At 36.3% G+C, this 144,179-nt stretch overlaps 8 protein-coding genes across 13 annotated transcripts; 5 read left to right on the top strand and 3 right to left on the bottom strand.

Moving 5' to 3' along the window:
- Window positions 1-189: 189 nt before the first annotated feature.
- Window positions 190-11,734, bottom strand: uhmk1 (U2AF homology motif (UHM) kinase 1). The gene is made up of 8 exons (XM_084128305.1): window positions 11,079-11,734; window positions 9,706-9,998; window positions 8,297-8,488; window positions 8,056-8,150; window positions 7,899-7,975; window positions 7,721-7,819; window positions 7,545-7,633; window positions 190-4,968 (listed from the first exon to the last, which is right to left on the bottom strand). The coding sequence occupies exons 1-8, from the start codon at window positions 11,377-11,379 to the stop codon at window positions 4,822-4,824; spliced, it is 1,293 nt and encodes a 430-aa protein (XP_083984431.1). The 5' UTR covers window positions 11,380-11,734; the 3' UTR covers window positions 190-4,821.
- A 673-nt stretch (window positions 11,735-12,407) lies between these two features.
- Window positions 12,408-24,655, top strand: uap1 (UDP-N-acetylglucosamine pyrophosphorylase 1). 2 transcript variants are annotated; one of them, XM_084128418.1, is made up of 11 exons: window positions 12,408-12,549; window positions 13,152-13,444; window positions 14,516-14,720; window positions 17,231-17,406; window positions 17,698-17,870; window positions 20,660-20,853; window positions 21,327-21,467; window positions 22,574-22,762; window positions 23,072-23,113; window positions 23,674-23,740; window positions 23,883-24,655. In XM_084128418.1, exons 2-11 carry the CDS (start codon window positions 13,168-13,170, stop codon window positions 23,973-23,975), a joined length of 1,557 nt encoding a protein of 518 aa, XP_083984544.1. In that variant the 5' UTR covers window positions 12,408-12,549; window positions 13,152-13,167; the 3' UTR covers window positions 23,976-24,655. The 2 variants fall into 2 exon arrangements, with proteins under 2 accessions (XP_083984544.1, XP_083984545.1); XM_084128419.1 differs by lacking the exon at window positions 23,072-23,113.
- A 1,714-nt stretch (window positions 24,656-26,369) lies between these two features.
- On the top strand, window positions 26,370-64,093 carry ddr2a (discoidin domain receptor tyrosine kinase 2a). Of its 3 annotated transcripts, none has more exons than XM_084128420.1 (17): window positions 26,370-26,516; window positions 42,358-42,465; window positions 48,950-49,052; window positions 49,353-49,581; window positions 51,378-51,525; window positions 54,215-54,317; window positions 55,732-55,915; window positions 56,152-56,392; window positions 56,482-56,547; window positions 56,893-57,029; window positions 57,891-58,110; window positions 58,194-58,420; window positions 58,927-59,054; window positions 59,420-59,617; window positions 59,855-60,089; window positions 60,246-60,395; window positions 61,989-64,093. In XM_084128420.1, the coding sequence occupies exons 2-17, from the start codon at window positions 42,360-42,362 to the stop codon at window positions 62,118-62,120; spliced, it is 2,607 nt and encodes an 868-aa protein (XP_083984546.1). In that variant the 5' UTR covers window positions 26,370-26,516; window positions 42,358-42,359; the 3' UTR covers window positions 62,121-64,093. The 3 variants fall into 3 exon arrangements, with proteins under 3 accessions (XP_083984546.1, XP_083984548.1, XP_083984547.1); XM_084128422.1 differs by having other exon boundaries at window positions 57,942-58,110; XM_084128421.1 differs by lacking the exon at window positions 26,370-26,516 and adding an exon at window positions 39,092-39,148.
- A 346-nt stretch (window positions 64,094-64,439) lies between these two features.
- On the top strand, window positions 64,440-73,940 carry hsd17b7 (hydroxysteroid (17-beta) dehydrogenase 7). Its single transcript, XM_084128729.1, has 9 exons — window positions 64,440-64,619; window positions 64,896-65,099; window positions 68,227-68,319; window positions 69,222-69,336; window positions 70,463-70,657; window positions 70,812-70,916; window positions 71,025-71,081; window positions 72,484-72,582; window positions 72,829-73,940. The coding sequence occupies exons 1-9, from the start codon at window positions 64,585-64,587 to the stop codon at window positions 72,940-72,942; spliced, it is 1,017 nt and encodes a 338-aa protein (XP_083984855.1). The 5' UTR covers window positions 64,440-64,584; the 3' UTR covers window positions 72,943-73,940.
- Window positions 73,941-76,070: 2,130 nt separating this feature from the next.
- serbp1a (SERPINE1 mRNA binding protein 1a) lies at window positions 76,071-82,049 on the top strand. 2 transcript variants are annotated; one of them, XM_084129019.1, is made up of 8 exons: window positions 76,071-76,440; window positions 77,692-77,875; window positions 78,471-78,611; window positions 78,702-78,770; window positions 78,908-78,982; window positions 79,276-79,447; window positions 80,530-80,715; window positions 81,001-82,049. In XM_084129019.1, exons 1-8 carry the CDS (start codon window positions 76,188-76,190, stop codon window positions 81,058-81,060), a joined length of 1,140 nt encoding a protein of 379 aa, XP_083985145.1. In that variant the 5' UTR covers window positions 76,071-76,187; the 3' UTR covers window positions 81,061-82,049. The 2 variants fall into 2 exon arrangements, with proteins under 2 accessions (XP_083985145.1, XP_083985144.1); XM_084129018.1 differs by having other exon boundaries at window positions 76,081-76,440; window positions 78,699-78,770.
- Window positions 82,050-83,295: 1,246 nt separating this feature from the next.
- On the bottom strand, window positions 83,296-96,138 carry il12rb2 (interleukin 12 receptor, beta 2a). Of its 2 annotated transcripts, XM_084129016.1 has the most exons (16): window positions 95,997-96,138; window positions 95,614-95,721; window positions 94,622-94,864; window positions 94,068-94,182; window positions 93,759-93,934; window positions 92,568-92,701; window positions 91,524-91,665; window positions 90,728-90,813; window positions 90,129-90,327; window positions 89,783-89,962; window positions 89,582-89,680; window positions 86,263-86,418; window positions 85,961-86,098; window positions 85,763-85,862; window positions 85,600-85,687; window positions 83,296-84,042 (listed from the first exon to the last, which is right to left on the bottom strand). In XM_084129016.1, the coding sequence occupies exons 2-16, from the start codon at window positions 95,681-95,683 to the stop codon at window positions 83,671-83,673; spliced, it is 2,298 nt and encodes a 765-aa protein (XP_083985142.1). In that variant the 5' UTR covers window positions 95,684-95,721; window positions 95,997-96,138; the 3' UTR covers window positions 83,296-83,670. The 2 variants fall into 2 exon arrangements, with proteins under 2 accessions (XP_083985142.1, XP_083985143.1); XM_084129017.1 differs by lacking the exon at window positions 95,614-95,721 and having other exon boundaries at window positions 95,997-96,129.
- A 3,633-nt stretch (window positions 96,139-99,771) lies between these two features.
- il23r (interleukin 23 receptor) lies at window positions 99,772-113,325 on the bottom strand. The gene is made up of 16 exons (XM_084129261.1): window positions 113,035-113,325; window positions 112,317-112,480; window positions 111,945-112,217; window positions 111,430-111,547; window positions 111,113-111,276; window positions 110,811-110,947; window positions 110,566-110,722; window positions 110,364-110,446; window positions 107,789-107,987; window positions 107,488-107,670; window positions 107,233-107,331; window positions 105,870-106,025; window positions 103,457-103,633; window positions 102,204-102,291; window positions 101,850-101,940; window positions 99,772-101,009 (listed from the first exon to the last, which is right to left on the bottom strand). The coding sequence occupies exons 2-16, from the start codon at window positions 112,378-112,380 to the stop codon at window positions 100,419-100,421; spliced, it is 2,580 nt and encodes an 859-aa protein (XP_083985387.1). The 5' UTR covers window positions 112,381-112,480; window positions 113,035-113,325; the 3' UTR covers window positions 99,772-100,418.
- Window positions 113,326-122,203: 8,878 nt separating this feature from the next.
- Window positions 122,204-133,025, top strand: slc35d1a (solute carrier family 35 member D1a). The gene is made up of 12 exons (XM_084129349.1): window positions 122,204-122,427; window positions 123,330-123,363; window positions 123,474-123,560; window positions 123,762-123,829; window positions 123,923-123,994; window positions 124,105-124,173; window positions 124,435-124,537; window positions 126,145-126,237; window positions 128,989-129,056; window positions 129,760-129,838; window positions 129,915-129,997; window positions 131,548-133,025. The coding sequence occupies exons 1-12, from the start codon at window positions 122,282-122,284 to the stop codon at window positions 131,654-131,656; spliced, it is 1,011 nt and encodes a 336-aa protein (XP_083985475.1). The 5' UTR covers window positions 122,204-122,281; the 3' UTR covers window positions 131,657-133,025.
- The last annotated feature ends 11,154 nt before the right edge of the window (window positions 133,026-144,179 follow it).

Genomic DNA, 144,179 nt, shown 5'->3' on the forward strand with positions numbered 1-144,179 from the left:
TAATGCCTCAGTAATGATATCTGATTCCACACTGACCTTAAAAGAAAATGCAATACACTTTTAACAGTCTGAAAGGAAGTGCTGCCATCTAATGGCCAATAACACTTTCTTCAAGGATTTGATTCTTTCATGAAGTTTGGAGCATCTACTAATCAGAAAAAAAGCCCATGAAATGAAGACACAAGGTCATGAGACGGACATTAACATTTTATTGAGAGAAACATGAAAATTATTCATTCCTTCCAGAGCTTTTAAGTCACAGTCTCCCGTGATCCTTGGCGGACGATCATCTGCTCAAATTACATTTGACAAAAAAACATCAACAACATCTTTCTACCTAATACATAAAACACTCATCCTTGCACTCAATGCTAGATTCAAGATCATTTTTTTCTACTTTGTAACGTTCAAATTCAAGTTTAGGTTTGTTTTCCCTGCTACATATTATGTGGACTTTAAGGCAGAGCTTTATTATCTTAAGTTTCCCCCAATCATATCTCTGCTTCAGGCATAAGAAGACTAGGGAAATGAGGATGGTTATACAAGGACACAAGGACAAGGATTGTCTTAACATGGAGCAAAGAAATGGTAACACAGGCCACCAGCACCACATCTCTGATGTATAATTATTATTTATCTGCAATTCATTTTTATCTCATGTTATTAAATTTAACGACTTTAGATTTTCATTATATACTTTAACTGATCTGCATTTGCATCCATAATTAATTTATCAAAAAATATCTATTAAACTTTTTTAATGCTTCGGAAGGAATTTTCACTGTTGAAAATCCATATTTTCAGTAACAAAGAAATCATTGGCAAAGCTTCAATTTGAAAAGCACACTTTAAAGAGAAGCACTGTACATAGAATCTGCATTTCACGTCATTCTCCTTACTGCGTTCACGCTATAAACCCTGCACGTTTCCCTCTGTATTGTACCACAAATGTACTGTAAACACTATTTTTGACCATGTTACTATATGCAATTATACTCCTTTTCCAAGTAAGCATGTTTACCGTGACTTCACTACAAGTGAAGTAGATCCCACATGAAACTCAAACTCAGTTCTGTTGTGTTTACACAGCATCATCTACACCTCTGATCCTGTAACAAAGCCAAATGCAGTACAAAAAAGCTGCCCAATCTCCATAATAAATCTTTCTTGATTGTTTTTCACCTTAGCAAAGCCATATATCCAGTCTCTCTCTGAACTATAACCCATATATCTTAATATCTATACATGATTCATGTCATGGCCTCACTGCTCTTGAAGTTCACACTTCCTCATTAAATGTCAGGTGAGTGAGTTGGCTTGCTCTTTTACGTCAAAGGTCATGTGCAAGCTATGAGATATATGTGATATGTGTGACTTCAATATAGAAACCAATAAAGCAGCAGATTCAATTTATATATCCAATATAGCCTATTTTTAAAGAGGGTTACAAAGGAAATCATCTTAATATATATGAAGGTAGATGACATTAAAGTAGCATTTTCTCCATTCCTGATCCAATTCAATCTCTCTCTCGCCATTCAAGCGGCCATTTAGTTCTCCAACCTTTCTGGAGTTATTAAGACCCAAAGAGCGTCTCACTCCCATGTCTATCTGTGGTTACACCCTGCAGTGTTTTCTCTTGGGAGGTCCATTACTCTCTACACAAACACAAAAGCCAGCCAAACTCCAGCACTGTGCTTTACTGTTCATGTGATCTCTGGCATCCAACTGAAAGGTTTCTGGACACATCTAAAGGCATTTTCATGCATTTCAACATACGGCTTCCCTGCAGACAGAGTTAGTATTTCTCCAGGGTTGCTGGTGGGGGAGAGAAAAGGCGGCTTCGAAACAATTTTGGCACTTTTCTCACAGTCTAGCGTTCACTGACTGTGTCATTATTACAACATACAAAACAAGTAAGGCAGCATGAAATGATCCCTGACAGACACCCATCACTTCTATGCAGTAGTCAGTTATGGAAAGAAATCTCTGTGCTTTCTGAAAGAGTTAGAAAGGGCCTTGAGGCTCTATTTGAGCAGCTTTGATGATATTGCTTGTGGAAAAAGTAGGCCTTCATCACGGTGTCATACATTTTATTTTGGATCACTGGGCTGAATTCAAAATTTGGATGGCTCATAAAGATACACTTGAACTGACTATTGCTATTCTCGCATCTATGTCAAATTCACTCATCTATAAACTGGATATGCATCTTTTATCATCCATTTAAGACTTTGTATCAACATCAATCTGGATTGTAAAACTGGAATCTTCCTTTCTATTAAAATGACACAAAAGTCAGTTTCTCATTAATTAAATGGTCAATTTTCCATTAGACCTACACAGTGTTCGCATACAAAAAAATCACTTCCAATCTGTTTCATAACCAACTTTTTCGATTCATCATAATATAAATTTGGCATTGTAGTTAGTTTTATAAATGCTTGTTTCTGAGTAACTGAGTAACAAACAATAACTAGAAAGAATTATTCAACATCTTAAAAGTCAATTATTTGCTCACTGTAGGTGTTCTCTGGCTTAAACGGGAAGAGGAATAAAGCAAGACGAGGAAACAGTCTCCTTATTGTAAATCAGTAGCCACGGCTATTTCATTTAGTTCATACAAGCTCAAATGCTTAGTAACTGAATCTTTGTAAACAAGAGCCACTTTTTCCAGTGGCAGAAATCCAGATTCATATGAGCAGGATGCTAAAATATCTCTTGCTTGCCATCTCCATTATTCTCTCAAATGTCGTCACCATTAAAGTGAAAGAGTCAGCGAGAGAGAGATATAGAGTGTATAAAATTCGAGATCACTCACAATATCTTCAATGCTCAGAGTCAGTCAGAATTTCAGTAAACTGCACAGATCTGGAATGACACACACTCATCAGTTCAACCAAAGTGCACTTTTCCTACATTAACACTAAAACATTCCCATCAAAAAGAAGAAGAAACATTAATAAAAAGAAAAACTATTGGCCACAATGCCATCTAATCCACACCTCATCTAGAAAGTTAGAAGAAAGAAAAAAGAATTGGAAAATGTTTTAAGTTTCAACTTCAAATTCTTTAACATCTGAATATTGAAAAACAGCCTGTTCTTTCCTCACACTGTCTTGTGCACTTATAATATTAGAGCTCACAGCTGTGGAAGTTAATTTTATGTTTCTAGACTGAACATATATATATGGCCACAAATGAAAAAAAAAATTAATATCACTTTTTATTTATCGCTTTATTAAATTGTGGCCGCGTTTAATGAACCATGATTCAGTAAAACGAGGGAACAAATTATAACGCAAGTCATGGGAACGAATTGTTAATTCATGACTAAATATAATTTTTTTCTCTGTAGTATTGCAGTTTGGACGGTCAAAAAAAAAAATTCACCCTTCAGACAATATTCATAAATGAGAACGCGCTTAGAAACAACTGCTCATGTGTCAGCTCTGAAGTACTAATAAAGACTCCACATATCATGCAATCACAGACAAACTGACTGAAAAGCACAATCATACCAGGAACACTATACCTACAACCGGAAAACTTTAAATAATGTTTGTTAAATAATGACTCACTATTGTTGTATAGTCAAATCCATTCAAATAGCTGATACAATTGACTTTAACATGTCTGCAGAAGGCATTTCAGCTTTAACAAGAAGCCAGCAAGAGCCTTTCTGAACTAACATTAAATGGTGTGCTACACAATTTGTGTTACTGTGTATTAGATAGTAAGGTAACACAGTTGTATGTTTTACAATAATATTATTACAATTACAGAATTACTAATCCATGTGTTAGGGCAGTCCAGCTTAAGGAAGATACAGAGTAGATCATTTGCTCCTGAATCTTCACAAATGTGTGCTATGAAAGTATGAGTTGTGTGATATACCATTTCACACATTTTAAGACTTGAGTAGTTTCAGAAGAAGTCAAGAAGTCCACTTGACATGCTCTCGATGAGTTTCCAGACACAACTAATATACTTTGGAATTCGAGATGGAAACTGTAAAACAACAGTATATGGTTCAATAAAGATCTCCAGAGAGATTTTGAAAAACATTTTGGTAGAGACACAGATTGTGGCTTTTGTGTTAAACATGGAGTCTCATTCCAGTCAACCCTGAATAAGCAAAGAAAAGTCACTTAAGAATGATCTACCCACTGTCGTATTTGTGCTCTTTCGGCAGATGCTGATGGATTTCCGTCTTCGCTTTAAATGCGGTTAAACAGCTTGATGGTCAAGTCGAACATAAATGTTAACCACGGCACAGTGCATGCAGGCCAGTGTATTTCGCCAGTAGTTTATAAATATGTGCGTAATTACTGGAGATTCCCAACATACCATCACTAAAACTAACAACGGAAGAAAACAGGCCACACAATCTGCAAATTTTGGAATTGTAGACATTCAAAGAGCATGTAAACCTAGTCTCTAAAGTGATCTGTTGTTTAGAAGGCAGTGTAAACCAAAGCAGTGCATCAATACCACTTCAAACAAATTAAATAATCAAAATGACAACGCATGGAAGCATAAGTATTGAACGTCTGGCAACCAGCTATCACACGGTAAATATAATTGTCTTATTGTGGTTTGATATTTTAGTAAAAAAGTAGGAAGCAGGCACTAAAACTTTTCACCTTGTTTTGTCCAAGATAACTGCATGTGTGCCTATATTCACAACAATTTTGATCTTAGTGACACAAGTACATATTAAAGGTAGCACAATAGATTAATACACACAACATGATCTTAAAAGCAGTCATATGTTTGTAAGGTAATTTACACTTTTTGTGTGGAGATGTGTGTGCAACCTTACTGCACGGTTTGGTATAAGTAACCTCTCTTATAGGCACTCAGTGGATAAAACGTAGCGACCACAAACTTGCCATCAAATGTTCGTCCTGTCAGCAGTCTTTGGGCTTCTTTGGAGTCTCCAGCATTTGCATACTCCACAAACACCTGCCAAGACAAGATGAGTCTTCAAATTCATTGTATAATTTTTTTGCTAACATCATTATTGTAATAGGGTGTAAATCTTCCTGCTTCAAATTCAATCAATAACTTATTTCTAATTTGATTCCTTGTGTTACCATTTGTTTTGGGTTAGAAAGCAACACGGGATTGTGTCAAAAATGGCAAAAATCAACAGTTGTGGTCAGAATTATTGGCACACCTGGTAAATATGATCAAAGATGGCTGTAAAAATATTGAACCTTTCATTGAAGTAAAAGAATTAAAAGTGGGGGGTATATCACATTATGAAATAAATGCTTTTCTCCAAAACAAGTTGGCCATGATTATTAGCACCCTTTTATTCAATATTTTTTCAACCTCCTTTTGCCAAGATAACAGCTCTGAGTTTGAGAACACCTGACAAGAGATCAGAGAGCATTCCTCCATACAGAATCTCTCCAGATCCTTCAGATTCCCAGATCCATGTTGGTGCTTCTTCTGTTCAGTTCAGCCCACTCATTTTCTATAGGGTTCAGGTCAGGGAACTGGGACGGTCATGGCAGAAGCTTCATTTTGTGCTCAGTGACACATTTTTGTGTTGATTTTGATGTTTGTTTTGGATCATTGTCCTGATGGAAGATCCAACCATGGCCCATTATAAGATTTCTAGCACAGGCTGTGAGGTTTTGATTTTTTTTCTGTTGGCATTTGCTAGAATCCATGATACCATATCTGAATAAGATTTCCAGGATCTCCAGCAAAAAAAAAGAAAAAGGCCCACATCATTAAAGATCCAGCAGCATATTTAATCGTAGGAATGGGGTACTTTTTATCCCTGTTTGTACTAACCCCATCTGGTGGGTTTGCTGCCAAAAAGCTCTTTTTTTGTTTCATCTGACCATAGAAGCAGGTCGCTTTTAAAGTTCCAGTCGTGTCTGGCAACTGAATATGCTGGAGTTTGTCTTTGGATGAGCAAGGAGCATTTTTCTTGAAACCCTCCCAAACAACATGTGGTGATGTAGGGGTTGTTTGATTATTATTTTTTCTTAGGCTTTCTGACCTCAAGACTCAACTAATCTTTGCAATTCTCCATCTGTGATCCTTGGAAAGTCTTTGGCCACTCAAACTCTCCACCTCACTGTGCATTAGGACGTTATAGACACATGTCTTCTTCCAACATTTAGTTGATTGGAACTTCTTAATTATTTCCCTGATGGTGGAAATGGGAATTTTCAATGCTTAAGCTATTTTCTTACAGCCACTTTCTATTTTGTGAAGCTCAACAATCTTTTGCTGCACATGAGAACTATATTCTTTGGTTTTAGTCATTGTAATGGACGATTAACGAAATTTGGCCTTTGTGTTTCCGCATATTCATACTCCCGTGAAACAAGAAGTCATAGCTAGATAATTTCATGTTCCTAGTCACCCTGGTGTGCTAAAAAATGTAAATATTAATGTAATTAATTTTTAAGAACACACCTGCTCCAAAAATTCATATTAGAATTTTTGTTTAAGGTATCAACATTTGTCGTAGCCATTCATAAAAAGAAACATGTATAATTCAGATGTAATAGCCTATAAGAATTACCCATTAATGTAATTAAATAACTTCAGAGATATTTTACTCATAAAAAATTCTAGGGGTGCAAATAATTATGGCCAACGTGTTTTGGAGAAAAGCATTTATTTCATAATGTGATTTTCCCCCACTTTCAATCCTTATACTTCAATGAAAGGTTAGATTTTTGCGAATTTGCGAATAACATGACAAAAAAAAGAGATTTTGTGAGCTTCCAAACTGAACTGAATAAGATAAAAGGAGATACAAAGTTTAAGTATGTAAATGCAAATAAGTAAAGAGAAATTAGCTAATTATAATATTATTATTGAATTATATTATAGTCATATAATACATTTCAGATTTTTTTATTGAATAATATTAATATATTTGAGTGGTCTATAAATAATAAAAAACAAAGACAATAAATAGGCAAGTCATTCTATTGCACATACGGTAGTGGCCAAAAGTGATGTCCTGCCGAGGAAAATTTACATCTTCACACTTTATTAAAATATTATTAAAAATATGTAAAAGATTTTGTAATCATATTGTATAGTTGTGCTTGGTGTCAATTGATTTATTACTGATAACGCAATGAAACAAGCAAAATTGTGTGGACATTTTTGGACAGGCTGTCAAAATATGTCAAAATATTAATAACTGATTAAGTTGTAGTTGTATGCTTTTATTCCTGTAAGCCTCATCTATGCTTTTTTTTTTTTTTTTGCTTAGTAAAATAAAATCTGTAGCTGTAGTTTGTCATTTAAATTTTGTCAGATAAACAATAAATGTTTTCTCCCCTCATATTTAAAAAATCTATATATATTCCTCATATTTTGATGGTTTAATTGAGCTTGTAAAGTCATTAAAAACAAACACCCCCTCTGGACATCAATTTTGGCCACTATTGTACACACAGAGTGAGTGACCAGTGTCATTTTCTATACAATGAATTTATTAGGTAAAGAAAATATCTAGACTAATTTATATTCACTTTTAATCCATGATTTTTCCTCACCTGTCCCTTTCCAGGATTCTCTTTTGGGATCAATAAGGATACCACCGTGCCATACTTCTGACATTCTTCTTTCATGTCCTCTATTATATCTAAGAAAGACAAGAAGTAAATGTGCCTGAGATCTGCTTAAAAAAAAGTATATTTGCTATAAAGAAAATATAGAGACAAAGACTCACCTTCATACTCATCCTCATTATACAGGTGACTGTCATCTATTACGTTTAGAAGTCTCAGGACAGATGTAGGCAGAATAACCAAATCTTCAATATGAGGTGCTGAAACCCAAAGCAGTCTCTCACTCACACAAACACCAAGCAATGCAGACAATGCTTTTAGATGCTGAGTGATACAAACCAAAGGGAATGCTGAAGAAAGGGTTGATTAGTGCTGCCTCAGCTGTGCTTCTGAGTTTCGGGTCATTGTGAAGCATACTGGGAAAGTAAAGATACATATTACTTACTCTAGTCATGTCTAAAGAACACACAACTGCACTGCTTAGTTTACTTCCTACCTTTTGATCAGATCCCTCAAATGATAGACAGGGATAGCCGGGTAAACCAAAGCATTGCTTGAAAAGATATGGTCTACTATTGCAGAACTGTTATCCTGCAGAGACACAACACAATCATATTTTAGCAAGAACAACATTACGGTCAAATTACATTACACAGAGAAAATTATTCAAATAAATAACATTCAAGGTCATATTCAAGGTAGAGTTCAGCTTCACAGCTGCTTGGGTCTCTGCTGACCTTCCATTCCTGAGACTTCACAGTTTCTTTCAGTTTGATTCCTGAGAACATCTCCAGAAGAACGATGCCCAGACTCCACATGTCCACAGCAGTTGTGCAGCCAGAGTCGCTCTGCAGACCTGCCTGGGCCAGTGAGTTCTGCAGCTCAGCTTCAGGTGCCCGGTATCCATCAGTCTGGATGTACTTCACATCCTGTGCGGAACAGACAAGAAACCCTGAGGCTCACTGCAAACCTATATCTAATAATAAGACACATCAATGCTAAACTACCATTCAAAAGTTTGCAGTCAGTAAGATTTTGTTCTTTTTTAAAGAAATGAATGCTTGCATAGAATTGAAAATGTAATACTGTTCTTTTGAGCTTACTATTAAAGGTAGGGTAGGCAATGTTTTTCATAAACACTTTTTGTTATACTGGTTGAAACTCTCTTCACATCCTGATAGCAATCAATAATAGAAGTGGTCTAAATATTACAAAATGTACATATATCTTCTGGACCAAAAAATATTCCCCTAATCTTTGCATTCAGTCGCTATGTCGTAACCGTAATTACGAGATGGCAAATCGTGACGTTCTCATCCTCAGACTCGTATTGATGCGTTTCTATGGCAACACTATCAATGCTGAAATGAATCTGCAGCAGTCAGGTGGTACAAGTCAGAGCTCTGTAAGTTGTTTACGTTCATTATTATTGTAATGTTATGTGCTCTGAGGTAGTTTAACGCTGTCTCTCGTGACACTGCAGAATCTGCTCTGGCTGTGCTCGTTCATGTGTTTTGGAGGAGGCGTGGCTTTGGAGACGCTCTGGAGAGAGAGTGGGATCTTATGCTTTCAAAGCTAGATTGCTATTGCTAGCCTCTCCGAAATTGCCTACCCTACCTTTAATCAAATAATCCTGAAAAAAAATTGTATCACAATTTCCAAAATATAAAAGGCAGCATGACTGTTTCCAACATGTTTTCTTGAGCACCAAAATCAGAATTTTATAATGATATCTGAAAGATCATGTGACACTGAATACTGGAGTAATGGCTGCTGAAAATTCAGCTTTGACATTTTTAAATATATTTTAAAATATATATTATATAAAAGTTTTAAATTCTAAAACGACAGTAAATAAACATCTCCAGAGAGGTTTTGACAAACATTTTGGATGAGACACAGATTGTGGCTTTTGTGTTAGTAATAATAAACAGTTATTTTAAATTGTAATAATATTTCACAATATTACTGTTTTACTGTATTTGTAATAAATGCAGCCTTTGTGAGCATAAAGAGACTTGTTTTAAAAAATATTTAAAAATCTTACCGAACCCAAACTTTTGAACTTTAGTGTTTGTTTGTGCATGTGAATAAATTCTGACAGCAAATGATGAGGTGTCTCATGCCAACCATTTCAACTCCTCACCTGGTGTCCCTCTTTGAAGCTAAGGCCAAAGTCAATGAGCTTAAAGCACTCGTCATCAGCGCTCCAGAGAATGTTGCGGGGCTTGAGGTCAGCATGTACATAGCCTTCTCCGTGCAGGAAGCTAAGGGCCTCCAAAACATCACGGGCACAGTGCTGAATCAACCACATGGAGTGTCCCTGATTACTCGCCCTGACCAGCAAATCTGACACACTCACGTCCAAAAGCTCCAACAACAGGCAATGAGTGGCCACACCGAATGGGTTGTGATTGGTGAACATTCCATACAGCGCCACTAGAGACACAACAGAGAAAATACCAATGTTAAACTTGGGATTAATGCTGGAAAATAACAGCTTTTGGATCTCCAGTAGGGCTGTGAAATCTAACATAAAATTTTATGTTTATATATATATATATATGTGTGGGTGTCTCTGTGTGTGTGTGTGTGTGTGTATGCATATGATATATAAATATATATGTGCATGTATATATATATACACACAAACACACACACACAGAGACACCCACACACACACACACACATATATATATATATATATATATATATATATATATATATATACATATATAATATAAACACAAACTTTTATGTTAGATGTGATTAATTGATTTTACAGCCCTATCCAGGAGTCATGATCACTTTACATTCAAGTTTTAAATGCCATTGTGCTCCTCTTCTTAATTATTAATATATATATATATGAGTCATGACCATGTTAACTATAAAATTACACAACCAAGGAACTTAAACTTTGATCCCCGGTTTCACAGACAAGACTTAAGCCTAGTCCAGGACTAAAATGCATGTGCTGTTTTATATTTGTTTGATCTTTTTGCTCTTACAATTATTTAGATATGGATGAGCAGGATGAATGTGTAATGTTGAATTTGTATAACAATCATGGTGTTAAAAGGGCCCAAATAATGTTACATCACAACTTTTGAAAGTTTTTACTTTTGTGTAATGGAGGGAAATCACACAGTAGTTTACTACAAAGAACTGAACTTAAGTCAAAATTATGTCATTTTGCATGATTTTAATACCAATAGTGGTATTTAGAGCTGTTTAAATCAGTGGTTCCCAACCTTTCTGGCTTCACCCTTTGTCCAAGACAATATTCGAAAGGCCCTCATATCTATGCTGATATGTACTTATGGTACGGCTGTAAAAAATAAGTAAGAAAAACAAAAAAATATGATGTCAGTTATATGTTTTACATCTCTTTTTTTATTAAGATTATGTTAATAATAACTAATGTTAATGATAACTAAATGTAAATCATTTTAAGACTTGTTGGGTAACCACTGGTTTAAATCTGTTTCTTAGCTGGTCTTGATCCCTGTAAGTTACCGATATTTTTATGTCCCTGAATCTTCTCCAGCACAGAGCTTTCCTTCAGGTACCCGTAATCTCCACCCTGCGCGTCCGCCTGAAACTCCTTCACTGCGGAACTCGCCCTGCCGGAGCTCACCCGGTACACCGAGGCCGAGACGCCCTGACCCAAACGAGCCTGCACGTTCCAGTTCTTTCCGTAAATCTCAAATAACGCCGGGCTCGTCAACTGATCCACGGCCCCCGGGCTCACCGTCGTCCCCGGTGTGCTGACACTTGGACTGGACATTTTTGCATTGAAGCCAGAACTGCTAGCCATAAGTAATATCAATGATAATGTGAGTTAAATACTATCAGGTTCATAATAAGTAGTGTTTGCTTCATTAGTTGACCTTTGCAGAAACTTTTTTCCTAAAATGATCTTTGCATAGTGCTTGTCTGAAAGCCAAAGTTTACAGCTGAGGTAACTATCAACGGATGACGAACAAGGACTTAAATGCACTATTTTAATGCAAACGCATAAATTGCTGCGATCTGCCGCACCATAGTGGCATCTTAAAGATCCGAAAAGCCGAGGTGGCGTCTCAGAGATTCAGCGAATCCATGAAACCCAGTTCTGGACAGAGTTGATCAATTCTAGCCACTGTTTTGGTGGCCATGATACCGGAAATGACGACATTGTTTTAAAAGCCGTGTTTTCTTCGGTCGAGCAAATGTAAAATGTGAATAGTTAAATTCTGTATTTAAAATGTAGAGCATTTAAATCCATATAATATAATGTTTTTTTGTAAAGCGCTTGTCTCTTTAATACAGTCTATTCAATTAATGGATAATGTAGTCAATTCCAATATTATTAATCCATTATTAATCCTTTGTTTTTTTTTCTCTTTCGGAATGATATTATAGTATTGTTGTTATGGATATTAAAAAAAAAAAAAAAAGATTTCCCCCCAATTATATGAATTAAAGTAGTAAATTTGTATGATATTAAAATTAATCAATTCAATAAATAATTAATTTATTATTGTTAAATTTGTCTCTCCACAATGTGCCTTCAAAATGACAAATCTAATCAAAAACGTAGGTTGATTCATTATTACATTTGGGACTTTGGGCAAATATATGAATCGATTAAATTAATAAAGACTGTAACAAAAAAACAAAAAAGATCCGCGTTGTAAGTCCCGCCCTTGACCTGATCTCTGCCTCACTATTGGCTACGATGATATGAATGACAACTCGCCTGTCTATTCAAGGGCTGCATAGAGGCAGTAATGTGGAATATGGGTGGGGAAAACTAGCGCGTTTCATTTGACTATTTGGTGGTTCCGTCACGGTGTGTGTCCTGCCACGTCAGTCTGACGGATATCGGAGGAGGATCTCACCCGGGTAGTGAAGGAAGGCGGAGCTCTCAGGAGATGTATCCGTGTCTTTAGTCCCACTACAGAAGTGAGAGGAAAGTATTGAATGATCAGCAGCTGCTCCAAAGGTAAGAATATTATGATGTTGTTAAATTTACCGTCATAAAACATTTCGCAAGGCCTGGCTCTGTAGAGAGCTTAACTGTTGTCAAGGGGGCGGTCCACGCGACAGTGGCATTCCTCGCAACTCTTCATCAAACATTACTTTACCAGTCTATCGATTTGTATTTGAGGGCACAAATGGGCCAGATATGGGTAATTCTTACAGGCTATTACATCTGAATACTATATGTTTCTTTTTATAAATGGCTATGACAAATGTTGATACCTTAAGCAAAAAATTGGAATAGGAATTTTTGGAGCAGGTGTGTTCTTAAATCAGGAATAGGGTATTGTGTCAATCTTTAATCAAACTTGATTATCTATCAAACTTGGTCTATGTTGTGTCCCTGGCTGCCCATTAAAAATTATGTTGATCTTTGAGTAAAGGTATCACACCTGACCTTAGACTTGGGTGGCCTACCTTGAGTTTATTTGATTGAGCACGTACACAGAGTGGTTATCAATTTATGGGTGTGATAAAATGGGTGGATCTGCCAGGAGTTCTAGAGATCCTTAGATAATCAGTGTCACTTTTCTTCTGCCTCTGTTCCACCACTGACTCGTCCAGATCTAACGGAGAGACCATGGACATCAGCAAACTGGCTGAGAGACTCGCTGAAGCTGGGCAGTCTCATGTCCTCCAGTTTTGGGATCAGCTGAACCCTGAGGATCAAGCTGAGATTAGTGTCGATCTGGAGAGCATGAACTTCATGGAGATCAATAGCTTCTTTAAAACTGCCATGAAGACATCTGGGCAGAGCTCCCAGGAGAAAGTGGACACCAGGATGGAACCGGTGCCCCGGGAACATTTGGGGAGTGTAACACGTGATCGTGAAAGTCTTAAAGAATGGGAAGAAGAGGGTGAGTTCAGATATTGTAATGTTTCACAGGACTTCATCTCAAACATTTAAGTGCCCTGAGGTCCTTTACTGGTTTACGTGGGTTTAACTGCTCTCTCAACCTGGCCAAACTGGTCAACTAGTTGGTTTTCCAGCCTGGCCAGGTGACAAATGCCCCAAACCTGAGTAAAACAGACCAACTTGGTCAGGCTGGGAGACCAAATACCTTTTATACAGGAGGCCATTTATAAAATCGAAGCAGGTTATGTTTAATTTAGTTTAACATGAATGTCATAGTAATTTGTGTTAGTCTTTGTTGAGCAGAAACAAATGTTGCTTAGAAATATTGCACAACAAAACACAACGAATGATGCAATATCTTCAATGCCAAATTGGACCCCTAAGAAATCATGACACCTGAGAGATAGACGATTTTCTCTCCAGTGTCAAGCCAATCGGGGACAATAAGTTTCAGATCTGAATAAACATTGTTTTGTCCCTGTACTGCATTTTTGAGAGGATGCTCCAAAAGGGATTGAAAACATCTGGTTCTGGTTAGATCTGACGTGATTTCTTTGCTGAAGTCATGTTGAGCTCATTCAGAATCACATCATCTTTAATCCGACCACATTGTATGGGACCCAAAACCTTCTTTGTTCCTTCTGTCTTCTTTGTCCCATTCATTTTTTTTTTTTTATTCATTTAATTCAATCATTTTGTTTTTAATAAGTCACATGAAAGTTAAATTTGATCATGTTCAAGGCTGTGTGTGGGTAAAGTAACATCAAGCATAAAAGTAATTTATGTAAGATAAAGTGGGCCTCATAAAAGTCTAGGATAATCGCCCCTGTTATCTGCAATTATTGAAAAGCAAACTATTGCTTAAGAAGCCAGATAATTTATACAACCTCCATCTCTATTCTCTGCTTAGTTTGGATATTTTATTTTTGTAAAAGTAATTAATGCCTTATATTTTACATTAAGGACTCATGTAATGGCAACAATGACCTATTTTTGTGTATACCTTGAGTAGTATGACATAATATTAACACCTATTTGCTAAAGTGACCGAACCTTTCTTCATTCCACACAGGCCTGCGCTGTATATCAGAGAACAAAGTGGCGGTTCTTCTGCTGGCTGGAGGTCAAGGGACACGGTTGGGTGTATCATACCCAAAAGGCATGTATGACGTCGGCCTCCCTTCCCACAAAACCCTCTTTCAGATCCAGGCAGAACGCATCCAAAGACTGGAACAGCTCGCTGAAAAACAGCACTCAAGGAAGTGCTGCATTCCATGGTAAGATGATCATTAAACACAATTAAAGCTCATTCAGTTATAGTGCACTTACAGTAAAAGCAGTGGATAATAAAAAAAATCTGTCATTTTCAATCTCACTGGAAAGGAATTTGAGTTAACCATTGTTGAATCTAATTACTTAGATTAGTAGGCTTGTTTTGATCTTGAGGAAGTTTCCCTGATTTTACCGTAATGAAGTGACCTCCCCACTGTGAATGTCAGTGCATGGTTTAGTCAGTGTGAAATTGGGCTGACATGAGACCAGCATGTCATCCTGAGGTACTTAGGCCAGACTTCACGAGAAAAATAATTTTAGAGCCAGTCTCTTCCCAACAGAATTGACCTCTGACACAACACATACACATGATGCCCTAATGATCAGCTCTAACTTTAACTCATTATTTAAAGACAGATTATAATACTATATCACGGTATGATCGCCATAGTCTTATGCCAACATACTTTAAAGAACACCATAGTGTTACCATGATTTTAGTATCCAAAATGTACCATATCCAAAAAAAAACCCATTCTAATCCCATCATACTTAAAAAAAAAAAAAACACAAGGTCATAGATTTGTTTTTCCAATCTGAGTACTCCCCATGCTCTCCCAGATAATTAGGTGCTAAGAACTATGTGTCTGAAATGTTTGCTTTTTTTTTTTTTATCTCCAGTTTGAACTTAATTTTTTTGCATTTTTTTACTATTGAATTCGCACTTATTTTGTATAGCACTTTTCATAATACATATCGTTTAAAAGCAGCTTTACAGAAAATGTGTGTTTCTACATTACGATTTAGAGTAATCTGTTATCAGAGGTGACTGTGTCCTAGTAATATCCATATTTCAGAAATGTACAGTTCAAGAAAATAAAAATCATGCAATTAGATTACATCATGTATTAATTTTAGGCTGAAACAATGAGCGTTTTAAAGCAATTATTACAAGCTGTGATCATAATTACAATATATAGAACATTTGGCAGGTGTGTATGGTGATGTAAAAGCTTCTACATTTTTACAATAAATTATATCATTATATCAAAAATATCATTTTTCAAATAAATGCTGTTCATTCTTTTCATCAAAGAATCATGAACAAAAATGTCATGGTTTCTACAAAAAAGTTAACAGCACAACAATTTTAAATTGTGAATATTTATTACTTGAGTAGCAAATCAACATATTAAAATGATTTGTGAAGGATCATGTGACACTGAATACTGGAGTAATGGCTGCTGAATTTTCAGCTTTGCCACCACATGAATAAATAACATTTTAAATATATTAAAGTGCCCCTATCATGCTTTTATGAATGTTACCTTTCATGAGGGCTTTTCACACTGCGCGTAAGTCGTACTAAAGTAAGTCGTAAATCGTCATACTAAACACCGCTTTTAACCCTGGTTAAATGAACATTTAACACTTGTAATTTAGGGGCTGTTTACACAACACTGTTTTCAACTAAAAACATAAAGCTTTTTATGCGTTTTACACAACAATGGAGGTTTGGGGGCCTGAATTTATTTTATTTTTTTGGTCGTCTCCGTTTAAACTACAAAAACGCGAATTTGTGAAAACCGTGATGTCATGCACGCGTGTTGCGTGTTCAGTCAATAGGTGCGTAGTGTTTCTTTACAGCAAAGTTTACAATCACCAACTACTGGCAGTGGCATAATACAGCGTTTTTAGCCGTTTCCGCAGATCCATTGTGAACAGGGATCGTTTTGACAATGGTGTCGTCTGTACGTGAAAACTGCGATGGAAAAACGTTCCCATTTTAGTACATCGTTGTCGTATGAACGTACCCTTAGAAGCGGAGTTACCGCTGCTTTTAAAGGGTTAGTTCACCCAAAAATTTTAATTCTGTCAGTAATTACTCACCCTCATATTGTTCCAACCCTGTAAGACTTTCGTTTGGCCATTTCGTTGAGCAACCCTGTAAAACTTGTGGTTGAGCCACTGTAGTCACTTGGACTATTTTAAACATTGTCTTTTCTAACTTTTTGGGCCAGCAAGTTTCAATAACATAGAAGCCTATGGAGGCTCAGATTTAATAAAAAATATCTTAATTTGTGTTCCGAAGATGAACGAAAGTCTTACGGGGTTGGAACAACATGAGCGTGAGTAATTACTGACAGAATTAGCATTTTTCCATGTTAACCCTGCCCTGCATTGCGATGTCAAACTTGCACAGTGTGAAATGTTGCGGTGTTCGAATATTACAGCTAGATGCTTAACAACAGACAGTCAATCACGTTCTTACATTCACGGAAACACTGCACATTGTCTATAAAAAGTAAATTCAGCGTTTTTGCATAATATGGGCAATTTAAGATTGAAAAGATTACATACAGTTTTTAGATACAGTTTCTACTGTACTATTTTATTTTTGATCAAAGAAATGCAGCCTTGGTGAGCATAAGAGACTTCTTTCAAAAACAAACTTTTGGACAGTAGTGCATTCATACTTTAAGCAAATGACATGGTCAATGTTTTGATACATCAGGTACATTATGACAAGTGGCAGAACAATGGACATGACCAAAAACTTCTTCAAACGACACAACTACTTCGGCCTGAAGGAAGAGAATGTGTTTTTCTTTCAGCAAGGCATGCTTCCCGCTGTAGACTTTAATGGGAAAATTATTCTAGAGGGAAAAGGCAAACTGGCAATGGCACCAGGTGAGTTTTTAAAAACAAGATTAGCAACTCTTATTGCCAACTATTTTTTTTTTCACATATGTTGTTTGACTGTAAATAGTATTCAGCATGTTGTCAAACAAAACGTCAAAGTCTCTTTAAGTAATCTTAACCACAGACCTTATTTTGCTCATAAATAAAATAAAACACTTTTCTAAAAACCTATTAGAAATTTCCTAACTACAGGTTAACTAGCCTTACAGTTAGCTTACCAAGAATAGTTAGAACTACTGTGAATATTCAGCACTTTTTTCTCTGAATCTACATATTCAGATGGAAACGGGGGTCTGTACAGAGCTCTGGGGACTCAGAACATTGTGAAGGACATGGAGACAAGAGGAATCTCCTACATCCACGTCTACTGCGTAGACAACATTCTTGTGAAAGTGGCCGACCCTGCTTTCATTGGCTTCTGTACACTTAAAGGAGCAGATTGTGGTGCAAAGGTCAGTCTTTAACGTACCTAGCCCTGCCCTTATATGAATTTCCTCTTCTATGCATAATGCCGAAAACTTGCAAATACATTTCTATTACGAATGTGTACTTGGTGTATTATCATTAAGTTCGTGCACTCTTTTTATCTGTATTTGTGGTCTATTATTCCTTAATCTGATTACTTTCTAATGTTTTTTATGGAATGTAAAAGTGCCACATATTTAAAAACAAAACATATTTTGCTAGTCCACTAGATGGAGCAGCTGCTCAGAAAAAAAAACAGGATGTACAGGAATTTACACTACCATTCAATAGTTTGGGGTCTGTACGATTGATTAAAATTATTACTTTTATTCAGCAAGGACACATTAAATTGATCAAAAGTGACTGTAAAAACATTTATAATATTATAAAAGATATCTTTTTCAAACAAATGCTGTTCTTTTAAACTTTCTGTTCATCAAAGAATCCTGAAAAAAAAAAAAAGTATCACTGTGCAACACAAATGCAACACAACTGTTACTTGAGCACCAAATCAGCATATTAGAATCGTTTCTGAAGGATCATGTGACACTGAATGCTGAAAATTCAGCTTCACCATTATAAAAATTAGATATTAAAATAGAAAACTGTCATTGTAACTTACTTATAAAATGACTGTTTTTAACATATTTTGAATAAAATAAATAATTCACACAAAAAAAACGTACTGGCCCTAAACCTTTTAACAGTACGTTTTTTATTTATTTAATTGTTTTACACATTGGAATGAATTTGCATGGTTTAGTATGGTTTTATTCAATACTGATATATTCTCAATTTCTTTTTTAGAAACATTTTAAGTACCAAACTATTCTCATCTAATTGTTAACCTATTTGTTTAATGATGTTTATACGTTAGGAATGTTTTGATGGGACCCTGGGCTTAGCCGCACATCCTATAGCAATGAAGTGTGGTTCCTTAGAATGTGGTTTCAGGTAACACGTTCACATGTGCTTTTGCAGTCTGCGTACACAACAGCAAGAAGGGGAAAATACTTTTACAGGGAACAGTGGTTATTCTGGACATTTTAAATGGTCTCCAGTCAGGAGCTTAATTGCCTTTAAAACTCTTATATAACCAGCCTGGTGATGCAGGATACCAATTAATTTAGCCATTATTCTCAGTGTAACCTCACAGTCTTTGACGTATTGTAGTGGTTATTATGATGCAATGAACACCAAATTGCTAAGCTGATTTTTATCATACATGTTTAGTGTTAACTTTTTTTTCTTTTTTTTTCTGTACACTTCCCATTTAAATTATCAGGAAATAAACATGTTTTGTAACAATCATTAAACTCAGATATCCAATACATATGAAATGTTTGACACTTGACCATAGGTGTGTTGCATTAACACAAGAATGAAACTCACCATGTTTTACTTGTGTGACCAGTTAGTCATGTAATGACCATAGAATTCTGGAAGTGCTTGTTTTGTTACGTCTGAACAAATATTCCTTTATTGTATTCTTGCCGTATTTATTCTGCTCTGATTTTGATTATTTTTCTCTGTTCTCTCTGAATTTGGATGTTTGTATTGGTTGTTATTTGAAAGTGAGGAATCGGTTTTGTATTTCACAGTGTGAACAAAATGCTTTAAGCTGCCTTTGATTCCGCCTCAAACTGAATCGTTGGCGTACGAAATGTGATTCATGAAAGTATTTGCATGTGATATTTGATTCAGACTTAAATACTCAACAGCTGGTTTTGAATACTGAGCTTTCTGAAGCTGCTAGTAATTAAACGGTTCCTGCGTGACGGGGACGATGGTAAGAAAATCTGGACCCACCCACCCCTCATAATTTCTGAAGCATGCACTTAAAGTGGCTTTAGCTCGAAGCCTCTCCTCAATGCTAACCCTTCATCAACTGAGAAGTTTGTAATTTGTTACTCGGATGAATGGAAAGGGTTTTCTGCTTTTGCCTCTGCTGTAATTTAACACAGACCTCAGGCAAACACAGCACATAGGAGTGTGTGGGCTGTTCAAACACTGCAGCTAGTTTAGTACTTGACATTTCAGTGTTGATAAATGTGTCAATTTAAATGTTAATATATTAACACTTGTGTTACTGCCGATAATGATAATTCTTCAGAAATCATTCTGATTTGGTCTTCAAGTAACATTTCTATTTATTATCACATTTGAAAAGTTGAGCCGTTTAATGTTTTTGGAAAAAACATCATACTTTTGTTCAGGATTCTTTGATTTATAGAAAGTTCAAAAGAGCAGCATTTATTTAAAATATATATATACATTTTTTTGTTACAATGTAAAATTCTTTACTGCCACCTTTGTTCAATTTATTACATCCTTGATGAATGAAAGTATTTTAAAAAATCTTACTGACGCCAAACTTTTGAACACTAGTATAGGTTCTTTAGATATTCATGTTATTGCCGATAAATGGCTGATAATAAAATTGTGCACTTTTTTTTATTTCTATAAAATATTAAAAACATTAAAATTTAAGCACCAAAACATTATAAAACTGGATGTGCATTTATATTACATTCAACAGTAATTCAATTGTTAGTGTTATTTAGTGTTTCTAAAGATTCACTTTAAGTGAGTGCTAGATGATCTAAATGGAAAAGAAAAAAAAAGGAACATAACCTAAGTGATTTTGAAGGCAAACTAATGTTGCAGGAATTGGAGTGGGAGGAGCTTCACTGATGATGAGTATTGAATACATTGACATTTTGAAATGCCTCAATGTTGTGCTGAAGTCACGCATGCATCTACTTCTGATTGGCAGGTTGTGGAGAAGACCAATCCAACAGAGGCGGTGGGCGTGGTCTGTAAGGTGGATGGGCTCTATCAAGTAGTGGAGTACAGCGAGATTACCTTGGCAACGGCAGAGAAGCGAAGCACTGATGGTCGACTTATGTTCAATGCTGGCAACATAGCGAATCACTTCTTCACCCTCACATTCCTCAAAGAGATTGTGAAGTTAGTCAATCCTCAGAGTACCTCATGAATTTATACGAGTCCGCTATTAATGTCACTGTCATTTAATTAATTTATATTTTTATTGTATTTTTTTGGCCAATTTTTTTTTTTTTTTCATCTGTGAATCTCAGCTTTTTTTTCAGCATTTGATGATATTTTGTTGCTAGGCAATGATCTCTGTAACATATTAAACAATACAGCTATTTCTATTAGCTATTTCCAATGAGCTTTGCCATCTTGTAAATACTAGACAGGATGGATCTGACTTTAATGTGCACAGAGAATGAGGTAAAGTCAGGAGAGGAACATCTGCAGTTTTTGAGTGTCTGGTATTTTAAACACAGATGACTTTGCCAGACGTGTTCTCTTATTGTCATTTTTATGAAATTTTAACTGAAAGAACATGCTTCACATGTCTGTTACTGTCTGCCCGTCCATCCCTCTGTCTTTATACCTCTCTATCTTTCTTTTAGGACTCACGAGCCACAGTTGCAGCATCATGTGGCACAGAAGAAAATTCCCTACGTGAACACACAAGGGCAGCTAATCAAACCTGACAAACCCAATGGGATTAAGATGGAAAAATTTGTCTTCGACATATTCCAGTTTGCCAAGTTAGTGTCAGGACTTTTTGTTCATTCCTGTTTTCAGTATGTGTGCTGTTGACTGGAATGGTCCTCATTTACCCACGTTCCAGTGAACTGACTGAGTTCAAATAGATTCTACAAGTTTTACACAATATGCACATTGTAGACAGTGCAGTTTTTTTCTTTTTCTGTACCCTTTGAAACACAAAAGTAGCTATCAAAATGTCAAAACAACTCTTTTTAACGACACCCCTGCTCTGGCTCACACTATTATGAAATATGAAGATCCAGAGAGCCTCCAAAATCTCTTAAAGACTATAATTAAAGCTAATCATATACAAAATAAGTGGTATTTATAGCATCTTTTCGGCATGCTAAAGAAGTTAAAATTATATCTAGTGAACTGGCTTAAAATTGTCAAAATAAAATAAAAATATCAAACGCTTTCAAATTATATATTTTTCTTAACTAACCTTTTAAAAAAAAGTGGTTCAGGGATGACGTCAAAACCCGGAAGTCTAATTTGCCACTGGTACCCTCGAGATTTTCCTGTGAGGTTTTATGATGGGGTTTTTTAATTTATGAGAAAAAAAAAGCCCTTTAGTGATTAAACTTAAAATAAAATAAACTTAACTAAAATGATACTTTAAAGTTTTGTTCTACAACATAAATTACACACACCCATACCAAAAATGTTCATTTTGAAGCAGTTATGTTTATTTTTTTAAATGTATGTTTCTAATAAGTAAATAGATAAGACAGTTTGGGGTGTGAGTGTGTGTGTGTGAAGTTTGTTGTAGAACAAAATATCAAAGTATCACCAAGTTATGTTTACCACTGGCTTTATTTTACTCATAAACTGAAACATCCCTTTATAAAATCCCATAGGAAAATCTCAAGGGAAACAGTGTTGAATTAGTCTTCCAGGTTTTTCATCCCTGCACCACTCTATGGAGGAAAGTCCCTCCAGGTGGGCATTACTGTAAGGGTGTGACGTCACGTGAAAGCTATAAATGATTGGAAATTGTCTATCTTGGAAAAAAAAAAAAAAATGTATTTGACATAATATGTATTGCTTCAGGCATGTTCAATTAGTTATAACTTATTGAAAGTTTTTTTTGTGTGTATGACAGAAATTTTATGGTATATGAAGTTCTAAGAGAAGATGAGTTTTCTCCGTTGAAGAATGCAGACAGTCAGGATGGGAAGGACAACCCCACTACAGCCCGTCACGCCCTCATGTCCCTGCATCACCGCTGGATCTTAAATGCAGGAGGGCATTTCGTTGATGAGAATGGAACCCGCATACCTGCTATACCCAGGTGAGACAAACACTCAGGAATGAAAATTCTCTCAGTATTTACCCACTTTGGTGGTGTTTTTTAAACTCTATGGTGTCATTTTTTTCCCCCCATGGAACACAAAATGAGAATTTCTGAAGAATCCTCACACAGCTCTTATCCATATGGATGCAGGCCTTTGAATTATTTTTATATTTTACTTCAACCTAGATTGTCTCCGGTCCACTCTTTTATGTTTCAAACATTTCCTTCCCACCTGTGTTCAGTTTAACTCCCATTTATCTTCAGTTATAGTGTAACCACACTATATTTCCTGTGTAACATTTCTAGACATGGACCAGCAGGGACAGTCACTCCTGAAGTCAGCCAGAAGTAACTATTCTCACTGTCGTATGTAATGCATGGTGATGGGGCTTCGCTCTTAGTAGATTCCGTGTAGCTGTTAGAGCTCAGTGGGAGAAGATGTCCAATCCCAGACCGGCCGTAGTAAAGGTCGGCATCTTTTAACTGGCTCTGACCCGAAAAGCAGCTACTAACAGGCAGAATAATATGCATGTTGGGAAATGGGCATCAGGCATGCTGAACAGAACAAGGCTGCTCATCAATATAACAAATAATCTGGTGTAGGTGCTTATAATCAAGTTTTCTTGAATTTTGAATTATGAATATTTAAATCCATTAAAATGGTTGCATTTTGCATAACGTGATTGTGGACGTTTAAATGGGTGAATCATTTGTAATGGGATTTTTATTTTTTATTTAAGAAGGTTAAGTCTAATCTTTTAAGTTTTTTTTTATTTTTAATTGATATGAAGTGTTTGATTTTTCTAAAATCATTTTATATCATATATGACATGATTAATGCTTGATCTGGCATAGTCATTAATACAAATACAAATCTGTAACCCATTTTGGTGCTCTGCCTATCACAGCCTGAAGGATGGAACAGACCTGCCAATCAAATGTGAGATCTCTCCTCTTGTGTCCTATGGTGGTGAGGTAAGAGTAATAATCCCAGAGTAACTTTACCTGATATATGGTTTTGGTGCAAGGGGAAAAAAATACATTCTAAGCCATATACTCTACTTGCAAGTTTCTATTTCAAAAAATGAAGAATTAATAGTCTCTCTTGATTCCAAAGGGGTTGGAGCATCTTGTGAACGGGCAAGCTTTCCAGTCCACTCTGGTCATTGATGAGAAAGGCGTCCATGAACTCGTGAAGAACGGCATGTGAACATACAGCCGGCTGCTGCACTTAAAACCAAAATGAAGACTCTTGATCTCTTTATCATCTTCATCTCACTTCCTGCCAGGGTTGAGGAAACTGTGAAATTATTGTACAATAAATTGAAGGAACGGGGGCAGAATGCTAATCACAATCAAACCATTTTATGATCAAACTATTTATTTTGCGAAGACTTATTTTTATAGAAATGTGCAGTGCTTCTTTTCTTGAATTGGTACATGAATTCAGCTGTTTAATTTATACATCAAATGATACACAATGGTATATACTGTACTGCAGGTTGCATGATTGGACAATGCTAAGATGCTAAGAAAATATAGATGCATGTAAAACCTACACAAAACAAAGTGAATGTCTGTTTTTAACAGGTATGTTTCTCGACCAGAAAAAGTGAGTGAGAATGTGACATTGCATCAGACTTTCCAGCACAGGGTTTATGGGAGATGTTCTGATTGGTTGGAGTCTCTTTCTGCTTTAGAAAGTGCGCACTCACTGAGACACCAACTCCTTCTCCTTTCTATTTTACACTCTCTCTCTCACTTGCAGTCTTTAGCACTTCTCTTCTCTCACTTCCCTTCTCTCACTTCCCGATTAGCCTTTGTCTGCATCATCTATGTTTATTTGTGCATAATCCATGTATAAAATAATTTATCATGTTGAAAGATTCATTTGTTTGTTTACTTTATTTTCTGCATACTCATTGCTTTTCCCATTAACCATTTATAGAAATTTCTTGATTTACATTTGTACAAGATGCATGGAAATAGGAGAGTTATGGAAATGTCCACATTGATGTAATTTTCGCATTGACTTTCGCCGAGACACATAGATTTAAGCATGTGATTAGTATAAACATGCATATTTCAAAATCTCTTAAGCATGATTCTCCACCACCCCCAATGCGAGTACATTGAAAATATGTTGTTGGAATTCTTAGATTTGCATTGCTTTATATTGGCAATGAAAGTATCCGTGTTTGCCACTTCATTTGGTTCTCCATGAATTCTGAGATTATTTCTGCGTACACTAATACAAAAAAGCTAAATAGAGAAATGAAAAACATATTTTGAAACGTATCTGTTTATACTAATCATCACGTGGTTGAAAATTATTAGAAATGTGCCTTGACCTAGATGCATCAATCTCAATCATGTTTATAAACCCCACAAAGCTTGTGACTGGGAAGTTGGAGAAGTCGTCCTTGCAAATGAATGTGCAGTGTTGGAATCAAGGGGATGTTTTAAATGAAAGGCCTTTCAGATTTGAATCTAGGCCGCTCGCACAAATTTTGATGGTTTGGGATCAACTATAGGCGATCTGTGACTTGGAATATCCTCTTCGTATCCTGTCACTTTTGTGTCCTTGAGGAAGAACATCAACCCAGGCAGAAGGTTGGTGCACTGTAGCTGGCTTTAGATAATGACAAGTAACTCTGAGGCCATTTAGGCTTTTAATTATGGTGAAATGTTTGCTTTTTAGTGCTAACCATATGAGGTCATGTCAGTAACTGTTTCTTTAGATCAGTGGAGAAGTTTTTAATTCTTATTGCACACATTTTCTTTTATAAGAGTAGTTCTGTATCAGTTTTCCATCTATAAATTATTATTGAGTATCCTGTCCCTAGCCAAAGCTAATGGTGAAAAAAAAAACAGTGAAAAAAAAGTTGGGACTGCTTTTCTCATTATCTTGCAGATTGATTTTCCACTATAAAGATGGAGGATAAATTTAAAGGGGAAGGCAAACCAACTTCAAAAAAGTCTACCTAATAATCACAATTTCTTTTTTTAGAGTTGAAAAAAAGATAGGCCTAAGTGTATTTTAAATCCCTCTTACTATGTGAAGCTCAATTGATAAACAATTCCAGAGTTACAACCAGAACTAACTGAGGTACACCATACCCATAGTTCGCAAATAACAGTTTGCAAGATAAATGCAAACAAACATACATGGAGAAAGAAAAATTCACTGCTTTTCAATACATTTTTAATGACTGCATCCTCCTAGCCTACTAACATTAATGAGCGCCAACACATGGCAGTGGAAAATAACTGATCATATGAGAACATAAACTTGATACTTGCTGTTAATTGTCACTTATCACTTTACTTCTGAATTTTTATTTATTTATTTATTTTTATTGTAAATGCTGCTTGACTATAAAAAAATAAAGAATATTCAAGGAAAATCTTCTCTGATTGGTTACAGGAGTCTGACTTAATTGAAACCTTCTGCATGGCAGAAAGAATTCTGGGACTTTGGCATTTTCCCAAGAATCCTCAGAATGTTCGTTTTTTAGTCTCTCTCTCTCTCTCTCTCTCTCTCTCTCTCTCTCTCTCTCTCTCTCTCTCTCTCGCTCTTTTTTCCCCCCTTCATCCAGCGGTGTCTTACATCAGCTTACTGTGTCTGAATGTGAGAACTGAGAGAACTTCGGAGAGAAAGAAAAATCCTAGTTTTTATCCTCCTATTACTCATACAGTACTTGGACTTAGAAAAGCCTTGGACAAATGGTTTGAAAAAGCAACCCAAGCAGTAAGTTTGCATTATGTCTGTAATTTTCTTTATTTTATTTTATTTTATTATTTTATTTTTATTTTATTTAAAGATGTTTGGTTATTACCTCTGTTTGATTAATGAGAATGTGTATTTGATTGAATGTGATGCTTTTACGATGGTTTAATGTGTATCAGTGCTGTGCCGTTGTCTTTGTGTTAGGCTTGCATTGGACAGTCACTGTTTGCATGGCAGACTAAAATAGCGGATAGCAGAGCAACTTGATCCAGTGACTTTTGCAAACCAGCTGTTCTGAATTTACTTTTTTAACAAGCTATCAAACATGTTCTAGCTTGTTAAATTTCATATAAGTGTACTTAAAGTATTTGATTCTGCTGGAAAATTATACATATTGTACGGTATTAGTTTCGCCTGTTGTCCCTCAGGACTTTCTTTTTCTAAATACAGCTTTGTAAATGTAAGTTAGCCCTTTTTGTAGTTGTCAGATTAAGAATACAATATTTGTATTATAAAAACTCTTTAAGTTAAGGTGAGGTATTAAAGCACAGTACCCCTAAAATGTATTTGGACAGTTGAGTCAATCTTAATGTACACTTCAATGTAAATAGTTTTTTGATATTTTGATAAGCATGCCTTTCAAGTTCAAAAAATGTTTAAGCTTTTAAATTCTAAAACATGTTGTTCATTAGTATTAGTATAGATAAATTATAAATTATGAATTACACTTATGTGGTTACTTTGCTAAAACAACTTTTGAACTTTATACATCCTCTAAAAATGACATTGAAGCCAACTTGGTTAATCATGAGAAAAGGTCCTTTGTTTTGACATTTTTAAGTGTGATTTACTGTCCAAACACTTTTGGGAACACTGCACATCCTCCCACTGTGCAAATCAACCTGGTTCGCGTAGGACGTGGTTCATGAAATCACTACCGGCATTACACAGTGTTGACCTTTCCGAGACCTCAACACATGATTTATCTGAACTGCGAATAGTCCGTTTATTCTTACATTTCTGTTAGCATTTATGTACGAAGACGCTAGAGCTTTGTTTGCAGCCAAAGCTTGTGTGTGCTATATTTTTAAGGTTTTGTTCTGATAACAAAAACGCTTTAATGAGGCCCTTTAGTGGATAAAGAGACTGCGCAGAGACCCCCTGCTACATATTGTATAACACTGAATGTTGCATTCAAGCCAGGCCTATAATAATACATATTTTTTATGATGCTTACATTACAAAGCTATTATAAATAATAATTCTTAAGTCATACTTGTACATTACATTTTACTATTTTACTCTGAAACCATTAGCTGAAGTTCACCCTAAAAAGATAGTTTTCAAAAAAATTAAATTCTGTCATCATTTACTCACCCTCAAGTTGTTCCAAACCTGTATGAGTTTCTTTCTTCTGCTGAACACAAAAGAAACTATTTTGAAGAATATGGGTAACCAAACAGTTGTTGGGCACCATTGACTTGACCATTGAAAAAATTACTATGGAAGTCAATGGTGCCCCACAACTGCTTGGTTACAAACATTCTTCAAAAAGTCTTCCTTTGTGTTCATCAGAACAAATTTATATAGGTTTGGAACAACTTGAGGGTTAGTAAATGATGACAGAACTTTCATTTTTGGGTGAACTATCCTTTTAATTTTACATTTGGTTGCAGTAATTTAATATTCTGTTTATGCTTTTTAGATTTGTTTTACATCTCAGTCTAGGTACACTGCAAAAAAAAAAAATATTGGATAAAAATGTATCCGAATGAAGTGAGTTTATGCTTAAAACAAGAAAAAAATATGTCTATGGAGTAAGAAAAATAATCTGGTTTTCCCTTTGAATTAAGTTTATTTTTCTGACCCCCACTGTTAGATCTTTTTTCTTTTTTAATCACTTTGATTTTTTTCTTCCAAACAAGACTTAAGATATTAAGTCATTTTGGTTCTTAAGTAAATGTATCTTGTTTTAAGAATGTTTAGATAGGCCTATTTTTACTGGAAAAATACTAAGAAGAAAATATTTTTTTTACAGTGACTTTATTTTTGTTCCCAAACAGAGGCAGACATTTTGTCATCTTAGCTGACTGGGACAAATTTAGTTCAATTGGCATTAACCTTTCCAATTCATGGGAATGTTAATAAGTTGCATTAGTCCCACTGTACTAGAAATCCCAGCTCGTGCCTGATACAACTTCTCAGATCAATGTATTACTGTAAAATCTCGATTGGATAACAGGAGAGAATATGTTTGTTAGTGTCCATATTCCTTACATACACTCTTAAAAAAATAAAGTGTCCAAAAGAAGGTTTTCTCAGTGATGCCATAGAAGAACCATTATTGGTTCCCCAAAGGATCTTTCAGTGAACAGTTCTTAAAATAACCATTTTTGACTGGTGTTGGAACAGGAGGAATGTCAATGCAATACTTTTGTCACCCACAGGTATAGCTAGTTCACTTTATAATCACAACCCTGTTATTCATAATTCTATTCATATTTGGAAACAGTTAAAAACACATGTTGTTGTTTTTGCCCTCCATCTCAGCTAACCCCTCCTTTTGCCCTTCTATGTTAGACAGTGCATTTGAGATTTGAAAAATGTTAGGGTTATGAAATATAGGGGATTTATATGTGAATGGAAAATTTGCTTCCTTTCCACAGCTGTGTGAGAAATATAATATCCCTTCTAATCATTTCTTTAGGAACCTTTAAGTTAGAGACTTTGTGAAGTCTTACATTCCCAATGTCACTGCTACACCTATGTATTTGGATGAGTTTTTGAAAAGACGTCATTGAGATGGTAGTACCATCTCCTTTCTATACAAGGCTTTAGAACAGGTGAAAATTCCTTCTATGGAGAAAAGTGGGAAGAGGAACTTGCAGTGGAAATTCCTATTGAAATATGGGAACTTAGGCTAGTCTTGAACTTGTCCACAGGTGTTCCATTAATGCAAGACGTTGTCTTATTCAGTTTAAAGTGCTTCATAGGCTTCATTATTCCAAGTGTAAATTTAACTAATTATATCTAGAAGTGTCTCCATTATGTGACAAATGTCAATTTTTAGATGCTAACCTGTCTCGTTGCTCAGATACATTGGACATATACGTTTTGAACCAGATCCTATATTAATTATATTTGCCGTTTCTGAATAATTGTTGAGACTTACACTGGTGCAACAACAGTTTGTTTCATATGAGTTAATCTCTGCAAGCAAAAAAAAAAAAAAAAAAAAAATCTTTTGTTTTGGAAGAAAGTTCCAACTCTTAAAATATGGCTGACAGAGATGACTGGGACACTACATTTAGAAAGAATTTGGCCTAAAATACAAGATTTTGTTATTTCAAAAAGTTTAGTCCCCTTTTATTTATTTTCTGCATGCTTGCGATTAGTATGTTAAACATGCCTTCACTGCCTGCTTTTACCACTGGATAGCACTTTTGGGTTGAGTTTTTGGGTAGGGGTTGTGTTTTCTGTTTGGTTAGTAGTGTTTTATAAAAAAAATTCCTAATTTATTAATTTATTTACATTTTCTGTCTAATTATTATTACCTTTACGTCAACTTTTCTTTCATGCATATTTGTTAGGATGTAAGTTTTATTTGTTTCCATTTATTAAAAAAATGGTTAGTTACATATGATCTTTTCCTAAAATACCAAATAAAAACATTTAACATAAAATAACCATTTATTTATTTTTTTGGTTGCACTTTATTTTACAGGTAACTGTAAGGTAACTACAGTGTTTAGGTGTAGGTTCAGGATTAGTAGTTATTACCCAGTTATTGCAATTACTATAATAAGTACATAGTATGTTCATGCAGGAACAGGACTGTCAAATAAAGTGCTACCTTTTTTTTATTAGTGTGAAGAACCTTTTTTTCACTATAAAGACCTTTTTGTGGAATGGGGGGGGGGGGGGGGGCATTTGTGGAATATTTTGCAGCTGATTTATATTTTGTATTATGACAACAGACTGTTTTCATGGTATAATTTTTTTTTATTTTATATATATATATATATATGTGTGTGTGTGTGTGTGTGTGTGTGTGTGTGTGTGTGTGTGTGTGTGTGTGTGTGTGTGTGTGTGTGTGTGTGTGTATTTAAAAGTTGATTAGCGGTTATGGTTTTTGATGAGAGTGATCATGGCAAGTAAAATTGTTCCCTCGTTAATGTGTATGTGCAAATCTGCTCTTTTGGAAATATATGTACATTGACTTTTTCAGTAAGAGAGCGCCCACTGCTTGCTTTTGAGTCTTGTATGATTCATGCAACACTTCATAAACTGACTGTTGCTTTTCAAAAAGGAAATAGAAAAAGATTTTTCCACTGGCGGAGTTGTTAGGTGTAATTTAAGTCTGAAAGCTCAGGAGAGAGTGTATGTTACATTCAAGTGTGTTTTGTGCAGGTGCACAGATGAAGTTCGCCATTCAAACTATGACCCATTGGACCAGCTAGCTTTAGCACTCTAAAAGTCTGAACGTGATCTTCAAGTCTTACTTAAGAATTCTAACAAGCTGACTGCTTATTTCATATTAAATCATTTTAAATTGCATATGATTGTGCAAAGCCCCAAGGCTCTGTTGTCTCACAATGAACCTTTCAAAAACCTTTTTCATAACAAATAGCTATTTCTTTTTTCAAAGCATTTTCTCACCATCTAATATCAGCAGAATTTGTTTTACACTGTTTGTGGCCTTTGATTCTTTAATTATCTAATAGCATCACTATACAGTGATGCTAACTGTATAATATATGACACTTTTGTCAGAATTACATTTTCAGTCACCTGTACTTTTAGGTTAGATTAAAAACATTTGCTCATCACAAAACCTCATGATTCTGTAACATGTGTCGTTGCACTTGCATCTGTTTTTGCTATCATTTGGCTCTAATTCTGCTGGAACTGCCATTTAAATTTGGATTTATGTATTTCCATGAAAGTAAAATATCTGCAATGCTATGACCATTGCTTTAGGGAGGAATGAAAGAGGTTTCAAATGAAAAACACATGGTCTCTTCATACCTAAATTTACAGGCGTGTGAATATCAGCCTGGCGAATAAGATCCATTAACGTTGAGTGCCAAATAAAATGCACTATTTTACACTGTGAAAAATGAATGAAGTTATGACAACATGTGTTTTTACATTGCTTTAACTCATCAAAATAAGTTAAGCAACTTTCAACTGTTTTTATAAGTTATACAAGATTCAACTCATTTTTTAAAATCAGTTTAAGTTGATTGTATTTAAAAAAAAAAAAAAATACTGTAATTGTGCTAATTTAAAGCTGTGACAAAGTGATAAACTCTTATAAAAATGTTTGAAATGAATGTCTTTGTCACAGTTCAGTTTGTCTTATGGGTACGTTTACACGACAACGATATGCTTAAAACGGAGAAGTTTTTCCTTTGAGGCTATGTTTACACAGAAACGATCTGAAGAGAAAACGCAAAAATGGCGTTGCGTTATCACTTTTTATTCTGCGTTTAGACGAGCGTTATGGGGGGGAAATCTGCGTGCATATGGTGATGCAAAAGTGTGTGAAATTCGATGTAGTATGCACTCCAGGCGGCTAGGTGGCAATGTGAAGCAGATCGTGAGCAGATCGGTGCCTTCACTGTCTAGCAGACTTTTGCGTTTTTACCATAGACAGTATAAGAAGGTTTTTACCATAGACTGTAAAAAAAATAGGTTTTTACCCTTTTGACCGGAACACGACGGTGGAGCGTTTTTAAGATTTCCACTCTGGAGGGTGGTTTCACTTTTTTGCGTTTTTAAACCCCAAAAACGCCGTCGCCATCTAAACGAAAGGCACATCTGATAAAATATTTTTACGTTTTCACCCGCGAGCGTTCTCATGTAAACAGGGCCTGAGTTTCTTGCATACAGACGATACCATTGTCAAAACGATCCCCATTCACACGGATCCGTGAAAACGACTGAAAAAGCTGCATTCTGCTGCCAAGCCGTTATTGCGATGAAACGCTACGTTATACGCATGTTCATGACGTCATCGTTTTTACAGATTCGCGTTTTTGTTGTTTAAGTTACACGGATACCGTTTTCAAAAACGTACACTTTGAAACCCTTTTTTCTAAAGTTTGCGTTTTCAGTCAATCAAAACGGCGGTGTCATGTAACTGAACAGCCAAAACGCATAATTTTTTTAACGTTTTTAGCTGAAAACGGTGTCGTGCAAACAGCCCCTTAGTTATCATGGACTTTTAGGCTACGTTTACACGTGGCCGGTTATTTTCATAAACGGACATTTCACCCTCTCCGTTTTCAGAAAAGTGTTCGTTTACCCAAACCCGTGTATATGCCGTCAAGAGCATGCCAAACCTGTAGGTGGCAGTGTAACGAGACGCTCAAGCCCGTGTTAGCCAATCAGAATCCCGAAAATATAGGTCGCACCTTTGACGCAGTGCAAGTTCTGTCGCATACTGTGACGTCGACTGCCTAAAACTCCGTTTTTCTCAGTTTACATGCAAACGTGCAAACAGAGTTTTCCAAAATCTCCACTCTGGCCGGAGTTTTTAGTCATTTGTCTCATGTCTTCCTTTGTTTGTTTTTCCCGCCACTTCACACACTATGGTTACTGTTATAGTTTATTCTGTTCAGGTGCACGTAATTTAATTATCTTGTTTGAGTCACTACTTAAGTTCTTCCTTCACAGTCTTTCAGTGTTCGGTCACGCTTACGTTTAGTGTGTGTTGCTCTGCCTTTTGCCATTAAACTTCATGTTGGAACTCTCTTCATATTTCATATTATAGGTCTGTTTGTCTGCAACCACCCGTGACAGTCCTGAAGTGGCACGAATCATTATGAGCACTTCCATCATTTTTACAGTATATGATTAAAATCTTGACAGTTCTTTAGTGAGGCTCTAAAGCGTAACCGAAAGTGCATAGTCTTCTTGACGGCACGTTTGAACAGCCCTTCACTGTCATTTTCTGGTTATTTGGTTGGTTAAGTGCCGATCCCAGATCTGGGAAAGCTCTCGCTTACAGGGCCACAAATTGAAACCAGATTTTGACACTGATGTGTGATGATATTTAATTTAGATAATGTATGACCTGTCTGTCCTCCAATCTATGTGAAGCTGTCATTAGCTTATCTGCTATATTCAGTAATTAAAGACTGATTAGCTAGGAATTGTTTATGTCCAGAACAAAGCTTATATGGAGATTAAACCTGCATTAACTATTATATTGTAAATTTTTAAAAATTTATATTTTTGTGGGGAATCAAAATAAGTGTGACACAAAAATATTTAATATATTATAATAGTTATAATATATATTCATTATTTTAAAGACAATGTAATGTAAGCATCATATATGTAATTACATTAATATGATACTCCTTTTCAGTCTCTATCCACCAAAAAGTCCTTGACTTGAAAAAGACATGCTCTTAACATTATTACTATTCATGACTCAATATCCTCAATGTGGCACAGGAAAAAGTGCATAAAGATAAAAGCTTTGCTTATAAAATGCGATTTACTCTTAATTGCTGTGGTTTTCAGAGCACTTACCTGTAAAATAAAATAAAAATTGCTGTAAAAATGGACTAGCTTTTGCTTAGATAGTTGTTGCGATACCTTGCTGTGAGCCCCACTGTGCATTTAAATTCAAAGAGCACACTGTGTCCTCATTGCAAAATCACAGACACTATTTTTGACTTTCATTTCCTTTTTCCTGATATGGGCCTCATGCTGTTTATGAGGTAACCAGGCTCTGTGCGAGGCCACGTTTTCCTTTAAAAGTGATCTTCACCTATCGCATGTGAATCATGTTGACTAAAGTGCCTAGAAGACGGCGTGTAACGTGTAATTGACTCGTTTTGCCAGGTTGCACTGAAGAGCCAGTATTGTGGTTTGGATTCAGCTAAATCCAACTATATTTACACTAAGAGGTCTCGCGAGGGGCACGGCCTTTTTTTGCACTATTGGCGCTCTGTGCTTTGAGGTGTTATGTTTAATAAGTTCCTTCGAATCACCGATGGTTTCTCTTTAAATACTGTTATCAGATAAAAAGGTGTTTGTTTAGTGTGATTTTCTGGAATTAGTATTCTAGCATGTTACTGAGAGTCTGTTTATGGTTAGAATCTCTGGGATTGTTGCTCTTGGGAAAATATATTTCTCACCACAAAACTTCTGTTAAATGGACAAAACACATATGTATCCCCTTCTAAGTTTAAGCTTTTCTTTATACTAATTATAGTATATGGCTGCTTCCTATTTAGACTTTGAAAATATAAAAAAAGCTATTTAAAAAAATAATCAAACTGGACATGTTTAAATGCTTTACTATTTAACTATAATAATAAGAAATATTTTTCTGAGCAGTTGAGTATAATAATCTTCAGAATTAAGGCCAGTCCAAGGACGATAACAATAAAGATAACTATAAAGTTCTAAATATAAAAAATAGCAGAGTCCACATCACAACTATGACGATAACGGCACAGAGAAACGATATCATTGGAATTACTTTTAGAATGATTTTTTTTCCAGCTGATTAACAATAAAAACATCGACAGCCAATCAGAATCTATTCCGCTTTGAAGGGCTCAAGCTTTTAAGTGGATAAAGAGAGAATAAACAGAGCGTTGTCGTTCATTGGTGTGGACGCTAATATAGTTATCGCTATGGTTATCTTTATAGTTGTCGTTCTTGGTGTGAACGGCCCTTTAATCATATTTGAAAGAAATATTTTTAATGCCTACGCTCGCTGCTCTTTGCAAACTTGAGCCCACCAAAATGTTTAATTATTATTTCATATAATCAATCATCTTGTCAAAAACGAATGCAATGTTCTTGTGAGACTGTTTAAATACTCAACTTTTAATTTATTTGAAGCATTTTAATGTGAAACCTTTTTCAAGCTTTTGATATTTTACTCACAAATTATTTTTCCTTATCCACCATTACTAGAGAAATTTCAGATGACATTTAGGATGACTATTATTCATTTACACTTATTCGTATGGCAGACACTTTTTCCCCCCAAAGTGGCTTGCAAATACATTTTATGAGTCCATGCACACCCTGGAATTGACCTATGACCTTGTCATTTCATGGCACCATGCTATTCCAGCTATGTCTATTTGATCCATTCCAATCCTAATGTAATAAATATAAGCTTTAAGAGAATTAATTAATTTTATGCAAGCATCTTAGTCTGAATCAAACAGAACTTAAAGGTTCCTTTAATACACTGAAAGTGGATCTCCATTTGAGTGTTAGTAGGACCATCATTTTATCTAAGATGGCAAAAGGGTTTTTTCTCAAAAATTCCATGTTGTAATGTGGAATTCCTCACATTAAGATACTTAAACAAATATAATAGGGAAAAATATCATGATGGATCTTTTTTACGTTGGTGTGGCACATGTGCTTTCACAGAGAGACAGAGGTGCACATGTGGGAGAAACAGATTTGAATCTGCCCAATGTTGTGTCCTGATTCCATTCCCCTTTTCTAATGCTTATGTAGCATAGTGGCTGAAACTCAGTGCTAGACAGTTATTGGTCCAAACCTCTTCAGGGAGATTGTCACAAGTGTACAGTATCAAAGGTTTGGTCGGTAAGATTTTTTAATGTTTTTGAAAGAAGTCTCTTATGATCACCAGGGCTGCATTTATTTGATTACAAATACAAGGAAATACTATTACAGTTTAATTATTGTTACAATTTAACACTTTTCTATTTTAATACTTTTTTTAAATGTAATTTATACCTGTGATGGCAAAGCTGTATTTTCAGCAGCCATTACTCCAGTCAGTGTCACCTGATCCTTCTAATCATTATGCTGAGTTGGTGCTCAAAAAAACATTTCTTATTATTATCAACGTTGAAAGCAATTGTGCTGCTTAATGTTCTTGTGGAAAGCTTGATTTTGTTTTTCAGGGCTCGTCAATGAAAAAAACGTTTTTTGTTTTTTTTTTATTGTTCATTTTACTTTGAACAATTTATTGCATCTTTGCTGAATAAAAGTACTTTTTAATTTCTTTAAAAAATTGTGTTGTACCCCAAATGTACCCCAACCTTTGAACAGTAGTGTGTGATTTAAGTACTTATACTTTTAATGCAGACTATATAAGTAATAAAGTCTTCTTTGAAGCATGAAGTATGAAGCATGGCAGGTGATTTAGAAAGCTACAGCTGGAGCTTTCTTTTACAATTCCTTAGAGTCGCTGGTAAAGCGATTTTAAACATTCCAATGTACTTGGGTGCCACAAATGAGAAACTTTAAAAGTTGCTAAATATAATGTGTCAGTCTGTCTGAAAGTCTGCAATGTCTGAAAATGTAGAAACCATCCATATTCTGAAGTGGTTGGGTACTTTGTCTTCTCAATTTATGTGATTAGGTCATGACAGCTTCATAATGCAGTATACCACAAGCGTACACACACCGACTGGTTTAAGAGACAAATCTCTTGTTACTTGCCCCGTCTACCCGTGTCCCCTTCTATTATTCTCATCTGCCTCCTTTCAGAATCACTGTGTGAACACCATGACACGTGAAATTTGAGGAATGGCCTCTTTGGGCTGGTACCAATTTCAAACACCACAGGCTCTTTAATCATATATTATGCTGTAAATGTGTGGAGCACATGAATGCTTCAGAGGCAACGGTCCAGTAATTCCATATGTGACCCTGGATCATAAAACCAGTCATAAGTTGCACGGGTATATTTGTGGCAATAGCCAACAATACATTGTATGGGTCAAAATTATCGATTTTTCTTTTATGCCAAAAATCATTAGGATATTAAGTAAAGATCATGTTCCATGAAGATATTTTGTACATTTCCTACCATATATAAAACATTTATTTTTGTGAGTGAATGCTGCACAATCACGAATATAAATGGACAACTTTAAAGGCGATTTTCTCAGTGTTTCAAATTTTTTGCACCCTCAGATTCCAGATTTTCAAATTGTTGTATCTCGGCCAAATATTTTCCTATACAAACAAACCATACAGCAATGATCAATGGAAAGCTTATTTAATCAGCTTTCAGGTGATGAATTAGTATAAATCTCAATTTAAAAAAAAAATTACCCATGTGACTGGTTTTGTGGACCAGGGTCACATATGTTTACTATAGTCTCACTGTGACCTAGATCATCTCTGTTCACACTCTACCTGAAATATGTTCATAAACTGAGGGACCTCACTTAAGCTACTGTATGTTTCTGTGCAGTACAGGAATACCTTTTGAAATGCCTCTGAGAGTAAAAAACTCCCAACATACACTGCTGAGCGAATTATTGTGGGATTTTTAGGGACTATTAAGGTAACACTGCATTTTGGATACAAATGACACCTTAGTGTCATCCATTATCAAGTTTACTATTAAATTTACCAGCTTTACTAGATTGAACATGCATTTATTGATTAATTTGAATTAGAACTTGAAATTTAGCACCAATTTTTATTCATAAATATGATACATAATGCTATTTAATAATAAATACAATATTAAATTGTATTTGCAGTTGCATTAACTTACGATCTTAAAAGATATCTCTGAAGTTGATTGTTAACGAAGTGTTAAAAGTGTTTTGAACTTGGGAAAGTGACTTTGGGAGATGCTGGCAGAATAACACACCAAAGAATTCTCTCCCCACTGCGTCGTAACCCCGGTATGCACTGCAGCGAGTAATTGAGGGTCCTTGTAACCCAGGTCATGACTGCGCTTTACCCTGTGTGGTATCCCCTCTGCTTGGGAGTTCACAGAGAGGTTTGCAGAGTCACACGTGTTAACCAAATAGGGTTGTCCCTGGGGAGACAAAGTAAATTTATAAGAGACAAAAAAAGGAAGAAGTGAGTTAGTTGTTTCTCATTATTGAGCTCTCAAAGCCCCGCAAAACTACACCAGGGTTCTTCATTGATTGTTATGCAGTTCTTTCTGGGGTTTTTTTTTTTTTTAGGCCATTCGATATTTTGTTCTGTTAAAGCAATAAGCCCCCAAGAAGTCGTGGTTTATTAGTGACCTCATTGGAAATGTAGTTTAAGTTATGCACAATGCAGGGCCTACATATACCTAGCAAGATTTCATAAAATAAACAAACTTCAATAATTTAGTTGACAAATAATAATTCTTCCACCAAGCAATGTGGTCCTTATGCAACATCATGCTTATGAAGCAACACAAATACTCCACAACACACAGCATTAGCACAGTAAAGGCCCGATCACACCAAGAATGCTAACTATAAAGACAACTACAATTCTGTCATGACAACTCTTGGAGAGATTGGTATGGTAATACTGAGATTGGCAACCAGTACTATTTCATAGTATGATCAGTTAAGGGGGAAGTGACATTTTGACTTAACTGGTCATTCATACTGGCACTAACACACTCTCTGAGGTAACGTCTCACCCACAGTCAGACAGTCCACATCCCCTGGTCAGTTTTTTGTTTTCTTGCGATGTCAGGCCAGAAACATACTCTGCAAGTAGGTACGTGTAGACATCAATGCTCAGCCAATGCACTGCAAATGAGCTATCCCTATACTAAGTAAATGTCAAATGTCTGTGTCATTATTCAGGTTGATCGCTATAAACATGTTTGCGGCCAGTGTTTAATGCTGAGAATGTAATTTAGGAAAGAAACTATGCATGATCAAGTAAGTGTTTGCATTCACATTATTTTGTGTTTTACCATTAAAGGTGAACTAAGTAACTTTTTTTACCTTAACTGAACAGCTTCGGAGTCATTGGAATGGTTATATTACTTATTTCGGGTTGAATGGTGGTCGTTTCGCACCCCCCTGGTGCCCGTGAGCGGAAAATACGCACTTGCAACTTTGAGCCGGCGGGCCGCCGGCCGCCGCTTCAGGAAGTCTCGCGTGATATCAGATCTCGCGATGTAAACAATTGCTTTACGGCCAAAAGAAATCTGCTAAAATGCTGTCATTATTGCGCTCCCTCACGCTGTCCGAACCCGAATGAAGAAGACGTTTTAAAGAATGTCCCATCTGCTTTGATGTCGTTGATCTATAGCCTCTGGTGTCTGAGAATCACCAACGAGTTTTTACAACAGTGTTGTCAAATATCTATTCCGAAGCTGTGGGGGGAGCTCTAGAGAGAAACCTGCGAGCAAAAAGCAAGAATACAGCGAAGAAATCCCGAAGCTACTGAGTGCTGCTTTAACTAAAAACAGAAAACGTATGCGTTTTGGCCGTTCATTTACACGACAATGATGTTTGGGGGCCTGGAAACGCAAGCTTTTGAAAAATGCAAGGTTTTGAAAATGATACCTGTCTTCATGTAAACTACAAAAACGCGAATTTGTGAAAACGGTGACATCATGCACATTTGATTACGTGTTCAGTATTGGCATGTAGTTTTTCTTTACAAAGTGACATCGCCAACTACTGGCCTGGCATGCATAATACAGTGGTTTTAATCGGTTTCACGGATCCATGTGAACTGGGATGGTTTAGACAATTTTGTCGTCTGTACGCGCAAAACGCAAAAGAAATTTTCAGTTACCAGTTATTTTCAACATTTACAGGGGCTAGTCAGAGATTTTATTGCTGTCCAAATCCAGAATGTTAGTTTTTTTCTCCCACCACCCACGTAAAAATCCTCGGCCGAATTACCTACTGTTTTTTGACAAACACCAAGGTCGTGTGGTAATTTAATTGCCGTCCAAATCCACATCTCTGAGTTTGCAAGAAGAAATCATTTCAAAATTCACTGTTTAAATCCTTTTTGACCACTGCGGAGCACCGTTCGATAACTGTTGCACTTCACTGTAATTTGCATGCATTTTAAAGATGTACACTTTTATTACTGAAATGCTGGAAAGTATTTAAAAGAACAATATTTCATCACCGCACCACCTCAGCGAGTGGGAGAAAGTGGAGAAAAACCATGTAAACATTTGAAATGGGCTGTTATTGTGGTAGCAATGTAATATAAAAAACAATATTTTTTAAATATGTAGGCCCTATTATATACAATTATAGGCCTATACATTAAAAATATAAACCAAGCAGCTTTATGTTTACCTCATGTATAAATAAGAGGCTGCATTAACTTATTTCCGTTAATTTCCATATTTTTAAAATGACATCCATCATTTTGAGATAAAATGCAAGACAGAAAACCATTTCAAATATAGTGTGTCTAGCTTCCTATTTTTAAACAGGAGATTTAAATAATTACATAATAGGACATTATGAATTTAGTCCAAGCATATGACAATTTTATTTACGGCAGACAATCATGTGACTGACCACGGTGTTCCCGGGTTCGTAGGATCACAAAAACTCGCTCCTCCACCGTGAATAAAACGCCATCCGAATGCATGAGTTCTATCTCTGAGGTGCCTTGCAAATTTATTTTTACAGACATCCACGAGACATCCACAGACATCCATAAGAAACAGTTGCCATCCGAATAGGTCTTAGGTTTGGTTTTCCCTGTTTCCGTTAACCTGAGTTCTACTTCCTTGTTTGTTTCCATGGTTTCTACTAGAGTTACACACCTGTTCCCTGTTCTGTTGACTATCTTCCCTTGTGTATTTAAGCCCTGAGTTTCCCTTAGTTCCTTGTCCAGTGTTAACGTTATGTTTCATGTTTAGAGTTTGTTCCTGTTGTTCGTTACACATATCTTTAATTGTCTTCCTGCATTGTGCATCTATCTTTGTGGATTATACACAGCAACCTGTAACAAATATGAACTATTTAAGTACCCTTGTGAAAAAGAAGTACACTTTAGCATACAAAGTGTACTTATTAAGGAAATAATACTTTAAATGAATATACTTAAGTACAAACTGAATGTAATGTTTTCGGACACTGAATTGCATGTAATTGCTATTAAATGAAAATGTGTTATTAAATAAGATTTATATGAAATGCAGTTACTTGAACTAGCTTTTTGGCGCACCTAAATAGAACTTATATGTATCATAATAATACTTTTAAGATTTGAAGTACACTACAAGTGCACATTCATTAAACTGTGTTTTGAACTTGTTTATTAGTAATATCAGCATACATCTCATGTGTCACAAGGTTATGATGGAGTTTTGCTTCTTTACAAAATAAGAATAGGATTTTTGCAATGTTCTGTTTCTGTTCTAAACTTTTTTTATAGCGTAATTTAAACAGAAGCATCTGCATACTGAATTTATGTTAATATGAATGTTAAGATGTGCCGGCTAGTTTTATTGTGTGTCTGTGTTTGTTCAAAATTCTATGTACAAAGCAGACCTTCATAAAAGTTTTGATGGTCAGTAATTGAAGTAAACCCAGAGAGCAAGTATTGTCTCTTTGAACTCAGAGACTTTGTAAAATTTTTCAACTCTAGCCACAATGCCTTGTGAAGTTTTTCCCAACAATTGTTGCTGTTCTCACGTCATTATAACGAATATATGGAAATTCCATTATGCTCTGCAGGCAATTATTGCATCTTTATTGACCAAATTAAAACCATTGCCTCAAAATAACAACAACCTGTTTTCCCATTAAACTTGTGTCATGGCTCAGTGCCTTTTTGTAATGAAAGTATAAAAAACTGAATGAAAGGATGAAGACCAGCCATTGACATGAGCATTTGGGCAGCATATTTTAAAGAATGTTTTGGCTTTGGCTTTCATTGTATGGAAAAAAAAAATCTTCTTTTGTGTAACACAGAAGAAAAAAAGTCATAAGTTTAAAACGTCATAAATATGAGGGTGAAGTATGGGCTGAAATTTGCTCAAGGGTTGATTCCTCTCTTAGTTGAGTTTTATTTTAAGCAGAAATCATGTTAAAACAGTTCCTGAATGTCTGTGGTGAAATGAAGTCATGAGTTTTTTCTAACCGTGTGTCTCATTCTCCAGGAATGATAGTCCCATCTCCGCCTGAGATGAGGCAACTTTGGAAGATGCTCTTTCCGCTCCTTATTCTCCTTTACCTATCAGGAGCTGTCAAGTCTCAAGTAAATCCAGGTAGTTATGTTTTTTTTCTTCTTCATTTTATAAAATGAGATTAAATGACTCAAGCTGTAAACTGTACAATATAAAGTCATTCAGCTGATCATTTTTTCCAAAGCGACTTGGAATTGAATGGCTTACTCAACAGAACAATGATGATAACTCATGAATTTCAGAGTTTGAAGGAACTCAAGCCCAAATCTTAACTAGTAGTCTTCAATATTATATTAACTGAACAACATTTGGTGACATAAATTTGCTATGGGGTTAAACTCAAAAACTTTATGAGACAAGTCGCTATGGAAATCAGTTGTTGTGGTACCACTAACAGCATGTGGTCACAATCTCCACAATTTTATTGTCCATGAATGTTAAGTTTTTCTGAAAGCCAGTTTGCTGCAAATTGCAATGCTATTTTTGACTAGGTTTGAAACAGCCTTGTACTGTAGTGGCGATCAGTCTAAGATTGAGGTCTGAGAATAAGGTTTGGAAGATGCCCAGGTTCCATTCTGGTTCTCATGGCTTCTTCTCTTTTGTCTGTGTCTTTCAACTCTGGCTTTTTCTCTCTAGCATGGGTGGTTTGTGGGGAGGAAAGTGTGATGTCAATGTGAGGTTCAATTATATTTTACAAGGAAACCAGAAGCCAGCTCATGGTGAGCAGCCGTACAGTAGAGACTAAAGCATAAGTCTGGAAAGCGGCTAATACCACCATGGCTTGAGACAGTTTCTTCTGGGATCCCCCAGGATGAAAACCACACTGTGCTCTTGTACTATATTGGGCTGTGTTCCTTTATGAAGCAGATGAGTTTGATTAACCAAGGTAACATTGCTTCCTTCCTCTGATCTTGTGTCAGTTGCTGTTCCATATTTAAAAAAATTAAGGCAGGCATGACTTAGCCTAACATTGTCACACGCCAATGCAATAAGGCAAGAAATGCATAATGTTCTTCAATGGTTTATTTTGAAGCCATATTGTGCTTTAATGTATCGTAGAGGAGGATACCAGTCCATCCAGATTGTTTAATTGTCGCTTTGCTTGGTCGAACTACAAAGTAATGTTTGGCTTGTTTCAAAGTAAACATGGAATATGTAAAATGGTTTGTTAAAAATCCTTCTGTGTGGTTTATGTAAAGGGAGTCTAAGTTGTTTAAAAGCCTTGTGGTACATGCAAAAATAACAGAATTACACTCAGCTGTTCTGTTGCTGACCGAACACTCTGGATTGTTACTTTCCGGTTTCAAAGTGTCAGAGAGGAGTGGGTGAAGGAGTCATGAGTGGCCCTGCCAAGCATTTTCACCCCAGAATCAAAAGAAAGAAATGAGGAGAGAAATTATGTTTTGCATGAGGAAAAATATGCTTATTATTAGGAACATTATGATTTTAATTTGTGACATTATTTTCATGACAATTAAAGTAAAAAATAAATCTCATTCTAATGTAATGGGAAATAAAACTATACAATATTTAAATCATTTACATAAATTATTTAAGTACAATAAGACATAATCCTAAGAAGAATCGTCATTGAAAATAATTAAACATAAATGAAAACAAAACTAAAGTACAACACCTGCATGCAATGAATTATAGTTGTATAATTGTCTTACTCCATTTTTTATTAGTCATTCATTCATTCATTCATTCATTCATTCATTCATTCCCTCCATCCTTCCTTCCTGTATATACACTCACCTAAAGGATTATTAGGAACACCTGTTCAATTTCTCATTAATGCAATTATCTAATCAACCAATCACATGGCAGTTGCTTCAATGCATTTAGGGGTGTGGTCCTGGTCAAGACAATCTCCTGAACTCCAAACTGAATGTCAGAATGGGAAAGAAAGGTAATTTAAGCAATTTTGAGCGTGGCATGGTTGTTGGTGCCAGACGGGCCGGTCTGAGTATTTCACAATCTGCTCAGTTACTGGGATTTTCACGCACAACCATTTCTAGGGTTTACAAAGAATGGTGTGAAAAGGGAAAAACATCCAGTATGCGGCAGTCCTGTGGGCGAAAATGCCTTGTTGATGCTAGAGGTCAGAGGAGAATGGGCCGACTGATTCAAGCTGATAGAAGAGCAACTTTGACTGAAATAACCACTCGTTACAACCGAGGTATGCAGCAAAGCATTTGTGAAGCCACAACACGCACAACCTTGAGGTGGATGGGCTTCAACAGCAGAAGACCCCACCGGGTACCACTCATCTCCACTACAAATAGTAAAAAGAGGCTACAATTTGCACGAGCTCACCAAAATTGGACAGTTGAAGACTGGAAAAATGTTGCCTGGTCTGATGAGTCTCGATTTCTGTTGAGACATTCAGATGGTAGAGTCAGAATTTGGCGTAAACAGAATGAGAACATGGATCCATCATGCCTTGTTACCACTGTGCAGGCTGGTGGTGGTGGTGTAATGGTGTGGGGGATGTTTTCTTGGCACACTTTAGGCCCCTTAGTGCCAATTGGGCATCGTTTAAATGCCACGGCCTACCTGAGCATTGTTTCTGACCATGTCCATCCCTTTATGACCACCATGTACCCATCCTCTGATGGCTACTTCCAGCAGGATAATGCACCATGTCACAAAGCTTGAATCATTTCAAATTGGTTTCTTGAACATGACAATGAGTTCACTGTACTAAAATGGCCCCCACAGTCACCAGATCTCAACCCAATAGAGCATCTTTGGGATGTGGTGGAACGGGAGCTTCGTGCCCTGGATGTGCATCCCACAAATCTCCATCAACTGCAAGATGCTATCCTATCAATATGGGCCAACATTTCTAAAGAATGCTTTCAGCACCTTGTTGAATCAATGGCACGTAGAATTAAGGCAGTTCTGAAGGCGAAAGGGGGTCAAACACAGTATTAGTATGGTGTTCCTAATAATCCTTTAGGTGAGTGTATATATATATATATATATATATATATTATAAATTTACAATGAAATGGTGGAAATAATTATGCTCACCATTCATTTCCATCTGGTAATAATGTTTTGTTTTTGTTGTTTTTTAAATGTTGTCTTTTTTTTTTTTGCTTTACTGATATGAAAATGAAGGGTGCCTCCTGTGCCCTTCATATTGAAAATACAGATTTATAATGACATGTTGGAAATAATTATCACAACATGCTTACCATCTGCATGTTGTTGCTGTTTTTTTGCGCTTTGCTTTACAGTTTGGATCAATACACTACTGTGCTTTGAAACACTGTCTTAGCGATATATCATGGTATCCCATAATTGCTGCCTAGTGCATAATATTATTACTTATCATCACAGACACTTAAAAAAAGTGTTTATATATTCAGTTTTGTGTGTCTTCAGTTTATTATTATTTTTTTGTACAGGCTGGTGGTTAGAAAGGAAAGAACACCATGCTAAAGGAGTGGTGAAATGTAACGGGATAGAGTCCATCACTCAAACCTCACTGAACTGCGTGTGAGCTCTGTGTGTGGATGTGACCTTGCTTTGAGTTTATTATTGAATGTAGCAGGAGCGCAAGCATGATTCTTTACAATGGATTCAACAATCAGACTGGAGTCTGTGGCTTGTACATACCAGACATTTTGACAACAGGAAAGAATATCGAAACAGCTTCTATTTCTTACTTTTTCTTTTCTTTTCTTTTTTTTTTTGCTCCAAGGCTTTGTGTGTTTTTCAAATATTTGTTTCTGCAGCTCATAAGTCACGGCAGCAGTCTTTCTCACATTTACAGTTTGATCGTTTTGATATACAGCTAGTTGACTTTAGTGTTAGCGACAGAAGTTAATGACAGTGTTTCAGATAAATTGTATAAATTGTTGCTTTCCATTCTTTCCAGGAGAGAGATGCTGTAACCTCTTTAAATATCAGTTTTGCTCCTTCATATTTCCGCTGGAAATAAAGCCGCATTTTTTCCTACTTCTGGAAAAGTGTGTTGCTGAACTCAGTAGCTATCTCCTCTGCCAACTTTCCTCTGTTTAAAATTCCCAAAGACTGTAGTTATACCATCCTACTCTCTGCTTTTTTCCACTTTGAGTTATAGACTCTTACTTTTTTCTACTGTAAAAAAAAAAGAAAGAAAAGAAAAATTGTAAGTACCTCCTCCAGCAGTTTACATGTGATTAAAAGTGTGTGTATGTTACTATACACGTGCGTGCGTGTGTGTGTGTGTGCGTGTGTGCGTGTTTGTGTGTGCAAGGCTTTGGACCATGCAGTTAGACAGCAAACATGGTGGAACAAATGTGCCATTCACAAGGATTAAAGATGGAAAAAAAACGGTTGGCAGGAGGGGGAAATAAGCGCCACTCGGACCAATGAATTACTGCGCAAGACCAGAGTGGCCCATGAGAGAAAGAGAGAGAGGAAAGACCAAAAGCCACAGTTTCTTCACACAACATGAGTATTTTTCCACCTTTCTGAAGTGAGGAATATTTTTAGACTGAATATTTTACTCCATCTGATACTGAGGCTATAACCGTCCACTCTGGGAGAGTAGAAAAACAGAGACTAAATACACAGTGCTGTGAATGTATGAACGGAACAAACTTTCTTTACAAATCTTATTTTATTAATCCATTAGTCTTTTTGTTCATTTCATCATTGAGAATAGGCTACACAATCTTATGTTCATATATTTGCGTATTATTTTACTACCTTTCCGTGCTTTTTCTTATTGTGACCTTGTGAGATCATCTGTTAACACATAGCTAGCCCTGAGTCTGCCGCCGAACAGTACTGCATTTGAAAGACATTTTATCTATGTGGCACTCTTGTGTCAATCGTCTAACACTGCTTTGCCTGCGTTCACAAAGCTATGATGAAAACTCAGCCCTGAATTACAAAAGCACATTCTCTTTCTCTTTTTGTGTGTGGATATTTTAGCTGAGTGATACAGCTAAAATTATTCAATTTATGAAAAAATATTTTAAAATATATTATTTCTATTATATGTTTTATAATATATAAAAACAGTGTGGGGTATATATACAGTATACATATATAACAATAATAATATAACAATAATATATAGAAAAATTAAGATAACATAATATGATAAAATAATAAAATATATATTTTTAATATTATTTTAAATAAAAAAAGTATTTTCAATCAGAGTTTAAACCATCAGTCATTGTTGCCAAGTAAAATATAAATGTATAAATAAAATAAAAAATAATATATAAAATACCGTATATATAAGAAATTACCTACATATATTTTTAATAAACATTTAACAAACATTTGAATACATTAAAAATAACATTTATTGTAATATTTGAAAAGTGCATTAAAATATACACAATATAAAATGTTCCCTGAAAAATGTAATACTTTGTTAGTATTCTCTATATTGCCCAGTCTTAGCATGTTAAAGTATATATGCCTGTTTTTGAGCATGAGTGCATATGTGTGTTAAAGAAAGAGAGAGAGAGAGAGTGATGGGGGAGGAGGATGCCGGTCTGTTACATCTGGAAGAGCTTTTTGTTGGGGGATTCAACTCGTTTTGGATTATATCAGCTTGTCATTGCCAAAACCAAGCCTCTGAGGTTTCCCCCATCTTGACTTTTAAGCAAACATTTGGAGGAGAGACAGAAAAAAAAATGAAAAGAGAGACAAAAAGTCCTTCACCACTATCCTTGCTATTGCTGGCAGGATCACAAAGCCTATTTTGTTGAGATGGAGGGGCCACTTGGAATAGGAGTGTCCTTGTACACTTTATTTTTTACATGTCCGGATCTTCACACAGACACTCAGAGAGATATTATGAGAGATTAAGATTTATATATCCTTTCTTGCTCAGTAGTATTATGTGATTTTGCGATAATAATGTAAAATAATGTTTCTAATAAATCAGTGGGTGGTGGTCTAAAGCCCTACACACTTCTCTTTACACACGGGTTCTTCAAGGCCAATCCCTTCTCACATGGTAAATTGAACTATAAATCAGTACATTTTAGAATGTTTAAAAGAATTTACTAAATTTATTCTTGTTCGGCTTTTCACTTTTATAATTTTTTTCAACCAATCATCCACTGTTGCCAAGTCCTGTAGATTCAAAATAAAATGTAAAATTCAGTAATAAAATAATTTACATGTTTTACATGCTATTTTTGAACACAATATTTATGAATATGAATCAATATGAATATTTGATCTTTTTATCATTTATAATGGCGATATATTGTAATAAAAGCATTTTTCTGTACATATTTTGTTACTAAAACAACCAAACCCTTTACATTTCTGTCTATTTCTCTCATGGAGTGAATCAATCTGTAATATTAAATATTATTCATAAAATTCAGGTGCAAAACATGTTTAAATTTTAGTAATTATCAATTCTCTACTGTTCATGTAGGCAAATAAGGGGAAGCCACTGAAACGCATAGGAAATAGGAATAAAAAAAATGCTATGTGTGAATATTAAGTATTGTCTGCATGCTTATGATTTGTGAGTGTTATTTGCATATAAAAGTTGATGGGCAAATAAAAACTAACTACATTTTTACAGGTGTGTGTCGGTCCCCGTTAGGAATGTCCAGAGGCCAGATCTTAGATGAAGACATCTCAGCTTCTAGTCAGTGGTCTGACTCCACAGCAGCAAAGTATGGCAGGTATGAACACACACACACTGTGTTTTCCATGAGTTGTAGTGCAGGTTATCTTGGTGAGAGCAAACCATCTGGGGAACTGTGGGTGGCCTCCTCTTAGCCTCACTAAAATGATGTAATTATGCTTCCTCCATATATTGCTTCTGCATTTTCACTGATTTTAAGTGTTCCCAACACATTCCCCTTCGCCCAAAATGAACCATTTTAGACTGATTTATGATGCGGTCCAGAGACCAAAGAAAGACTCAAAGAGATTGCTGTAAATGAAACCGATGTTTAAGCGAATTTTTCTGTGTGTCTTAGGCTGGACTGTGAGGAAGGAGATGGCGCATGGTGCCCTATAGCAGGAGACCCTGAGAATATGAACGAGTTCCTGCAGATCGACCTCCGTTCTCTGCACTTCATCACTCTGGTGGGCACTCAGGGACGTCACGCAGGGGGCATTGGTAATGAGTTTGCCCAGACATACAAGATCAAATATAGCCGCGATGGCAGCCGCTGGATCTCCTGGCGCAACAGGCAGGGCAAAGAGGTACGTACTGATGCACTGGTCGGTGTTTAAAATCTGCTGCAGTCGTTGGAAACAGTCTTTAAGTGTGTTCAGTTCAGTCTTAGAATGTTTCAACTAGTCTTTAAAGCTACACTGTGTACATTTTTAAGTTGATTCTTAGCAAAAAAACACTTTGTTCTTTCAAAATGATATGTGCTCATTAATGTGTAATTACTTCTACCAACTAATCAAGTATTCTCGTAAGCGTAGAATCTGCCATTTAGAATACATACGAGCGAGTCGCTCGAATGGCAGCAGCCATGTTGCGCCTCCATCTTGAAAATACATTAGCCAAAGAGGGACATACCTGGAAATTCAAGCTTCGGCTTTCGCGTTTTGACACTCAGTGGCACCGTGATGAATGCGAGGGGGAGATTACTCGCGACTGCCAGCAGATTTAAAATAATACGGCCACCGTAGGAGTTAAAACGCCCTCGGAATGGGAGGGGCTAGAAAGTAATATTCAGTTGGTAGTCATAAACAATTTCACCGCTAGATGGGAGAAAATCCTACACAGTGTAGCTTTAAGTGTGTCCCCGGCATTATTCAGCTGATTACATATTACTATTAATATATTATAGTATTATATTATATTATATTATATTACAAAATAAATTCTTAATATTTCAAATAAATGCTGTTGTTTTGAACTTTCTATTCGTAAATGTCAAAAAAATGTCATGGCTCTGCTCTTAACATTGATCAATATAAAAAATGTTTCTTGTGCACCAGATCAGCACATTACAATGATTTCTGTAGGATCATGTGACACTAAAGACTGGTGTAATAGCAATTACTAGTATAATATTATATGATATTATAATGTTATATTATATTATATTATAAAAACAAATACACAACTCATAAGTCACATCTGAATGTGATGTAATATGTCAGTAGATATTGCGATGTTGCTGTCAAAAACAACATGGCCAAAAGTATGTGGGCACCACTCAACATGATTGACTTTTTCTGCTACACCTATTACTGAACTCTGACTTGTGATGCAGACTGAATCACAATCACACCATGTTGGTTCGTTGGCCAGAGGAGAACTGGGCCCCTGACTGAGCCTAGTTTCTCCATTCTGTCACCTGATGGAGTTTGGGTTCCTTGCCTCTGTCGCCTCTAGCTTGCTTGGGGACACTTAATATTCAACAATTTTATTGATCTGACTGTACGGACGCTGTTGGATGAGAACTGAGCTGGATGATGGCATATTGTTTTGCAGAATTGCTTTATAGATGAAATGAACTAATTTAATAATTGATGATCTTTACAACTGAATTGAATTGAATCAATACTGAACTGACATTAACTGAACAATAGCCGTAATGCATCATTTTCCTGTTATCACTGTAAAGCTGCTTTGAAACAATCTGTATTGTACAAAGCACTATAAATAAAGGTGACCTGACTTGACTTGACTAACATGTGCGTAAAATCTCAGCGAAGTCCATAAAGTAAATGTTTTCTGTATCTAGTGTGGAGACCTGAACCAAATGAAACACTTCTGGGATTAATTGGAGCATCAGCTGTGAGCCAGGCCCTGTCGCCTAACATCTGTGCCTGACCTCACTGATACATTTGTGTCTGAATGAGAGCAAAGCTGTCCCAGAAGTGCAACTATTAGAGAGGACCAGCTCCCTATTAATGCTCATGATAATTGAATTAAATGTTAAACAAGCAATTTGCTTTTGTCCACATTATGGCCATGAGTACTGTATGTCACTAAAATGTCACTGGAGAATCTAAATGTAAGTTTTTCTGTTGTGAAGGTTATTGAGGGGAACAGGAATGCATATGACATTGTGCTGAAGGACATGGAGCCGCCCATCATTGCACGTTTTGTCCGCTTCATGCCTGTCATCGATCACTCAATGAACGTTTGCATGCGTGTGGAACTGTATGGCTGTGAGTGGCTGGGTAAGTCTGACAAGTGTTGAATTTAAAGTGAGTTAAATGCTTAATAATTTTGGTTTTGTCTAAAGGTTAGTCGAAAGAAAATCAACTAATGCTTAAAGGGAAAGTTCACCCGGAAATGAACATTTACTCACCCTCATGTCATTTCAAACCTGCATGACTTTTTACTTTGTTTTGTTGTTTTTTCATACAATGAAAGTCAGTGGGGTCTCACGCTGTTTGGCCACCAATGCTCTTCAAAATATCCTTTTTTTTTTCTTTCTTTTTCACAGAAGGAAGTAAGTCATACTGGTTCATTTTTGGGTGAAATATCCCTTTAAAGCTGTATTAAGCGATTTCTGAGAAACACTGTTGATATTTAAAATCAACCCAAACAAACACACCCCTCCCTGTGGAGTGGAGTGGACGTCTCTTTATCATAGCTGAAGTGAAGCAAAATAATGTGAAGATTATTTAAGGACCAAGACAGCAACAGATCTGTTGGCCCAGATCTGGATTCCATGTGTACCAGATGTGGGACGGATCTGGGCCGACACTATGTTGCTGTCTGGGGAAGAAAAAAAATGAACAAACCGTACACAAGGCTGAGTATATACAAGCAATAGTTACTAGTTAGTCACCAGCAGCACATCAGGTCCAGAAAAAACAATGACACTCAAAACTGTCCTGACAAAAACAGCATATCTTGGTTCTGTGAAACACAGCAATCCAATGTTACTCACGTATGGAGTAGAAATAAAGAAATAAACCTTCTTAGGTCTCTCCAGCGGTGGAAAGCTTCTCCTTCTTAACGTGGGTCCTAAAGCTCTTGCCTGATAATAACCCTTCTTTTTCCAATGATATCCCAGCAAACACATTTACGTTGTGGCAACGTCTGTGGCACGCTGCATTTCTGCTATGGCAACGTCGCTGTCTACGTGCTCGCAACATTGTAACAACGTAGAATTGTAAGACGCGACAGGGCTGTACGTTGTGCGACATTCAGCAACTGAGAGATGACGTTCTGACAATTTTTTGTTTTTATGCTAGATAGGCATATAGATATCCCCCATTTAGCATTTTATGTTTTGAGGTTAATTTTTAATTAGTCAGATGCTAGATAATTCTATAGTTTTTTAAAATATTGTTTATCCTTATTATTATTTAATGGGGCCATCAGTAAATTAGCCTAATTATAATCAGCACCTGCAAGTGTACACTTTGAAGAGTAAAAATTACAGAAGGTTACGTTAATTCAACTTTATTAAAACTAACTGCATATGTGGTAATAAAATTGCACTTCCAAAAGTCATACATTTGTGAAAAAAGAAAAAAACGAAATAAATGAATATGCAAATTTATTTTAAGTATAATAAATAAAACATAAAAAGCAAAGATCAGAACATTTAATGAACAAAACCGGTTCTGTACATGGCGGACAGTAGTCGAAAGCCGGACGGGTAAAGTTCGGTAAATGGAATCAGTCCAGGAAACATCCACAAATAAACGAAGAGACTAAATAGCTGACAAATGAAATGAAAAACTGTAGGTTGTGTTTAAATAATTACATATCTTATTTAGCTGAGGTAAATAAAACGCAATACTCCTGTATCCTTGCTCGATGAAGAACGAGACAACACATTGAGCCCAACGGGTTGAAATTTAAAAGTCTGATTTTCGTGCTTCAGGGCAGTGACTAGTACATATGTAGTCCAGTGGTTGTCAAGACACCGTTGGCATAACCTTAAGCAATGGCCCTGAACGGTGGTTTAATGTCAACGTTGTGACAACGCTGTAACAACCTTCACCACACAACGTATTTATAGCAACCTTTTGGCCATGTTGATAAAACGTTGTTAGAAGGTTGGGTACATTGTGCCAACGTTCTGTGTTTGCTGGGATTGCTCTGACCTTTTCTCTTTTGTAATGTCTCTCAGCCATCTCTCTATCTAGTCTTTCTTCTAATCTCCCTCTTGCTCACTCTCTCCTCTCTCATCATGAGTGGACACGCCCCCTACTGCTGATTGGCTACAAGTGTGTTGTGGTGCTCTGTCTGATTTCTCAGAAATCGCTTACTGTACTTTTGAGGACGCAGTTTAATTAAAGGCCCATGCAATTGCGTGATGCGGTTTTCTGTCCTGTGTTGATGTATATCCTAATGAAACTGGAAGTTTGGGTGGTGCAACCTGAGTCATATTTTTTTCTGGAAGAGAACGACTGTAAATTTAACATATTAAATCTGTTAAAAATGAATTTAGGCAACATTTATGAGTACAATAGCATACAGATGGCCTCAAAGCTAACACATTTACATTAATGCATGTCACACATGTTCTTTAGATTACTAAAATGTTCTTCACACCAAGAAAAAACAAAAATTTTCACTGAAAGGTGAATGGTTCTTTTCTTTGGCATCACCGTGGAAGCCCAATTTTGGAACCTATATTTTTAAGAATGTATATGATATTGATCATATCTCTTTCTCTCTCTCTCTCTCTCTCTGACATTAGATTTGCAGTGATTTGTTAAATGCTGTTATGGAAATTATTAATGCAGATGAGATTTTTATTATTTTGCAATGACTACTTTAATGTCCTTCAGAGGGATGAATCAGCATTATAATTATAGCACAGAATCTCCTTGAACGTTTCCATTACGGGACACCTGACAAAAGAAAAATGAGTTGACAATGTTCTCCTGTGGCTGTTTCTAGATGGCTTGGTTTCATATAATTCTCCACTTGGCCAGCAGATGACTCTCAATGGACAATATATTTATCTCAATGACTCTGTGTATGATGGAGCCATGAGTTACAGGTCAGTACACTTTTCACAAGCTTGAGAATAAATGAGGAAGATACTGGATACTCCTACACAGTATCCTTTAGAGAAGTTTGATTGTATAGTAAAATTAGTTTAGCTTTGACATGGAGATTTATCATAAAATATATTAGGTAAGAAAGTTAAACCTACGACTAAATGACAATATATCTCCGCTGATGACTAATTCAGTATCAGTATGGTTTGAACTGACCGGTTTACCTGATGCCTGCTGTCACATGGAAAATGTGATCCCGAATCAGTTACACAGGCTAACTACAGCTGGCCTGTTATTGCTTGGTTGCTATGACGACAACAAGGCGCCAGGCCCAGGACCGGAGAGAGTCACAGTGGTTTCACAACGTTCACGGGAGAAATTGACTCATTGCTCCCTGAACAATACCTTCCATGACACAGTGCAAAGTCTGTTTACCTTCTTGTGTGCGTATGACAGAGCTGGCAGAAGACCGCAAAGCAGAAATCCAAAATTAAACTATCAGCGACAAGTGTCATTGCTGGGGAAAAATTTAAATAAAGGCTTATATAATGCCGCCATCTAGTGGTGAAATTATATAAACAGAGCATAAAATACTTAAACATGCCAACATCCATCACACAATTTTAGTCAGGGCAATAAAAGCAATCTGTAAGAGACCTGCTAATAATGAGTAATCCGTCATTATTTTATTTTTTTAATAATTATTCATTTATTTTATTTATATATTATTCATCATTATCTATTGAATTAATGAAATACAACAAAAAGTAGCTTTATGGAATGTAATTTATTCCTGCGATGGCAAAGCAGAATTTATTTGAAACCAATATTTTTTGTGTGTAAATTGTAAAGTGAATGTGCAAGTCTTCACTGTCAATTCTGATCAATTTAATGCATCCCTGTTGAATAAAAAAAGTAATATTTTTGAATGACTTACTGACCTCAAACTTTTGAGCACTAGTATTATATATATATATCGGTGTTGCTGTCGCTGTTTGGATTTAAATAGGCAAATGCTTAAGAGTCTGTGATTGGATTATTATTGCAGTGATTGTGTTTCTAGCATGTTAACAGTTCTTCTAACCCTAATTGGTGTAGTGTGTAGCTTTTCATTTCTTAAACAGCCATGTAGGAAGACACACCATGGTCATATTCATCAGGCTCAAATTGTTAAAGAATGGTTGGGAGGGAGCATAAAGAATAATTTTCACACATGAATTGGCACCTCTGAGTCCAGTCTTAAATTCATTAAAAGTTTTTGGGATGTGCTGGAATAGACTTCACAGAGTGCTTGGCTCTTGCATCATCAGTCATCATCTGACCAAAAATTGATGCACCTCTTGATGGAAATAACATCACAGTATTTATATATACACACAAAAACATACACTCTGTTTTTATTCTCCCCTGTAGTATGACAGAAGGACTTGGACAACTGACGGATGGCATGTGTGGTCTTGATGACTTCACACACAGTCACGTGTACAACGTATGGCCTGGTTATGACTATGTCGGCTGGACCAACGAGAGCTTTCCCAACGGTTATGTTGAGATCATGTTTGAGTTTGACCGCACCCGCAACTTCACCACCATGAAGGTATAAAGTCTGTCATGTACACCGCTAATTCTTTCCTCTTCTGCCATATGAACTTACTAGGAAAGCAAGCATAAGAGGGTGTTATTAAAGGTGCAATCTATGTAATTGCTGAAACTGAGCTATAATTAAGCTTATTGTAAAGATTAAAGGTTTAAATTACCCAACTCTTCCTAAATTACACCCATAATAATGCTTTTGTATTCATTCTCTCTCCCTTTTAATCCCAAATGATTCAGGTGCACTGTAACAACATGTTCTCCCAAAGGGTGAAGACCTTTCAGAAGGTGGTGTGTTATTTCCGCTCAGAGTCAGACTGGGAGGCCACACCTATATCATTCAGCCCTGTGATGGATGATGTCAATCCCAGTGCCCGCTTCGTCACCGTCTCACTCTACAATCACATGGCCAGTGCTATTAAGTGCCAGTACTACTTTTCTGACATCTGGATGATGTTCAGTGAAATCACCTTCCAGTCAGGTTAGTAAATGACCATGCAAAGACATCGACCGTAATTTCGTAATGGCGCAGGCATTGGGTAAATTACTGTTTTAATTCCCTGATTTCAGATACAGCCATGTACAACACAACTCTGGCTCCCCCGAAGCCCGGTACTCCCACCAGTAATCAACCAGGTCAGATTTCCCAATGATGTTGAGTCATATGTTGAGAACCAGTAGTTTCTATCAGGGACATGCACAGACAGTGGCCCAAACCAAAAAAAGGCACTGAGGGAAGATTGCTTGTTCGAAATCATGTTTACCTGGTGATTTTGGGGTTCATCCAGCCAAGAGTGGCACCTCAGCCGATGAGGGTAGTGGGACAGTGGCTCTAGCCTCCCTCCTGTGCACGTCCTCTGTGCCATTTGGATGAACTTCATTCATCTTTTCATCAATAATAGTATAAGTTTAATTTATATAGCAACATTCCATAGCTCAAGGACACTTTGCAGGTTATTTTTCTCTTTTCCTCTTTCTTAGACGATGACCCCACCCACAAACTAGATGACAGCAACACCCGGATCCTGATTGGCTGCTTGGTCGCCATCATCTTCATCTTAGTGGCCATTATTGTTATCATACTATGGAGACAAGTGTGGCAAAAGATGCTTGAGAAGGTGAGATGGAATTAAATAAATGTAATATTTAAACCATGTAGATTATTTTATGTATTTGTGACAGGCAGAAGTTTACATAGCTTTAAAATGTTATTATATAGACTTCTATGACCTTACACTGCCTTTTAAAAGTTTGGACACACACAATATTTATTTTTTCAGATAAATGCAGTTTAAATGATAACCACAGTTTTCACAAAAATCATCATTGGTTATACAAAAAATAATAATAATTCTTTTGCACAAATCAGCATATTTCAATGATTTCTGAAGGATCGTGTGACACCGAATGGCTGCTTAAAATTTAGCTTTGTCATCACATTAATAAATTATATTTTAAAATATATTCAAATAGAAAAGAGATCTATATATAAATTAGTATTAGTATATAGTAATAATATTTCACAATATTATTGCTTTACTGTATTTTTGATCAAATAAATGCAGCCTTGGTGAGCAAAAGAGACTTCTTTCAAAAAGACCTTTAACAAATTTCTGAGCCCAAACTTTTGAGCAGTAGTGTGAGTGTCCAATCATGTCTAATTATGTGTACAAGTCTGATTTTAAATGAAGTCTTTGTCTCAGAATATTCCCACATGAACTTCTTGCATGAAAAACTTCCATTCTGCACCAGACCTTAATGTAATAAACAAGGATGATGCTTATGACAAACTGTTATTGTAGTCTGACTGCATGGCTTCTGAAACAGAGTGATGCTATTTTCCAGAGTTTATATGAATGAAAAAAAGGCATGCGTAAGTGGATTGTGAATATGATTTCATAGATGCATAATGCATCAAACTGCTATTATATATTTTAGACTTTTTTTTAGCATTCTTCACAAAACATCCTTCATTCCAGGTGTCTCGGAGGATGCTGGACGATGAACTAACTGCTAGTCTGTCAATACAGAGTGAGACCTTCACCTATAACAACAACAACAACAGCCCCTCCTCAGTGTCCAGCGAGCAGGAGTCCAACTCCACCTATGAGCGCATCTTCCCTCTGGGACCCGACTACCAAGAGCCCTCCCGTCTGGTCCGCAAACTGCCGGAGTTTTCCCAAACATCCGAGGATACCGGTGAGTTCCAGAAGCGAAATTTCGAATATATAAGGAGGGCAATAGCATATATACATATACAGTATGTTTGTATTTTTCTGCAGCATCAACAAGTACAGCTTCCAAGTCTGCTCCAGTGAGTGTGCAAGAGGGTGTCCCACATTATGCTGAGGCAGACATAGTCAACCTGCAGGGTGTGACTGGGGGAAACACCTACGCTGTGCCCGCCCTCACCATGGACCTGCTGTCAGGGAAGGATGTCGCTGTGGAGGAGTTTCCTCGGAAACTGCTCACCTTTAAAGAAAAGCTGGGAGAAGGGCAGTTTGGAGAGGTCAGTTCTGTATATTTTCGAAAGAATGATAATACTCATTTGATTTTTTTTTTTTTTTTTTTATTGTATAGCTCTGTTTATGAAAGAATTTCCTGTTCAATGCTTTATCATGTGTTTCATGGTACATTACTGTTCAAATGTTTTTAAATGTAATGAATTCCTGTGATGGCAAAGCTGGATTTTCAGCAGTCTTCAGTGTCACATGATCCTTCAGAAATTATTCTAATGTGCTGATTTGTTGATCAAGAAACATTTCTTGTTATTATCAATGTTGATTTTTTATTTTTATTTGGGGGGGGGGTGGGGGGTGGGGGGGGGGCAGGTTTTCAGGATTCTTTGATAAATAGAAAGTTAAAAAGAACAGCATTTATTTGAAATAGAATTATTCCGTAACATTAATGTCTTTACTTTCTTTCTTTTTTTAAAAAAAAAAACATACAAAATTGCAAAATCATTAAATGATATCTGAATATAATAAATGGTTGTTTTTGCTGTTGTGTTGCCAGGTGCATTTGTGTGAAGCAGAAGGCATGCAAGATTTCATGGATGAGGACTTCTCCTTCGATGTCATTGAAAACCAAACAGTGCTTGTAGCTGTTAAGATGCTTCGAGCGGATGCCAATAAAAACGCAAGGTTTGCATGCCAAATGTTACAATCGTGACTCCCATAAATTAAAGCACAACACTGACACTACATCCTAACGAACATCAAATACATGCAAAAACCAAAATACAAAAGCCGTAACAGTGCTTCCACAAACTTTAATATTATGAGCAAAATTTTGAAGAAATACTACACACAAAAATGACAATTCTGTCGTTGTTTCACATCCATATGCTGTTATTAGTTTTATGACAGAAAATATTTATTGTTCTTGTTCCACAGATGAAAAAATTAATTTCATTTTCATTTTCATTGATCCATCCCTCCATCTGTAACATCTAAAATAAACACACACCTGCCAAAAAGCCATAGCTCTTTTTCCCAATACCTTACAGGAATGATTTCTTGAAGGAGATAAAGATCATGTCACGATTGAAAGACCCCAACATCATCAGGCTGCTGGCAGTGTGTATGAGCTCTGACCCTCTGTGTATGATCACCGAATACATGGAGAACGGAGACCTTAATCAGTTCCTGTCTCGCCATGAGCCTGAAGGCATGATCGCTCTCCTCAGCAACGCTCCAACAGTCAGGTTGATACCAAATCTTTTTAAACATTTACATTTAAGTATAGAAATGGCAATTGGAAGTGCAATTATAGTGGTGGACTGGGACTTTAAAATCCCAATGAAAGATTAACACATTATTACAAGGGAAGTGTACGGAATTGCAGAAATAGAGTCAACAAGCGACTTTTCATTGCTAAATTTTATTTTAAGGAGTGATCTTAACCAGGTTATGACTCATATTCTATGTTTTTACTGTCTCAGCTACAGTAACCTGCACCACATGACCACACAGATCGCTTCAGGCATGAAGTATCTATCTTCACTAAACTTTGTCCATCGGGACTTGGCCACCCGCAACTGCCTTGTAGGAAAGAACTACACCATCAAGATTGCAGACTTTGGAATGAGTAGGAACCTGTATAGTGGAGACTACTACCGTATCCAGGGAAGAGCGGTGCTGCCCATCCGCTGGATGTCCTGGGAGAGCATTCTTCTGGTCAGACACACACACATAAACTTGACAAAGGAAATAAGTGTTGTATTTTCTGGCTGCAAATACATTTCTAGTGACTTATTTTTCATACATGCTGTAGGTTAAAACAGATTCCATGTATATAAAAGTCTGACTCGGGATGATTTTTGTCCTTTACAGGGGAAATTCACCACATCCAGTGATGTGTGGGCTTTTGGCGTGACACTTTGGGAGATGCTTACCTTCTGCAAAGAGCAGCCCTACTCACAGCTTTCAGATGAGCAGGTCATTGAAAACACAGGGGAGTTCTTTCGGGATCAGAGGAGACAGGTAAAAGGATGCTTAAAGTGATAGTTCACCCAAAAATGAAAGTTCTGTCATCATTTACTCATCTTCATGTTGTTCCAAATAGGCCTGCCACATTTTTTATTAATCCTCTGATCGTTTTTTTTTTGGGGGGGGGGGGGGGGGTTCACATTTTACCAAATAATATTGAAAAAACTGTTGTAAAGTACTTAAAGATAGTCAAAGGTTTTCCTTCATATGGAATGAAGGTTTGTGTGTTTAATCAGAATGCATTATATTATATGACAGTCAGCATTGGTGGTTGCAGCAAACATGAGTTGAGGCAGGATCTAGATGCAGCAGTTAACTTTAATTAACAATAAATCAAGGAGACTGGAGGAGTGGGGAAGGACTAGGGAGGAGTTCCGAGGCAGGTGGGGTCACTGGAATGAGGATTGATGATGGCAGGATGTGGATGTGGGCTAGGGAGGCTGCGGATGAGTGGTAATGTCCTCCTCTTCCATTTCACCAACTTTAACAATAAACAAAAAATAACAAACACACTTGAACACAGGAGCACACAGGAGAAACAAAACCACACTGTACAGTGACGAGAATGGACAAAGAATAACTCAAACAGAGGACTACAGTATATATACAGACAAGTTGACTGAGGGAGAAAACAAGAGAGAGGTGGGGCTAATCAATCAAACAATGGGTAACTATGACAACAAATAAGAAGCGGGAACATAGGAAACAAAGGCACAAGGAAAACAAGAAAGTACAAACATAAACCTAATAATTATATTATATTATATTATATTATATTATATTATACAAATATACATTTTCATAGCATTCAAGTAAACACATGGGCATATTTTATTAAAAATGTTATTATTATAGACGATTCCAAGTAAAACAATAATGTATTAGGATTACACTGTAAGTGACATGAACAAAACAGAATTAAATCGTTAATTTCAATTATCTGTATGACAATCATCACAACAAAATTCATGGTAGTGACAGGCCTAGTTCCATACTCATAAGACTTTGGTTTAGCTTTTAAACAAGTAATATGATATTTTAAATAAAACATGAGAGGTTTCTGTCTAGGGCCGGAGTGAGGCCCATTTTCATCCCGGGATTTTAATGCCCAAGACTAACCCCAACAAGACACCCCCTTATTTTTTACTCCTATACTAAATACTATTTAATAAATATTTACATACTAAACTATGTTTGCATACAAAAGCAAACATTCAACAATTAAACATTATTATGCATAGCTGAAAAATAACCATGCTCATCTATGTTACACTGTTTTTAAAAACACTGATGGATAATATATTCCCCTCGTTTCATATGGATTTATGGTTTTACGATGCCTGACTTTTGGTTAACTAGACCTTTCAGTGAAGGAACAGAAACCTCTCATGTTTCATAAAAAATATCTTAATTTGTATTTTGAAGAGTAACCAAAGTCTTATGGGTTTAGAAGGAAAGGACATTACAGAATTTTTAGTTTTGGGTGAACTAACTCTTTAATTGCTATTATGGAGAGGTATATGAGATTAAACTGATCCTATTAATCTAAACCACGTCTAATAGTTCGGAGTATTTTCTTATCCTCAGATATACCTGCCCCAGCCGCCAATGTGTCCGGACCCCGTCTACAAGCTCATGTTGAGCTGCTGGCACAGGAACACCAAAGAGCGTCCATCTTTCCAGGAGATTCATCACACACTACTAGAGTGCAAGCCATAGTGTCCACTTACGTGCACTCCCAGAGACATTTCAGTTCGCCCACAGGACTCCAGTCAACTACACACAGCAACACGCACTTAAACATTCCCATGTATAGGAAGTTCGATCAGAATCTATCATTGTTTTTTGTAGCTATTTTCACTGTGAGTGTGCAAAGGCAAACTGATATATATGTATATATATATATATATATATATATAGTATGATTGAACTATACGCCCCCTAACTAAGTGCCTGCGGTTGGCATACAATACCTGGGCAGCACTAGGCTAAAGAAAATGTAGCAATGAATTTAGGCACCTTTAACACAGAAGAATTGGATTTTACACACTGTGTATTTTCTTCAAATAACTTTATTCTAACTGAAATATCTACAAAATATTTTTTTTTCTGAATAGATGAGACATTAAAACATGGTATTGGCTACTAATGGGCCTTTTATTATTTCCAATTTAATGTTGTTTTCAGTATTTTGAGGCCGAAGACAGCTTGAATGTAAATAAGAATCATTAATTGACATTCAGATTCACCTTTGGTTTTTATGTTGATGTCACTTGACGTTTGTGTACATGTTCATCTCATTTATTGAAAATGCTAAAGTATTTAGTTATTTTGCATATTTTATTTTTTTCTCTGTAGTAAACTGCAAAGGCCACTTCCAACCAAGTGGAGTAACAGAAAGTTTATCTGGTTGCCACAGAATTTAAAATTCAACATCAGAAAAAATTCAATTCAAATTGTAAATGTAAAATGTATAGTTATTCTGCAATTACCTATATATGTGTTTATATTTAAGTGTACTGCTTTACAGAAGTGTTTTGCTTGTTATGGTGAAAATGGTGATTATTTAAGTCCATTTCATTATTTTTCTTTGCTCAAAACAACTTTTGTATTAAGAAACAGAAATGTCAGCATAATGAGCTATAAATAGCCATAATCCTTTTACAACAATCTGTTACAATATTTGCATGAAGTTGGATGAAATCCGATATAGTAAAATGACTTAATAGTAATTGTACATTTTTTTCATTATATTTTTCCTGTGTGTTCATCTATTCTCAAAGTAGGCCCGAATGGGGCTGTAAGTACATTTATTATCAGTTTTGTTGATCAAAGATGAAAATAAGCTTATTTTAAAGCTGTTTGTCTTTCTTTTATTTTAGAGTATATTTTAAGTGGTGCTGAATTGCTAAACCGTTGGATAAATACTGGATTTGTATTGAACAGATGCACTATGATGGTTTACAGTAAGTTGTGATGTGTTTTCGCATGTGAAAAGTGCTGCAAATGGGACACTCAGAAATCTGTTTTGTAATTAACTTGTATACTTGTAAATCATTTTTGTATGGTCATTGTATATGACTATAATATTGAAAATGTGTGCACCTTTTGGGGTCAGTTGAGATATCTGCCATTCTATAAGTGTTTTGGTTGTGGATTTGAAAGTCTCTATCTACGTGTATAGATTAATTTTAACATTCTTGACATGACTGATGAAGTTGCATTATAGATATGCTTTAATTCTAATTCTGCACTGTTTAAATGTTTTATCAGCTGGTTTTCTAAGCAAGTCTATTAAAGTTTCTTCCTTCATACTATAAACACAAAACAGTAGGCTATAGTCCTTTCTGAGACTGAGTTTGTTTACAAAAACCTGAAACATAGGTACAAAAACCTAAAACATTTTTCTGAAACATCGTCTTTGTGAGGAGAGGAAAAACTTTTTTATATATATTCTCTACATTCAACAATATCTTATCACAATGAAGGGGAAACTGGATTATTTTTTATCAATATGAAAAATATACTGCATTTTCTTTCTTTAATCGTTTGATGCTCTATTCGTATCCCAAAGTTTAAGTGCTGTATTCTTTTAATAGCAGTCTTTTTTTCCCACTAATAACCTTTTGTACATGTAGGCCTATGTGTTAGAAATTTGTACATAAGATATAATAAATTGATGAATCTCTAAACATGTTGTCTAGATATTTTACAATTATAAAAGCAGATTTCATACTTTCACAGTAATAAAATGTGTATTTGTATGTAAATTTGACGTTTGTGTGCAGCTTATTCATTTTGACGTTGTCATTCATTTTGATTCGTTATTTGCTTTGTAAACGTTCATATTTTTCCCCCAAATAAATCTAATTTTAAAGCTGAGTTTCTAATAATAATGCTCTGCTGCTATCACATTATTTAGTTTTCCGACGATTGGGTTAGCCTGGTCTGACAGTAGCTAAGTCTTGATTGGTCAGAGTAGATGTCACGTCACAGAAAGAAAACAGCTGATTGGCCGATAGAAGTGTGACCTCCAATCACACCATGGCTGTGCAAACTCCATCCGTACCTGATCCGTACACTCACACACCGGCGAAATAACGTACCACATTAGAAACTGTTGCGAAGGGAAAATACAATATCACAGGTAGCATAGCATATATTGTATGAATGTAAAGATAGGATGAAGAAAGTAGTGTTGGTAACCGGTGCGAACAGGTAACGAAACTGTGTGTATTTAATTGTTTTCTTTATAGTTTCACATCACTGTTATAACTTCATTCTGTTGTCATTAGAGATGGAAACCTTTGGTTCTTTTTCAATTATCTTTCTGTTTTAAATAACCAAAAGACATTTTTGAAAGAAATACATTAGAATTAATTGTATTATTCTGTATGTGTTCTCATTATAGCCAGCAGTTGACATGTTGCACAATGCATCTCTTTACTCTGTAATGTTCACTGCATATAACCCTGTTTGCTGTCATGTGTTCAGTGGTATTGGCCTTGCCCTGTGTGAGCGGCTACTAAGCCAGGATGCCCAGCTGCAGCTCTGTCTGGCCTGCAGGAACATGCAGAGAGCTGAAGCTGCCCGACAGGCTCTTCTAGTGTCTCACCCTCAAGCTCAAGTTTCTCTGCTGCACTTAGATGTGGGCAACATGACCTCAGTGCTCAGGGCTGCTGTGGAGTTCAAGCAAAAGTAAGACATCCCAGTCCCTGTTTACCAAAATACACTATCATTTTGATGGACTTCATGCTGCTTATACTGAATTCTTTTAGTTTAAGCATATAGTGACCGAGCTCTAAAAAGCATCATAAAAGTAATCTGTATGACTCATCTGCTATATTCCAAGTCTTTTGAAGCTATTTTATAGTTTTGTGTGAGGAACAGACTGAAATTTTAGTAGGGGTGCACGATTCAGAAAATGTCACGATTCCATTCGATATCGATTTTTAGGCTCAAGATTCGATTCAAAATCGATTTTCGATTCAAAAACGATTCTCGGTTCAAAAAAACGATTCACAGTATGTAAATGTTAGGGGTGGGAATCTTTAGTCACCTCACGATCCGATCCAATTCCAGAATGATTCTTTATCTACTCCTCCCCCCTCCCTTCCCCTCCCTATTAATTCATTAGTTTACATAGGTAATTAAGTACTTTTTTAAAAAAAAATTACAAATTTAAAAAAAAATAATTAAAACAGTTGTATGTTAAGAATTTTCAACTAATATAACTTCAAAACATACAAGTAAGTAGCAAATAATAAAGAGGAGCATAGAAACATAACAAACAAACAAATAGTGCTTTCAGTAGCCTATTTAAGATTATCAACGTTTTCCATTCAAGAACTGTGAGTGATTTTTCTTCATCTTTACTTGTTGTTTTTTACTATGACATCATAGACTGCGGGAGATCTATTAAGCTGCATTCACGCACGTATCTCTTTTGAAATATAAGAAGTAAAGTGGTTTGTCCTGTCCGTTTAATCCCTTAAGACATAACTGGCTGTGTTTACGTTAATTTTGCACAAGTATATTAAATCACTTTCACGGAGTCGCACAGCCGCATGCGCGAGCAGTCTACACAAACAAAGCGCGCGTGTCAGCATTTGAAATTGAAAGCAGCCTTCTGTTAGTCAGGTTCATATTTTAAATATACAAGTCCACTGCATTCTAAACAACATAAATGATGACTTCGTAGAGCATTTGTAAGGAAAATACCGAAAGGCGAGACAGCACGCTTCAAGTGTAACGTAACATCAAACAAAGCGCGCGTCTCTCACAGCGCATCCTGTACAATGAAGCCTGTGAATGTCCTTGTAATTTGCTTCAACCTTTCCGAACTTATGAAAGATTATTTTACAGAAAGTTTGATTGGTGTATGTATGTGTGTGAGGAATTGGAAGAAAGCAGATTACGGGTGTTTCTAAAGCAAACTCAGCGTCATCGCATATCTGGTTAAAAACTAAGCTCAGAATCGATTCTGAAATTCTCAGAATCGATCCAGAATCGTTGGAGAGAGAATCGCGATCGATTTTTTCTCCCACCCCTAAATTTTAGTCTTATCACACCAAAAGAAACCTGCCCTCTTAAATCTCATTTGCGCATATTCAAATGTAGTGCACCACAGTCGGAAAGCATGAACCCAGCTTATTATGTCATGAAAACCTTATTTCTGAATGTTCAAAATGTCCAGTATTTTAAAGGCAGGGTAGGTGATTTGTTCCAGAAACATTTTTTGTTAGGCTGGTTGAAAGTCTCACATCCTGATAGCCAAAGTAAGGTGGTCTAAATGTATTTATATGTATATATAAATCGTCTGTGCAAGGCATTGGACCATAAAATGTTCTTCCAATCATTGCAATCAATTCCAATCATAGTCCGAATGTCCTAGCAGTCAGCGTGTGTATTTCCATACCTCCGCACACCCTGCTCACACAGACATCACACGTCATCAGTGCGTTTTAATGCTATATGAGTTTCATGCTATGAGCAACCAAAACATCAGCCATAGTTCCTCCTGAACCAAAATCAACAAGCTAATGCTGCATTCACACCATAACTACTGTAATTTGGAAGATATGGAAACCCGTGACATTATACTCGGAGCGGTTAGTGACTCGAATTTATGCGTTTCTATGACAACGTTATTAACGACGAAATGAATCTGCAGCAGTCAGGTGGTACAGGTCAGAGCTCTTTAAGTTGTTTATGTTCATTATTATTGTAATGTTATGTGCTTTGAGACATGATGTACTTTAACACTGTCTTTCGTGACTTTTGTTTGCTTCTTGCTGTACACGTTCATGTGATTTGAAGGAGGTGTGGCTTTGTAGAGCACTCTTAAGGGAGGGTGGGATCTTATGCTTTCAAAGCTAGCTCGCTATTGCTAGCCTCTCTGAAAATTACTTATCCTACCTTTAAATGTTGTAACTTTTTTTTTTTCTTGATTATGTGAATGTTAGAGAAAACATTAGGGGAATGTTAAGTCTATTTTATAATTTTGCAAGTATTATGGGAAAATTACTTTTAAACTATCTGAAAAAAGTAGTAGATAGTAACGTCTAAGTGTTTCATGTTTTGAAAAATGTTCCATGAATGATGTACAAATAATTTTTTTTTTTGCTAATGCAGAGGTCTTCAGCGACTGTCCTGGAGAGTTTAGCTCCAACCATTCAAACACACCTAAACCAGCTAATCGAGCTCTTCGGGATTGCTTCAAAATCGCAGGCAGGTGTGCTGAAGTAGGTTGGAAATAAACTTTGCAGGGCAGTGGCGGTGCATCTGAAATCGCATACCTACTGTATGAGTTGGTACTACATTTGAATATACTTAGTAACCGTTAAAAAAACATACATACTACCCTTTTGGCATACTGTTTTTCGCATACTATATAGTAGAGAAGTATTCTATTTCGGATGCAGCGTGGGCCTCCAGGAGCAGGGTTGAAGACCTCTGTGCCAATGTTTTGGTAAACTTAATAAAGACAGAGAACAAATGTTCTATTAACATTAACCTTCCCAGAATGTTAGCCGAAGTTCTGAGATTGTTCCCTGTTGACCGATGCAATTTGGTGTTATTATACAACTTTCAGTGCTCTAGTATCCATGCCATAAACCAACAAAATAAAATGAACTTATATGTAAAGAAAAGTTTGAGTACTTTTTAAACCCCTTGGAGCCATTGCAAGAATTCACACAAGGTTAATCAGATTAGTCCATCAATACTTACATACTTGGTATTATATGACCAGTGAAGCACATTTGGAGCCCCCAGTTTGATAAACGTAGACGTTATTTAATATTTTATACTTTTTTTTTAACAGGTACAACAGATTGGACTATCTGTATCTCAATGCTGGAATCATGCCTAATCCCAGGGTAGATCTCAAAGCCTTTTATAAAGGCATGTTTTCTAGGTACAGTATTTTTTTTTTCTATTTACACTACCGTTCAAAGGTTTGGGCTCAGTAAGATTCTTTTTTTCTTTTTTTTAAGAAATTAATACTTTTATTCAACAAGGATGCATTAAACTGATCAAAAGTCAAAGTAAAGACTTTTAAAATGTTACTATTTCAAATAAATCTGTTCTTCTGAACTTTATTCATCAAAGAAAATCCTGGAAAAAAAATGTATCATGGTTTCCACAAAAATAATAAGCAGCACAACTCTCTTTAACATCGATAATAATAAGAAATGTTACTTCTGCATAATTAGAATGATTTCTGAAGGCTCATGTGACACTGAAAACTGGAGTAATGGCTGCAGCTTTGCCATCACAGAAATAAGTTACATTTTAAAATATATTAAAATAGAAAACTGTTATTATTAATAGTAATAATGTTTCACAATATAATTGTTTTACTGTTTTTTGATCAAATAAATGCAGCCTGATGTTACCGACCCCAAACTTATGAACAGTGGTGTATAGTTTCTATACCACAGAAAATTTCTAAAATGTTTGTGCCCCAACATTACTTCCCTCACCTGTAAATATGATATTGCCATCATATTATTTACTACACTTGAAAAGAATACAATACAGCACACAAACTATGCAAATTTCTTTTATGCATGTAATTCTAGATTAACAAAAAAATAGCTTGTAATGTAATGCATCCATCAGCCAGTGATTCAGTAATATACATTTTAAAACACTGATTGTTACGTACTTAGTACTGTGTTGTATACTATTTTTAAAGTTAGTATGCAGGTTATAGTATATACTTATGTCATAGACAGTGTGCTGTTATATTATAGTATATTTTATGTTGATTATAGCAGAAGTCTTTGATTATAATTCATTTTATCTACCCATCAGAAATGTGGTTCACATGTTTGCCACGGCGGAGGGTATTCTGACCCAGGAAGATAAGGTCACACCCATTGGTTTGCAGGAGGTGTTTGCCACTAATCTTTTTGGTCATTTCCTTCTGGTAAGTTGATGGATAAGAACTAGCGAGTGTGTTTCAATGACCACACATAAAAATAAACCAAACATAATAACAAACAGAGACAAAACTAGTGTTTTTTTTCACCACTATTTCTATGGGAGCATAATTTGGCTGTGGTAGAACAGTATTTCTATCTTTTCTGTGCAACACTATGAAATCATCTGCCTCAAAAAGATCACCAAGAACAATATTTCATCCATGGATGCCACAGCATTCATTTCACTCGTCAACAACCTGTTCCCTTGGCAGCTGCCCGATCAATAATTCATCCGAACGTCTCTAGTGCTGAAGTTATTTTGAGTCCTCAAATTGCAGCCCTGTGCTTCCTTGTGAAGTGTTGCTGATGTTAATTGAAGAGCTCATGCATTTGCACTGAGGCATCTGGTCATCAGCGCTGGAAGTCAGAGCAGCAGAGTTCACTCCTCATGCTTCTCTATAGAGTGGAGTTATTGTGACTCCGGTGGCTCAGACATTAAAGTTGCATTAGATATGACACTCCGTGTCCTCGAAGGCTACGGCAGAATGGGGGGGATCAGTTGAGGCTTGTGTTTCTAGTCAAGTTGCCCTCTGCTTCTCTCTTACTCACACACTTCTAATCTTGTTTTGGTTATTTTAAAAATATATAAAAAAGTAAAATAACAAAAACATATAAACAAAGAAACTAAGATATACAGTACCAATCAAAAGTTTGGGTCTGTAAGATTTTTTAAAATACTTTTATTTAGAAAGGAGAATGCATTAAATTCATCAAAAGTGACATTTATAATTTTTTTAAAGAATTCAATTTCAAATGAATTGGACTTTCTAATGAACATTTATAATTTTTATTTATAACCATTATAACCATGTTTCATTTGTCAGCCATTTTGTTCTCAGGGTGTTCTTCACTGTGTTGTTTAAGACAAAGTGTTTGGTGTAATTATTATTTTTTTGAGTGTCCTGACATGTCAACTTTTGGCTCACCTAATGGTGATAGTTTGGGGCAGCATTACCAGTATGGTCATACAATGGAATACAAAAACAATCAGTGTTTTTGTAATTCTGTCTAGTATGCAGAAATTAAGCAGTACATTCCCTGATCCAACTGTATTTTTTTCTCCTGTGACAGGTGAGGGAACTGGAACCCTTATTGTGTCAGACGGACCGCAATTCTCTAATGATCTGGACATCTTCCAGTAATGCCCAGCGATCAGCCTTTAGTCTAGATGACATGCAGCATCAGAAAGGCCATGAGCCCTACAGCTCCTCGAAATATGCGTCTGATCTACTTAGCTTTGCCCTAAACCGCCACTACAACAGCCGGGTAAGTTCCCAGTTCCCTGCACAACTTGAAAGCCACACTCTACAACTTCCAAACATTTGCATGACATTATATAGAGTATCATAATATACCATACTAATTTATTATTATAATATTATTTGTGAATTATTAATTAATACTTTTGATCCGTTCTCAGGGTTTGTACTCATCAGTGATCTGTCCTGGTCTGGTCATGACTAACCTCACCTATGGAATTCTACCATCATTCTTCTGGACCTTCATCATGCCAATAATGTGGCTTGTAGGTCCCCAATTTACTTTACTTCTTGTTTATCAACACGATAATTGGAATGTCACACACAAATTTAACAATGTGATAATGTCCTAATGTCCTGTCCTGTCTCATCAGATAAGAATATTCACCAACACCTTTACCCTCTCACCTTACAATGGAGCGGAGGCTTTGGTATGTGCTAGCATCACCCCAAATGGTTCAGGCATCATCAAGTTTAACCTTGAATAATTATTACATTACACTCACCGACCACCATTAGGTACACCTGTTCAACTGCTCGTTAATGCAAACATCTAATCAGCCAATCACATGGCAGCAACACAATGCATTTAGGCATGTAACCATGGTCAAGATGATCTGCTGAAGTTCAAACTGAGCATGTTTGTTGGTGCCATGATGGGCTGGTCTGAGTATTTCAGAAACTGCTGATCTACTGGGATTAATTTAATGCACAACCATCTCTAGGGTTTACAGAGATTGGTCTGAAAAAGAGAAAACATCCAGTGAGTGGCAGTTCTGTGGGAGAAAATGCCTTGTTGATGTCAGAGGAGGATGACCAGACTAGTTTGAGCTGATAGAAAGGCAACAGTTACTCATAACCACTCGTTACAACCGAGGTTTGCAGAAGTGTGTCTCTGAACTCACCACACATCAAACCTTGAAGCGGATGGCTACAGCAGCAGAAAACCACAGCCGGTGCCACTCATGTCAGTTAAGAACAGGAAACTGAGGCTACAATTCACAAGCTCACCCCAGTAGAAGATTGGAAAAACGTTGCTTAATCTGATGAATCTCGATTTCTATGGCAACATTCAGATGCTTGGGTCAGGATTTGCCGTAAAAAGCCATGGGTCCATCCTGTCTTGTTTCAACGGTTCAGGCTGGCGGTGGTGTAATGTGTGGAGGATATTTTCTTGCTACACTTTGGACCTCTTAGCACCAAATGAGCATTGTTTAAATACCACAGCCTACCTGAGTATTGTTGCTGACAATGTCCTTCCCTTTATTACCACATCTTCTGATGGCTACTTCCAGCAGGATACCGCTCCATATCACAGTGCTCAAATCATTTCAAACTGGTTTCTTGAACATGACAGTCAGTTCACTTTACTCAAATGGCCTCAACAGTCACCAGTTCTCAATCCAATAGAGCACTTTTGGGTGGTGGAAAGGGAGATTTGCATCATGGATGTGCAGCCGACAAATCTGCAGCAACTGTGTGATGCTATCATTTCAGTATGGACTAAAATCTCTGAAGAATATTTCCAGCACCTAGTTGAATCTATGGCATGAAAAATTAAGGCAGTTCGGAAGGCAAAAAGTGGGTCCAACCCAGTACTAGCAAGGTATACCTAATAAAGTGGCTCTTTATAGAAATTAATTAATTTACTGAAATCTTTGACTGGGAAAAAATGTATGTTTCATAGTACATGGAATGAAAAAAAAAAAAAAGTGAAACCACTTTGACTAATAGTTTTTGAAGCTTAGTGTTGAAAGTCAGTTGGAAGAATGACTTGGCCTTTTAGATTTCTCCTGGTCTCAGTTTTCATCTATTGTTTTTTTTATTTCACAGTTTTGGCTGTTCATGCAGAAACCTGAGTCACTGGACCCATTGGCCAAATACCACAGTTTGACCTCTGGGCTTGGAAACAATTACACCCAACCACGCAAGGTCAGACCTGACAAGCGGATTCCCTCACTCATCTATTTTTATGCCCATTTTAGTCCAAGAATTGTAATTCTTTTAAAATGTAGTTTTATATAGGAAATTATAGTCTACAGAGTTTAAATTCTTTGTGATTTGGTTAGTTCTGCTAAGAAATGGTTGGACTTTATCTCAGCTGTTGATCCTGTTCACATCAATCATTACTCATACCTACATAATTTGACAGTAATGTGGGGTTTTTTTTTTTTTTAGATGGACATTGATGAGACTATTTCAGAGGCCCTGTATGTGAAGTTATTGGAACTTGAGGATACAGTGCGTAAGAAACTGAGAGACGAGGATCTAGATATCAAAGCAAACACCTAAATGTAAAATATGGAGTCAAAACTCTCGCATTCTATCCATCCCCTCAAAGAAATCTTTAAGGAATTCCTTAATATTTGTTTTTCATGAAGATCGAAACACTTTATATGAAATGATTGTGGTAGTCCAGCATTGTTATGAACTGTCATGTTCTTCACGTTTTTTTTTTTTACTTGTATTTACAAACAAGTACTGGCATTAATGTATTTGGCAAATATATCACTTATATGCAGAGTGACATTCAAGGTACACATTTGATCAGTTATTGCTTTCCTTGGGAGTCGAACCCATGAACTTGGGGTTGCTAGCACTATGCTCTACTTTTTGAGCTACTAATTATGAATGGCTAATTATTGTGATATTTCCATTAGTTTTGTTGCAGTGTATTCCAAGGTGAATTTTTTTTTTTTTTTACCATTGTAAGTACTGTGAACAGTCAGCAGTCTCTGACTCTGACAGAAATGGGATCACAAATCTGACATGTATTTTTTTTTTTTTATCTATTCCATTTTTATTTTGTCTTCTCACTCAGCCGATACACTGATATGTACAACATTTTTTCTTTTTTCACAGTCAAAGTATAAAGCAAATACAACAAAGTAATAGTTGAAGTGCAGTTGTAACAACTTATTCAACTACACAGCATTAAATAAACATACATATCAGAAACTAATGATTGTAATTCAAGCTTTATTGGCATGACAAATTGTACATTGTATTGCCAAAGCATTTATATGAGCATGAAAAATAAAAATGAACGAAGTAGAACAAATTCTGTCTTGAACAAGTGTGGAAAAACGGTTGAAAAAATACAGCGTATGTACTTTCAGTGGTGTGTGTGTGTGTGTGTGTGTGTATGTGTACAAGAGTTTGTGTGAATTCTGTAATTCTCCAGATGAGTTAGCAATGTATGGAGGTTGCAGGTATTGATGGGTTGCCATGGCGACGAAGATCAGACAAGCACTTCCCTGTGTTAACAAATAAACGATCATGCTATAACCAACTTAGCTTTCTATGTTTTGCCAATAAATTTGTTTAGAGATTTTTGATCACAAACAGTTAATACCACAGTACTGGCTCGTCAACCTTACCTCTGTGTTGAAGCTGGAGTTCTCTGGTACTCTGCACAGTACGCGCGCAGATGTTCAGGTAAATAACTTATGAGACTGGAGCAAATTGTTTGCTGTTTTCTATAAACTTCAAAATATTAATCCACAATATAGCACGAAGCGATGTAACTCGAGTGATCCAGACATTCGGAGCTGGTCAAATGTAGTGTGTTGGATGTGTTTCCACATCCTCAGGATCTGCGAATATTTGTTGCAGAGGGACTTGTGAAAAACTGCTCGTGTCGCACTCTGTTTCTTCAGCGAAGCCACTGAGTTTAGGGTTGCAGAATGCCCAGACCATGCCACAAAAGTACACAAAAAACGCTGACATCACCAAAAACATGAGCACATAAGACTCAATAATCGCCTCCGTCACCACATTCGGCATTCTTGTTGTGCGCGGAAGAATGGTTTCTTCAAATACATAAACGGTTATGGTAGAAAACTTAGCTGAATGTCTATGAATCACAGTCGCCTTCAGCCCAGTATACCATCACAGCTGCTTCTGCCTTGTGACAGTGAGTTCATGCAGTGTTTCGCACATAGCAATAAAGATTGCATAATCAATATTCTGAAAAAAATAGATGGGCTATATTAATAATAATTTTATTGGGACCAGAAGAAAGTCATATTTCCATTTAACACCTTTGAACGGTATGATGTGGATTTGTTTTGTCCTGTTGAGCCAATTACACACACACAAATAATAATAATAATAAAAAAATAAATAATAAAAAACACTTCTCAAAGTACTATTTAATTTCTCCACAAACAATGCCTAACATTTGACATACATCACTGCCAACCCAGAAGACATGACCATTTACCCCGGTTTCACAGACAAAGTCCCAAACTAAAATGCATGTTTGAACTGTTTTAACTGAAAGCAACTTGCACTGGCATATCTTAAAATATTGTTTTGTCTCAAGATGCACATCAGTAATGTTTTTTTTTTTTTTTCAGGCACGTTTATAAAAGCTACTGAAATGTCTTAATTGAACTAAAGTTTAATCCGGCTTAATCTAATTCCTGTCTGTGAGTCTCAAATAATGTATTGTGGAAATTATGGTGACTGGAAATTTTTAGTTAAAAAGAAATCGCTGATTTCTTATTTTGTCTTGTTATATAAGGATAGGCTAATTAAATAGCTAAAGTAAGTAAATGCACACAATTAAAAAATCTCAAACTTGATTGAAAATGATGCTCTATAAAGCATTCTGCTGAAGTGATTTTACCTTGATTTTTTCTTCTTCACACATCAGGTGTGTACATTGTTAATTATATAATTGTTAAAGTGGAAATTATGCCTCAATTGTCTGTGTGTGTGTGTGTGTGTGTGAAAAATAAAATGCGTTTCACATTTTCTAATGGACTTAAAAAAATAATAATAATAATAAATAAAAAAACTATAGCCCAGGCCTACATAAAAAGTAATTTGAAAATAGTAAATAAATGATGAAAGCACAGAAGATGAGACCTTCATAAAAATACACCTATAGGTAAACAAATATATCACTGTCCTCTTCAAACTACTTTATTCGGCCATTATTCTAGGTCTATAGCCTATCTATAAATAAACTGCCAAGAGAATTCATGCTTTCCAGATAATAATTAACTTGCGACATGTAACATTTTTGTCACAAAGACAGCTGAATGGTTGCTTTGATGGGTTACTCCATTAGTCCAAAACTATTTTGAGCTGTTTAGAAGACTTCTTCTCCGGTCATGGGGCCATGACCTGCCTCAGGGGCCCTTACTGTCACAAAGTTTTGACAGTAAGAAATAAAAAAAACAAATGTACATAGTTTGTAATATAGCCTATGTATGAAATACTCAATATAAAAACACTATTTAACACAATATGTTTTGGAACATCATTTATTGTGTAGAATGTATTTGTGAAACAAATTTTAATGGCATTGAAAAATGTTGAAATTAGCAATCATTTATGCATTATTTTTTTTCTGGGGTAAATAATGAGACTACATGTCCCATACTGCTGTGCGGTCAGAGTCCCGGATGTCTTTCACGCCGGAAGAGAAGCATGAGTCTTTTCCAGCCATCTTGTGGCATCTAGCAGCGAAGCGCTCGCACAAGCCCCGTAGAATCGGAGGAGAATCCTGCTGAAAGGGGGCCATCATGCCCGGACAACTGCAAGAAGGCTTCGGCTGTGTCGTAACCAATCGGTTCGCCCAGCTATTTGATGATGAAGATGATCCGTTTGAGGCGTTAAAGCAGGCAGAAAAGAAGAAGGACGCGACCGCTCCTGGTGCCGCCAAGACCGCCGCGCAGGCTGCAAAGCAGCTCAAAAAGGAGACACAGAAAGACAGGAAAGTCCCGCTTCTCGACAAGAAAGAAGAGACACAAGCTCCCGTTCCTCTCAAGAAAGATGGTAAATATCGCTTGTGTTAAAGTCGTTATTTGGTCACTCTTTCCTCAAGTGAGCAGTCTGCAAAAGGCGCTACTAAGCCCATGAGGTCGCGCACAACTCTATTGTTTATGAAACTGCCCGACACTTCAAAAACGTGCAGCTCTTTCATTAAAATTGATTTTTAGCTCCATACATTGTTTCTAAGTGATGCATGTAGTAGAACCTATTGCTACTTAACGTAATTCTTTTCTAGATCCTAAATGAAGTGCAGGCCTAAATGATAACCATCAGTCTGTTTAATGTCGGCTATATTTGTGCTTTTTACTCAACAGACTAGTATAACTCTCCCATTTATTAGTAAAAATAAAAATTGTATTGACAGTCTACGAATGCACAGTCCGTCTGTTATCACGTGGTTTTTAATCAGCGCTCGAGCGTTGCAGCTCCAGCCTCGTGTGTGAGGCAACATAGTCCGTCCTCTCAGACATGACACTCCCCATTGAAAACCCTCCTATTTTTATTTACCTAAAGCCGGTTTTACCTTCATTACGTGCTTAAAACTCGCGTCAGACTGGCTAATTTTAAAGGTAGGGTTGTCAAAGTTTTTTTTCCGGGTGTCAGTGGCCTTGTTTGATCTGGATGAGGAGGCAGCGGGCTCGTGAACAGGTGCGCGCGCGGGCGGGTGCGTGATCAGCTGTTGGGCTGAGCACGATCGCGAGCGTCTATTTCGGTAGGTGGAGGGTGGGATCAGTCACAGTCAGTCACAAGAGGCGCAAACCATTATTTTGGAGACAAGAAAACTTTATTGCCATGCTAATGTAAAACCAAACTATTGATAAATAGACTTCCCCTATGCAAGTAAATAAGATACAGACAAAGAAATAACATAAGTTTTTTGGGATTGGCCATACATTAAGTTGCATTTATCATTTTCTCATCCCTCATGTTTTAAACCTTTTTTTTCTTGAAATACAAAATATGTTTTTATGCTTTTTTGAGTTACTCTAAAGAAGAGTAACAGTTTTGAAACAACTTAAGGATAAGTAAATGACAAATTCAACTTTTGGGGAACTTTCCTTTTAGTGTTTTTACCTGTACACAGTAAAGTGCGTTTAAAATTTTGCCTCGCCTAAAATGATTCACATTAAGGGAACACCTTTTTGTCTGAATGTTTTTTTCTTTTTCTTCTTTATTCCAGCACAAGGCCATTGTTTTCTTTGATAGTTGTTGGTAATGGTGTTTGGTTGAATCTGTCATGTTTCTGTTTTGAAGGCATGAAAAAAATGGGCCGCCGACCGGAGCAGCCAGGACAGCCGGGACCCCAGCAGCAGGGAGGTCAGGGGGAGGGTCGTCCACCAGCTGACAGGCGGCCTGACAGGAGGCCACCACGTGAACGACGCTTTGACAAACCCGCTGATGAAAAACCTGCTGAGGGTGGAGAATTCTCCGTGGAGAAGTGAGTCAATTCACCCTTTTTGTGTTGTAAATCCTTAACGAAGTTTTGTATTGAAAACATTTAATTTGCCAGCAGAAGTATACTTTGGTTTTTAAAGCCTGTTTTCATGGGGGGGGGGTTATCTCTGATAAAGTCGGCATGACATTAAAAAAACTTTTTGTGAACAATTACATTTTAAATAATTTTTGACCATATATTCTTTATGCAAAATGTCATCTCAATCTTTCGGTGAACACGACACACTCAAACGATGTATGCAAGGCTTCTCCAATCATTTAGTATGTTTAAACACTGCCGCTTCTAGCTCACATTCATCTTCCTCCACTTTTCTGTTCACATCTCAACATATAATCAACAACCAATGCATGGAACAAAGTCCCCGTCCTACTCTTTTTTTAAATGTATTATCTATTACATTTGGATGTACGCCACAATATGTAAGAACAGCTTTGTCGCTACTTCTGTTTCATCACGACTTGTTTTACATTCTTTTCCCTGCATAAAGATCCATTCATTGAGTAGCAGAATCCCCAAAATTGAATCATTTTAGCAAACAAGACTGACATCTAACAGCTACATTATCTCTCCTCCTCAGGTCTGTCAGTGACAGGCCGTTCCGGGGTCGTGGAGGTGCCAGAGGAGGACGCGGAGGCCGGGGCAGAGGCGTTGGCAGGACTGACGGCTTTGACTCGCGCGGTAAACGAGAGTTTGACAGACACAGCGGCAGCGACCGATCGTAAGTTATTTGCATCCGCATATTGGCTCCAATGATAACGCCGCCCGTGTGTGACATTTCAAAGCTAAGTGTTAATTTTTGTTTCAGCAGCCTGAAAGCAGAAGAAAAACGCGGAGGAGGTGGATCTCATAACTGGGGCACCGTTAAGGATGAGTTGAGGTCAGTGGAGCAACAGACGCTTTATCTGCCAAGATTGAAAACGCAGATGAATTTGATTCACAGACTGGTCAGTGAGGGTGTTTTGCTTCATTATATTAGATTTGTGAAATTGGATACATTTCTGTTTCCCTTTACAGTGAGCTTGACCAATCAAATGTCACCGAGGACACCCCTGAAGGAGAGGAGCATCCACCTGCTGACTCGGAGAACAAGTGTGTAGAACACACAGAGAACATTTTAGCTCTGAATTAGCACGGCATTGCTGAGTCATTGCTTTCTATCTTCTGCCAGCACTATAAGCATATGTTGTCGCCTGTAATTAAAAAAAATGTGGAATGCAACATTAGTATTGATTTAGGAACAATGGCTCTTTTTAAAAGCATAACATACGTTTAGTCTTCGACAGTTACTAAAGGAACAAAGTACTACTTATTTGATGAATTGAGATTCATGGACTAAATGGGTGCAGAATTTTTAGCTTAATTTTCATGTGATGTTTTCACAGGGAGAATGAGTCTGAGGAGGTTAAAGAAGAAGGCCCTAAGGAGATGACTCTGGATGAATATAAAGCCCAACAGGATAAAGAGAGAGCCAAAGTGGAATTCAACATTCGTAAAGCCAACGAGGGAACCGATTGGAAGAAAGGATATGTTCTGCACAAGTCCAAGGCTGAGGATGTAAGTAAAACGACAGTGTTTTTGTGTTCCATTGTTTCTGTTTCATGTGGAATGTAAGTTTTTGCTACTAACCATTCTCTAACTTTATTTATTTTACATTTTTTATTTATGCTTTTAAGTAGCCTGGAAGTGTGGTTGAGAAACCTGATTGTTTTCCCTTCACTACTGTGTAGTGTTATCTACTGGAATTTAAAACTTCGATACAATACTTTGACAAATATTGATATGCGAGACTGTTTTCGATATCATGGGAAAACTGCCATATATACTGCTGTATAGATTATTTTTTATCTCATAGTTTTTTGATTGTTTGGGTAATTTTTTCAATAGCTTACACACTGCACAGGGTGGCTTTATTTGAAACTTTGACTTAAATTTACAAATAATACAGTAAACCAGGGTTCACCAATCTCGGTCCTGGAGGGCCGCTGTCCTGCAGAGTTTAGCTCCAACCCCAATTAAACACACCTGAACCAGCTAATCAAGGTCTCACTAGGCATACTAGAAACTTTCAAACAGGTGTGTTGGAGCTAAACTCTGCAGGGACAGCGGCCCTCCAGGACTGAGATTGGTGAACCCTGCAGTAAACAGTCATTAATAAAATAACTAATAAACAAATTGCAAACTATAGCACAAATATAAACAATAGAATAAATAGACAAATGAAATAAACATTTCAGATCGGATCTAACAGTAGTATTTGGGTAAGAAATACTACAGAAATTAAATAGTAAAATAACACTGGATGGTCTTCCGAATTGTCGGTTAAGGGCAATAAGCCATGAAAAACTTAATTTTGTTCTCTGGAGATATTTGAGAGGCGGCTTTGTGTGCGCGCCACTTATATAGATCAGTGGTGCCCATGCTTTTGGTGTGAGCGTGAAACCTGCGGGTACGAGTAATACAGCCTGAGTTCAGGCTGTGTATTATGAAGACATTTAATCACATTCATTGTCTTTTGTTGCTTTTAGTCCTTTTTATCCCAATTGAGAAATGAATACTAATAGTTTGTTGGACTTTAATCCCTGTTTAATGGAAAAGGGCGATTTTATTTAGTGTACATGTTCGCTTCCTTCCTGCAGGCCTCTGGTGATGATGCCGCTGAGGATCACCACTTCCGCAGGCCAGCTAATGACATTACATCCCAGCTGGAGATTAACTTTGGGGACCTGGGCCGCCCAGGGCGTGGTCGTGGGGGACCACGAGGTGGCAGAGGTGCCCGTGGGGCCCCTGCTGCCAGACCACCTCGTGAACGCAGGCCAGACAAGGTATAGTCTCTATGCATTTGAGTATCTGCAGGTACGCATGTACCACTTTGCGTACTAAATCAACATTAGAATGATTCCTAAAGAATCATGTGAAATCTCTGTACGTGACTTGATTTAAAGGACCAATCAGAACATAAAACAGATGTTTATTAGGATTGCAAAACATTAAGAAGCTGGCCTGATGGAAATCAAATGACTGGCTGTAACATCTATGGCTGGTATTGCTAGATGACCTCAGAGATTAACCATAACCTGAATTTGGACTCAAATGTTTCTGCTTTTTAGGCTGGTGGAGTGTCTGTCCCTAACGTGGACGACCCAGAGGCTTTCCCAGCCCTGGCTTAAGCTGCCCAGATGCCACTCGGCTCGCCCAGGAGGAACACTCCTCCACGGGTCCTTGTCTACGAGGCTTGCATGCTAATGGATCCTTCAGCAGATGAAATGATGGAAGACTGTCATCCATGCGATTCACCCCTGAGGACTGAATTTTACCTGTTTTAGAAAAAAAATGAAAAAATAAAAAAACAACAAAAAAACAAAACAAAGGACGGACTTCTTGCTATCCTGAAGCAAATTATTGGTTGAGGTTTTGTATTTAGAAATAAGGTAGCAGGGAAGTTTTCATACAGCGTTTCTTTTGTTGTTGTTTTTTTTTTCCAGCAATTATGCCTTGTCCATGGATACTTTTTGTACTGCTGCTTGAAAATGTATTTCCAAAAATAGGTGTGAAGAATGCACCAGTTTATCATAAGGTGTCCCGTATCTTGCTTGCTTTTTACACACAACTGCCTCGAAACAGAGCAGCCCTTCTCAGATAAGATCTTCCTGTTACTGCAGGTTCTGTTCATTGTTATTAAACATCTCTATTCCCTGAAAGCGGGCCTTAAAACAGAATCTGCTGTCATTTTGATTAAATGTACAATTCATGATTGACACCTTGCTGCCAAGATATAATTCAGATGATGCCGTTGCCCTCGCCACAAAAAGTGTCTTTTATCAAATGACCACTGTAAAGTAAATAATAGTATCTTTTGATACCCTTGATTCTGGTGACTCAGGATAGTATCATACTCATTACACAAAGTTCTAGTATAAATACAAGCAAGTTTACACACCGCACTCCTGTTTACTGCAGAATGTGAGCCAGGTTAGGGATAAATCCTTTTAGAAATGACATTTTCTTTTTGCCCCATTGCTTTTACAACAGCTCTACTACATAATTGATCTGAAAGAAACGCCTTCCTGTTCAGTGTGGAACAGCTGAGTGCTATGATGTGTGAATTCCTACCCTGCTATTAGACCTCTGTCAATAATTAAAAGATGGTCGATTCATACGGTGGTGTTGTGTGGCCTTTAAATTCAAAGAGGAAGTTGATTCTGACTTTGGTCTTGTAATGATGGTCTAAACTACTCTGAAAAAAATACTGATACTGGTCCTGTTATTAGCTGTATAGGGTCTTTAATGCTATAATGTAGTGTTTGTTAAAGTGGTTTCAGATTGATTTTGGGATAGAAATAACAAAACCGTACAGAAACTGCTATTTGTTAACATTAGTTAATGATTAGCTAACATGGATGTCAATGACAGGCCGTACTATAAATGGTTACTATAATAACCAGACACTTGTTTAATGATTCCTTAAATTGGTTAATTTTCTTTTTGAGTGGGTTTTAACTTGCAAGTGTTCATTTTGCAAAAGCATTTGGCAACTATCAGTATTTCTATTGCTCGTGTTTCTAACATTTGATTTATGGATATGATGCATTAAATTGTGCGGCTTGTGGAGGAGATGTGCAAAATTCCACTAGAAAATGTAGAAATCTAGTTTATTAGGATTAGTTTTGCAGTACACAGGAACAACTATTTTCATGTCCATCTCTCCACAAACCTATTTACCATTTCATTTTAAAGTTGACATGACAGGAAACCACAGGTGTTTTTTTTTCTCTTTTTATTTTTTTTAAGTACATTTATTTATTTTGTCCTTGATGCTTTGACTTTAAAGGTTTGCATGCAATCAAAAACATTACATTAGAACAGTGTTCAGTTGAGCTGATGAAAAACTGATAATGACAAATGTACTTGTGTGATTGGTCAAACATCTCGCGTTCGAGTAGTAGATGAGTTGTAGATATGAGTGCTGTCTGCCACAATATTGATGCTTGTGCAATATTTTCTTTGATTGCTATATTGTAAAACAGTTAAAGTGAAGGGTTAGTGTTGGACAACTGCTGAGTGTTTTGGTGGAAAGAATGAGTCTGTAGAATATCTCCTAAAAACCTTTTCAACTAACATTCATGAAGTATCCTTACTCTTGATAGGCCGATACCAGTCTGTTAGATCATCAGCATTTCAGAGACAAGTACCTGAGGTAAACCATGTGTGCTGAGAAGAATATGAAGTCAACCTTGCTTTTGTTTCAACCTTCTGTCACGTTCCATGAAGCCTATTGCCACGTCCCTCAAACACAACCATACAAGCTTTCTTAATGCATGTTATTGATCTTATCGTGAACGATTCATCCATTTTTCGACCTAAATTTTTAATTAAAATATCACTCGATCATCTGATGAAACGTCAAACTTCTCTCTTGTAACGTATGCCAGACTAATCCAATCATATGGTCTGTTTAAACCCCTCCTCTTTCTTGCAGTCGACTAATCTCGCATCTCTGCCTCCATCCAATCAACAACAGAGAGACAGAACCAAGTCCCCGCCCATCTTTCTTCTTTCATCTGTTTCACTCGGATGCATGTTACAGTATGGAAGAAAATATCTGTTGCTACTTCCATTACAGCTTGAGCTCCTCGCGGTTGTGCCTGGGATTCAGATCGAGATGTTTGAAGATAAAAGTTTGTCTTTTGACCGACAAATTATCTTTGGGATGTCCAAGGTTATTTTTCAGTATCCATATTACAGTCGCAGTCAGGTCAAATTTTAATGCCTGTGGAAGATCACGTGCAATCCAGAAATTCACTGCAGTCTATTTTCACTACATCCAGTGTCAACTTTCCTCCAGTTAAAACCAGCGGTTCCAGGAAAGGGCTGTGAGTGCTTGGGAAGAATTCAAATTCGTCCAAACATGCCTCTTCTTCCTCGTCCTCTTCCTCCTCTCCTCCACTTATTGCGCCGTTAGTGGAGATGTATTCATCTGTGCAATCTGTGGTCCTGGTGGTCTGGGTGGCGTCAGAGGAGCTGGACTCCTGAGACATGCTCTTGATGTAGATGCAGGTGAAGCTGTAGTTGGGAACTTCCTCCACCTCTATATTTTCGGGCTCCTCACTCATGCTGGGCTCATATTGGTGAAGGTATAATTTAGTTTCACCCTATGTGGAGACAGCGGAAGAGGAACAGATGGGGAATGATTAATGAATTACATTTGTAGTTCTGATTTACACCATTCAACAATTCCACTACTGCAATATGTTTGGGAAAATGAGAACACAATTTATTCATCTTGAAGTCATTACAAAGCTTTCTTTCTTCTCTGAAACACAAAAGGAGAAAGCATTTCTATACATAAACCATATAGTGACCGAGGACCCCTTATGAAAAGAAAATATATTTCCCAATATATGAATGATCAATTTATTTAATGGTTTAACAGTATATTTGAAAATAATTTTTATTGAAAATAAAATGTTGTGTTAATACATAGGGAATTGCCTCTTTTCATATATTGAAAAATACGTGACAATATATTTACCAATATATCATAATGTATGTAATTTTATATTCAGTAATACACTTCATAATATATAGATGTATACAGTATGTGATCAGATATGGTACCGCATGTGTAAAATATTGCAGATATATAATTACTCATGCAGCATAAATACACGTATATAGAGAAATATTATTATTTTTTATTATTTACACTATAAATGTTCCATATTTTCAAGCTAAAATATAGTAATCATAGTCTCAATGGTGTTTGGCCAATCGTCAACCTCACCACTGGCTCTACTCTTCAGCACAAAGGTAACCCCAAAAACTCAGACATACCAGAAAATCTTTTAAATTCCAAAATAATAGAACATTAAACATCAACTGATCTCCCCCTATATTTATATTGAGCAAAACATCAAATAACACTTAATTTTAACTTTATGCTTTTCTTTTAACAGTCAGAAGCAAAGAATGCTGTGAACTAGAAATCTGTTGTAACTCATACCGTGAGTGTGTGTGCATATATACGTGTGTGAACATACATTCACATTTATATAGGAACATGTATGTGCAATATATGTACAGAATAAAGGATACAAATTTGTGAATATTACATGTAATGCTATTTTTGTCTTCAATTATACATATGTTATATGTATTAATATATATATATAGCCATTAATGGTCAATGCATATTGCAGTATATTGAAACAATGTAAGCACTAGTTTCCCATTTATGGAAATGTATTATGTTTTGCAGTATATTTTCATATATTTTTGCAAGCCAGACCCACATCAAGATTTGCTGCCGCTAGGGTGCGTCTAGATTTCTAGGCTACCGTATGGGACTGTTAGGATCCAAAGCCACAATAGCAGTAAATTAGCATTTTGATGCTAAGTGTGAACAAAGCATATTACTGGTATGAGCATGTGAACGGACTCAAGAAGTCTGCTTTCAGCCAATCATAAAGTACTGACGAAGATGATGTGATTAATAAGCAATGTTTACATAGAACGAGAAACGAAAATTATTCGATTTTTTTATCTGTTTACTTGCATGTCATGTGACCATTAACCAACATCAGAAAACCAATTAAATTATTGAAATATTAACTTGAAAGGGGTTGGATGCCCATAAATGCTTTCCAATAAGCTACTGTAGCTCACTAGTTTCAAAAATACAGCCTGAGTGGGCATCTCCATACATTTACCTGGTCATCAGTGTACGTCTTTGCACAACTGCTGTTTGCTGGATCTGGAATAGCTGTAGGCTGCAGACACTTGCAACTATTTAAGAATCTATCGAGCAGAACAGACATGGTTTTAAATAACAATATTTTCTCTGTGGATTTAAAGCATTCTGCTGTTTCTTACCTTCTATGCACAAAGGGGAACTGACAAATGCAAATGAGGATTAGACAAGCCGAAAATACTGCTCCACTAGCCAAGATCACATGGGACAGTAGTTGCTCAGCTGAAAGAAGATGACACAGGTCACTTATCAAAACGGCTGAGAGACATCTTTTTTCACAAAAGCGAGTTGTGTGTTCCGTGTCTAGTGCAAATGCATACCGTCTGATAGTGTGCAGAAAGGGAGATCACTTCCTTTGGGTCCCTCCCCAGCATCTGTCCAGGCAGTGACCCACAGATTGTAACACTGTCCTGGTGACAGATCTCTAATAATATTCTCTCTCTTTGGATAGTCCACATCTACAATCAAAGTTAGGCATCAGAAAGCTCCTATTAAAACACACTAATATTGCTGAACATCCCAAGCAATCAGCAGTCTTATGTTGTGTTGCTTTATAAAAGAAATGTAAAAATAAGCATCTGAGAGGCAACAGTAAATATCTAGACTGGTAAGTTAAGCTTACTGTAATTCTTTATATCTTCCTTCAACTTGTCCATCAAGTAGACGGTGTATTTTCTCAAACAGCCTTGACTCTTCTCATGAGGGATTTCAGACCATTTCACCTGCATGCGCTTACTCTTCTTCCAGTCTAGTTGAGGAACTGGACCCTGTTCTGGAGCTGTGAAATCCAAGATACAGGGATTATGATCAGGAGAGTATCTATCTATCTATCTATCTATCTATACACACTATATATATTGTACATACTGTATATTGTGAACAGTAAATTGTGAAATATTATGACAATTTAAAATGACTGTTTTCTATTTTAATATATTTTAAACTGTAATTTATTCCTGTGATCAAAGCTGAATTTTCAGCATCATTACTCCAGTCTGTAGTATGCTGTAAATGTTCTTTTGAACTTTCTATTCATCATAGCATCATGAAATAAAAATGTAAATAACTGTTTTCAACATTGATAACTAGATGTACCGCATGGCGGTACAAAATATGACCGCCGCTCAGGCCTGCACTGGCTTTCCACAAAAATAAATGACGTGGAGCAATTTGGCTGTATTGCGCGTTTATGTATATACCTAAAAAAAGTTGTAGTATGTGCATGTCTGTCTGTGTGTGTGTGTATGTGTGTGTGTTTGTGTATGTGTGTGTCTGTGTGTGTGTGTCTGTGCGTGTATGTATGCATGCGTACATGTGTGTGCGCGTGTGTTTGTGTGTGTGTGTCTGTGCATGTGGATTTGTATGTGTGTGTATGGGTGTGTGTCTGTGCGTGTGGATGTCAGTGTGTGTGCATGCTTGCGTTTGTTTGTATTCCTGCATGTGTGTGTGTGACAGTTAGGGTTGCCAACTTCAGAAAAGGAAAATGCGGGACAATCGTGGTTATTTATAGGAAAATGAGGGACACTCAAAATATTTGTACTGTATCACACAGTGTACGTCATTTCAGTGTCTGCAGTTAAGTTTGTGTTTAAAAGGTTATCAGACATAAACACATTTGTATTGCTTAACCTATTTATGTATTTAATTCTAAAAATAATTTTAATGTCATACATGAAAAAAGTCACATTACAAACAAACCATAGTTCAAAATAACAGCATTTATCTAAAATAGAAAGCTTTTTTAACATTATACACTAGGCTTACAGTTCAAAAGTTTGGGGTTAGTAAGATTATTTTTTGGGAAAAAAAATAAAGAAAGTAATTGCCTACTTTTATTCAGCAAGGATGCATTACATTAATCAAAAGTGACAGTTAAGATAATGTTACAAAAGCTTTCTATGTACTTTCTAAAAGCTTTAAAACATTAATAATAATCAGAAATGTTTTTTGAGCATATTATTCCCTCAGGTAGATTACATGTTTTCTTGCGTGGCTGGATGTTAGACTCATGAACAATAATCACGTTGTTTGCATTCGCCAAAATTGATTAGCCGAAATCAAAACGTGGACAGTGAAAGGAAATTACCGTTAGCGCGAGACGAGTCCGGCTTGAAGCGGAAGCGACCAGACGGCAGAGGATGTTCGCAAATCAAACAATGATTTGTCTCAAAACAGTGATTAAAAAAAGCTGTGATTGGATGATGACAGGTGTCGGTGATCATTCTCAAGTGTCGTGGTCAGCACTGCTGTTGTTGCTGTTGTATCAGTCAGTGGTTTATCAGCTTGTCAAAAAACGGGACACATGAGGTCACGCACGGGACAAATAAATTAGGCCCAAAATACGGGACGTCCCGCCTAATTCGGGACAGTTGGCAACCTTAGTGACAGTATCATCCTAAACCAGCAACCCTTCGCTCAACACCACCATCTACAGGCCGATGAGTGTACAGTCACTAAATGTGCACATAAATGAATTTATTTTATACCCCCCCATGGATGAAATTCTACGAAACTTAGCATACCCCCAGAGGATGTCAAGTTAATCATACACATGAAATATGGTGCAGTTCTGAACATCTCAACTGAAGATAGGGGCGATTAAAGCAGAATAATATTGCATTTTCATTTTTTATGGGAGGGGCGCAAATCACAAATGAGTGATTATGGGCTAGGTTGATGTGGGCCCTTAAGAGCAACATACCATAAAAATTTCTTCATCCTCGGTGCCACGGTTCAGGTAGTTATTTAGGAAAAACTGCATTTTTTGGGTTTGGGGGGGCCCAGCGCGGGGGGGGAGTGGCCCCCGGGGACCAAACGAAATTTTTCCGTAAAAGTCTAGTGGGGCTACATGCCCACCAAATTTCATGTTCCCCGGTGTTTCGGTGTCCCTGGTATCGTTGACGAAAAATTCAGTAGATGACGAAAAAAAAAAAAAAAAAAATTTGACAATCCCTATATGACCGCTTTCGCTAGCTACGCTAGCGGCGGTCATAATAATCATAAATGTTTCTTGAGCATCAAATCATCATATTAGAATGATTTCTGAAGGATCATGTGACACTGAAGACTGGAGTAATGATGCTGAAAATTCAGCTTTGATCACAGGAATAAATTACACGTTACTGTATATTCACATAGAAAACAGCTGTTTTAAATTGGAATAATATTTCACAATATTACTGTTTTTATTTGTATTTTTAATCAAATAAATCCAGCCTTGGTGAGCAGAAGATACTTGTATGTATGTATGTGTATATATATATATATATATATATATATGTGTGTAAATATATATATATACATATATATATAGTGAAATATGTTTTTTATGTTTTGAAAGAAGTCTCTTTTGCTCTCCAAGGTTGCAATTATTTGATTAAAAACACTCTAAAAACAGAAATATTTTGAAATATTATTACAATTTAAAATTACTGTTTTATATTTTAAAATGTTATTTATTTATATGGTGGCAAAGTTACATTTTAAGAAGCCATTTTGCAGCTTATTAGAAATCATTCTAATATGCTGATTTGGTGTTTAAGAAACATTACTATTTTCAACGTTGACAAAATTGCTTCTTAATATTTTTGTGGCAACCAATTATTTTCAGGATTTTTCGATGAATAGAATGTTCAAAAGAACAGAATTTATTTGAAATACAGATATAAATGTAATTACTGCCAAGTATTTAATGCAATACTTGCTGAATAAAAAAAAAAAAAATCGTACTGACCCCAAACTTTTGAACAGTAGTGATATATATTTATATATTCTGATTCAGACCCAGCGCCTAAGGAGGGACCCCTCAACCGGACCTCTATTTCAACACCCCCAACCCCCCACCTCCCACCGATATTTCAACGGAGAATACGGCCTGTATACAGACTTAAACCTCTTTGATGAAGATTTCCGGATTGGAGAATAAGCATTAAGCCTCTAACCTGACTGCCATGTGAAGATGTCACTAATGGTTGCCATTGTGGGACCAGATGAGCTCAGAGCGGTAACTGCACCCTGATAGCATTCTCGAGGCTGTAGACCTGGACAGACAGCAGAAAAGTACAAGGAGAGAAAACGTTTTTATTTCTCTTGAAACCAACCAGCTAATTTTGACTTAACTCATATCATCCAATCAAACTTGCCTGTAATGTTAGCTGTGGAATCCAGCACTCGAATCCACTGAATCCCCTCAATGTCTCCAACTGGATACCAATGCACTACATACTCAGATATATTGCCTGCAATGGCAGTTTTCTGCCAGGAGAGGGCAACGCTATGATTATTCAATAGTTTGTGTGGCTGTTGCAGGAAACCCGAAAGGACTGTGAACACAATAAACATGGCTTAACTTTGCTATATTGACCAAATGGTTAGCATCTTTTACTCATGAGTTTGAGTGAAACCAGTTATCTGGCTCAGTATTGATAATGTGAAAACCACAATTATTTCTCTCACATTAACTTTACTCTCACATTAAAAATGGCTTACCTGGAGAATGCAGCTCAATAAATTTGCCAGGAGATTGACCCTTTGAGTTAACTGCAGACACTGACACAGAACAGTCAAAGCAGCAAATGCTCTTATTTCTGCTGGGTGGAAATACATTTGAACTATTCTTCCTGTTCTGCTCCAGAACACTTATATTATACTTTTGAATCTTCCCCTTGGCATCTGATATACTCAGTTCCTAAAACAAATAAATAAGGCATTTTTTTTTAATCATGCAGTTCGATATTTCTGAATGCACTGATCTAACAAAAATATGTGAGTCAGCCATTAAAGACATGAGGCACAAATATGACACTGAAAGAGAATTCTCAAATCCATCATTTCCTCTAAGCCACTACTCTTTTTGTAAACTGAAACTGACTATGAACTAACTTTTGGTTTCAGAGTAACAATGTGTTTGGGAAAGTGCAATTCACACTAAGGAAGCCATCACTTAGTGGTGGTTTGACCTTTAAGGGCATGTGTGAACAGTAAAGTGCAGGGGGAGGGGGTTGCATAATGACCTGTCCATAGAGAATGCACCGTTAAAAAAAAATACAAAAAGAAAATTGTAATGCTGGTAGAAGCGGGGTACATACCTTCCAAAATATGCGGAAACACTTGTTTTTAGATTGTGGGGGGTTCGGTTCTTGGAGGTACCAGACGTCAAGCTCCTTGTCAGGAGCTAAAACGAGAGAGAGAGAGAGAGAGAGAGAGAGAGAGAGAGAGAGAGAGAGAGAGAGAGAGAGAGAGAGAGAGAGAGAGAGAGAGAGAGAGAGAGAGAGAGAGAGAGAGAGAGAGAGAGAGAGAGAGAGAGAGAGAGAGAGAGAGAGAGAGAGAGAGAGAGAGAGAGAGAGAGAGAGAGAGAGAGAGAGAGAGAGAGAGAGAGAGAGAATAAACAAAAACATTTAGTTTACAATCCACCATGCTTTTTTCTTTCACTGCACATGTAAATTGAGTTAAATGTTGAAGATTGTGGGATTGTGGGATTTATTTCTCTAAAATAATCTCCACCAAAAAAAAGAATATGTTTCAACAGAAGTCAGTACTTCCCTTCAAAATTGAAAGTCTTTTCTGTAATCACTTCTCCTCAAAAACCTTTCACCACTCAAGTTTGCATCATCTATTTTTGCCCCTATTATTTGAAACACCTGAGGTCTGCTGACAAAGTGTGACTACGTCCTACGTCAGTAGCGAACTTATCAACTTATCTTATGACACCATCAAGCACTCTTTCCAGAACATGCATAACTATACATTCATTTAATCCCTTTCTGTTGACTTTAAAAGATTTAACTACACAATACTGCACAAATTAACTACTGCCTTCAAATCCCATAATTACAAAAACATGACCAAAGAAGATCTTTACAAGAAATGTATGTAATAACTTACCTTCCTCTTTGGTTGTTGCTTCCTTTACTTTACTCCAGTCACTCCACAAACCTACTGTATGGTTTATTTTCCTCCTGATTTGGAACTTGTACATGGTATCTGGCTGCAGTTTGGATATGTTTAAATTCCTCCTGGCATTAGTCTACGGAGACAGCATAATATGATGTGTTGTGATATCTTAATTATGAAGATCTATCTAGTTTAGTTTTAAAACTCAGTAGTTTTAAAGAATGTTTGAATGCTTCTTTGCCATTCCTATGTAGACTGCATTTAAAGGAAAAGCTCATCCCAAAACAGTTTTGTCATTATTTACTTATTACCTACTTTCATGAAACACAAAAGGAGAATAAAAAATGTGAGCTTCTGTTTTGTAGATGGAGTTTAAAAGTTTAAAACAGTTGTGCTGCTTAATGCTTTTTGTTGAAAACGTGACATAGTTTATTCTGCATTCATTTATGAATATATATACACAGAATAAAATGCCATAATATATTCATAAAATTATTCAGAATAAAGAGAATAAAATCCCTTTAAGCGCTCAAATGGCAGAAGCACTTTCACTTGTGGGAATCATCTTCAGGTTTAGAATCAACAAGTCCATCTCTGGACCTCCAAGAGTTTATATATATTTTTATATAGTTTTTTTAAGGAAACTGTTTTGTATTCTTCCCAAGCTGGCTGTACTGTACTGTATTTAACACTACTGAAATCATTTCATTGATAAAGATACATCAATACATACATTGTGAGAAGAGCAACAGTCAGCGGTTCAGTTTCCTAACGATAAGACTGAAAAAAAAAACTTTCTTGACATTTCTGATTCCAACTTTGAGTCATCAAGGAGGGCTTGTGGTTTAGCGACCAACTAATTTGTGAGGTTTTGTTGGTTTTGTCTGTGACATTTTTGCAACTCTGCATTTTTCTTTATCAGCTTTACCAGGATAGAAGAGCAGATGTGGCTTGATTCTGAATACCACTTCAGTTTGATCATAACATAAGATTTTGAACAAGAAAATACACACATTTTAGAATCAGACGTTTTACCTGGAGATTTTTCCAGTTCCCATTTTCCGCTCTGTATTGGACTTCAACCAAGTCCATGCTGTGATGGTCTGTGTGTAGGGCGCACCATTGGGAGGAGCAGTTCACATGAATGATTTCAGGCACTGAGGGTTTTACTGTACATAAACAGAGAAGCAATGCATCTTTTTCAGTTTACAGAACTCTACAGCTGAAATGCAGAGCAATTCTTTATGTTTTTAAATAAAAGTCAGGATAAGATCTTTTGCTGCATTCGTCTGTAATAATGACGTCAACTAGTGGGTTGGTGTAAAAACAGCCAATTTTTGTAAAACTGACCCAATTTTGATTCTTTGGAATCCCCCAACCCACAAAACTGCAAAATGACACGCAATAAAAACAAATATGTCTTCCATGTAATCTGAGTTTATAGTCATAAATAGCTAACAATTTGTCTATCCTTAGTTTTTTTTTGAGAAACATCTGATATTATGTGATGTAAATTTCACAAATAAACCATGAAAAGTCTGGAGACGCTTCAGAGAAATTGAGAAAATACAAGTATTTGTTCTAGTTTTTCATTCTTTAGTACAGTGGTTCTCAGCCAGCGAGGGGGCCTCAGCAAACTTCCAAGGGGGTCTCAAGATGACTTAGATTTCTTTAAAAACTAATAAACTCATTTCTTATTTTAATTCAGCCCCTCAGTCCCATATTTCCGAACTTGGATGATCCGAAGGAGAATCATTTTAAAAGTGTGATCTAGACTTAAAAAATTAAATAATAGAAACATGGCCATTTAATGAAAATGAATATGCATTTTCTAGTTATACCATATCTAAAATATTTTATCAGGTAAAAATTGTAAGTACAAAATATTATTAAACAACCAGGCCTTCAAATATTGTTGTGAACCAACGGGGCCTTGGAGTCAAAATGCTTGGGAACCACTGCTTTAATGTGTTGCAAGTATGCAAACAGAAAACTCCTCCACACACTGAATGACTGCCTGTGATTTTTTGCATCGCGTAGCATTTATGCCTTCATTGCGGACAGAAAACGGCTTGTCAATTAATGATTTTTAAGGATGAAAAAGTGATAAAAAAGTAAACAGGCTTTTGCCACTGTTCTATGCAGAAATGACAAAGTTATCAGTTCAGTCACCTATATTAAGCATAACTCATCCTAAATGCAAATGAACAAATGAAATTTCTTTACCTATATTGCTGAGGGTGAAGGTGTGGGGACCCGATGTTTTTGAACCCAGGCTATTAGAGACATTGAGTGACACGATAAGCTGTGACATTTTTGAGCTTTTGATGGGGAATGTGGACCAACAAAATCCCGTAGAGTTCATAAGACTCTTATAGCCGAGGTGCGGGTCACCTTGAACCCTGAAAAAGCACAGGTAAAACATCATGCGACATAATTAATGAAACTTTTACTTGTGTTTCTGCTTTGGGTTGTGTCATATGATCTATAAACTCAAAGATCCTCCTTGAAAAGATTATTTGACTCTTTACTAACCGTATTTGACATGTGGTCATGATTTTGGTATCCCTTCCTGTTGTCCAAGTGCAACTGACATTGCCAGATTTCGTTTTTCGAATGCAGGTCAGATTTTGTGGAATATCTGGAGGGTCTGAAAAAGAAGCACATGATTGTATCATGCATGAGTTTTCACTTCAAAGTTTCATAGTTTCCACTCTTCCCAAAGGGCGAAACAAATCATACTGCACTTTTCCAACTAATTTGGTTTCAATGATTCATTTAAACACTTCTCAAGCATTTGTTTATCTCTCTGGTCATAATTTCTCTGTGTTTTTATTTTGCATCTCTAAAGGACACATTTCAAGCTATGTGAAGTAATGTGTTATTATGTAAAACGGTTACTACACTTTTGGACCAATTAACCTCTCAGACTTTTGAGATTAGGATAAAATCATTATATAAAGATTGCACTCACAAAGAGCAGCTTATAGCTGATTTCAGAGCTCAGAGTAACTTGGAAATGCATCTAGACTTTCTATGTGTGTGGGAACCCTCAAATAAAGACATGTTATAGAAATTTAGAAGCTTACATCCTGGAGTGATGTCAATTCCACATGGCTCTGGATCCTCCATACATTTGCAGGTGAAGATGCTCAACGTTGTTAAATTCTCGACATACACAGACACCTCATTTGAACTGGGGAATTGTTTATAAATTTTTTCATCCCGAAACATTTGTTTGGTGCATTCCTTTTTGAAGACGCAGGAGATTGTGGAATTGGAACCTAAAAGGACTTCTTTGCCTGTGCTTGACCTTACAGTGCACACAGTTCCTGTAAGATGCAGAAAAACAAAGGGAGCAACAAAAATGATCATCACGGAATAGCACAGGATAGTGTTTGCACCAGGGTCATAACCAGACATTCCTCCTTACCATCCAATATTCAGATTAGTTATGGGTTTATTGATGGTTAATTCTTAAATTATTAAACTTTGCTTACATCCTTAGGTTTAAATAGTGTAATACAGAACAATTCCTGAAACTAAGATACAGAATTAAATTAAACTAAAAATAAGGAATAGGCCTACTAAAAGAAAATAAAACAAATTTGAATGCAGAAGCCAAATAAAATACAAATTTAGCATGTCATATTTCATTCTTAAAACATTCTTATTGACGATGCTCTTCTAAATATTACATTTTGATATTTAAATAAAATAAAATCTTATGATGTATGGGTGTTTTTTGAATTATAGGCAGTTTTGGCCCTGTGGACTACAATATCCAAGTCAATACACATGACATGACAATGATAAAAAAAGCATTTTAAAGTTTTTTTTTTTTTTTAATAAAATTGTTTAGTCTTGCTGCTGCTGTAATTTCATAGCTAGCATTACATATACCAATTAAAAGTTTTCATGCTTTTTGAAAAGTAGCAAAAATAAATGACATGAAAAAGTATCCAAGGCCTTCAAATAACGGAGAAAACTTTGTTTGAATAGTTAAATCAAATCCTGAGCCATAAAATTGCCCGAAGATGAAGAAAATGTTAAATTCAAAATGATTATGCCACACTCATACCTCCATGTGCACCTGCAGCCAGGATGAAGCACAACATGACGAGGAGCGAACACGTACATTCAGAAGACATCGAGCTCAGTGCTGAAGATCACAAACTCACAAGACCCTCTGCGGACAACCATTCATGCGATTATAAGCGTTGCCTTGCCATTGTACTTCCTTATTGAGAAATTCAACTCACTCTTGAATCATATAGACAAGTGGAAAAGTACTTCTTTCTACAACAAACGAAGATAACTAAAGTTCAGCAGTGCATAACGAAGTAGCCTACTAGTCTAGGGCAGAGCGTTTGTCGCTTCGCGTCTTTATCGCGTAATTTTTTAAAGATGAAGACCAGCATACTTTTAAAGATTTGGTGGTATATAACATGACTGTATACTTACCCCTGCCCATGGGACAAAAATGTTCTGTTTGGCCATTTGTGCTGATTGTGGGTTTTAACGGGGCACAGCCGTCAAGCGCATCTACTCTCTCTCTCCTCTTGAAGAACTGAGAGCGCGCGACGTCTTGCTTGATTTGCGTGAGCTCGAATGAGTAATGATGAGTGACATCAGTAACCTCCTGTAGCCTATTACTGTAGAATTAGGTTACTATTAGTCAGGAATGTTTTTATTAATGTCTGCAATTTGAAGTAGGAGAAAGATGACGGTAAACATAACGGTCTTTACTGTTACAAAGTGCATTTTGTGGTCTGTAAAAAATATATTTCTTATGATGTTATAAATTATACAATTGTGAGAAAATTATCCTAGGGCATATATGATGGGGACATGTTCCTGCACAAAAAGGAATGACTAGTGACAATTATAATCAAAGCCTTGCAATCAAGAATAAACACAAAACACAAAACAGGTCTTCGGGCTTCCCTTGCTTCAAAACAAGGTTGAATAAAATTCATCATGATAAGTGTTGGGTGTAATGCATTATTAACCAATTAATTACTGTAATTTAATTACTTTTCCCTTTGGAAAAAGTAAGGGGATTACTCTTCATTTATCAGTAATTTAATTACAGTTACATCTGACGTAATTGCATTACTGTGGATTTACACAAACAGTGGATTTAACATCAACATTTAAAGTCTAATGATACAATTTATGTCTTTAATGCAACCTTCTACATTTAAATACTTTGGTCAGGTTATGAATAATTTATGCAATTTTATATCATTACTTGTTTAAAATAATTAAAAGAGCAGTTTCATGTATATCCTTGTTGAGATTGATATGGGTGATAATAATAATTCAATACTTTTTAGAGAGAGTAATTAGAACAGCAATCTAACAATAAGCTATACCTGAATATAATAAACATACTCACATAATGAATAGGCCTATATATTTTGCCTCAATATTAATAGGCTAAGGTCTGAGAAACTAAGAAGTCATATTAATAGTGCTGAAAATATATATTTTTTAACATAGAATTGATATAGGAAACCTGTCAATATGACATTTTATAACAAATAGTCAATTGAGGACTATATAACAATAGTCAATTGAGGAATGTGCCTTCCAGGCTGTGTGTTGACGAAAGTCTTTTCCAAGTGATGGGGAAGCTTTCTCAGGATTGGTTAAGATATTCCTTGTTGATCTCAAGCATTTTCTGTGCTCTCAAGTGCAAAATATGGCAGTACTATGCTTCACATTAATTCATATTACATGCATGACCATACTCATAAAGGGACAAAATAGGCCAGACTGTGCCCACCCACCCTTAAACTCCCCATATATCATATTGAAAGGTGTCTGTCACAATAGTGGAGTATTTGTACAGAAATGTGTTGTGAATAAGTCGATTACGTCTCCTCACGTGAGATGTTGAACTGTATTCTTAAGGGTGACACAAGAACTTTCTCAGGAAGTAAAAAAAAAAGCTTTGCGGTGCAGGTGGCTCAAAGCATGATGGTTAACTAAGAACCAAAATTAACCTCTTGAGAACTAGCTAATGGTATAAGTAACATATCGGGTTAACAAGGTTTTACATGTCAAACGCAGCTTAACAGGTTTTTAATACATTCTACCTCCCATCTGATTGTGATAAAGATTATAAGCAAACTTTTTTTTCTAAAAAATTGATTTTGAGGGCCTACAGACAATCCGGCCGTTCTTTGTGAACTCAATATGAGCTGTCACATAGCCTATAAAAACAACTTAATCACCATAACTTTTTGGAGACAGCTTGTTTTGTGTTTGCTGTAGTCATCCTTTTGATCGCTTTAGACGATTATACTTTCCTTTCACATTTTCAAAAATTTGTTGAATAAATCACTTGTCTTTAGGGTTAATATTTTGATCTGATGACCTTTCATCTGAATCACTCTAAAAAAGTACACCTTTATTGCATACTTTTAACAAGAGTACTTATTATGGAAATAATTTACTGTAAAATAATATTCTTAAGTGTGAACTAAATGTAATATTTCTTGACACTTAATTACAATTACAATGTAAATTTATTTTTAATGCAATTATCTGAACTTTAAAGTGCTTCTTTGGCCCACATAAGTAGGACTTAAAGTGATAGTTCACCCAAAAATGAAAGTTCTGTCATTAATTACTCACCCTCATGTCGTTCCAAGACTTTCGTCTATCTTCGGAACACAAATGAAGATCTTTTTGATGAAATCTGAGAGCTTTCTATCCCTCCATTGACAGCTACCCAACTACCACTTTAACACTTCAAAAAGTTCATAAAGAGATCGTTGGTTTAGTCCAAAATTTTCTGAAGAGACTCGATCGCTTTATATGATAAACAATTCAGGCTATTATTCACATTTAAACATTGATCAGTGAACATAAACAGAAGCTCAACTGAACTGGCTTGACGCGCAAAAACAAACCTCATTGGTTTTTGCAGAAGCTCAAACATGCTGCGTAACACACAATAATTAACTTAATTGGTTCTTGAGGAAACTCCAACATGCTGCATAACACGAGAATGAACCTCATTGTTCTTGCAGAAGCTCGAACGTGCTGCATAACATGAGAATGAACCTCATTGGTTCTTGAGGAAGCTCAAACGTGCTGCGTAACACGAGAATGAACCTCATTGGTTCTTGCTGAAGCTCAAGCGTGCTGCGTAACATGAGAAAGAACCTCATTGGTTCTTGAGGAAGCTCAAACGTGCTGCGTAACATGAGAAAGAACCTCATTGGTTCTTGAGGAAGCTCAAACGTGCTGCGTAACATGAGAATGAACCTCATTGGTTCTTGAGGAAGCTCAAACGTGCTGCGTAACACGAGAATGAACCTCATTGGTTCTTGCTGAAGCTCAAGCGTGCTGCGTAACATGAGAAAGAACCTCATTGGTTCTTGAGGAAGCTCAAACATGCTGCGTAACATGAGAAAGAACCTCATTGGTTCTTGAGGAAGCTCAAACGTGCTGCGTAACATGAGAATGAACCTCATTGGTTCTTGAGGAAGCTCAAACGTGCTGCGTAACATGAGAAAGAACCTCATTGGTTCTTGAGGAAGCAAAAACGTGCTGCGTAACATGAGAATGAACCTCATTGGTTCTTGAGGAAGCTCAAACGTGCTGCGTAACATGAGAATGAACCTCATTGGTTCTTGAGGAAGCTCAAAAGTGCTGCGTGACACGAGAATGAACCTCATGCGTTCTTGCTGAAGCTCAAGCGTGCTGCGTAACATGAGAAAGAACCTCATTGGTTCTTGAGAAAGCTCAAACGTGCTGCGTAACATGAGAAAGAACCTCATTGGTTCTTGAGGAAGCTCAAACGTGCTGCGTAACATGAGAATGAACCTCATTGGTTCTTGCTGAAGCTCAAGCGTGCTGCATAACATGAGAATAAACCTCATTGGTTCTTGAGGAAGCTCAAAAGTGCTGCGTGACACGAGAATGAACCTCATGCGTTCTTGCACGTCAAGCGAACATGCTAGAGCTACTGTTTACCACAACTGATGTACGAGTTAATAAATGTTTATATGTGAATAAATGCCTAAATTCAATCTGTTTATCATATAAAGCGATCTTTTTGAAGCGTCAAAGTGGTAGTTGTGTAGCTGTCTATGAAGGGACAGAAAGCTCTCAGATTTCATCAAAATGATCTTCAAGAACACGGATTTGTGTTCCGAAGATGAACAAAAGTCTTAAGGGTTTGGAAAGACATGAGGGTAATCAATTAATGACATAATTTTTTTTATTTTATAGTGAACTAACCCTTTAAGTACATCAACCTTTTAACTTTATTACAAGTGCACTTTTTAAGTGTGTTAAGAAACAATCATTAAAGTGTACTCTCTTTAAATACACTAGAGTGGCCTTTTATTTCAATATTATACTATCTGCGACTGCAAGTCGTTAACAAAAGTACAATGAAGTACGAAGTGGACATTCAATACAGTTAAGCGTACTTCTTTTTCCAAGGTTTCTTTTTCTTGTCCATAAGTGATATATATATATATATATATATATATATATAAAAGATTATTTAGGCAAAAAAGTGCAATTTGACAGCTGTGTGTTCATTTGTATCAAAACAGTATTCAAGAGGAAGAAGTTACTAAGAAAAAAATAACTCAGCAACATACAACATACTTGTGTGCGAAACCAAAGTGATTCATATGCATCTGACTAAAGCCACACATTGGCTGAAGTGCAGACAATATACAGAAAATAGAGTATCATCACTGTAAAATCATAAAAAAACTTAATGCTTATGTACAAGATGGTCTCATACAAGTGCTTGGATATGGTTGTGTTTATCCCGGAATCACATCCATGATATTCAGTTCAGAAGTACTCTTGCCCGCAAGATATTTCTTAAAAACGTGTTCAAAAGATTGTCTAACCCTCTTCTGGAATTGAAAAACTATGGCAAAGCCCTTGTGGGGAGTATGGGCTGAAATTAAAGACAGGCTGTCTGAGGCAGCTCTCCAGGTCAATGGGAAGTACAGTTTGACTTGTGAAAGTGCTCTGCCCTACATCTCCTGTTCCCACAGTCCTCTCATTCTCTTCCACTCTACCATCCTTCTTGGAAGCTATCTGAGGGGAAGAGAGGAGGCCTTCAAGAACGCCCAATCCGAGTGCTCCATCCATGGCTAAAAAGCTATTAAAACGCCCATGTATCACGGGAATACTGGTTAAATCCCAACTGAAGTCATGATGTGATGGAGACACCAACAAAGGGAACTGGTCCTCCTCCTTTAGTTCTTCCTCTGTAGTCTCAGAAACGTCTTCATTTCTCTGTGAAGCGGTCAATAACTGAGGTTTATAAGGAGAATCAATGCAAATCACGTCCGTCGTGGACGTTTCTGTGACGTGAAGAACAGTTGGATAAGAGTCTTGCCTCTCCCAAGACGGATCAACTTCCTCAATGGGAGTTAAGGGAGGATCGTTGTCTCCAGAAAGAGGTCCCCAGGGGCCATAGCTGTCATCCTAAGAGGAACAAAAAGGTATTGGTAAGTATGGAGATGCAGTATGAACACAATGTCTAATAATAGTTGCAATAACAGGTGCAATTTCATATCATAACTGTAATGCACTTTGACTATAATCAAGTATGTTGAAGGTATTTCGATGTTTACCTTTACAAAATTGCATAATGTCAATGATAGTTTTAGACAGTGTGGTCTGCTTTTACACTCTTTTCTTAACGCAATTACAAACAGCATGTTGCATAGTCATCAGTGAGCTATAATACAGGCATGAACATGGGGTAAGGCCTCTATAAAATTAAAAATTTGTTTTACTTCAGCCATTGTAGAAGGCTTATGACTCCTGTTATTGTGTGAAATGTGAATATTGGCAATCTCCTGTTACAATATTGTACAATCAAATTCAATGTTGACAGATTCTGAGGACATCCATAACCATGTCATTTCTGCTACTGTGCCTCATAATGTTTTTTTTTAACTGATCTTCTGTACCCATACCAAACTGGACACCTCCTCATTATGCTCATCCAGTTGATTTGTGAATTCAGGTTTTTTTTGTGTGTGTGTGTGTGTGTTTGTTTTTGCCAATACAATCAATGCGTTAGCTGTTATGTTAAGGTTCAGTGACCTTCTGAAGTTCAGTATGTTTTTCTATTGGAGATGGATGACAGCTTCAGAAGAGTGAAAATGCCGTTTTCCCATTTGATCACAATGTATCTGACCTATCTGAATTACGGTAATATAATCCCTCCAGCCTTGTGAGATACTGACCAAACCCACTTCACAAGATCTCATTGACATCTCATTAATCTAAAATGACATTGTATAAATAAACAATTACCTTTAGTAGTTTTATAGCATTGCTGTTGTCGAATTTCGGTAAATTTTCAAAAATCCAATAGACTCCCATGGACATGCACATTTTCATCATTCTGTGAAAAGATTTTTTAAGAAATAAAAGTAAGTTATACACAAACAAACACTCACCTAACTTCACCCAACAACTATACATTATATTAAGCTTATTTTAAATAAAATGGCCATTGTTTTATCACAACAATTTGCTCTGAACTCTCCACTTCACACTGGCTGTGACTGTAACGTTGTGAAAGACTGCAAGCATGAGACAGAAACCACCTGCACAAATGAAAGTGCAAATACTTAGTAACATCAAAACCCCCTAGTTCAGCATCACCTTTGCCGCACACATTTCAGGTACATCAGGTTGGCCAGGATCACTACAGGAACAGCAGCAGCCAAACAAATTCCAGCTATCATTCCACCTGGAAAGTACACATTAACATGAAATGGTATTGTTGGATCAATTCTGCATTAACTGTTTATAATATCTTTGAAATCACTTGATAAGTGCATGCTTTGTGAATAATGCATGAATATTATTCAGTGTCTTGTGCATGCACGGTATGCAGCCCTAACCCCTACCCTACACAATGAGTAATATTGTAGTCAAAACGTGCACTGAACCTCATACTGATTCTCTTAAAGTGATAGTATGACTTTCTTTTCGTTTCATTCTTTTTGTCAAAAACACCTCTACAGAAAATGTCTGTAAAGATATACATGCTTGTAATTGATTGTGGTCAAACTAATGTGATTTAAAGGATTAGTTAATTTCAGAATTAAAATTTCCTGATAATTTATTCACCCCCACGTCATCCAAGATGTTCATGTCTTTCTTTCTTCAGTCGTAAAGAAATTAAGGTTTTTGAGGAAAACATTCCAGGATTTTCTCCATATAGTGGACTTCAATGGGGTACAACAGTTTGAAGGTCCAAATTGCAGTTTCAATGCAGCTTCAAAGGGCTCTACACGATCCCAGCCGAGGAATAAGGGTCTTATTTAGCGAAACAATCAGTCATTTAAAAAAAAACAAAAAAACATTTATATGAGAAAGGTCACGCGTGACCTTTCAATGTGATTAGTAATGCGCGGCGCATTGCAAAGCTAGTGCAAGACGATCATTTGTGGTTAAAAAGTATATATAATTTTATTTATTTTTTAGTAAATGACCGATCGTTTCGCTAGATAAGACTTCACCGGCTAGGATCGTGTAGAGCCCTTTGAAGCTGCATTGAAACTTCAATTTGGACCTTCAAACCGTTGTACGCCATTGAAGTCCACTATATGGAGAAAAATCCTCAAAAACTTTAATTTCTTTTTCACTGAAGAAAGAAAGACCTGAACATCTTGGATGATGTGGGGGTGAGTAAATTATTAGGAAATTTTAACTCTGAAGTGAACTAAAGTTTCTCCACACAGTTAATCCCCCAGCTAACAAACATTTTATTGACGTTACTGGAAGAATGGTTGTTCATAACTATGAGAGAACCTTGCCAGAATGTTAGCAAAGATGCTAAATTAGCCAAAGTACAATGCTTGGTTTTAAAGATCCTTGACCTTTCTCGTCTATTTCATTAGAGAATGCACCTGTTGTCTTGTCTGAACTGGATTGATATGATAGTTTGCTGGGACAACAGCAGGTGGCAGGTTTTCCTTTGGGCCCTTCACCCGCAGAATTCCATGCAGAGACCAGAATATCGAAACATTCCTGTGGACCCTGCAGCTTCCAACTCAAACGTCTAGGAAATGTGTAAGGCACATTTTCTGCAAGCAGAGCACACACAAAACATGAGGAGATGACGACCTGGATGTTTTTTTCAGCAGAAGATAACATTAATTTGCATCACTCTCTGTTTAGTTTGTTTTAGCAAAGACTAGATGACAGTTTCTCTTTAAACCAGGTTTCATGATTCTAATGGGCTAATTCACATAAGAGTAACTCTGTAGAATGAAACATGAAATTTAACTGTTAAGCAGGGTGGAGATATTTAACTCAGAGAGAAAGACGTTATGTACTTTTTTGTCTCCTCTGCATTTTTCGACATCACTGTTACACCACAGGATCATAACAGACATGTTTTAGATACTGATGTCTGTTTAACAGCTTGGTTAGAGAGGCTATGTTGGAGACAGAAACACTGCAATAGCCACATGCTTTCCGCTGTTGCCTCTACTTCCTGTCATGCCAGAAGCCACATGTTAAGAATAGCTGCTGCTATGTCTCATTCGCTCTAGCCGAGCTGTAGCGCCAAGAACGCACAGAAATTACAGAGAAGACAGGAAGGATTCACTCTAGTGAATATGTATCTATGCATAGCAGGGATGAAAGCCCATATAAACCGCAATTTTCTCTCTAATAATTTTAACCGCAGTGATCTCTCTAATAATTTTGTTCACCAGAAGTGTAGAAATGTAGAAACTGAAAGTCATCTGCCATGGTCCTAAGCATGTGAGGCCCATCAATGAATAGTTTTCAGTTTCAGTTAAATCTGACATATGGGCCTGTCCCTTTGAGAGTGACATATTTTTTCCAACACTTGTACATTTTATTTTCTCTTGCAATAATAAAATATTAACTCAACACTAGCATAAATAACAACAAGCTGCAGTAGATCAAGTTTAAGTCATCTGGATTTTCAAAGAAACTTTTTGAGCCTTACTGGCAAAGCAAAACGACCCAAAAAAAGACCAAAACCTGCACATATACATAAACTGGTGGAACTACACTACTGTTAAAAGTATTATTCTTTAAAAAGATTTATTCTGAAAAATCCTGAAAAATGCATCATGATTTCCACAAAAAGCAGCCCAACATTTTCAACATTCATAATAATAATAAATGTTTCTTGAGCAGCAAATCAGCATATCCGAATGATTTCTGAAGGGTCATGTGACACTGAAGACTGGAGTAATGGCTGCTGAAAATTCAGCTTTGCCATCACAGGAATAAATTACATTTTAAAATATAAAAACATTATAAAACAGTGATTTAGTATTGTAATCATATTTCACAATACTGTTTTCCTGTATTTTTGATCAAATAAATGCAGCCTTGGTGAGCATAAAAGACTTTGTTCAAAAAAATAATATTACGGCCCCAAATTTTTAAACAGTAGTGCATATCCCTGCAGAAAAAAACTGTGAATACCAGTCTAAGCTGGTTTGCTGGTCTTAGCTGATTAAAATGTTTGTTTTTGCTGGTTTATGCTTCTCACCCAGCCTGGCTAAGCTGGTCTTCAGCTTCATATGTTGTTGCATCAGTGTATAAAATCTATGAAAGAAAATCTTAAACAGCCTGGTCCAGTTGGCCTCTTGGTTGGTTTTAGAAGGGTTTTTGGGCACTTTTTAGCTGGTGAGGCTAGTAGATCAGCTGGCTGAACACTAGCTTGTCCAGGCTGGGAGACCAGCGAAAAACCATCAGTTTAGGATTAGGCTGGTATATTATTATTTTTTAAGAATATTGTTTAAGAACAATTCACCAATGCAACAAGAAATAAAACCGAAACCTTTTAAAAGTGGTTCTCATGTTAGATGCTTCCAAAATCAATTTTACACTTATTTAAACAGCTTATTTACACTAAATGTTTTGCAGTATTAGCTCAGAATAACTCTGAGTTCTAACAGTTTTAGAACTGTAATGTAGAAGTGTAGGGGAGTGGGTTTACTGGAAGAGGATGTGAACTTTTTCAGTAAATGGTGGAAAACCCAGCTGTCAAACTGTGGGTGTGACAGTGATGAGTCTCAAACCAAAGACAGGTAGTCTTTCCACTGTGCTAAATGCATGAAGGTGCACTGCATCACTTGTGGGGTGAGGTTAAAGACACCTGAGGTGTTTTGGAAAAACAACAACAACATTGCTTTTATGTTGAGAAAGTGTTAAGTAAAAAAAAACAAATGTTCTGATTCTCTGTGTACAAACCATGTGACTCCTCCCCTCTGCCACATTCAGACATAAACCACAGCCCAAGTTAACACACTCACAAACAACTGTTTTACTTACGGTTCTGGATAAGTCTCTTGTCTCTATGTCTCTGGAAATAAATGGTGTAGTTTGTGATAAATCCCCTTTGTTTTTCTTGAGCGAGCTCGTCCCATTGGATCAAAATCTGCTTTTCCCCTACAGTCGTAATCGATACATCTGGACCGGATAGAGGCTCTAAAATAAAAAACAGAAGAGGTGCATTACGTGCATCTTTAATCACTGAGTAGCAAAATGTTAAACAATTGATATAAACTCTTTAACTTTTTGAATTTACAACCTACCCATAAACTGGCTAACTTTTGACAAATTCTCTGTTACTGCCCTCTTGTGGCAATTTGGAGGGAAAGAAGGGATTATTGCTATACTTTTGGTTTTTATTGTTCTTTTGTAAGAGTTTTTTAGCCTAATGTTTTAAGAACATATTAGTAAATAGTACTTCTATTACTAAATTAAGTAACTGTAATATTGTTAATCAAATGTATAACTTAATAGAGTCAGATATAATTAAACTACTAGTTATAGCTATAGGCTATATTATAAATATGAAGAAGAAAAAAACATTTTAAATTAAAGCTGCAAGCAGCGATGAAAAGGGCCCTCGCACCCCTGCCACCGCCACCCGGCGCCTTTAGTAAAGGCCTTAAGATTACACTCACCAAATTTGAAGAGGATCAGATCAAAACTGTACGAGGAGTTCATTAAAGTACAACATCAGTATATTACGAAAAATGCACAAAATCTAAGAGGAAGTTCAAAATAGCTGACTTCCTGTTGTGTTTAGGGCTATGCTCCAAGAGACTTTTTTGTAGGTATTGGGTCATTACATGTATGTACCAAATTTCATACCTGTACGTGAAACCTAGAGCCGGGGCAAAATGTGGGGGCAATAATTTACCGAATTTGCCTCCCCCCCCAATTTTGAAAACCATATCACACGTAAATTTTCACCACTTCTGAAGCGTGTGCAAAGTTTCATGAGTTTTCGAGCATGTTAAGGCCCTCTAAAAAGCGATTCACTTTGGAGAAGAAGAAGAAGAAGAAGAAGAAGAATAAACGGAGCAAAAACAATAGGGTCCTCTCACCATCGGTGCTCGGGCCCTAAATAGACACCTCATCCACACTTATATGAGGTGTAACATGAACAGTTATGTACAATGTTTATGTGCACTACCTTTCAAAAGTTCTTGAGCAATAAATCAGCATAATAGAATGATTTCTTAAGGATCACGATCTGACACTGAAGACTGGAGTCATGATGCTAAGAATTCTCCTTTGCCATCACAAGAATAAATTACATTTTAAAATATATTAAAAATAGAAAACAGTTATTTTAAATTGTAATTTTTTTAAACTGCAAATATACAAGTAAACATGAACTTACTCTTTTCCCTGGCATAAACCTGAACAAATGCAGGATCTGAAACTCCACTGGCTTCTTCAGCATATAATGAAATGTTATACAGGACACCGGCTTGCATACCTGCGAGTTCAGAATTGTTTAAGGGCTTTATAAATGAAACTTAGATAATGGACATCATTATGTTAACTACATCAATCTACATAACATGGCTACTGTGTTTTTCAAACCCTTTTTAATTATTTTAACCCTTAGATTTTAACATCAATTATTTCTTACCTTGTAGCAATGTAAAATTATAGTCTTTTCCTAATCTCTTCCATTCTAAGTGCACTGGGCTTTGTTGCCACTGTACAACAAAACCCAGAATGCCCTCCACTTCCTCATGAGACATGTCCCATGCTAGAAGCACACTGCCCCCTGCTGCTGGAACTGAATATGTTATCATGGGAGCTGGTTTATCTGTGACACAAACACAAAGAGAGAAATGTAGGACTTTCTTACAGACGAAGATTGGTGAGGTTAAGGGTGCTACACTTTCTGTGTCCTACAAAACTCAAATAAATCAACTGTTTCTCACCTGTCCATATCAAGCTCACAGGTGTGGGTGGGGAGGACCCAGCTGATGTCACAGCACTCACGTTAACCTCTGCTACGCTCAGCTGAAGTGTCTGATGGGTGACATGAGCTGAGCAGTTCAGTTCATGGATCTTGCCTTCTTCTATATAAGATAACTTGTAATATAACAAATCTCCACTGTAATTTTCTGGTTTATAGTGCTGGAAGATGCAGGAGAAATACATAGTCAGCAAGTGAGTTCATGTTCAGGGCGAAGGGCTGTGATTTTTTTTCTTCTTCATATATGACATTACAAATCATTCTTTTTAGTCAGTTCTTTCAATGACCTGCCTGATGTGGTTCACAAATGGGACTGAATTATTCATTTACAAACTGGACTGACCTGGTTCACAAACTCACTGACTGCAGCAGTTCTCGAGTGGGACGGAAAAATTTAGTTTCAGTCTGTTCCTCACATAAAGTTATTATAATATACAGTGAGTGTACATATTAATAATACCCAGCTAACAGGGAACATTCTCAGAAGATTCTGTCAAGGTTCTCTTAAAGTTATGAACAAATGTTCTTCCAGTAATGTTAATAGAATGTTCGTTCAAAGTTATCTGGTCTTTATTTCACCTCTCTGCTTTAGATGTGGTACAGTGGTACAACAAAATATTCTACATGGTTGTGTCCTAAAGTAAAGGTGTTTGGGGTGCAAGCATATGATATTATATCACAGATTCATGGAAATGATTTTCCAATGGACCCAGAGGTGTGTTTATTAGGTAATTCTATTACGCTTACTGAAATGTTGTTGATAATAGTTACATTTTGACACTGATGTGCCGATTGGATTGTGGTTGTCGGAGGTTTGTAGCTGTGTACTTTTAGAGAAGATCACATATTCAATGAGGAACAGGAATTAATTATTTTATAAAATCTGGAAACCCTTTTGGAATTATATAATAAATAGTGCCACATAATTTGACACTTAACAGTTGATTTTCTTTTTTGTTTGTGTATGTATGTTTGTTTTTCCTTTGTGCTTTGTCTCATGTTCGTTGTCATTATTGTGATATTTGAAAAAATCTAAATACAATTTTCAAAAACGTTACCTTTATTCATCGTTATGGAACTTTTTTTCTGAAACGTATTAGTTGGATGTTCATCTAACATTTTTTAAATGTTACTACTTGTTTCAGAATGTTCAGAGAACATTCAAAATGAACATTCCCAGAATGATAAAATAGAATGTTCACTTAACGTTCAAAATCAAGACAAGAAAAAAACATTTTTAAAACATTTTAAAAAAACTGGACATTATGATTGTTAAGAGAACATTCAGAAATACATTTTTTAGAACTTTTTGGGAACATTAGCAAAACATGTTACACTTTATTTGAAGGTGTCATTGTTACAGTGTAATTATATATTTAAGAACTGAGTAATATTAATTAACAACAACTTACTATAGGGTTAGCGTAGGATTAGGTTTTGGTTGAGGGTTAGTTGCATGTAATTATGCATCATTTACTGTTATTACTATGGTAAGTACATGTAACAAGGACACTGTAAAAAAAAAGTGTTACCGCAAAATGTTCTTAGATTTGTGTTAGCTGGGTTAAATTATTTGAAGCTTGACAACTCATCTCTTGTAAGGTCAAGTCATAGCACAAATAGAAAAAAAGCTCAAAAGAAGGTCAAAAGAAACAATAAAATATTTTAACAGCCATTGTTATGTCAACAATCTATTCAGCTCTTCAAAGAATTTACATATTCGAGGGATTCTTTAAAGCTACTTCTGAGAATGACTGAATAATCTGTAAATTATATTTCGTTAAAAATATCCAGTGGGGTCCAAACGTCATTGCAAATCTGGGATTCACAATCTACTTAAAAATGGAAATAAAGAAAATTTCAGGACTTTGATTTCTAGGACTTAGATTTCTAAGATTTCTAGGTCACTACTCATTAAGAAAAAAATGTGACAAGGACCATGAAAAATCCTTTGTATATAAAGTAAACTTTTATATAAAAAGGTAATATTTAAGGTGCTGTTTAAGTAACTTAATGCACACGACCGTTCAAAAGTTTGGGGGCAGTAAGATATTTTCTTTAAAGAAATGAATCATGCATTAAATAAATGTTGTTCTTTTGAACTTTCTATTCTTCAAAGAATCATGAAAAAGTATCAAGGTAAATATTAAGCCTCAAAACTATTCCCAACTATTTTTATTTGAAAATAATGTTTCTTGAGCACCAAATCAGCATATTAGAATGATTCTGAAGGATCATGTGACACTGAAGACTGGAGTAATGATGCTGAAAATTCAGCTTTGCCATGACGGGAATAAATCACATTAAATATAATAAAAAAGAAAACTGTAATTTTAAAATTAGTGTTTTTACTGAGTGTTTTTTTATTTTTGATCAAACAAATGCAGCTTGGTGAGCATAAAATACTTTTATTTGATAAAAACTTATCAGCCCCAAACTGTTGAACGGTTGTGTATATTGTAAAGTTTTTCCTTTGAAATCAACCACCTTAACACTCTCATTTTATGATTTCTTTGTCCAGTAGGTTGTACTGTTACCTTCCACAACACTGTGACATTCTGAAGTCCATGTGTTCTGGTCCTGTTGATGACTCTCCACACATCAAGTTTGTGTGAGGGTGCTAGAGCATTTTTAAAAAAATAATATATATATATATATTAAACCATTTGCAGGTAAAACACATTTAAACTAACTTCATCTGACTATTGAAAATGTAAAAAAGAAATGTTAAGGAATTACCTATCCCAGGGCTGGTTATATTGAAGGGATGACTCCACATGCTGCAGTTTGTTGAAGTAACACACACTCTCAGCTCAAACTGATAGAGCATCAGCGGCTTTAAAGTTTCCTGCATCAAAATGCATCCAGCTAGGAGCTCTGTTACTCTTCCCAGGTCCTGATCAAATACAAGAGCAAAATTCTCTACAACTTGCTAATGGACAACTCGCTTTAAACCAGTAAACATTTTTCACAAATCCTCTCACCCAGTCCTGGTCATTATGCGCTCTTCTGAACCTCATACTTGGTTTCAGTACATCTTCTGAGCCAGTCCAGTATATTGTAGGAGAAAGAGCACCATTTTCAAACACAACTCGTGTTATCTCTGGAGTCCTCGGAATCACTGAACAAAAACAAAATGTCATAAAATCAACATATCATTCAGGCTAGACAAATCTATGCATATTTGGTATGTCAAAACATTATACCACTTTTACTGAGCAGAAGATATGATCAAAATGAGAAAGTGCTTCAGAAATGAGTAAGTGTGTGTAGTTTAGTCTCTTACCAATGTCCCAAATCGAGAAGGGGAAATTATAGTGCGACTCTCCTAATGCATTTTGACCTCTTACATGGACTGTGTAATTCATGTTCTCATCAAACAGCGATCGTGGAATAGAGAAAGTACAGTCCTTGTCCGTCTTATACAGGAGAAACTGAGATGTACTGTTGCTTTGCAAAGAGAGAAAGACATTGAAGAAAGATAAAGTAGAAGAAAGGCTGTTTCGATCTTTAATATGTTTGAGAAAAGACAAAGTCGCATATAAAATGTACAAGACCGCCTCGATGTTATCAAACTGAACTGTCCAAATAGGACATACTTACTGAAATGTCACTCTGAAGTTTGTAATTAAATGTGTTTCGGTTGTGACCGTCAGAGAGCAGTTAACAAACTCCGAATGTTGGTATGTGAAGCAGCTGATATTCGGTTTACCTGGAGGGTCTAAAGCAGAAAATTAATTAATAGCTGGATATTATTAACCAAAAACTGTCACGTTCACAACTATCTATAATTTTTAACAAAAGAAAAACAATTAAGATAATTACTATTAGCATCATAACAGCATTATTACATTATACTTTCACGCATATTCAAATAATTAGAAATGTTACAGAACTTCAATTCATGTATTTTTTTTATATATTTATATTTCATGATCTAGTTAACAAATGTGTTTTTTTTTTTTTTTTTAACCCATCATTTACATTTAGTCAGATTGATTTAGTCAATACATTTTATGACTTGAATAAAATGAGTTAATGGAGATGTTAATGTAATAATGTGTCCTAGCGTCTATATGGTGCAGAGCGTGTGAATACAGATAAACATACGAACTTACAGCCAGCTTGGAGATCTCTGCCGCAAACACTGTGCCATGTGTCTCCCTCCTTCACCTTGCAGAGTAGTGAAAAGTTTGGCCGATTGATGACTATTTGTGTTTTTATTACAGAGCAATTCGTTGCTTCGAAAACTGTCTGTCTGTTGTAATCTATGGCAAAGAGTCTGCCACAGTGCTCAGTGTCTGACTGGCAGACTACAGTCAAGTTGGAGCCCATGGGGATGACATCTGAGTCTACTATCAACTTTCCAACACATCTGATTCCGTAGCAGTCTAAGCAGAGAGAGAGAAAACACTATTAATATATAAGCTTGTTCATGAAATGATTTAAAGCAGCATCAAATTAATAACAATCACAATAACTTAACTCACCACAGAATTTGCCGCTAAAGAGGAGTAAAAAGACCACCTGCCAGACTCTGAAGACAAAATCCATTTCATGCCTTTCTGGGTCTCTGTGATTATCAGTGAATATTGAATCAAATATTTTTTCCTACACTTCATGCCTGGTCCTTAAGTTTCTTCTTCTGCCTTCTCTGAAACAAACCAGCATGTAGTCAGAAAGAAAATGAGGTTACCTTGCATACCGTCATCCCTTTTTAAAGATGTCACATAAATGGGGTCATATCTATGCACATTTAATTTCAAAGGCGGAAAAAAACCCACCAAAGTAGAACATTACCAATGATACGCTTGCGATATGTTTATATAATCAGCATTCTCATGAGCGATAGGCTACTTAATGTCACAAGCGTAATCTTTTTATGTCAACCTTGTTTTCTCAGACTTGCTTTGCTCTTTTAAGGGCCAATGACCTAGATCTGTGGTATTTTTGCCTGTTCTGAAACTCGGAGCATCTGCTTCAACAGTTAGGCATCCTACTTATTAAACCACCTTTTTAGTCAGCACCGTTTATTTATTAACTGCTAGCAAACAGTCAGACTTCACTGTACAGCAAACATAAACTAAAATATGCTGATATTACATTAACTAGTCATGAATTACAAAAAAATATGTAATTGAAAGAAAGATATGATACATCAAAAGGCAGAATATGTCAGGTATATTGTAGAAAAAGACCTTTACAAACCTTTCCTAATGCACTGATTTCCTCCATTTGGGCTCCTCTGCTGTTGCCATCATAAATGTACATTAGCTGCCTCAAAAGGACTGAGAGCTTTACATAACATCAGGTCACATCAGGTAAATGAGAACAATATTAATTCAGCAAATCCTTCTCACGAAGACCTATGATGTCTGTCTTTAAATTTGTATTTTACATACAAACTAGCTCTGTTGATATCAAAAATATACTTGGACGCACTAAAGACAGAAATATGAGGCTCTGGAACATCCAAAAAAGGCAGAATAAGCCATGTTGTCCTCGCGCGTTCCCTCTCACATGTGCTTAGCGTGTGAAAACAACACCACAGAACAACCTTCCTGCCTGCCCTAGATTTTTGATCTCTTTTACACTTTATAGTTTCCATCTTCAACTTCAAAGTGTTTCTGGGGAAAACCCATTGACATAGATAAGGAGAATCTGAGATACAGAGTAATTCAAAGAATGCACAAAATAACGGTATATAAATAATCAGAGGTGTTTATAATAATTAACAATAAAAATAATAAACTCCACATAAACGGTGGGAACGACTGGAATGTTGTTGACTGTAAAGGTGTGGAAAATTTAAAATGAACAAAACAAAAGAAAACAATGTGGTTAGTGCCAGACCCACCATTACAGTTTGTGTGAAACTAGCACATATAAACCACAGGAAAGACCACAAGTGTTAAATAAATAAAGTAAGGAGGAAGAAAAGATGAAATATTAAGATAACTAATTATTTGCATGTTAAACTTTATACATTTACTTGTGTTACTCAGAGATTTGGCGACAAAACCTCTTGCAATAGTTACTCATATCCTTTGTCACTTCAAAGCATTAGATTGCACAATTGCTGACCTATAATGATGTTATCTCAGGAGTCATCTATCTTTAAAAGCCCTCTGTTAGACTACTTTAAGATCTTTTGAAGTGGGGAGAAAGATTCATAACCTATAATAATGGATGATTTATCAAATATCACATTAAAAATATGTGTATAAATAAATGCCTCCTTCTAAAAAGAATAACGAAGAGAAGAAGTCAAGAAAGAGTTCAAAAAGCAACTTTATCATCTATATGTCCTCATTTTGTAACATAAAAACATCAAGCGTGCACAAAATGTGGTTTTTGAGAAAATCAGTCAGCACCTGCTTCTTTAAACTGTTAATACCTAGAAAATGGAGACCTGTTTAAACTATCTAATGGGCGATCTCAAATGTGGGCAATACATTTATGACTTAATACAAGAATTTTACTTGTAGAAGTGTTATTGTACTATTTTGTTTTTATCTGAAATGCAAATCTGGTTGTTATAATATATATTAATTAAACTTATAATGTTTATGTTGCATTGAGCATTGTAGCCAAATGTCTGATTTTGGTGACAGGAAAAGCTTTAAGAGGATCACTAGAGCAACTGATGGAGATTTCAGATCACTTCTTTACCCAATTCTTGCATCCCCCTGCTACTTCACCATGCAGATACAAAAACATATATCCTAAAAGCCTTTCCAGAGTTTTTAGAAATGAAAGGATTGGTGAGTCATTTTCTAAACTAACAGGTGGGGTGAATGTTGCTCCACATTGTTAGAAAGTGTCTAATTCTGATCCTCAGTCAATTAGAGACAATGGTATCAACTTGGTATCAATAAATGTTGATCGTCGTAAAGCTTCAGCACAATGACATTTCTGCATCTTTTGTTGTTTGTGACAACCTTGTCAGCACCTTAAGTTCTTAATAATGAGCAGTCTTTCTGTTGGTTTGAGAAACAGGTGTTAGTCCATCAAAAACAAATGATGTTAGTTAAAGCTGCAGTCCGTAACTTTTTTGGGTTAAAATGATCCAAAATAAAATTTTGAGCAAGTACATAACCAGCCAGTGTTCAAAACTATCTGCTTGCCTTAGCTCGATTCAAAATGGTAAGCTTGTAATAATGTTTTTAATTCCAGTGGTACTGGTGGATTTCCGCATCATTACGTCACATCTGTACACATAAAGAAGGTGTCTTGGCTAGTAGGCCATACCTGTAAACACTCCCGTTTTCCCCAGGAGTCTCCCGTATTTCACACCCATCTCCCGCCCCCCTCCCGTTTTGTTATTTCTCCCGTGAAACGCCCAAACGTCGTTATATGATGAATAATCACATCAATACATTATTGTCCAGTTGCCAGATCTTGTATGAAACCTATCCTACTCGCGCAATCAACACATCATACAAATTTCAACCCATTTGTGAGCTCAACCTGGCAACCAACCCAGTTGTGCCGTCGATATCTGCGCAGGCAGGCTAGTAGACGCGGGAAGTTGAATAAGCGTTACTGGTAGAAATGGGAAAAGACTCCGTGTTAAGTAAATATTTAACGCAATTAACGCAGTCATCCTGTCATCCTTTGGCTGCATGGCGTTACATTATATGATGCGATTTTATTCTTGCTAATGCTTTTAAACCATTCAAGCTATATAGGCTACTTATTTTATAAAACTTTAAAAGCGGAAATCGCATCACTCATTCCTGGGAATACATTTGACATCACAGCCTGACCTTGACGGAAATAAATATCCTACGCCAAAAGTACCAGAGAAAAAAGTCTCAGCATGTGCTCAGATTTGTAAACCGTACAGTTGCTTTGGTTTTTCAATCCATACCCGTTTCGCCCCCTGGCTCAAAAGGGACACAACAAAAATAGGGACACCCGAGAAAGCCAAAATAGAATGCAAAATTTATTAACAAATTAGAACTATACAGAAAAAAAATAAAAAAATAAAAATAAATACGTACAACGGTAACAGTGAACAAATTCATAATCCGTGCACGCTTTCGCAATCGTTGTTTTGTAAATCGTTCTTTCGCAATAGTTGTTTGTAATATTCGGTTCCTGTGAAAAATTGTGAAATACTGTTCCAATAGGTGAAGTTACACAACAATATGCTGATTGATTACATAACAATATTTGGATGTAATATTCAGTTCCTGTGAAAACCTGTTCCAGTTAATGGAGTAGGCTATACACAGGTGATGAGTAATATTCAGTAGCCTACAGTAAACTCCACCCGCTGGAACAGTTTCTTACAGTAACTGAATATTACACAACATCACCTGTTCAGTTTTGAAAACCCTAGCCTACTCACAGATTTGTGGCCTGTACCTTATTTTAGAAATCTGTTTTTCATATTGATTTGTTGTGTATTGTTAAGATGAATACAACTGTCAACTGAATTTTTCTATGATTTGGCGATGGGGTGTTTAATGTATAGATGACATGAAACCGCATGTGGTTGAACTGAAACCCCCCCAGGTCTCCCGTATTTTGGTACCCAAATGCTGACAGGTATGTAGTAGGCTATGTTGCATGTGAGGATGTTGGAGGTGGAGATTTATAGCCTTTTCTCACAGCACTTGATATAATTAAACTTATCAATTTGATGCCGGATCCAGAAAGGTTCAAACGACAATCACCAGTGACAACTGGAGATTCACCCGTTGTAAAATGTAAAAGACTTTGGACTTCGGAGTGGCTATAGAAAAAAAGAGACTGCAACCGGGCCCATGTGAAAACAAGTATAAATATCGGAAGGACTCCGTGTTTTTAAGGAAAAACATAAGCGATCGTTAGATTTAATCAACGAGATTTACTGCAATGCTTTTTCCCCTTGGTCAGAACATTAGTGGATGTTACTTACTTGTTCAGCTTCAGATGACATTTTCAGATGACAAGTGAAAATTCTTATGTTAGACATACTTCCACACTGTAAAAAATAATTCTGTGGCTTAGTAAATATTACAGAAATATTTAACTTTATTAACTTAATAAAATCTCTGAATATCATTTACTTGATTGTTTGAGTAAAACATACCAAAATAATTGAGTAAAAATCCAACAGTTAATTTTATCTAAAATTTACAGATATATTTAAGTTTTTTTCAATAAAATGATTTAGTATTTGACTAACCAATTATTTCTTTATAATACACTTAATATATTTGAGAAATTTCTATCAAAATATTTGAGAATGTTGAATTAAACTGATCTGTTTCAAGAAATAAAAATATTACTTAATTCAAATCAATATTATTAATATATTTAACACACTTAATAAATTGAGTAAGTTTACTCGAACTTCGAAAAACAATGCACCCCTCCCCCCCACCCTCTGACGTGAGGACAACTCGACGGTTGGTTGAGTGAGCGCGAGCTGTTTGAACTCAGTCTCCAGAACAACAGCTCTCTTCTCAGCGTCGCAGATTTGGTGCATTTCCTCTGTGAAATTCAGGTTTGTGTATATTTTATTTTATCTGTAAAATCATTACTGTGCTTTAAATAATTTTATTAACGCAAAACAACATACAGAGGCGTAATTCGACACCCAAACGAGAGTCGCGCCTGTCTTTTCGCGTGATTGAAACGCCTTGCATAAACACAGGACTTTATTCTTAATGATAATGAATATAATTAATTTGGATGATAAAATGTCCTCAGAACTGTCACTGTTTGTTTATTGGCAGGTCATGGAGTCAGTCGCTCGCAGTATCTTTCGGCTATGAGTGAAATGCAGGATGGCGGTCTAAAGTTCGAAGTTCACCCGCAGAGCGTGAGTCCGTCTCCAGCACGAGAACCAGCGCTGATCCGGTGGATATTGGAGAACAGACCGATTGATTACACTTGAATTAGGCTACCTGAATGTTTAAATGTTTCATTTTTACTTCTAAAATGTTTGTTAAATGAGTTTAAATGTAGGCAATATTGTATACATGTTAAAAACAGTGTAAAATGTGCTGCATGCTGTACTCATCGACAATAAAGGCCAGTATCCACACCGGCGTGGTGACTGACAGACGCACATTCTCCTCAAAACATGAATTCATCTGCGCTGTGCCGTGCCGAGGCACAACCCAAGTTGACAATTCCGCGAATAACTGCAAATGCAGATTTCGAACAGAGATGGCGACAAAGAGGAAAAACTTCGGACTGCAGCTTTAAGATGATTTGCAACCTAAATTATATCAGAACATTTGCACGCTAACTGCATAAGTGTGCACACCCCTGAACAAGTAGTTTAAACACACTTTACACCCTTTTATTATCATAGCACTCAGTCTGTTTGGATAGAAGTCTATTAGCTTGGAACATCTTGACTTATAATGTTTATAATAATACATATAATATTTCCCCACTCTTCTTTGCAAAAACGTTTTAGAGTTGTTAAATTGTGAGGTCATATGGATTGATGTTCCAAACAATTTTCAAAAGGAATTGCAAATTGATAACACTATGTGATTAACATCACATTTGGAATCTTACACCAAACATTTTATCGATATTTTAAACTGCTGCATGAACGCTGGCAACAGCATTTATTAAACATAGGTTAGGTTTAAAAAATTGTAAGATTTAATAATGACCTTACAATAGGCTATGTATTTATATGTGTTTAAGTGCTATAATCGGGTCCCCGGTGCATCTACCAACCCAGAAAACGTGAAAAGTGACAACCCAGTAACTTTGTTTTGGTAAGCCTTTCTCTGAAAGCATGTCAAAAAATAAGCCGATCAGATTTCACTCCCCTTCTGACATAGGAATGGGATCTTATTATAATATTCCCGCCCCTTATTCTGCACATTTCCACCCACGGCGTCGCCATTTGGTTTAAAGCGACACTAAGGAACTTTTCCTCTTCGGTCGCCCTACAGGTTGGAAGCGGAATTGTCCATTACCGCTGTCGTAAATAATTTTGCCGCCCGCAGCCTACTGTTGCATACACACTCGCTGTTTATCTAGCACCGGCTTTGGAATGAACGATGTCCACAGACAAGGAAGAGTATGTTGCATGATTTCATGAAAGTATGATGTATTGCGACATCAGAAACGAAGGAAAACTAAATAATGACTATTGTAACACTTGACGTAAAGCAAGTCAAATTTGTAGGTTTTTTTTTATGTCTCATTCGAACTACAGAAACGCAACCTGGTTTGGCAAACTTGCATAGTGTGGTTATAGCAGATATAGGGCTGCAAAGGGAATCCAGAAGTGCCTTTCACCCTGTTACGACTTGATGAACCACTGATTCGATTTTGGAAACATTATTTTAAGGTAAAAAATGTTCCTTAGTGTTGCTTTAATGCAATGGCAAAAGTCTGAGCAAAGTTAAATGTACAACACACATGCAAGTCGATGAGATGAATCACTGTAACAGCTGGGGAGCAGCAGCTCATTTGCATTTAAAGGGACACATCCAAAAAGAGGCAAATTTGACTATATATATTATTATAATAATTGATCTGGGGGTATTTTGAGCTGAAATTTCACAGACACATTCTGGGGACACCATACATTTATATTAAGTCTTTTGAAAAGGGGCATACTATCTATGTCACCTTTAAATGATGAAGTTCGGAGAAACTCTCATGGCTAAAAGTGAGGTCGAGGGGACCATGAAGAGGTGGCTCTAGTCTATTATATAATAATTCTATAATTCAAATCCCTTAAAGGATTGTTAGGCTGCATAAATTAGGAACCAAAAACTTTCCACAACACCCAATGTATAGCCTACTTGTTTCATCATAAGAGGAATGGCATCTATGCTAATATTAGTCTTTCTGTCTCATTCTTATCCCGAGGTTACCGTTGTAAGCCGGATACGGTCCGTATCTAGACCAGATGGTGGACCTGGACCCTAAGACAACCACAACAGCACTGACTGTCAGCAGAGACCATGACAACTAGAAAAAGCGCATGTGAAGAAGACCTCATCGACATGAAAGCCATCGGCACAGATCCTCAGTAAAATCAACAAGAACAGACAAGTCCATTGCACAGACCCCTTTGGCCAGCTTAATGTATCCAGATCTTTAAGCAGAAGGAGCTGAATTCAATACTCTGAATGATATCAATCCACAATTCTGACTTGTGATGCAGCCAGGAAACACAATCACACCATGTTGGTTTGTTTGGCCAGAGGAGAACTGGGCCACCGACTGAGCCGTTCTCACAAGGTTTATTTTTTTTCTGCTGAAATTTAATTAGTCAAACCGTTTAGAAGATATAAGCCAATTCATTTTATAGCCATGGCTCAGTAGACTTATCAAACTATATCTTCTAAACCATTTAATGAATCCAAATTCTTTTTATTTTTTTTTGTCTTCAGGGTCTCTAATAGGTTACATGTTACAATAGGCTACAATGGTCTAGGAGTTTAAAAGATTTATAAAAAAACTTGACTCAAAAAATCACAGGAAAAAATAATTTTGATTCTAAGTATGGTTGTGGAGATATTAGCAAAAATTATGATAGCGCCACCTAGACACTTTGAGGGCAGAAAAAGAAGAAGAAGTGGTGGCAGTGGTGGGGGACAGTTGAGGCAGGAGAAACTTCATGCACCTCATAAGAAGAACACCAGGTGACGAAGAGGTTCCACTTCAATGCATAGGCGTGTCTCTTAGACAGGGCCCTAGCGGAAGTGATGGTAGCCACCACCTGAGGTGGTAGGGTACTCAAACCTGCCGCGTCCCCTCATCCCTGGTCTTCAGTGATGCATGAGAAGGCTGAGTCCCTGCACTTCTCCGATGCAACACTGAAGACCACAGAGCAACAGAGGAAGTGGAGACAGAAGAAGTCAGAAGGAGCACCTGTGCCTGCCAGTCTGCCAGAAGGCTGAGTGGGGGGACTCAGCATTCTCAGATGCAACACTGAAGACTAAGCAGTGGAGGCAACAACGGAGTAAGTGGAGTCAGAGGAAGACACACAGCCTTCTGGATCTAGCCGGTAACCACCTGTGCCTGCCGGGTCCCAACAAAGAGGAAAACTCAGGATCCCTGAGCATCTGAGGCAACATCTGCTAAAGACCTTGAACTGGGAGCACAAGAGGCACCCATGCAAGTTAGAGAGCACCTGTGCCTGTCCCAAAGGTGCTTGCATGCTCCATGTACGAACATTCTTTAAAATATCTTCTTTTGTGTTCAACAGAAGAAAGAAACTCATACAGGTTTGGAACAACATGAGGATGATTAGAGTAAATAATGACAAAATTGTCGTTTTTGGGTGAACAATCCCTTTAAACTCAGTGGCCAGAACCATCAAGCCCCTCAGATAAGCACTTCACACCTGAACCACAGAGCTCAGAGGAGCCTTCAGCCCACTTCTCAGCTGGCAGCTTTGGTTAGCACCCACTTTTCTCTTAATTTTACTTTGACTTATTCAAAACATGAAACACTGAATCTGTTTGTATACAATATTGTATTTGGCTATATGTTTTATATTTCAATACATAATTTAATCTGTGGTGAGTATCAAATCTTTTCAATTCAGAACACATTTAAAAAGTAGAACTTAGAAGCGATATGTCTTTAGATTTTCTCTAAGAAACTCTAAAATCTGCTCTATGTTACATGATCATGTCTGCTCCTTCAAAAGTTGTGGACCAGTCACCTCCACAAAAAAGAAGCAGAAAACCAGGGACCAACAGTCGGAACCAGTCAACTTATTTATAAATGTTTATATTTTATATGAATACATTTATTTAAAAATAAACTGTCTCTATAGGCTAAATGTTAAAAAGACCCTGTACGCTAAGCAGAACATTATAACAAAGTACAATTCCTACATTCCACAATTAATGGTTGACGACAATGGTTGTATAACACAACTGCAGTTTCACTACACATTTTCTTTCAGTTGTCTACATTGTTTTCTTTATGACAGATTTCAGTCCAAGACAACAAACTTGTGAAAATCTTGGGATCTTTTATTTATTGGGGTGCCTATCACACGACCCTTTCTTACTTTAATCAGGCCTTTTGTATGCAAAAACTATTTTCAGACAGTTATTTCTGCATTTAATATTTACTGGATTTGCCAAGTCATTTAAAATACAGTGTTCCTAAAAGTTGATACACGACAGTTATTTTATAAAGTTGTCTGGAAACATTTTTTGCTTAGGCTACTTTATGCAAAAAAATAAATATTAATGTACTGTGTTGAGCTACTGAATAAGAAATATGTCCAAGAATTTAAGAAAATCATGATCATCTTGTGTGTGGAACATAGCCAGTTCTGTTCAATACCGTCGCTCTGTGGGTAAAGAGCTTTCAGTCAGTTGCCGCAGGGTGGCGACAGAGAACACCGTACTTTCGAATGTAAATTAGATATGTCGTCACAGCATACGTATCACTGTAAACATGGCGGAAATTCAGATTCGTCAACGTGGGGAGGAAGAAAGGCGCTGCGTTCAGAATGAAGCAATGTGAGTTGGGGAATGAAGCGGCAGGGATGGCGGACCAAAAGTTAACGGTACTCTTCAAACTTTCAGCCGCGGTTTTTTATGGAGTCAGCTCTTTCCTTATAGTTGTAGTGAACAAGAGCGTCCTGACTAATTACAGGTAAGAGGACTTTAACTAGAGTTACATACTCTGTATTTTACAAAGTGCTTGACTATCTGTCTATGCAGAATATTTGGGATAGTTGGCAACTTCGTTTTTGCAGCAGTATCATTCTCTTACGGAATAACGCTGTTTTCCGTGTGCCTATTTAAAAATTCAGTGTGAAACTGAGTATTTTTCTCGTAACAAAACAGTGCAATGTTATTACTATGCCGTAAGGGACATGTCGAATAACCGTTAGACCTATACCATCAAATGTAACGTTAATTCCATAGTATTATTTAGCGGTATTTTTTTTGTAATATTAATAGTATTTGACTTTGCTTAAAAGACATTCCTGTATCAACATATTTTGTTAATCCTAGAATAACATTCCTGATGGAAAACACTATCCCTAACGTTACCCCTGAACTTAACCATAACTCATCCATAACTAAAAACAGAGGGAAAATATAAGACTGCTGTAGCAATTGACCCAGGACATAAATTTGACATAAACTGTAAACTTGTCTCTCAAATTTAATTTGTTGATTGGAATGTTGGTTCAGGATCAACAAAGATGTTGATCCAAGAACATCTACTTGGTGAAAACAGGTTCAACAAGTTTTGTAAAAGTAGTGAGCCGACTACCTGTCTAGAACCATTTAAGAAGCTGATTATACATTGTTTAACTTGAGCTGCAAGAAGGTGTATAAATGGTGTACATTTTAGAATAAACATGCAATTGTTAAATACATGTTTAGTATGGACTAAAGTGAGTCATTGACGGGGAATAAATCAATAGCACACTGCATGTGATGGTTCATTTGTATAATAGCAATCAAAAGTTAGTAATAATGCTACTTTTACATTTAAAAACAAACAAAACAAAACCTCTGCTAAAAAGCAGTCTTTCCAAACAGGTTCCCCTCTTCAATATGTGTTGGCATTGGGCAGGTGAGTTTCCTTTTTTTCAGATACAAGTTTTTCTCACTTGTCACTTTGGACTTTGCACATTAGTAGAGCAGAGCAGAGCGGCATTTACATTGTGTGACTTTCCTCTGCAGATGCTGGCAACAGTTGTTGTGTTGCGGGTGGGAAAGGCTCTCCGGGTGATCACCTTCCCTGAGTTTGATGGTAGCATACCAAAAAAGGTTAGGAGTGGTAGTACATTAAACTTCTGTATGTTGTCACGTGTTTCCCACCCCCAAAGAACACGTGTATTCTAGGACAACTGTGCAAGTCTTATTTGTTGACATGGGAAAAGAAACCTACATGGGACTGCAAGACAGTGCTGCTTTGTAATGTGTTATTCACATCTTGCTTGTTCAATATCTAGCTTCTTGTAATTGCAGACGTTTCCGCTACCTCTTCTATATGTAGGAAATCAAATAACAGGACTCTTTGGAACAAAAAGACTTAAGTATGATACAGTACCATTAAATACATGTCTGCCTTTTTTTTTTTGAATGTTATACATTGATATATATAATCAATTTGTTTTTCCTTCCTTCAGTCTGCCAATGTTTACAGTATTGAGGAGGTTTTCTATTCTCTTTACAATGCTGGCGGAGGGTATCTTGTTAAAGTAAGTAAAAGTTCTCTATTTACTATGGAAATGTTTCTGATAGCTTACATCTAATTAATTAAAATTGATTATGATGATAAAACTATCATTGATTATGTCCCTTGTTACAGGAAGAAATTCTCTCGACCAGTTCAGCTGACAGTATTTACTATGATTCTAGGGGCCTTTGTAGCTGCAAGGTAAAAAAATAAATTCTTCCCACAGTGACGCATTGTTTTGACCAGTACAATTCAGCCTTATCTTGATTGCTTGAAAAATATGCCAATTATTCACTGCTGTACAGAGTTAAGTCAAGGTTTGCAAAAACTGTCACAACACAGATGTTAATTATAAATCACTATCATTGAGTATGAGGGGAAGACTGCAACCATTTCTACGCACATTTAATAACATATCTTATGTTCAAGTCTTTGATAAGTGCCTTTATATTTCTTGTGCAGTGCTGACTTGGCTTTTGACCTGCAAGGGTACATGTTCATTTTAATGAACGATGTCTTAACTGCTGCCAATGGAGCTTTTGTGAAACAGAAACTTGACTCTAAGGTAAGAAAGGCAACACATTCATGATCAAGATTACTCAAAGACCTTGAGTGCTCCCTTAAGAACGGGACACACCAAGCCGACGGACGGTCGTCGGGCAGTTTTTGTGCGTTGGCCGACTAAGTTTTCTCAGTGTGTTCCGCACGGTTCCACACCGTCGGCAGAAATAGGTCCTCGTCGGATTTTTTTCGACCGAATCGGTGTCGGGCCGTCGGTGAGAGAGAGAACTCTGATTGGCTGTTCAGCTTAGTGAACGAGTCAGTGCACGAGAATAATAGCAAAACAGCGAGCAAATAAGTCAAAATGGTACAGATAGAAGGCTTTTCTAAAGTTACGTCATCTTACCTGAGTGTTCCTTGGCGATATTTCAATATTAACATGAGCGGAGTGGAATAAAGAAAGTGTTTAGCAGAATTGATATTTAAAACGGTAAGCACGCACTGCTTTGTTTATGGCTTGTGTATCTGCAGCCTGCAGCGTCGGTTTCCCTTTTTGAATGACGAATATATCTGCAGAAATAGACAGTTGTCTCATTTACACACAGGCGCAGAACACTCATTCTAGCTGACATTCGGCTGTAGTTCTCTCGGTGTGTTCAAGTGCAGCTTTTCCCCCCGACGCGAGGCGACAACACAGTTGGCTTTCATCAGTGCTAGTTCTTTGGTGTGTCCCGGGCTTTAAGCAGCAGCTGTTCTCTGTAGACGTTAATTGAGAAATATTGCTTTCCCGTGCTTGCACAAAATTAAGCAACTCTCCTCATACATTGCAATAACTGAATGATCTTGATTTTAACCCTACATTTTCTGAATTGCTACTTATGTTCTGAATGTCATGAAGTAATTCACTGCAAAATGTTATTTTGCTTTGCATCGTTTTGTTCATGGTTTTTGAGGATATGTCTTACAACCTCTCCATGCCTGCATCTGCCTAATTTGGTGTTCTCCATGTGACAGGAATTAGGAAGCATTTTGTCCTCCTTTTAAGAGTTAATAAGCCTAAGTTAATAATTTCTTTTGCTATCCTAACTTCAATCCTGTTGGAACAGACCTGCAACCCATTTTGGATTTTAAATCTGTCGAGAACTACTGTTTTTTTATCGTTTTTGTGTTGAGTGCTTTCTCATCTGTATTTTTGCTGCATCCAATCCGAGCAAAAGTAATTCACATATGCATGTTCTAACCGTTTCAAGCGCAGACTTCAGTTTATTTATTAGATATGCCTATGGTTGAATTTGTTGAAACAGAGATTGCTTGGCAACCTGAGTGATGTTTATTGCATTACCCCACTGACTGACTTGGTCTGAATGTGGACTGATATGTGTTCTATTTGAGGCCTCCAGATGAAGAGCTAGTAGTTTTATAACTCTTACAGTTTTCGGTGAAGAATGTGGACTACATAGCAAGATTTATCTAGAGCTCTGACAACTTAAACATGGAAGCTGAGCTTATGCTCAGTTCCTGAAAAAAGACCTGTGGCCCTCTACAGCTGTTTACATACCATCTGGTTCTCTTTTAGCTAAAGGGCATCTAGAGTAGAGGGATCATGACATGGCATTACTGTACCTGATATTTCTGTCTCTGTTTTTTTCTTGTGGTCTTTCTGTTCTATAGGAGCTGGGGAAGTATGGCCTGCTCTATTACAATGCTTTATTTATGATACTTCCAACTCTGCTTTTAGCACATGTCACTGGAGATATTGACAAGGTAAGTCTCATGAACACACACACATAATAAATAAATAAATAAATTCAGCCCAAGCACAGGCTGGATCTAGGCTTTATTAGTTTATTGTTATACAGCGCTTCGCAGCCATTTCTTATCACATACCCATCACTTGATTGTAACTACTTAACTAAAACGCTCCCACACGGTATTTTTCATTTCCTGAAAAATTGTTTTTAAACAATTGCTGTTTAAAGGTAGCCTGGCTAACGTCAGACCAAGTCTCATTTGAGGAACCACGTGTTCATTTTCTCGTTTTTGAGGCGTGGTTTACGAATGCCCAGAGCCGTTTATTGGGCACTATGAATGTCTATCAAATGCGCCTGTACGTAGCTCATAGCCAATCGCTTCAATTATACCAGATGGCGTATGTAGAGTGACAGAAATTCAACGAGGAAAAAGATGATGGGTCAAAGATTTATTTGTACACGATGGCGTTTAGCGAATATTACCGTTTGTGCAAGATAAACATGAGGGTAGAAGGTAACGTCGAGTCTGATGCCATGTTGGATCCATAGATATAAACAAACTGCTTCGGTGTCGTCATCGTCTTGCTGCTCCCTCCCCGTTCTGTGATTGGTTCCCTTTTTCAGGGGAGAATCTGGTCCATGGTGTCCAGACTGCCTAGCAGCGTGAATAAAATCGCGCTGCGAGCAAGGCAGTATGGGGAAACCCAGGCTAGTTTAAAGGGTAGTTCACCCAAAAATGAAAATTCTGTTATTAATTGCTCACCCTTATGTCTTTCCAAACCGTAAGACTTTCGTTCATCTTCAGAACACAAATGAAGATATTTTTAATGAAATCTGAGAGCTTTCTGTCCCTCCATTGACAGCCTACACAACTACCACTTTCAAACCCCAGAAAGGTAAATGTTTTTGCATAAATAAATGTTTTTGCAAACAAAGCATTCGCATCACTTCATAAAATTGAGGTTAAACCACTGGAGTCACATGGATTATCTTAACTACCTTTCTGGGGCTTGAAAGTGGTAGTTGTGGGAACGGTCAATGGAGGGACAGAAAGCTTTCAGATTTAATTTTTAAAAATCTTCATTTGAATTCCGAAGATGAACGAATGGATTACGGGTTTGGAATGACATGAAGGTGAGTAATTAATGACCGAATTTTCATTTTTGGGTGAACTTTAACCCTTTAAACAAGTGGATCCTTCAACTGTTTAGCTTAGTGAGTCTGCAAATTAGTGCCTAACGAAAAATTAAGCTTTAAACACTTTAATATTTTCATCGTTATGTTGGAAAACACTTTTATCAGAACCATTTATTTTAAGCTTGTGTAGATTTTTTGTTAAAGCTGTGAAGTTATTAAGCAATATCTCAGGTAGGTTTTTTCCTTTGTGTTTTATATAATGGCCAGTTGTAGGTGCTCTAGGCATATTTTGTCCTTGATTGGTTGACACATGTTTGTTGCGTTTTACCGTGAAATGAGAGTTCTGTCTTTTTTAAAAAAAATCAACACATCAGTGATTTATATCATTCTCCCGTGACCCAACCACAAATAATTGGTATGTTTTTTTTTTATTACTTGGCCCGTCCCGACTCGTGGATTTTCCAATCACTAGTCTACACTTAGCTAAAGAGATTCGCTATAATTCAAGACAATATTTACATTTTAATTGCTTTAATTTTCATTTATTTATATTTTGTAATTTTTTTGCTGTCTGTTTAATGTTTGTCTTTGTATTTATAGGCTATTCTGTTCCTTCCATAAAAAATAAAAAAATAAATTTTCTAAAATTTTATATAATTTTCTCTAGTGATGGATATTCTCTTCATGGATATTGGCTCATTAAAATGTTTCTTGTTCTTGAACTAGTTGCACACACATGTAATTTGGTCATGCTCAGTTATATATAAGATATTGTTTCTACACACCAGACCTTAAATAACCCCAGGACTCTAGAGTTTTCTAAGAGTCCCATCTCTCAACAAGACCTCATACATACCCGTAGATGATCTGGCAACCACGAACACACCATCTGCTCAGCTGCAGTGAGCTGAGCTCACATTGCCAGGGAACACACACCATTAGTTGTTTGGAATGACTGTGCACACTTGTCATAAATTCTTTTGAAATCATAGCAAGCTGACTGCGATAAATTTCAGCATGCCTGTTCCTGCCTGAACGCTTTTCCCATTTAGAAATAACTGCAATTTCTTAGTCAAAAAGTGTGCTAGTTGAATAAGCAGTGTGAGCACAAGGCTCAGTTGTTTGGGAGGTTAGGATGACAGGGCCCTGCTCCATGAATACCTCATTTTATTTAGCTCAGTTTGTTCACAGGGAGGCCCCAGTTTATTTGGCAGGCACTGCTTCAGGAAGGAGAGAGGACAGGAGGCAGTGTGTCTATGCACAAAGCCGCCATTATACCAGTCAGTGTAACTATCAGATTGAATGTAGTAGCTTATGAAGTTATTCTTTAGGTATATTCTTTTTAGGTGAGTTCTTCACCTGTTTTAAGATGGGTTGAGTAGATTCCTGTTGTTTTTAACTGTCCATTTGAATAGATTTTTTGCATTTGTAATGAAAAAATGTGGTTAATATGGAAAGTCTTTGTTGTATGTGTGACATTTTACCATGCAAGATCTTGACCTACATATTTCCCTTACAAACGTTTCTGTGAAATGTAATGATTAACTAAGGCAATTACTCTGTTTATGTTTTTATAGTGTGTCATATTTTTTTCATGCATCCCTAAATGTATTTTTTCCCTCCTTAGGCTTTTGATTATGAAGGCTGGTCAGATGCGCTTTTTATGAGTCAATTTATTCTCTCTTGTATAATGGGGTAAGTTGAAATAAAAACTTTGTATTTGGTAAATACTGGGTAAAACTGTTTATGCAGTTTGACATAACTGTTTAATTAAATTTGGTGTGATTTACTAAAAAACTGATTAAGTAATTTTAATTTTCACTGTTTGTATGGTGTAGTTGCCATCAGAATTCAACAAATGAAATGTCACCAAACAATTAAACCCCATCATAGAAATGCAAACACCAGCGGGCAACAGCAGGTTGCTGTCTTTACAGATATAAGTTTAAGTTGATAAAGTGCTGAGGAAGATTATTTTATTAATTCATTGCATTTTCTCATGGATTGCAGAAGTACTTAAAGCCCCTGATTATATATTTTAATGGATTGACTAACTTTTCGCATTGAGTATTAAGGTGCGGTCACATTTACCATTGTTCGGCAAATTTTTGCTGGACAAATCCAGTCCTTTCGATGGGAATCTGCATGTCCGGGGGTTTCCTATGAAGGCAAAAAGTTTCCCACACACATAAAGCTCATGTTCAAGTTGGTCATGCAAATTCATTGCACTGACCAGCAGAAAAGCTGCTTGGTTTGAAAGTGTTAGCTGTGCTTTATATTGACAATTGACCTTTTTTGCCAGCCAAATTTCACCAATGTAACCGCACCTTTAGATTCATGATTTTAAGAATTCATCATTCAGCAACATTCATTCTATCTTCTATTTCTTCATTTGCAGTTTCATTTTAATGTACTCCACCGTACTTTGCACTCAGTATAACTCTGCGCTAACTACTACCATTGTCGGCTGCTTAAAGGTAAGAATGTTTCTTAACACTGCTTTTGCTATATTAATGACTTTTTGCTATATTAATGACTTTTCTGTCCCTGCAGAATATATTAGTGACATATATTGGAATGGTGTTTGGTGGAGATTACATTTTCTCATGGACTAACTTCATTGGTCTGAACATCAGGTATGAAGTGAGCTTTTCCCAGAAGGAAACAGGTGGGGATGCCAGTGTTTCCCCTAGGATTTTATTCAGGGGGGGTGTTAGACCCCCGAAACTAATAGTGCCGCGGAGCGGGCGTGTTACGAATATGTGGTGGGTTAGGGTCACAATATTTATAGGTATTTAGCACTACCAGTGATATTGTCGGGATTTTCTAGCTAATTGCCTAAACAAAATATGATAGCATTATAATATAACAATATGTAACAACAAAGTTTAAAGTAGCTTCATAAATTAATTAAAAACATAAAGCAAAACACACCTGATGCACATTTAGGGCCCTATGAAATGTTTTTTTTTTTTTTCATTTTAATTTAATTTTTTTGGACTAGTTTAAAATATAGAATATATAAATATAGTTTAAAAAAATATATATATGAAATGTTTTTTTTTTTCACACAAAAAAAGTTGTTTTTTTCTGATAATCAAATGAAGACAAAACATTAAATAAATTTATTTTAATCATGAAATTAAACAAACTTTTTGTCAAACAACGTGTTGCACAATGAGCTTTACTGTTAAAAGTAAAACATGGAAGAAAAATTGTGATTATTCCTTATAAATGATCATCTCAACTTTTTTTTGTGTTAGTATTATTTCATTGAGACGTATGTACTGTACAACAGTAATATATTTCTGTCAAGTTAAACCGGGTTGCCTTGAAGACCTTTGAGTTTGTGTTTATGACATGACGATAGTTTTTCTCAAATGAAGCGGTTAAATTCTCACAAAGTGACTTTCAGAGGGGATCTAGAGACTGGAGATGAAGTTCATGCATTCCGGTCCTCATATAGGCAAAAACAGCGCGAGCGTCACACGTGCTTGAGTGTGTGTGGTAAATGAAACTGCGTGTCGTCTGCTCCATTCATTCACACTGAACATGCAGGATTCGTATTTAAATAGTTTTTTTGCGGTTTAATATTCACACACGTCTTCATCGCGATTTGATTTCAAGTGTACTGAACTGCTTTTTATTTATTCATCAAAAACAAATTCCGTGAAATTCCGCGTTATACAGTAAATTCCATTTTTTTTACTGGATTCCGCGATTCCGTGCGTCCGCGTTATCTGCATCGCGGAAATCATATAGGGCCCTACACATTCTTTGTTCTTCTTTTCTATAAGTAGAGTTTAAGACTCTTACTCTGACGAAAATGACTTGAACGCACTGCCGTCGTAAACACAACTTCCCACCTCGTAAATACGAACTTCCCACAGTTGCCAGGAGGACTTGAAAGCAGGAGCTTAATGAAGAAAACAAGTAACATGTAAAGAAGAAATAAATAAATAAAAGTAAGTAACAGTAAGAAGTAAAAACAGTGCAACCCTTTTTAGGATTGTCAACCTCTCCGTTCCTCTTTGACATTGTTACCGCTAAAGGTAGGCTATACTGGTACATGGATATTTTTTGGGTCATTCTTCAGGGCGGGCCGTCCCCCCAAAACAACGGTAGGGGAAACACTGGATGCATGAATTCATTGCGACGCTAATGATAAATGTACTTGTCTTTTCAGTATTGCTGGCAGTCTGGTGTATTCCTACATTACCTTCACAGAAGAGCAGACCACCAAACTGAGTGAGAATACAAACAAACTAGAGGTCAAAGGGAAAGTGGCTGTATGACCAATGGTTGGATGCTGCAAAGTTTTGGTATTTCTTGCAAGAGCAAGTTGGCAGAAGTCACTCCTAGGATTTTCTTGTTTGTTTTTGTGATATAAAGAAGATAAAAGCTGTAAGACTGTAAAAGCTACAGCAGGTGCAGGCAGGACATCGTCTCAAATGAAAGCGCTTCAAACATACTGGAATATGTTGTTCCAGAGTAAATATTTGCCTGTTAATTTTCACTTCTGTGAAGAAGTTGTCCGTTACAAATTAATGGAATAAACCGTTTTCCTTGGCATGTTGGACACTTGTCATATAATGGGAATGATGACTGTCATTATTGTTGAAACACCTGTTGTATTGCCTATTGAAGAGTACTTTTAAATATGTGTTTTAGTCCGTAAGACTATTTATTCTTTATGAGAGATTGTTTTATTGTTAGGATTAGAAATTGGTTTTATTGTTGGGTAAAATGTTTTCCTAGCTATGAAAAGGGAGTTATTTGATACTTTTTTAAAAATAGTTATTTGACAGTTCTGGTACCCTGTTGAGTTTTACATGAATGTTCCTTCAAAACCTGAATGGTAAATTGAATGTGAGTGTTTGAGTGTTTAAAATAAGGTACATGTGTGCAACTTAAGAGTATCTTGATAAAGCTTTAAAGAAGAAATATATTTTAAGCATTGTCAGTGTTACAGTGTTCAACTGGACAAACTGTTTTTGTATTTGGGAATGGGATGCAGTATCTCCATTTGCTTTGTACTGGCGGAATCATGGTTGTTTAAAGGCAAATGGTGTAGTAATTGCACTTGAACAGTTTACAGCTTTTCTCAGTTGTCAGTTATTTAAAATGAGTATTAGTTTTTGCAATAACATTGAAATACAAGTTACAAAAACATTTCAGTATTTTGATCTGCCTTTGTTAAACACTATTATGGTTGGGATGAATCAGAAAGTGAATTATTATTTTTTTTTTTCATACTTGTGTTGGCATTTTTGACCATTTGATAACATCACAGGTTTCTCAGTAATGTTTTGTGCTATACATGTTATACATCTGGATATCCTGATGTATTCTGCGGTTACTGAATGAATGTCCATTCTAATTCATGTATCCACTTTTTGAATACTTTGTCCATAGCTTTGAGATTCTGTTTTACAAATAAAGTGCATTTCTGCGCTTTATTTTTATCCACTGTCTTCAAAGGCATTTTTGTTGCAGATATATTTTATGGGTTTTAACTTGTTCTTTTTATTGCTCTTTTTTTTCCCATTGTTTTTATACAGTTTAGTTCAAGAAACTCCTCTTTGTCAAATTCATGTCTGCAAATGCTCAGTGATTGTATCAGTGAGAAACGGGAAATGTGTAACATTAAAAACAAAACCTCAATTCAAAGAATCTGTCCTTTTTATTTCATTTTCTGATGTTAAATAAAATGCTTTTCTTTTTAAAAAATGAATTGTGTACTACTTTCCCTACAGTTTAATTCTATATGATTTGTGTTACATAAAATCACATGAATTGTCTAACAAATACAAATTAAACCGCTTAAGATTAATATCGGGGGGAACGATCATGGTAGAGGTAAGAGTAATTTGTTGAAGAAAACACTAAAGTCTCAAGTAATGTTAAATACAGATCTTGTCCATTCAAAACCCGCTGTTCTAAAAACATGAATTCATAAGAGAGCCCATGGCTTTAAAATGCTAATTCTCATGCAGTTTTTAGTTCTACAAACTGGCTGCATGTAAAATAAAATCCATGTAAAATAGCCAATTATATCCAATCCAAATAAAATGTCTGATCCATGTAAAATAAAATGCTGCAAGTGGTAAAACATAAAGCAGTGATTCTTATGTGAGTGTATATTATATTTTGAAAAAAATACTATTAATTTGAAACGTACTGGCAGAAGCTGAAACTGGCAGATTCTCAAAAGCTAGTACTTGTTTTGTTTTTTCCGTTTTTTTTGTGTGTTTTTTTTACATTTACATTTGCAATTACTTTTTTGGGACTGTGTTTGGATAACAAAATGAGTTCATTTAGTAAACCGACACGTCTGATTTCAAATGCATCTGATTTCTGGTTTTATAGTAAATATTTTAAAATGGGCCTACAGAAAATTAATTTTGAAATATTCTTACAATGATAATTACGATTTCCAAATACTCTACTATACTATGCGTGTCAACTTTTCGCAGTGCCTGGGACAGGACTTTTATTTTGTAGTACTCACAATAATAGTGCAGCTCTACTTAGGTAAAGTTGGTTTTATATTCGCACATTCGCACTTTCACGTCTCAATAACAAGCGCAATAAAGCACATTTTTGCTAAATAAAAGCAGCTACATGATCTTTAGGACAAAGATGGTGAACTACAACACTCTCCACAATCAATCAAAACGGGCAAATATTGTTTTAATGGCATACAAAGTTGCGACTGTTCACTGAACATTCAATGTGTGTGGTAAAGAAGATTAGGGACCGTCTAAAAAGGTCTATTTTTTTCCATTGTGTGCAAACAGACAACTACATTTTTGCAAAGTACAGATGTACCAGCAAATCTCTCTCACATTATGTGTTCTAATGCTATTGATTGCACTTTAGCAACAATAAAAAATGCATTATAATGAGGAAACCTGCTTCACTTTACATAATGTACATAAATATTTTTAGAATAAAATTACATTAATTCACCAAAGGGATTTTTTACTATCCGAAGGTTGTAGCATGTTCCTAGTGACCACACTGACTTGCTACAGGTGAAATTTTGACAAAAAGTCCCTTACTGTACATACAGTTGACAAATATGTGTTTTTTTTAAATTACTGTAATTCACCCTAAGTATTTGTTCGTGTTCCAAAGGCTGTAGTGTTTTCCTACAGACCACACTGACCTACTACAGGTGAAATTTGGACAAAAAGTCCCTTACTGTACGTACAGTTGACAAATTATGTTTTTTTTTTAAATTACTGTAATTCACCCTAAGTATTTTTTCGTGTTCCAAAGGCTGTAGTGCTTTCCTAGTGACCACACCGACTTACTACAGGTGAAATTTTGACAACAGTGTACAATTATCAAATATGTTTATGTAATGAGCATATTATTACATATGTTTATTACATGTTTATGAAATAAACTGTAAATCACCTATAGAGTTTTTTATATATATCCCAAAGGTTGTAGTACTTTCCTACAGACCAGACTGACTTACTACAGGTGAAATTTTGACTATAACTCCCTTACTGTACGTACAATTATCAAATAAGTTTATGAAAAAATTACTGTAATTCACCTAAAGTATTTGTTCGTGTTCCAAAGGCTGTAGTGTTTTCCTACAGACCACACTGACCTACTACAGGTGAAATTTGGACAAAAAGTCCCTTACTGTACGTACAGTTGACAAATTATGTTTTTTTTTTAAATTACTGTAATTCACCTAAAGTATTTTTTCCTGTTCCAAAGGCTGTAGTGCTTTCCTAGTGACCAGACTGAGTTACTACACATGAATTTTTGACAATACCTCCTTTACTGTACGTACAATAATCAAATATGTTTATGAAAAAATGACTGTTATTCCCCTAAAGTATTTTTTCCTGTTCCAAAGGCTGTAGTGCTTCCCTAGTGATCAGACTGACTTACTACAGGTGGAATTTTGACAATATCTCCTTTACGGTACGTACAATAAACAAATAAGTTTAAGAAAAAATTACAGTAATTCCCCTAAAGTATTTTTTTCATGTTCAAAAGGCTGTAGTGCTTTCCTAGTGACCAGACTGACTTACTCCAGGTGGAATTTTGACAATACCTCCTTTACTGTACGTACAATAAACAAATAAGTTTAAGAAAAAATTACTGTAATTCACCTAAAGTATTTTTTCCTGTTCCAAAGGCTGTAGTGCTTTCCTAGTGACCACACTGACTTACTACAGGTGGAATTTTGACAATATCTCCTTAACTGTACGTACAATAAACAAATAAGTTTAAGAAAAACTTACAGTAATTCCCCTAAAGTATTTTTTCATGTTCCAAAGGCTGTAGTGCTTCCCTAGTGATCAGACTGACATACTACAGGTGGAATTTTGACAATACCTCCCTTACTGTACGTACAATAAACAAATACATTTAAGAAAAAATTACAGTAATTCCCCTAAAGTATTTTTTCCTGTTCCAAAGGCTGTAGTGCTTTCCTAGTGACCACACTGACTTACTACAGGTGGAATTTTGACAATATCTCCTTTACTGTATGTACAATAATCAAATATGTTTATAAAAAATTTACTGTAATTCACCTAAAGTATTTTTTCCTGTTCCAAAGGCTGTAGTGCTTTCCTAGTGACCAGACTGAGTTACTACACATGCATTTTTGACAATACCTCCTTTACTGTACGTACAATAATCAAATATGTTTATGAAAAAATGACTGTTATTCCCCTAAAGTATTTTTTCCTGTTCCAAAGGCTGTAGTGCTTCCCTAGTGATCAGACTGACTTACTACAGGTGGAATTTTGACAATACCTAATTTACTGTACGTACAATAAACTCTTATTTTTATTTATATGTGTTATTAATTTGTACATAATTGATTTCAGTAGCCCTATGATTCTATAGCATGTGATCTATCATTGCTGTGATAATCAGAAGAATTTTTAAAACATTGTGTACAAAAACGGTTTGAACAGCTGCATCTTTTAGACACACAAAGACATCAAGAATCAGCGTATGAATTAGAGGTGGGCAGATCGATTCTAAAATATCGATACTTCGATACTGACGTGGTATCGAAAAGGATCGATACTCACATAAAAATATCGATCCATATGTGTGTGTTTTTTTTTACCAGTAATTTTTATTAATTTAGCACGCAATTCTATGCGTAAAATAAGCTTCTAAGTGGAAAAATAAGCGAATGTTAGCGGATAATTGTGTAGGATAGAACTTTTTCTCAGTCATCTGGATACAAGACGAAACCAATCAATCACAGAGAGCGTTCGTTGCTGGTGCTTCACTGAGCTCACAGGCATGTTTGGGAAACGAAGCCTTGCTTGATGACAGAGAAACAATTGGGAGTTATTTTGCAATAAACAAAGCAAAAGTGTATATAACGGTTCAAAATGTTGAGGACAGTAAGATTTTTTTAAATGAAATTAATATTTTTATTCAACAAGGATCGATGCATTAAATTAATCAAAAGTGACAGTCAAGGGTTTTTCACTGTTAAAAAAAATCTACTTCATATAAATGCAAATAAAAATATGAAACTGTTTTCAACATTGATAATAATAAGAAATGTTTTCTGAGCTGTAAATCAGCATATTAAAATTAATTATCATCATAACTGGAGTAATGATGCCGAAAATTACGCTTTGATCAATTGAATAAATTACTGTTTAGTATGACATAGAAAACAGATAGCCTATGTTAAATTGTAATATTACAGTTTTTACTGTATTTTTGATCAAATAAATGCAGAAGTGAATTAAAAATCTTACAGACCCCAAACTTTTGAACAGTAGGCTAGTGTACAATAGTACTTTTACTATAATTAGGGTAGTTTTGTAAAAGTCACTGACTAATAATTACAGGCGAGTTGAGAGCACAAATCACAAAATATTTAGTAGTAATGAAAACGTTTTCAGATTTAGCATATTAATGATGCATTCACCTCATAAATCATGACACACTGCTCTAGCACAGGAAAGTGCATACAAGTTCAAGTGCATGCTTTTAAAATTAAAAAGTATTGGTATCGGTATCGATATCGGCGATACTGGCCCTGTATTTACTTGGTATCGGATCGATACCAAAATTTGGAGTATCGCCCACCTCTAGTATGAATCTCAACAATGGTGATGATAAAAGTGCAGTGCACTTGATGGAGCCTCCAATCAAAACTCATCAGTATCTCCCAGCATGCATTGCAGCAGGAATACATTATGCTGAATTGCCTTAGTATTTTCTTTTATCATTATATCTGCTTTTATTTTTGATGTTGTTTTGTTGCAGCTTTTTAGTAGCTTGTTTTGTGATGATCAGAGTTTTATCTGATTATTGTGTTGATTGTAGGGCTGGGCGATTTAAATCGCGATATTGTTATGCGCATCTCGTCAGTAAAGCCGGTTCCTTGATTAGTAGTAAATCACCATCACCTGCTTTCAGATGGAGCGGCATTTAGGGCTGAGGAGATAATTAAGTGATTAATTTAGTGATGATTGAGCATTATTGAAGACACCTGATGTTAACAAGCAGAATCACTGAAGAAGAAAATCACAAATTGTAAGTTACCATTAAGGTGATGGGTGTTTGCTTTAGTTGGGCTCTAGACCATTATCTGTTTACTTTAATATTTACTGTTTTTTGTCTGCTGTTATTGATTTATAACAGTTAAATGAACAAAGTAAAATGTTATCTTATAGTGTTGGTTATGTTTTGACATAATCATGCTGTGATCTGAAAAAGGAAACTTATTGAGATAGTTTGGTTTAACTTGTTAGCAGCAGTTTAGTGATTTTTCAGCCTATGATTATCAGTACTTATAATTCTAAATATTTAATAAACATTGTTCTGATCAAAAGACATTCAGATAAATTCATTTAAAACACAGACATCAATAATCAGCCTGTGAATCTCAACAATGGTGACAATAATAAAGCATGTTGCAGTGGCTGCCACCAATCACAACTCATTAATGGCTCCCATCATGCATTGCGGTATGAATAAATTATGATCTGAATTGTCTATGTAATTTACTTTTCCTAATTTAATATTCTGCTCCTCACCATTGTTGAGATGCATAGACTGAATCTTGACATCTGTGTGTGCCTAAAAGAATGATTTTTTTTTTTAAACAACTTTTAAGAAATCCTTTATATTATATCAAAAATTCTGGCCATTTATGCAGATTCACTAACCAACGACATAAATCGAAGTCAGAAAGAAGGATTTTAATGAGCTCAGTGATCAAGTTCAAATGATGATTGTCATAACATAACCAACACCATCAGATCACTTTTTTCTTTGTTCAACTGGTGATTTTAATTCAGAAACAACAGACAAACAAAATCTAAAGTTAATAATATGGGTCAAGAGTCCAACTAAAGCAACCATTGATCGTCATAACGGTAACTTACAATTTGTGATTTTCTCCTTCAGTGATTCTGCTTGTTAACATCAGGTGTCTTCAATAATGTTCAATCATCACTAAATTAATCACTTAATTATCTCATTAACTTAAACACTCTTGAGTGTGGACTCATACACTCCCAGGAGTGTTAATTTAACACTGGAGTTTTTGCTGTGTACAAAGAGCCGTAGTTAACTGACAAGCTGAGCCATATCGCATTAATTATCGCTGGCGATACGTCCGCGATATTAATGCGATATGGCTCAGCTTGTCAGTTAACTACGGCTCTTTGTAGTAAATGCCGCTCCATCTGAAAGCAGGTGAAGGCGATTTACTACTAATCAAGGAACCGGCTTTACTGACGAGATGCGCATGACAATATCGCGATTTAAATCGCCCAGCCCTAGTTGATTGTCACCGTTGTTGAGATTCATACGCTGAATCTTGATGTCTGTGCTGGTTTAAATCAAGCAGTAGTTCAAAACCTTTTTTCTACACCATGTATTTTTTAAAGTTCTTCAGATTATCTGTTGCTCACTTACAGATATATTATACTCAATAATATTAAATATTTATTTTTAATATTATAATTAATATTATCACTTGCTCAAAGTGAGAGATAAGACTCTTTATGAGATCAGTGAATCTGGCAACAATATGACGAGTATCTCATCATCACCTGATCACATTTTCTCTCTGATTTTCATGCCATAACGTTTGTGTTATATAACCACACAGTTAAGGCAGTCAGAGTAAATCTAAAGCTAAAAAGTCAGAGAGCCCAACTAAAGCAAACACTCATCTCCATAATGGTAACTTCAAACTTTATTATTTTCAATAAAACATCAACGTCTAAACCTCTGGTAATTCTCAATAATTAGATTACAGGAAACCACAGCTGGCAGGTTTTTATTTTTTATATAAAAGTTCAGTTCAATGTTCAATGCCATAAAACCTAAAATATTACTACCGTATTTTTTACGGTAAAGCACTTGCAAGCTGCTAGTTTTTTACCGTAAACTTTAGTTCAGTGCCGTAAAAGCAAAAAAAATTCTACCGTATTTTTTACGGTAAAGTACTGGCAACCACAGCTGCCAGTTTTTTTCCGTAATATTTAGATCACTGCCGTAAAACCTAAAATATTACTACCGTATTTTTTACGGTAAATCGCTTTCAACCAGCTGCCAGTTTTTTACCGTAAACTTTAGTTCAATGCCGTAAAACATAAATATTTATACCGTATTTTTACGGTAAAGTACTGTCAACCAGCTGGCAGTTTTTCACCGTAATTTTTAGTTCGATGATGTAAAACTTTGTAAAATTAGTAAACATTTGCTACCGTATTTTTTACGGTAAGGTATGGTAAATGCAACGGTAAGTTTTTTTTTTACAGTGTACTTCCAAAATCCGTACATTTAACAGTATATTAATGTAAAATTACATGAAATGTCCCGTGAGAGCTATTACAGTTTTTCGCTGTATATAGTAAGGGTACATACCGTTAAGGAATTAACTTTGTTTTTTCGTTGATTTTTTACAGTTTTTTACTGTTAAGATTACGAACATTTTTAACAGTGCAGACTGACTTACTCCAGGTGGAATTTTGACAATACCTCCTTTACTGTACGTACAATAAACAAATAAGTTTAAGAAAAAATTACAGTAATTCCCCTAAAGTATTTTTTCATGTTCCAAAGGCTGTAGTGCTTCCCTAGTGATCAGACTGACATACTACAGGTGGAATTTTGACAATACCTCTTTTACTCTACGTACAATAAACAAATAAGTTTAAGAAAAAATTACAGTAATTCCCCTAAAGTATTTTTTCCTGTTCCAAAGGCTGTAGTGCTTTCCTAGTGACCAGACTGACTTACTCCAGGTGGAATTTTGACAATACCTCCTTTACTGTACGTACAATAAACAAATACGTTTAAGAAAAAATTACAGTAATTCACCTAAAGTATTTTTTCCTGTTCCAAAGGCTGTAGTGCTTTCCTAATGACCAGACTGACTTTCTACAGGTGAAATTTTGACAATACCTCCTTTACTGTACGTACAATAATCAAATATGTTTATAAAAAATTTACTGTAATTCACCTAAAGTATTTTTTCCTGTTCCAAAGGCTGTAGTGCTTTCCTAGTGACCAGACTGAGTTACTACACATGAATTTTTGACAATACCTCCTTTACTGTACGTACAATAAACAAATAAGTTCAAGAAAAAATTACAGTAATTCCCCTAAAGTATTTTTTCATGTTCCAAAGGCTGTAGTGCTTTCCTAGTGACCACACTGACTTACTCCAGGTGGAATTTTGACAATACCTCCCTTACTGTACGTTCAGTATACAAATATTAATTAAAAATAAATTACAGTAATTCACCTATAGTGTTTTTTAGATATTCCAAAGGTTGTAGTGCTTTCATAGTGATCAGACTGACTTACTACTTGTTAAATACTGCCAATACCTTACTGTAAGTATAGTACAAACATATTATTATTAAAAAGTTACTGTAATTTCTCCTTTTTTCATGTTCCAAAGGTTATAGTATGTTCCCAGTGATCGCTCTACTCAATTAACTTTGATAAATGTATTAGGTAAAAGTATGTATTCGAACTGCTGTTCCTTGTACAACACAATTCTTTCATTGATTAAAAATAGCAGATATTTTAGGTTAATAATATTTTCAATGTTATAAATAAGCAACGCCCTTATTGTAATTATTCAAGTTACGTTTTTGTTATGAAGTCCTGAAGAAGTGGATTCTGGAACACACTGCTGCTTCAATGTATATCTAATGAGTGATTATAATCAAGGTATTAATCAATAGTTTTCCTTCTATATATCAAATGAGTTGAATGACTTCTCTAGGCTTATGAGATTTTACTTTGTTATATAAATTATCAGTGTGATTATCGAAAATGTTATTTCATGTATCATTTAAATATAAGTCTGTATTTGATATCTGAGGTGTAACGTAAGGGTCTGGCCCATGCCCGGAATGCAGTAACAGTGCTTGCTCATTTAGGCTGGCTTCCAGAGATGAAATATGGACTTCTTTAACAGGTGTCACTACATCCATCTGCTTTTCTAGGCTACCCTGATAGCAATGGTCTCAGGAGTCATTGAAACCTATAGCTGAGAGACCATTTCTTAGTTAAAGTCTTTACTTTACAGTTAGATTTAAAGTATCCTCTCCTTGAGATAAATGACATGTTATATTAATGTTTTGAGAAGACTCTCCTCCTCACCAAATCCAATCTTGAAGAAACTGTGTCTGTGTGTGTTAGTATTCTTGGTTACATGTTAAGGAACAAGTGGAAATATAGCTGCAAGCAGCGATACGGGGCCAAGCCCCTGAAGCAGCAGTAAGAGCAGTAATAGTAAAAACAGCAGAAATTGAAGAAAAAAGAGCTGGTTTAGAAGTATAGGTGAAAATGAACTCATAATGAACAGAAGTTCAGATGAGAATGAACATATAATGAAGAAGATATATATATTAATCCAAAAGGAAGAAAGATTAATACAACGTTGAATAATAAAGGAATCGACATGACACAACATTACACACAATTGTTTTTAAATCATCCCACGCGGGGCTCGAACCCATATCTCTGGGTCAGATACCTGTCACTCATATCATTGCGCCACTGGGAAGTTGCGTCTTTGGCAAGATGAAGAAGGTCCAGTAGTTCAAGTGAGAAGCAATTCAAAATGAATAATTTTTGTATAAATTTACTGCATGCTGTATTTATTGAGTTCGCTCACATATAGACACCATGTCTGGAACAGAAGCAACTTTTACACCACAATACCTCTTGCGGTCTGGGAATGAGCCACACAGGATTCAAACCCACAACCGGAATGGTTCAGGGCTCGTGGCATGTGGTTTAGCAGCTTGCACCACTCAGAAGACGCTGTCTTACCAAGCTGCCAAGGAGAGGCTTAAGTGTAAGAATGAGCACACAAAGGCATGTTAACCAGATTAGTTAAGTTAGCAAGTTAAGTTAGCTTAATGCTAATGTAGTTTATGGTTATCCTGATAGCTGAAGAGCCACATTAGAAAGAATGGCATCAGGTTAGCATGCTAACCAATTAGCATGCTAAGCTAACTTCCATAAGGCAACAAATACAGGTCAAATTTGGAGAAATGTATATCAGGAACGATAGCAAAAATAAAAAATCTGTTCAGTCACTTCAGTGTGGCTTGGTCCAAAGATCATCTGAGCCAATTTTTGTAAAAATTGAACAAAATTTGAATGAGGAGTAGCACAAAAAAATTAACACTGTACTTTTCAAAATGGCCACTACTGTAATCGGCAGAGTCTTAATATAAGATATATGACAAAGCTTAGACCTTGGTGAAGGGTATAATTGCTGTGATTTTTGTAAATGTAAGGGGAAGCGGCCTACTTTTGATCACTGGTTCTGATTCTTGACTTCTGCCTGATGAAACTGCAAACATTCTTCAGTAAAATTTCCTTTAATTTATTATAATTCTGACTCTTGTCTTAAATTGAGTGCACTTCTAACTCCTGGTCCTAATAAATCATATCTGGTCCTTGGGTCTTTAACTGTAAGTCCCAAAATACAGATATACAGTGGTAATCCATATTGAAACAAGGACAATAAAGCAGAAGTTTCAGCAGATATTCTTTTGATGTTCCACTGTTTAAGGTACACAGTGAGCACAACCATTGGGCATCTTTTTTCAGGTAGCTTGTCTGGTGATAGTCCAATGCAGCATACATTGGGTACCATCTTTGGCACTGTTCACGTTGGTAAACATGACAAGGATTAATTATGTAACAAACCACTAACAGTTATAGTTATGTGTGTTAACCAATTACATAATGCAATGAATAAATATTGAATAAAATGTTCAATTGCTTAAATATTTTTGTTTACCCAAAGTAGTCCTGACTGGAAACATTTGAAAAAATTGTATTCAAACACACACATTTGTTTTACTTAAACTTTTATGTCACTTCTCTAAAAGAAAATATAGTAAAGTAAAAAGTACTTGACAAAACAATCAGTTAAAGGGTTTATGATAATATAAGAACAACTTAAACCAAGAGAGGATCAACAACAGCAAAATTTTAAAGAGGTGATATTGAAATTTTACTCTAACCACAAGGAATTAATTAAAACTTTTATGTATAATCTCAGTGGAACAATTAGAAAGATAATAGAAATAAAACAGTGCACTGTACAGTATCTTGAATGCCTCCATGATCTTGCTGTTCGTTATCTGTCAGATTTGCTGCACCAATGCATACAGGTTCAGTCACTACTGTTAATAATAATGTAGCCCCTATTAATGTACTACAACCTTAAACAAACAAAACCCCCTTTAGTGAATTACAGTTATTATATATATTATTATGTAAAACAGTATTATTAGGTATTGTCAAAAT

This window comes from Abramis brama (genome assembly GCF_963993115.1).
Source record: "Abramis brama genome assembly, chromosome: 11".
In the NCBI taxonomy this organism is placed as follows: domain Eukaryota; kingdom Metazoa; phylum Chordata; class Actinopteri; order Cypriniformes; family Leuciscidae; genus Abramis; species Abramis brama.

What these genes read in the sequence shown, in the direction of transcription:
- uhmk1 (XM_084128305.1), bottom strand. Translation starts at nt 11,379, where the DNA reads ATGGCTAGCAGTTCTGGCTTCAATGCAAAAATGTCCAGTCCAAGTGTC. An exon ending in TTTCTTCAGCATTCCCTTTG is followed by an intron (nt 7,820 to 7,898) that starts GTTTGTATCACT and finishes TTTGGGTTTCAG; the next exon opens with CACCTCATATTGAAGATTTG. An exon ending in AGAATCCTGGAAAGGGACAG is followed by an intron (nt 4,969 to 7,544) that starts GTGAGGAAAAAT and finishes TTGTCTTGGCAG; the next exon opens with GTGTTTGTGGAGTATGCAAA.
- uap1 (XM_084128418.1), top strand. Translation starts at nt 13,168, where the DNA reads ATGGACATCAGCAAACTGGCTGAGAGACTCGCTGAAGCTGGGCAGTCT. An exon ending in AGGAAGTGCTGCATTCCATG is followed by an intron (nt 14,721 to 17,230) that starts GTAAGATGATCA and finishes TTGATACATCAG; the next exon opens with GTACATTATGACAAGTGGCA. An exon ending in GAGCAGATTGTGGTGCAAAG is followed by an intron (nt 17,871 to 20,659) that starts GTCAGTCTTTAA and finishes TCTGATTGGCAG; the next exon opens with GTTGTGGAGAAGACCAATCC.
- ddr2a (XM_084128420.1), top strand. Translation starts at nt 42,360, where the DNA reads ATGATAGTCCCATCTCCGCCTGAGATGAGGCAACTTTGGAAGATGCTC. An exon ending in GCAACAGGCAGGGCAAAGAG is followed by an intron (nt 49,582 to 51,377) that starts GTACGTACTGAT and finishes TCTGTTGTGAAG; the next exon opens with GTTATTGAGGGGAACAGGAA. An exon ending in TGAAATCACCTTCCAGTCAG is followed by an intron (nt 56,393 to 56,481) that starts GTTAGTAAATGA and finishes CCCTGATTTCAG; the next exon opens with ATACAGCCATGTACAACACA.
- hsd17b7 (XM_084128729.1), top strand. Translation starts at nt 64,585, where the DNA reads ATGAAGAAAGTAGTGTTGGTAACCGGTGCGAACAG. An exon ending in TTGGTAACCGGTGCGAACAG is followed by an intron (nt 64,620 to 64,895) that starts GTAACGAAACTG and finishes TCATGTGTTCAG; the next exon opens with TGGTATTGGCCTTGCCCTGT. An exon ending in ACAATGGAGCGGAGGCTTTG is followed by an intron (nt 71,082 to 72,483) that starts GTATGTGCTAGC and finishes TTTATTTCACAG; the next exon opens with TTTTGGCTGTTCATGCAGAA.
- serbp1a (XM_084129018.1), top strand. Translation starts at nt 76,188, where the DNA reads ATGCCCGGACAACTGCAAGAAGGCTTCGGCTGTGTCGTAACCAATCGG. An exon ending in ACAAGTCCAAGGCTGAGGAT is followed by an intron (nt 79,448 to 80,529) that starts GTAAGTAAAACG and finishes TCCTTCCTGCAG; the next exon opens with GCCTCTGGTGATGATGCCGC. An exon ending in GTGAACGCAGGCCAGACAAG is followed by an intron (nt 80,716 to 81,000) that starts GTATAGTCTCTA and finishes TCTGCTTTTTAG; the next exon opens with GCTGGTGGAGTGTCTGTCCC.
- il12rb2 (XM_084129016.1), bottom strand. Translation starts at nt 95,683, where the DNA reads ATGTCTTCTGAATGTACGTGTTCGCTCCTCGTCATGTTGTGCTTCATC. An exon ending in TATTGAGCTGCATTCTCCAG is followed by an intron (nt 89,963 to 90,128) that starts GTAAGCCATTTT and finishes TTGTGTTCACAG; the next exon opens with TCCTTTCGGGTTTCCTGCAA. An exon ending in GGAAGATATAAAGAATTACA is followed by an intron (nt 86,099 to 86,262) that starts GTAAGCTTAACT and finishes CTTTGATTGTAG; the next exon opens with ATGTGGACTATCCAAAGAGA.
- il23r (XM_084129261.1), bottom strand. Translation starts at nt 112,380, where the DNA reads ATGGATTTTGTCTTCAGAGTCTGGCAGGTGGTCTTTTTACTCCTCTTT. An exon ending in AACTTCAGAGTGACATTTCA is followed by an intron (nt 111,277 to 111,429) that starts GTAAGTATGTCC and finishes CTCTTTGCAAAG; the next exon opens with CAACAGTACATCTCAGTTTC. An exon ending in TGTGAGCTTGATATGGACAG is followed by an intron (nt 107,671 to 107,788) that starts GTGAGAAACAGT and finishes TTTGTGTCACAG; the next exon opens with ATAAACCAGCTCCCATGATA.
- slc35d1a (XM_084129349.1), top strand. Translation starts at nt 122,282, where the DNA reads ATGAAGCAATGTGAGTTGGGGAATGAAGCGGCAGGGATGGCGGACCAA. An exon ending in ATGGTAGCATACCAAAAAAG is followed by an intron (nt 123,561 to 123,761) that starts GTTAGGAGTGGT and finishes TTGTAATTGCAG; the next exon opens with ACGTTTCCGCTACCTCTTCT. An exon ending in ATTCTCTCTTGTATAATGGG is followed by an intron (nt 129,057 to 129,759) that starts GTAAGTTGAAAT and finishes CTTCATTTGCAG; the next exon opens with TTTCATTTTAATGTACTCCA.